The sequence below is a fragment of the Daktulosphaira vitifoliae genome, unplaced genomic scaffold (genome assembly GCF_025091365.1).
Source record: "Daktulosphaira vitifoliae isolate Bord-2020 unplaced genomic scaffold, ASM2509136v1 Scaffold_1, whole genome shotgun sequence".
Taxonomy (NCBI): domain Eukaryota; kingdom Metazoa; phylum Arthropoda; class Insecta; order Hemiptera; family Phylloxeridae; genus Daktulosphaira; species Daktulosphaira vitifoliae.
In genome coordinates this window covers 50,965,553-51,109,731 of record NW_026099572.1, presented here as the reverse complement: position 1 = coordinate 51,109,731, position 144,179 = coordinate 50,965,553, and the positions used below count along the sequence as shown (strand labels likewise).

The 144,179-nt window shown below is 26.1% G+C and overlaps 13 protein-coding genes across 33 annotated transcripts in view; 7 read left to right on the top strand and 6 right to left on the bottom strand.

Annotated features, from left to right (window-relative positions):
- LOC126897041 (FH1/FH2 domain-containing protein 3) overlaps positions 1 to 19,344 on the bottom strand; it is a 25,511-nt gene extending 6,167 nt beyond the window's left edge. For 3 of the 7 annotated variants that reach the window (XM_050670399.1, XM_050670400.1, XM_050670401.1), the window contains exons 1-7: positions 19,221 to 19,343; positions 19,093 to 19,155; positions 18,419 to 19,019; positions 16,292 to 18,121; positions 16,121 to 16,206; positions 1,761 to 1,870; positions 262 to 320 (exon numbers count right to left, since the gene is read on the bottom strand). In XM_050670399.1, coding sequence (XP_050526356.1) covers positions 262 to 320; positions 1,761 to 1,870; positions 16,121 to 16,206; positions 16,292 to 18,121; positions 18,419 to 19,019; positions 19,093 to 19,155; positions 19,221 to 19,247 — 2,776 coding nt within the window. In that variant the 5' untranslated portion in view covers positions 19,248 to 19,343. Of the gene's footprint in view, positions 1 to 261; positions 321 to 1,760; positions 1,871 to 13,780; positions 14,135 to 16,120; positions 16,207 to 16,291; positions 18,122 to 18,418; positions 19,020 to 19,092; positions 19,156 to 19,220 lie in introns of those variants that run through there. The other 4 variants (XM_050670406.1, XM_050670405.1, XM_050670403.1 and 1 more) reach the window with 3 other exon arrangements.
- Positions 19,345 to 30,901: 11,557 nt separating this feature from the next.
- On the top strand, positions 30,902 to 33,402 carry LOC126894083 (uncharacterized). Its single transcript, XM_050664762.1, has 4 exons — positions 30,902 to 30,922; positions 30,982 to 31,249; positions 33,043 to 33,256; positions 33,315 to 33,402. Exons 1-4 carry the CDS (start codon positions 30,902 to 30,904, stop codon positions 33,400 to 33,402), a joined length of 591 nt encoding a protein of 196 aa, XP_050520719.1.
- A 6,938-nt stretch (positions 33,403 to 40,340) lies between these two features.
- LOC126897044 (paramyosin, long form) lies at positions 40,341 to 51,019 on the top strand. Of its 3 annotated transcripts, none has more exons than XM_050670410.1 (18): positions 40,341 to 40,603; positions 41,028 to 41,084; positions 43,875 to 43,961; positions 44,015 to 44,181; positions 44,253 to 44,331; positions 44,391 to 44,510; positions 44,626 to 44,751; positions 45,082 to 45,278; positions 45,349 to 45,481; positions 45,586 to 45,802; positions 45,871 to 45,998; positions 46,412 to 46,524; positions 48,309 to 48,504; positions 48,996 to 49,124; positions 49,245 to 49,409; positions 49,813 to 50,019; positions 50,150 to 50,296; positions 50,439 to 51,019. In XM_050670410.1, the coding sequence occupies exons 1-18, from the start codon at positions 40,493 to 40,495 to the stop codon at positions 50,640 to 50,642; spliced, it is 2,583 nt and encodes an 860-aa protein (XP_050526367.1). In that variant the 5' UTR covers positions 40,341 to 40,492; the 3' UTR covers positions 50,643 to 51,019. The 3 variants fall into 3 exon arrangements, with proteins under 3 accessions (XP_050526367.1, XP_050526366.1, XP_050526368.1); XM_050670409.1 differs by having other exon boundaries at positions 50,150 to 50,350; XM_050670411.1 differs by lacking the exon at positions 41,028 to 41,084 and having other exon boundaries at positions 50,150 to 50,350.
- A 1,462-nt stretch (positions 51,020 to 52,481) lies between these two features.
- On the bottom strand, positions 52,482 to 55,926 carry LOC126897066 (triosephosphate isomerase). The gene is made up of 5 exons (XM_050670457.1): positions 55,780 to 55,926; positions 55,593 to 55,723; positions 55,323 to 55,531; positions 52,964 to 53,182; positions 52,482 to 52,909 (listed from the first exon to the last, which is right to left on the bottom strand). The coding sequence occupies exons 2-5, from the start codon at positions 55,699 to 55,701 to the stop codon at positions 52,703 to 52,705; spliced, it is 744 nt and encodes a 247-aa protein (XP_050526414.1). The 5' UTR covers positions 55,702 to 55,723; positions 55,780 to 55,926; the 3' UTR covers positions 52,482 to 52,702.
- Positions 55,927 to 56,079: 153 nt separating this feature from the next.
- On the top strand, positions 56,080 to 60,023 carry LOC126897068 (INO80 complex subunit C). 2 transcript variants are annotated; one of them, XM_050670461.1, is made up of 6 exons: positions 56,080 to 56,314; positions 58,697 to 58,729; positions 59,068 to 59,190; positions 59,499 to 59,598; positions 59,664 to 59,731; positions 59,796 to 60,023. In XM_050670461.1, the coding sequence occupies exons 3-6, from the start codon at positions 59,119 to 59,121 to the stop codon at positions 59,925 to 59,927; spliced, it is 372 nt and encodes a 123-aa protein (XP_050526418.1). In that variant the 5' UTR covers positions 56,080 to 56,314; positions 58,697 to 58,729; positions 59,068 to 59,118; the 3' UTR covers positions 59,928 to 60,023. The 2 variants fall into 2 exon arrangements, with proteins under 2 accessions (XP_050526418.1, XP_050526416.1); XM_050670459.1 differs by lacking the exon at positions 58,697 to 58,729.
- On the bottom strand, positions 60,006 to 60,641 carry LOC126897070 (ATP synthase-coupling factor 6, mitochondrial-like). The gene is made up of 2 exons (XM_050670467.1): positions 60,502 to 60,641; positions 60,006 to 60,442 (listed from the first exon to the last, which is right to left on the bottom strand). The coding sequence occupies exon 2, from the start codon at positions 60,433 to 60,435 to the stop codon at positions 60,127 to 60,129; it is 309 nt and encodes a 102-aa protein (XP_050526424.1). The 5' UTR covers positions 60,436 to 60,442; positions 60,502 to 60,641; the 3' UTR covers positions 60,006 to 60,126.
- A 120-nt stretch (positions 60,642 to 60,761) lies between these two features.
- Positions 60,762 to 63,575, top strand: LOC126897060 (protein DDI1 homolog 2). Its single transcript, XM_050670447.1, has 6 exons — positions 60,762 to 61,345; positions 61,635 to 61,826; positions 61,964 to 62,451; positions 62,509 to 62,698; positions 62,968 to 63,047; positions 63,106 to 63,575. The coding sequence occupies exons 1-6, from the start codon at positions 61,078 to 61,080 to the stop codon at positions 63,184 to 63,186; spliced, it is 1,299 nt and encodes a 432-aa protein (XP_050526404.1). The 5' UTR covers positions 60,762 to 61,077; the 3' UTR covers positions 63,187 to 63,575.
- A 1,648-nt stretch (positions 63,576 to 65,223) lies between these two features.
- LOC126897069 (uncharacterized protein C34C12.4) lies at positions 65,224 to 72,980 on the bottom strand. 5 transcript variants are annotated; one of them, XM_050670462.1, is made up of 5 exons: positions 72,820 to 72,980; positions 67,387 to 67,466; positions 66,765 to 66,813; positions 66,127 to 66,305; positions 65,224 to 66,067 (listed from the first exon to the last, which is right to left on the bottom strand). In XM_050670462.1, the coding sequence occupies exons 2-5, from the start codon at positions 67,453 to 67,455 to the stop codon at positions 66,029 to 66,031; spliced, it is 336 nt and encodes a 111-aa protein (XP_050526419.1). In that variant the 5' UTR covers positions 67,456 to 67,466; positions 72,820 to 72,980; the 3' UTR covers positions 65,224 to 66,028. The 5 variants fall into 5 exon arrangements, with proteins under 5 accessions (XP_050526419.1, XP_050526422.1, XP_050526423.1 ...); XM_050670465.1 differs by lacking the exon at positions 72,820 to 72,980 and adding an exon at positions 69,891 to 70,009; XM_050670466.1 differs by lacking the exon at positions 72,820 to 72,980 and adding an exon at positions 69,737 to 69,761.
- An 84-nt stretch (positions 72,981 to 73,064) lies between these two features.
- LOC126897048 (sodium-dependent dopamine transporter) lies at positions 73,065 to 88,785 on the top strand. Of its 7 annotated transcripts, none has more exons than XM_050670419.1 (13): positions 73,065 to 73,176; positions 75,100 to 75,362; positions 82,089 to 82,223; positions 82,284 to 82,438; positions 82,557 to 82,651; positions 82,725 to 82,863; positions 82,923 to 83,057; positions 84,034 to 84,137; positions 84,214 to 84,451; positions 84,576 to 84,804; positions 86,915 to 87,015; positions 87,784 to 87,951; positions 88,461 to 88,785. In XM_050670419.1, the coding sequence occupies exons 2-13, from the start codon at positions 75,155 to 75,157 to the stop codon at positions 88,590 to 88,592; spliced, it is 1,839 nt and encodes a 612-aa protein (XP_050526376.1). In that variant the 5' UTR covers positions 73,065 to 73,176; positions 75,100 to 75,154; the 3' UTR covers positions 88,593 to 88,785. The 7 variants fall into 7 exon arrangements, with proteins under 7 accessions (XP_050526376.1, XP_050526378.1, XP_050526379.1 ...); XM_050670421.1 differs by having other exon boundaries at positions 73,075 to 73,176; positions 75,105 to 75,362; XM_050670422.1 differs by lacking the exon at positions 73,065 to 73,176 and adding an exon at positions 73,741 to 73,907.
- A 9,349-nt stretch (positions 88,786 to 98,134) lies between these two features.
- On the bottom strand, positions 98,135 to 108,140 carry LOC126897046 (amyloid protein-binding protein 2). 2 transcript variants are annotated; one of them, XM_050670415.1, is made up of 13 exons: positions 107,860 to 108,140; positions 107,563 to 107,754; positions 107,048 to 107,155; positions 106,862 to 106,982; positions 106,665 to 106,800; positions 106,425 to 106,593; positions 106,111 to 106,365; positions 105,931 to 106,055; positions 105,739 to 105,869; positions 105,464 to 105,627; positions 105,230 to 105,395; positions 99,900 to 100,153; positions 98,135 to 99,789 (listed from the first exon to the last, which is right to left on the bottom strand). In XM_050670415.1, the coding sequence occupies exons 1-12, from the start codon at positions 107,995 to 107,997 to the stop codon at positions 99,900 to 99,902; spliced, it is 1,959 nt and encodes a 652-aa protein (XP_050526372.1). In that variant the 5' UTR covers positions 107,998 to 108,140; the 3' UTR covers positions 98,135 to 99,789. The 2 variants fall into 2 exon arrangements, with proteins under 2 accessions (XP_050526372.1, XP_050526374.1); XM_050670417.1 differs by having other exon boundaries at positions 98,135 to 100,153; positions 107,563 to 107,699; positions 107,860 to 107,994.
- A 481-nt stretch (positions 108,141 to 108,621) lies between these two features.
- On the top strand, positions 108,622 to 111,063 carry LOC126897065 (neuferricin). Its single transcript, XM_050670456.1, has 4 exons — positions 108,622 to 109,034; positions 109,513 to 109,653; positions 110,577 to 110,766; positions 110,851 to 111,063. Exons 1-4 carry the CDS (start codon positions 108,740 to 108,742, stop codon positions 111,035 to 111,037), a joined length of 813 nt encoding a protein of 270 aa, XP_050526413.1. The 5' UTR covers positions 108,622 to 108,739; the 3' UTR covers positions 111,038 to 111,063.
- Positions 111,064 to 111,986: 923 nt separating this feature from the next.
- Positions 111,987 to 115,166, top strand: LOC126897067 (mpv17-like protein). Its single transcript, XM_050670458.1, has 3 exons — positions 111,987 to 112,389; positions 113,595 to 113,726; positions 114,673 to 115,166. Exons 1-3 carry the CDS (start codon positions 112,138 to 112,140, stop codon positions 114,841 to 114,843), a joined length of 555 nt encoding a protein of 184 aa, XP_050526415.1. The 5' UTR covers positions 111,987 to 112,137; the 3' UTR covers positions 114,844 to 115,166.
- Positions 115,167 to 116,703: 1,537 nt separating this feature from the next.
- LOC126897043 (uncharacterized) lies at positions 116,704 to 142,787 on the bottom strand. The gene is made up of 12 exons (XM_050670408.1): positions 142,271 to 142,787; positions 134,848 to 134,984; positions 128,366 to 128,663; positions 127,033 to 127,310; positions 125,096 to 125,311; positions 122,360 to 122,664; positions 122,101 to 122,295; positions 121,839 to 122,021; positions 119,831 to 120,260; positions 119,172 to 119,387; positions 118,977 to 119,098; positions 116,704 to 118,597 (listed from the first exon to the last, which is right to left on the bottom strand). The coding sequence occupies exons 1-12, from the start codon at positions 142,485 to 142,487 to the stop codon at positions 118,270 to 118,272; spliced, it is 2,925 nt and encodes a 974-aa protein (XP_050526365.1). The 5' UTR covers positions 142,488 to 142,787; the 3' UTR covers positions 116,704 to 118,269.
- Between the last annotated feature and the right edge of the window lie 1,392 nt (positions 142,788 to 144,179).

Genomic DNA, 144,179 nt, shown 5'->3' with positions numbered 1-144,179 from the left:
TTCGTGGACGATTCCGCGCAAATGAGAGCAATTATTACTGTTCTCATCATTATTAGTTACAAATAATATTATCTCGAGAATTTTCTTTATTCAAACTTAAAGACGACTGAAAAATCGTGTGATACACAATCGAAACGACCGTCGGTCATAACGCTCTCCACGCACACAATACCGGCTCACTTAACTGTACCAAAATGTTGATTGTCGGTAATCCTGCCGTGTAAATGTGTTTTAGTCGTCTATGATTTATGAAATACTCACCAATTATTGTGTGTACTTTGACTGACAACTGCGTGCGTAGAACGATCGAGTTCCTTTTACTGAAATAAACATTAAAAATATACTTAACAACAAATAAAATATATAAATTCAATAACACCATAAACTACGACATGTCAATTATAAATTAATATTTTTATTTTTAATAATAATTAAATATTCGTGTCAATATTGAAAAAAGAACCGTATTTTGTTTTATGCATAAAATTTTTACTTAAATACATTAAATGATTTTATGCCTATTAAAGAAAATGAAAAATAAGTTTGGATAAATGTATGCACAGTAAATTTTGATGGCAAAAAATTACCGTGGGATACAAAATAACATTTTTAATAAACTAAAATCGTGACTAAAATTCAAATCCAATCCGTTTTTAAGATCTAAACGTTTTATGAGATCTCTCTGTTATATTTCAAAATAACCACAGCTCATGCAAAAACTATGAAATCACATCTTGTATTATTATTATTATTATTTTCTTTTTACTATCTAGATTAATAATTACTACTTCATATATACTCAAACTTCTAAACGTGTAATACTTAAAATGTATTTAATTCAAAATAATTGACCAACAAATTTATAATACATGAAAACATTTTATTTGGTTAAGTGAAGTTAATATAATAAAGATAAAGTCTTTAGTTTTGAGCATTTCAACATAACATTAAAATAAAGATACACTTTACAATAATTTAGTTAGTAGATGAGAATTACTGTGGTATGTTTTTTTATATGTTAATATATATATATATTATTAATTTTAAATATATTATTTTTCTAAAATTTTAAATAAATACATTTTTTTCTAACATGAAATTTAACATATCTAAAAAAATGTTATTATGTAGATTTATATGCCATTAAGAAATTATTAATAGTGATCATTTTATAGCTTTAAAAATGTTGTTTGGCCATTCAATATATGGTAAATAAAAATAAACAGAAAATAATTACTTTTTATCAATAACACATTATATTTATTAAAAATGTTAAGTAAAAGAAAATAAATAATTTTTGTATAATATACAATATTAACAACTTGTTTTGTAATTACTAATAATTAATTGATTGACAATAATATTAACTAGTATTATCTACTAAATTATATGGATTAAGTTTTAATCAATTTTGTTTTCAGAGTAGTGTCGGTGTTTTTGGGTTTGTCGTATAACGTAACAGATTTAAGGTTCACTCTTGAAAAAAAAAATTTTCACATAAACGTATAGGAAGTTTTTAATGCATATAATGTAAGGGGAATTTTTGCCAAAATTGTTATATTAGTGTACGTATATTCGATATTTTAAGTCAAAATTACGCTACTTGTGCGTAAAATGAACGTGTATATTGAAATAACATACTGACGTAAGGAGATTTTCGGGAATCATTTCTTATAGTGTTTCTTTGGAACGCATCACTTAACCTTAACGTTTCAAGCTACTAATTCAAGTGAATCGAAGTAACTCTAAGTATTACTCACTCGTTTTGGAATCCATCGAACTCCTCTTGTTGTTCCGATATGGACGCCTCCATATCCAAGTACGATCCGAAATCGCCGTCCTTGTAGAGTTGCAGGGCGGCGTCGTCCAACTGGAAAACAAAACACAGTCGTGAAGTAAAATCCTAAAATTAGACAAGTACGGAACCGCGAAGCACGTTCGTTAGGGGGTAAGAGGGGAGGCGTAGAAGTTAAAGATGCGGTTCTTCTCGACGCGGTACGTCGGTGACGGTGTTTAGTCTGCGAAGCAGAGGACGATAGTTACGGTCCATCAACGAGCGTGCGGGGTAGCAGAGGATTTTTCCCGTTGTGGCGGTTAATGAGGCCAGGAATCAACCACGATTCGAGTCGGTAATTATCAACGGGCCAAAGGTCCGTGAACTTACAAAAAAAAAATCAACAACGACATGCCTCTGACGACATGAATCTAGATCGCGCTAAGCAACGCATTTCGTCGCATACACCGGCGCCTTTTCCTCTTTGTTTTCCGTTCCGTGAGAACCGCCCGACCGTGAAACACCGCCGTTTTGCACCTCCTGCAGCTTCTCTGTATAATAACAATAATATTACAATATTTCTACGTGATAACACGTTCTAACCAGCACACGGAGCACGCAAACCGTTGACACGATGCGACCGAAACAAAAACTTCGCAGCATCCTTATAATTATTGTAATTGTCGTCCTAGTGGGTCCCGACTAGATGCAGATGTCGTGATTGGCGGTAGCTACCAGTGATTTAGCAATGAGCGGTGTCAGCAAAGAAAAGAACAAACAGAGAGGAAGAGTCGGCCTCGTTCGGCTCACTTATGTCGCATGGAAACCTATTGTGGCTTTGTTAGTTAAAACGAATTAAACACTCGCTTAGAAATGAAATGGTTAAATCGATTAAATGGAATCCGCAATACGCTGACAATTGACAGAATGTTAAGATTTTGATTTTTTAAGGATAAAACGTTCAATTGTTTTATTTTTTTATAGACGCCGTTTCTTTAATTTATAAGATCTACCGTAAAAAGTAACTTATGTTACAATTATAACGCGTTTGTCATAAATTCAATACTTGAAAATTTAGTTTTTTTACTACTAGTAAAAGTTATCGACTCTATGTATCCCAATGGCACTTAACAGTTTAGCTCGACCGAATACACGTGAAAAAATATGTTGAGCTTTATACTTCCTGTTCTTCTACCTAATAAACGAATATCATATTTTTTACAAGACTATCAGGTGACATGAAATAATAAATAGTCGTTAAGAACGATAGGCTTATGCGAAAATTAAAACATAATACATCTACATTGGCGTTCATATGTGTCTACTATACATCATGCTAAATATAATTATTGTTTAAAGAGTTGCTTAAGCTATAATCTTTGTTTGTTTATGCGCAAATAAAAATTGGGGTAACTTGAAAAAAGACTTTAACGAACTGCCATAAAATAATAACATGTGAAACTTTATTTCGCTGGTTATTGACTAGGTGCCATAAGAAAGTGTAACCAAAACTTCAATTATTTTGATTAGGTAGAATGTCAAGTTTGTCGATAATGTATTTAATTGTTGAAAATTATTAATAAATAAAAAAAACCGTTTTAAATTTCTATTTTTTTTTTTTATTTAAAACTCCAATTATTCTCATGTCAAAAAATCATAGCCGGAATATTTCTGATTTATCTTATGCTCGAATTATTAAACATTATACGTTTACAGGTGCAACAAATTTTATGGCTCATAAACTAGCTTGCTCTATCGTTTCTACCTAATATATATTGGATATAGTCAAAAGGACACGGTACGAGTATCATATTTAAGTTTTCATGTTTAATATTCAAATATTATAATAAAGATAGGTTTATATAGATTTAATATTGGAGTTGATATTTTTGAGAAAGCGCTGTTTAATTAGGTAAATGGTTTTGTGCAAATAGAAAGCCATTTCAGGCTATCAAAAGTTAATATGAACATGTATCGTTGAACATTATTCCAGAATTGTGACCATCTGTTGACATTTTAGTTAACATTGAAATAATCCTACTTACATCTACAACATAACACAGTATTTCAAAAAATAATCATAAACGATTTTACAATTCCAATTTATTGTTATTTGCCATTTATTATACTCTCTCAATCGACCATAGGCATCATGACTAAAATAAATAAGATTAGGATGATATCGTATAACTTTAAAATTACTTTTTGGATCTTAAGATTATTGTACCAAGTAAAATATAATATAATTTATTTATGAAAGTATTCATATAACTAAACCACAACGTTCATCACCACAACGAAATAATGGAAACGTACAATAATATACAATGAAAATCCATTTCATATAATAATTGTTTACAAGTGAATCGAAAATGAAAAATTAGTTTTGGAATAAAATTATAAAATCTTTCTTGAAAACTTAACATTATATTTTATACGTTTTTTCAGTTCATCTATGGCAATTTACCTCTATGTGATAACAGTACATTCTATAAAAAGTATCAAGTTCAACTTTTTTTTATAGAAATTAAAAAAACTGCAACAGAATTTTAATCAAATGTATACATAGGGACTTTATAGTATTCATCGGTAACTGTCTGTATAATAGTAAGTAATAATAGCCTTACAAGGTCATTTTATCGAGAAAGACCCAACATTAGGCCCATGTGACGGACAGCGACCGTGTTGGCAGCGCAAAGGGGCGTGATACTAATAATGTGTTCCGGTTACAGAGTCTGGCAGGTTCTCATCTGTTCGTATACTGGACATTATAAATCAAATCAGATGGGCTTAGCAGATAAGGTCAGCGCGGGTGAGTTAGACGAGATCGCACGGTGAAAAGGTGAAGGGACACTAAACTGACGGGTGTAGTGAAAGAGATGATTCTGTCTCATAAATGATGCATCATAAAACATGACCTCTGGAACGTTGGAAATAAAAGAATCAAAGATGCACGGCTCTTTTATTGTGATGACAACCACATAAGGTGGAATTATATGTTATGTAAAATAATTGAATCCTAATTTTCAAATGATAAAGGTCATTTTATAAATCAATATGCGATAATAAAAAAAATTATTTTTTATTTTAAGTGTACGTCAATATCAAATTGCACTTGATTAGATATACTTATTGTGTAATTGAATATCATTTATGGTGTTGGTATATTTAAATATAAAATACTATTCCACAGTAAAAACATACAAGGTGTTCAATAAGTAAAGAAACAGGTCAATTGTTATAAACAATGGGATAAATAGAAAACCGTTTCCTTGCTTACAGAACACCTATATAGATGAATCAAAATTGTGAATTATGGGGATCTTAACTTTTTAATCTCCTACAATTATTTTGTATTTTTAACAAAAATGCACCATTATGTTAATTAAATATTTTTTTACTTTAATGTTCGAATACACATTCTATATATTAAAAAAAAAATGATCAACTATGTATTTGAACACATGCAATATCTTTAAAAAATATGACTAGATAATTAATAGTTCATTAAAACTATACACTATTATTACTGTTTAAAATGAAGAAATAAAAATCAATAACAATACTTAGTATCGGAGTAAAAATATCAGAGTATATAATTTTTTTTTCGAGTAAAATAAAATAATACCAAAAATGTGCGATAAATATTTCAGCATTAATCCATTTACGCCGTAATAACTTCGACAGGTGTAAAAAAGTTATAAATAGATATTTAAATAAAATAGTGATTAAATAATTAGAAGTGAAATGCGATTCCTTTAAAAATTTTGATATGTTGTTATGAATAATAATAAATATTAAAATAAACGAGTAGAAATAACTGACATTCTATGAAATTTAAAATGTCTACTATATAAAAAATTTTAATTAATTAAATATTTTTTATTACTTGCGTATATATGAAATAAAGAATTTAAAAAAATCTTACGTATTTTCTTATATTAAATAGTGTCGAAAAAAAACTGTAATAAAAAATAAAACCTATCCAATTAATATGTTTTTTCAATGCACAATGGTTAATTCATTAAGGTGTACCTACAATTTTATTGATTTAATAATTATAAATCGTCACGTGTTGGAAATGTAAATAAAATTTTCACGTTCTTAAGCGATTATATAAAATTCTCTTTAAATTAAAATTCGCAATTTCAAAATATTAATGAGTTTAATAATGTCTTTAACAGAAAAAGATGTATATTCCAGACAAAGTGAAGGATAAATGATCTTTAAAAAACTTAAAAAGAATAAGAATAAAAGAAGACTAGTATATTTATACACGAGATATCATTCAAACCGGTTGTGCGTTACAATCACTAGGTTACACGACTTTTATCGCCGCGCTATTATATTATATACAAGTACATTATTTTTTATTTCTGTACTGTCTTCCATCATTTCTTCTTTCCCTTCGCCCATCTCGAAATTGTAATGACGATTTTCTGTCTCTCGAGAAAATATAATTACACTTGACCGCAAATAGCTGACAATCGTTCAATTATTTTCAGTTACCATTTATTTTTTCCTACTTCAACTTTTGCTCTGTGTTATGGTTCAAAAACGGCAATAACAACGCGTAATACGAGTAGGAGGTAATCTAACCTTGTACCCTTGTCTTCCACTACTTGTCCTTTTTTTAAGTGTGTACCCGCAGTATTGTTCAACGTTACCGAACTTGAACGTATGAGGCGATTTTGATACACATCGTGTCTAAGTATGTGCTATTAGACGGGGAAAGGGCACAAGGGGGCAGTAAAAACATTGCCCCATAGGAGACCAGTTTTAACATCGTGCAATACAATACGTGCATTAAAACAACGAGCTGTACATAAAATCTAAATATAATGAATCTGAAATGTGTTTTAAGTTCTTAGAAGAAAGAAATGAATATTTCTCTGTTACTCTTATAAAAGTAACAGACTAGACAATAAAAATATTTCCCAATGATTATAATGATATATAACTCTCATCAAAGGTCTAAATCGATATTACTACCAAGGATTACAGTTATTAATCTACTTAAAAGATATAACAAAAAGTATAAATAAATTTTAGTTTTGAAAACGTACGCAACTGCTTTTTAAAGGTTTCTCATTATAAGGATTCTCGATACTTCGAAAATTATAGGAAAATACATGCAAGTAATGACGAACATAACTTGATGCGATAACTTTATCATAACAGCATTACACATTCAATTTTTAAGCGTTTTGTATAAAAAAAATATTTATATTTTTTTCAGAAACTTTCATGTAAATTTTAAATTTCTATTGGTTTCACTGTTTATAACAATTGATATGTTTCCTTACTTATTCAACACTCTCTATAACAGAAATCATTTAAATAATATGCTTACTTATAAGATATTGCATTGTACTCCAAAACTCAAGATACTAAAATATTGGACAAGATTTTACACTTCATTTATAATTTAAATGAATGGGACGGAGCGAGCAATATTGAGTTTGTTTATTTTTTTTTTTCAGAAAAAGTAAAAGGATAAATTAATTTCAAGTGTTAATTATAGCTATACAGAGTAAAGTTGCCCAACTACCGGGAAATTCTATACCGGCATCGCATACGTTTTTTATTTGTGACAGCTTGAAAGTTTTATAGTTTTATTACTATTACTTAAGATTTAACTCGACATTATTCATTGTGTTAACAAAAAATAAAAAATCGCTTTATCACTTGGCGTACAAAAGTGGGTCAAATTCAATGCAAGCGGATGGGTAAAAGTAACCACCTACACACCGTATTACGGTGTATGCTTACGTCTCTAAAAATAATCACATAAGATACCTATAAGCAAAGAAAATACATCAAATTTTGTCATGTTCTTAAAGATTATTGCATCTACGTACCAAACTGGCTGGAAAATTCCGTTTGAAAAAAAAACTCAAAATAATTTACGCACCTTGATGTGCAAAGTAAAATTTTTTTTCAAAAAAAAACGATAAATACATTGTAAATGTCAATTCGAAACTAAAACAGCACTATGAGTATACGACTTATACCCGTTCGTGGAAAAAGCAATGAATTTTTCTAGAAAACCAGTTTTTCGTTCCTATTATGAGTGACCAAGTCCGGTCTCAGTGCGACATTCTTCTACATTTTAAAATGCAAATTCATGATTTCTACTCCCTGACTAAAGTACTTGAATAAACATTTGCTCAAAATACTAAGTATCGAAAAACCATTACCATAAATAAATATTTTAAATATAAATATATTGCCGGTGTATGCAATTGATTGTTGATGAGTGAAACGAAAAGTTAACTTAACTCCTATAATTACTCAGGAAACAAAATACTATTACAAAAATACTGTAAAATACCATTATAAAGTAATAAAATTCAAAATCAATGCAAAAGTGCAGACTTTCACTCTTATTTAATATATTCAAAAATGTATCACTAAACATAACTAATAGTGATATTTAAAAATATAACATCATATATACCAATGTTTTACTCTAATTTAAATGATTAAATAAAAAATAATGCTTATTTAAACAAATTATTAAAGCAATAAAAATTGATTTCAAGTAAAGGAAAACCTGTAAAACATATTCCTTGTATTATTTATTATTACTTAAAAAGTTTAATATTACATTTTTTAAGTAACAAATTTTGATATGTTCACAATGATTTATTGTATAGTTTTTTATTTTATCATTTTTTTGAATAGAAAATATTTTTATTGATATAATGATAACACTTAAAACACGTACTAAAAACAGAATTTAAATGATACATGTATCATTTATTAAATACATTTAAAATAACAAATGATAATATTTGAAGAAAAAGTACATTACTAGTGTAATAAAAGTGTTTTAAAATAAAATTGTGCTCCAAATTTGATAAACAAATATATATATATATAGATGTTCAGAAAGTGTAGAAGCAGTTCAACTGTTATAAACAATGAGAACAATAGAAACAAGTTTCCATACATATATACATAAAAACCTAATTATACAATTCTTATTTGTAAAATTTATTAAACTTTAATAATTAAATAAATTTAAAACATGGAAAATTTTTTTAGAAAATATTATCGAAACCATATAATAGTTTTATTATAAATCCCCTTGATATTGCATTTTATTTCTAGTTTTAAAGTTAGACAAGGATTAATTTTCAGTGAGTTTTATTAAGCTGAAAAAAAATTTTAATTTAAATTTATTAATTTTTACAGTATATGAAGTTTATGAATAATAAAATCATTGAATGGTAATTATTATTATTACAAATTCAAACTTTGTAAAAAAAATTTAGCGGAAGTGAAACGACAATGAAGAAATTATAGGATTGTTCTATTGTCCTAGTAATTACCTACAATAAATATTACTAGGTAAATAGAAATATAGTATTTAACGGAACAATAAAACTGTGTGACCTAAACAAACGCTGTTATTGTTATTTATAATGCAATAGCTATTCAATTATTGGACAATCTTCAGTTTTAGTAATACTGATTGCATCAATAAATTCGAAAATATTTTATAAATGATGGAATACATGAATATTGACATAATTTATGCACTCTTAATATGAATAGGTGTATTTTTAAGCAATTATCAAACAGAAATTACTATCAAAATAATAAATAGCTTACAAAACAATAACACTATCGATTGTAATTATAATAAACTGGAATTTTTGTTGTTGTTGTTGTATCATTTTCGTGAGTTATTTAATATGCACGAGATAAAAATTGTATACATATATTATAATGATAGTATTATCATTATTTATTTACAAACAACATTAATGATCTCGGTGTACAGATAAAATAATTTATATTTCATACACTAAGCAGAAATGCATACTGGTATTGCATTTTGATGTGAAAAAATAATTGAATCTTAAAAAGTCTATTTAGGTTTATGGTTAGGGTAAATGAACGAACTGAAATATTTATGGATATTAAAATATTTGCGATGGTAATTCGGTTTTTATTTTTCGTTCGGACATAATAACAGAAGGCACATGCCGCGACTTGTCATTTGCACGCATAAAAAATAGTACCTAATAAAATGGTTACGAGGTTGTCAGTGCACAATTACTTATTCTAAAGTCGTAATCATTTACATTTTACGTGCGAACGAATATGAACCCATACGATGGAAGAAAGGTAATTGGAGAATTTTAAGATCAGTTTGTTGCTCTAACCCTGTGTATTACTTTACATCGAGTAAGAGGCCAGAGAATATCGATAAAATTCATAACCACCTTGTCTATAGTAACCTAACAAAGGTCCCCATGTTTTTTTTTCTTTCATCGAGGTGTTCAAACTTCCTGTGTAAAAACATAATGCGTGAGCTTTATGTCCCAAGTGTGACACACTGTAATGTCACACGCTGTAAGAATGAAAGAGAAATGTTTTTTTCCTTTCATTATGTAAATTTGAATAGACAATAATAANTCTTTCATCGAGGTGTTCAAACTTCCTGCGTAAAAACATAATGCGTGAGCTTTATGTCCCAAGTGTGACACACTGTAATGTCACACTGTAATGTCACACGCTGTAAGAATGAAAGAGAAATGTTTTTTTCCTTTCATTATGTAAATTTGAATAGACAATAATAATTTACAAAAAAAAACCGGACCACTGCCCGACAAAACTGCTTCTATCATATAGTTCGTTAGTGCAACTATGTTAAGCCGTAGGTTGTGTTCTATTGTAATCAAGTTTTTATTTCATTATTTACCTTTTTCAGTTATCGCATCTATAGGAAGTCTCATTATAACGTTTGTGTCGAAAAATGTTAAGTACACACCTAACACACCCAATGTTTACACATTTAAAACGAAATTTTCTCATATGATAGTAACTATGATTAGAGTTTTCATTTTTAAAACACTTGTTCATATAATGGTATGGAATGAAAAGTACAACTAATATACATTATAAATAGTAATTATAATAAATGTCATGCATGACCTGTACAAACTCAATGAACCTAATACATAATTATAACTTTTTAAGATCAATTATAGTTACACTACAATAATTTAGACGAATTAGTTTTTCAACGGCGAATGTGATTAAATACGATTGAGATTAAAATTATACAATATTTAATTGCCCATTAATTGACTGCTCTAAATTGAGTATTACAATCGACATTTTTTCAGTATCGTGTTAAACAGTATTTTTAATTTACTTCAAATAATTTCATAAACTACTCAATAAGAAGTATTCACAACCGACGATAAATTAATACGACTGTATATTACAGTAATAAAATATATTATTATATAATTATCATCTTTAAAACGGTAGTTTCTAAACGTTAAAGAGTACTCTTAGTAATCTTATTTCAATTAATAAGGTATAAATAACAATCTGTTCACACATTGTTTACTAGTTTGATGTGATTTACGGAAATATTATTATAATTTTTTGATGTTGCCCAATTAATAATCCAGACAGTTTTCGCATAAACTGGTAAAACTAAAACGTAAATTGAAAATGTGCATAAATTATAATTCATCTGATTTTACTAAACATGTTATTTCAGAATAAAAATTCCACTCAATTTTATTAAATCTGGTGCTATACTGCCTTATTGACTACTTTCTAATATTTCTCTAAAAAATAGCCATACTAAGTTCTTTTTCATTCTTTTTCTTTTCTCTTGTATAATCACGCGATTTTTCTTTTGATGTTTGTTATCCCTCTCAGTGAATGTTGAGTGCTAATAAAATGTAAACCAAAGGAGAATATTTGCCAAAACTCAAGAAAGTCACAAGTTTTTAATACAAATCATTTCGTACAAAAAGGTTTGGTTTACCAAAGTAAACTAAAAGTTAACAATGATAAAAATAACTAAAGCCTGAAATTATGAACGTAAGATTATTGAAATTTGGCGTAAAACGTTTATTTATGATTTTAATTTTGGCAGTAGTTTAACCTAAACAATTAGCATGCAAAATTTTAGTTTTGAAAGTTGCGCAGACATTTTTTGGCCTCGGCTCACATGGAAACGATAATTTTAAATACGTTAACACAATTTATTATTATTTTTACTGTCAATTAAATTTGACTTGGAATTTAAAATTTTTAACAACCTGATTTCACGAGAACAGGTTCTGCTAAAAAATTATAACGCGGTGGTGTTTCAAAAAATTATTTTTTGCAGTGCAATAAAAGTTATGTTTCTACTCAAACAGCACTGCTACCAAAAAGTAAACTGTCGTAAAACTCTTACACGTTTAATTACTATGACGATAACTACCCGCGTCATATAAATACCATATGTTTATCATAGGGTCGTATTAATAACTCATTTTATGAGGAGGGACTTTTATTAATCTTATAATAAGCCAAAGTTAAAAGTTGCGTTAAAAAGAAATGTTAAAAGTATGTTTAAACGAGATTATATACAGAAAACGGCGTACTCTTTTCATGAAACTGTACCGGTTTGCCCACACGACCAGACATGCAAATTTTCTTATGAAAATCTAAGTTTGCTCTTTTTTCATGTAATCACCCGCACGTTTCATGTTGAATATTGGCCAACTGTCACATCACGTGAATTGGCGCAGAAAATTGCTAATCTACACAACTACAAGCGATCGGTGTAAGCTAAGAACTAAGACGAGATTCGATAAACGGCATTTAAAAATAGTTGATAATAGGAACTGTTAGTGAGGAGGCACGCAATTTTCTATCGTCAAGACTCGAGTCCAACGACTGACAACTTGTTGCCTCAGCGTATGCGATTAGCAATCACATTATCACGTGTTTGCCAAAGCCTCAATCCGTCTCGTTCAATCATTTGGTGTTTTTAAGCGTTTAATTCGATTCACGCTATCTTGTTTACTATAGATAATCGCTTTTTATTTTATTTTATTCCGAGAACGCTTGTCGCACATTACTAGAACAGTGTTTGTTTTACATGCGTGCACCGATTGTCTGGTCATAACGTCTCGAGTGACGACGGCGGTGGCCCTTAGAAAGCGAGTCCAAAGTATTTTAGCCGCACGATTTATCCGATTTGCGTGCAACAGAATTATGCGAAAAAACGACCGTGCCATGTAAAACGCTAAAAAGACATTAAATATTACGGTGAACTGTAAAACGTGGATAATATTATCAATAGTTGACGTATGCAATACTACAAAGAAAACCCAACGGATTCATAAAGTGCTTACTTCATAAATAGTCGGTTATCTAAGTTTTTTATCATAATCATATACGGTCACTCATAGCAAAAAAATATACAAATTTATGAAAAATAAATAAATCCATAGATAATATGTAATAAATGTTATCAAGTAATACCAGTGATAATAATACTTAACATGCGTCATGATTAGAAGCGTGAAAACGTAATAATAGTTTTTTGTCACAATTTGGATTTACTTGATATGTTATTATTTAGAAATGTAAATTTTTGGTACATCAATTGTTTTAATTCTATATTTTGAACAACCACTGGCCATTAAATTAAATCGCACACAGACGATGACAATTTGTTAAAAATCGGATGCCAGGTGTCCATCTGATTTTTATGCAAATAGTACTCAAGTGTATTATGAATTTTTTAGCCTTCGACCCCAATGCCGGTGTGCTGGAGATAAAGTGTATTCATATCGACTGTGTAGACGTGACTCGGAAAGATCCGATGAGAATTATATGGTCGTTGTACTCGCTATTATAAAAATTCACTCATCATTAACTAGTGTCCAAAAAAAATGTAAAGATGCCAAGACTATGATTTTTTGTTTTAAAATCTAGAATTATTATTATATTTTACTCATAAAGATGTCATTAAGTCAATTTTATTTGTTTACGTACTTTGTCTACAAAATCTCATCACAGTATTCATTAAAAGCAATATTTTGATCTCATTAGTATTTTTAATAACGAATTTTTCGTGGGACACGTAGTATGATGTAATATTTTTTAAATTACTCTCGCGTCGGTGGGTAGATTGCAATTTATGTTTCGTTGAATATTCTCGATTAAGGGATTGCTAAAAAGTACACTTACTCTCTGAGGTGCTTTCAAAACTCTGTACACTCCAGCAATCTGATTGATGAGCGGTAGCGTGAGACAGAACGAGTGCAACGGCGGTGCCCGTTGAGGTTCCGGTACATTTGCCGAATACTCAAACGGGTCCGTGTCGTCCACAAATTGTACGCGGCAAGTGAGCGACATGATTTATGGAATAGGAAAAACAGCACAAATTACTAAGACATATCAAACGCTATATAGCCAAATCCCGTCGAGTTTATTAGTTGTGACCGAAACAATAGTTTTATGTTAACACGTTTGTTGTTGGGCGAAACACGCTGCCGTACACGGACCGCAGATATCGGACGCGCGGATTTGACTGTTGTTTACCGGGACGCTGCCGTATGGTCAGCTGCACAGTGTCTGCCTGACAGCCGCAGTGTTCCCCTCCTACCAACCAGTGGTTCGCCATAGCGAGCAGCTGATTCGAACAGCAGTACACGCGACCCAAAGAACGATGCGGCTTCAGGGAATAGCTGTCTTTGTTACCTACCACCGGTGAAGCGTTTAGAGGATACGTTCGGATACTAACCGAACGGAGGTATCCGGATGCCTAATACCTTCCAAAGGCGTAATACATGACCGTACCAATGCCACGAAAACTATTATGTGAGATACCTAAAACACTGGTGCGCTATGAGATGTTCGATTGGAATGCATTCGAGTTGCATTTCAAAAAATACGTGCATTATTACACTGTAACAGTACAGCGTTTTGAATGTAGTTCTTGCAATCATTTTGTTGGATTGATCAAGTCAAGTAGTTGAAATAAAAAAAGCAGTAACATGAACCTGATTGATTATGTCGTATGCGAATACATTTTGAAATAAACAATGCCTAGAATTAATTTCATAGTTTTCAATCGTTGAAACACATTTTAAAATAAATTTAACATGGCCTATCTTCAGTGTATTAATTATATCATTCAGCGCGCTGTCAGACAATAGTTAACACTTTTTTTAAAAATCTACAAATGCAATTCTCATGATTTTTAATTTATTTTAATCGTATGTCATATTAAAAACGCACATTCAAAAGCCCAACAAGTAATATCATAACTGAACAAACAAAATATATCATTGATAAAATTACTTGTAAAAATATTTATGTTATTTAAGCGCTCAATAAGCAATTTTTTATTGAAACGAGCAGGACTGCCACAACTTTTATGTACCCTCAGCTGTTGGTCTCCCAGTCCACCCTTAATGTTTGTTTTACAATAAGAATTTTTTTTTAATTTATGATATTCTTAATAAAATATAATAATCTTAACAAAATTAATTATATTACAATGTGTATATTTTACTATTACAATAAAATTCGAGTAAATTCGTCAAACGTTAGGTAATTAAACAATCCAAACGAATACATAAATGCTCGGTCTATAAATTTCTCTCAATTATTAATATGGGTACTGTTAGATTGAATTCTTTTTTATAAATAATTTTAATTAATCTTTAGTTTTTTTTTGAGTATAAGTCGTACTTTGTTTACCTCTGTTCTCTCTTTTTAGACATTTTATTAATATTATAAGCATTTGTATTGAAAATTAAAAAATATACCTATTTATAAGTAATATTAATTATCATAAAATGAATATCTAAAGCATTATTACACTCAGAAAACTGAAGAACATATAAATGAAAGTTTCTATTACTCAGTGGCTCATAATATTAAATCATAGAAAATAACTTAATTTTTATAATAAATAGCCAATATAAATTTATAGAACCATATCTCGAAATTAAAAAAAAAACGACTTAAATTCGGATTCTTCTTATTTTCTTTATCTTTTTTCCTTGAAATTTTTAATTTTAATTAATACAGAAATTATTTTATTTTATTTATATCATTTTAAAACATTTAAATCAAAAGACCTGTGTAAATTTTGAAATTTTTGGTGTTTAAAACGTAACATCTCTAATAAAAGTTGTCTTAATATTGGTTATCAACGTTAACAAATATTAACTTTAATTTTAATTTTTTTTTCACTTTGATTTTTATCTTTATTTATGTTTGTAATCTATATTCATTTTTAATTAGAATATCTTATTTTGAAGTCTAATCAACTGATATTTACATAAGGATAAATATTATTATTTAGCTAAATTGGCTAGTTTAAATTTTTTAGTATATGACTTATTAAAATATTTCAATCTAACTTCCTAAATGTAAAATCATCTTCGTAATATATAAGCTAGTATGACATATTTGATTAGTAAACTCTATTAAAATATTCAATGTTAACAGTTAGCTATTAATATTTAGATTTTTAAATGCACAATTCAGAGTAATTTGTATGAAACATCAACTTACCGTATATAATTTATTTTGTATAGTTGATGTTTGTGCTCTGCTATCATGTATATGAACTTGATCTACTCCAATTTCAACACAATCGTCTATTTAATAAATTTAGCAGCTGTTTATATTTTATTTGAGCGTAATGAATAATATTTTATTATTAATGAAAATTAGAATAAATACCTGAATCGCTATCAGCAGGAGTTTTTGGTGCAGCCGGAGGGGGTGCTTCATTTCCCAATATTTCGTCAATATTTCTACAACCACCAATAAATAACATTAATTGATCTAATTCATCTTGCAAGTTAGGTTCTATTGGTTCTTTAATATGCGTTTCGTCAAATTTCTCTTTACTTTCGACTCTTTCAATTTTTTTTATCCGTAAAGATGTTCTTTTTACACGAATAAAATCGTCACTTTCATTTTTTTCTGCCCACCAATCAGGGCTACTATTGACAGTTTCTATTGGCTTTGAACTTGAACTTAAAATATCTTCTGTACTTGGGTGTTTAAGTTCATGACTTTGTGATTCAGATTCCTCACTAGCTAGCCATGATGGGCTATCATATGAGTCCATTTTTCTAACTTTTTTAATATTTGGTTGTTCGAGTCGATTAGGATCATCACGTGGTTTTTCAGTCGAAATACTTGTGCTTATAGTGTCTTCATTTTTATACTCTTCTGTCCACCAATGAGGCTCACTAAAATCTTCTATGTTATCTAATGTGTTTTCGTTATTCCAAGAATCAAAATTATTGTTATTTAAATAATAATTATCAGTTTCATCTAAATATATATTTCCAATGTGATTTAAATATTGTGTTTTATCATCATATCCATTATTTAAAGACCATTTACTTTCATGTACTCCGTTTGGTTTACTTAATGAGTTATCACTATTAGAAAGTATATGTTTATTTTCATCTTCAGAAAGCCACCAAGGACTATCAAATGAATCCATTTTTCTGACTATAGACGATTTAGTAAGATCAGGACTTTTTATCGACCGATCACTGTTACTTTTTGTGAATTTTGAACCATCACTGTTATCTTTTTCACCACTTAACCACCAAGGGGTATCGAATGAATCCATTTTTCTAAGATTATATGATGGAGCTTTAACTGAAGAATAATTACTGTTATTAAAATCAGAATTGATGATTTCATTCCTATTTAATAAAGAATTTTGTAAAATATCTTCTTGTCTTTCTACTTCGTCCATCCATTGTTTATTATGGAAATTGTTATTAAGCATAAGATCACACGTTGTACTTTTTATTGAATTTGAACTGCTATGACATGTATCCAGATTAGATGTACTACCATTACGTGATATTGATTTTTCTTTTTTTAATTCATGATGTACAGCATCAAGAAGCCATTGATTTCGATCAGACGAGTCTATTTTTTTTATACCATAAGGATGACTTCTATTTAAAATTGAATTATTGTTTAAAGCGTCTGAACATGACGTACTATCTGGATATGTGTATGAATCCTCTATATTTATGTCTTGTTCTGCTTCTTTTAACCATTGATTTCTGTCAGATGAGTCCATTTTTCGTAAATGATAAGTAGGAATTTTACTAGAAAAATAATTGTTCATACCATCATTTTTCATATTATTTTCTGTATTATTTGGTGAACGTTTTTCATTTTTATTTTCTTTATTTGTTGATTCTTGCAACCACTCGATATTATCTGACGAGGGTTCTAATTTTTTCAATGGATATTGGGGTTTTGGAATTTCTGTGATGATAGCTTTACTGAGAACTGGTGTTAAACTTTTAATCGTTACTAATTTAGGTTCGTCAGATTTTCGACCAGACGGAGGCTTTTCTTCTGCAGTGTTTGAAACAGACGTGGAGCGGCTAATAGACAATTCTTCTCGACTTTTTTCTGTAGAACTTTTTCTACTCCTATTAGGCTGAGGTTGTTTTGATGAATCTGATCCACTCGATTGAGATTTCCCAAAGTTTGACGAATCTGACAAATTTGAATCTTGATCAAGACCTTAAAAACAAAATATATATATTAAAATTGTATTTGAATATATAATGTGATTCGTTTATTATGAACCACTTAATTAAAAAAATAAAAATAATATTGAACAGTTTTTTTAATGAACAAATGTATTTAGTTGATCTAATTAAGAAAATGGCTGGTTGATAACTCTAAGAGTATTATTTCAAAAGTTGTTATAATTTTCTAGAAATCAAATAAATAATTCTTGATATTATTTTTCTTTTTTGATCAATTAAGTGGTTTATGAATAATGAATTATCCTATATGAAAAATTGTTCATAATACCTGAATTTTCACTTGTTGATCCGGTATCTTTTGATGTTGAATTATATCCAAGTCTATTAACTTTATATCTAGAAATAGGTATTGAAGATGCTTTTATGCTAGGCATACTACGCAGAAATTTTTCATCAGTCTGAACATTAATGTCGACGCCTCGATTATATGATCGTCGTTTTGTTGACATGGAAACTTCTTGTTGGCCGGCATGCTTACTTCGAAGAAAATTACTGTGCGCTGGTGGTGTGGGAGATGTTCCTCGGGTTACTATTGTCATCATAACATCTACTGGATGTTCAGTTCTGATTTCCGGAACATTACATACCCCAAATACTGTTATGGGTTGATCTTTTACTGGACTTTTAGGGGCAGGCGTTCCATAACGATTATTGCCACCAGGTTTTAACAAAGATTTATTACCAAAACCTGAAGAAGCTACTCTCATCCGTTTATCCGCTAAAACCGCTTTATCTCTTGCCATTGAGGAGAACTTATCTTTAAGAGCCGTAACAGAACCCGAATCATTGTAAGTACGCATTGGAAGAGCAGAATTTCCAGTTAAAGCTCTATATGAACTACCACTTAAAAACCTACTTGAATTTGTACCCTAAATCACAATATTTATTTTAATGATCAATTTTAAATACTAAACTGTAAAAATTAATTTTACTAGTACTTACCAACGTAGAAGGGCGTTCTGTAGAAGATGAAGAGTACTTCTGATTTGAAGATCTCCATGGTGGCTATTAATTATGAATATAAAATATAAAATTATATGAAAAAATAAAAAGTACATGAATTTACTTACAATTGAACTTCTATAAGACGAAGTCATGCTTAAAACTTCATATCATCTAGACGTAAAGTTACAGTTCGACTGCTCAATAAGAAATGTCAACAACGCAATGTGCACCGGAGTATTGAATGCCGGCCAACTCTACGTCCACTGATCCCTCAACGGTTATTTTTATATTCGACTCAAAGTGCTTAATGCGAACTTGAAGCCAAATGAGATTTAAATGCACGAAAATTGGGCGTATGCAAACTCGTGCGAATCATGTGGTCTGTTGAATTTAATTGTGTTATATAATGCTCATTAAATACAACAATAGGAATTATTCAATTTACTTTTATAATAATCACTTACGAGCATAATTAGTCAACAATTATTACAATCATAATAATAAAGAAAATTATCAAAAATTATTGTAAAAATACAATAAAATGTAAGAGAAACAATTAAAATTACATTATTACTTATTTTTGTCACCAAATATAAAAAAAGAAACAGACTAATCGACTATGCCTGTATATAAAAAAATTGAATTACGTTATGATATTATAATAGTTCATTAAGACTATTTTGAGGAAATTTGGCATACTAGCATTTCATCTATCAAAATCCCTCCTACAGTCCCGGAACCATAGACTATTCTCTCGTAATATAGTTTATTCAGTTCCGCGGTAAGAACTGCCAAAATTTTACTAATATCTATTCAGATGCATACATACAGTTTCCTTGCCAAAATACGTTTTGTACAAATTTATAGCTCATAATGTTTTTCCCATCTAAAAAAAAATATTATTTTTTTATCAAAATGATTTTAAAACGCATTTGGTTATTTTATCTGATATTTCTACTAATAATGACGTAAAAAATTTGTTTTTTTTATATTGAATATGTAGATAAATTAAAATTTTTACTTCATAAAATTGAAATTAGTGTTTAATGCATGAGGTGAGATATGACATACTCAGAATACGAATATTTAAAGACCATTCGTTACAATATCGTGTTTCATTTTACTTCAAAATTTACTTTAATAAAAGTACTTAAAATCTATTTAAAAGAACTATAACTTAATTAAAATTAAAATATAAATTAAATTCAATTATTAAATCAAAACTAAGTGAATTATTTAATTAATATATGAATAATTTTATAAAATTTTAATAAATCAATCTCTTATACCATAAAAAAAGCATGTCAACTGAATTTTTTATAAATACAATATATATTATATAACTAATTTCTTTAATTGATTATGATCTAATTAATAAAATGAATGGAAAATAATAATTTTTGAACTAATATTTCAAAAGTTATTAACTCTTTTTTACCTATGCTAAAGAAAAATTCAGACCTTGAAATGACTATTAAAAAAATAGCAACACTCGCATTTCATCTTCAGTCCTTACTTTAAAGTGTTAATAACTTCTAAAATATCGGTTCAAAAGAATTAACTATTAGTTTTTTTAATTAAATAATTATCCAATATATAAGTTAACTTAATTAATAACTAATTAACTAATTAGTTAATTATATATGTTGTTATTTAAAAAAAATAAAAATAACATCTTTATAAGATATAATAAATAAACATAAAAATAATTCATGATTAAAAATATAAAATATTATGTAATTAAAAAAAATAAATACTAATATTATATAAATATTTTTATTTTTTGATTAAATAAATGGTATATTAATTTTCCATGAACTTGTGTATATACAAATAACTGTGCTATTTTTCAATAAAAATATATCAAATTTACACATTTTTCAGGGTAACAAGAATGCATTTTAAATGGTGTGTTGTGTAAATTGACATTATTGATTTTGAAAAAACGAACCTTCTTAATAAATTTTGGTAGTAATATTTTAGTACATGGTAGTTAACTTCTTTCTCAAAAATTATGATAAAAAATCCCAAAAACTAATTTTTGTGACTTAAAGATACAAATATATAAGAGCTAATAAATGTTCAGTAAAAATTATTCCTACAAAATAAATATGTAGCTTATTTATAACCAATGGCGTATGTGTATTCATCTACTTAGACGCCGCAAATAGTTGGAAGTATATTATTTTGCAATAACTTGAGTTTGATCTATATAAAATATTTGATGGATCAATAAACTGTAAAATTAAAACAGTAGTAGTCAAATTGGAAGGAATTAGGGGTACAGATCCCTATTGACATACCTTTTTTGACATTTTTGTACAATTTTTGTTATACATATTTTATATTTAGGAAACTATAAGTAATAATTCAATTTCAAAATTATTGTGATTAATTAATATGGAAAAATTAATAATTCTAAAAAATAGGAAGATCTAAATATAAGTCTTAGTTATTATTTATATGTAGATAAATTCAACAGAGCACTATTTTAAAATGAAATGAATATTTGAAATAGGCTTAATAAGAATAAATCCATTTATAGCTAAATAGACCTAAATCCATAATTTTGTTTAGTAATACAAATAAAACAATTCGTGGATAAAGGAGTAATGTTTCCATGATGATTTTTTACATAAAGATTTTTATTCACCAACTATGGCAAAATTATTTGACGTTCACTATTATAAACATAAGTCAATTTTACATACCACAACATGGCTTTGCACAACAAAGAACATTTACTACATTTTTAGCTTGCAACATAAAATAGCAGTTTTTAATGATATGATTTACAGATTAATTAATATTCTGATGAATATAATACATTTTGATAAAAAAAATGTAGGTTTTAAGAAAAATAGCTAGATTTAATGGGTATGACGAAAATATAATTTCAAAATTATTCCGAACACAAAATTGGAATAAAGAAAGGAGAAAAACTAGTACACTCACTAGTGTGAGAAAAAAAAAAGTAATTAGGTTACATATTTTATATTATCCTGGCACTTTGAAGAGCTAGCTAGAAATCTTAAGAATTTTGGTATTACTTTAGTAACATCTAAGAGTTATAATTTGAGAAGTTTATTATAGGTAACCTTAAAAATTAAGTAGAAAAAGGAAAAAATCGGGCACTTATAAAATACAATATGAAAGTTGTAATAAAAGTTACGTAGGACAAACAAAAGTAAATATAGGGAACAGGTTTAAAGAACACTTATGATACAAATCAAGAAATTGATAAATCTCCTAAGGCTGAATATTTGTTTATACATAATCACTATCCATTAAAACTATAAGACTAATTAAAAACGTAAATAATTGTAAAGAAGGGAGGCAATAAAAGTATTAAAAAATAAGAATAATTTAATTAATTGTGATTTAGGCTTACTATAAAAGTCATTATCAAACTTGTGTTAACTAGAAAAATGTGGAAAATATCGCTAAATGATATAATTACTAGAAGCGTAAATAGGATTTTTTTCGGTCTGGCTGTGGAATATTTATAATATTATCTCGAAATACATATCCACGATTTTTTTTAATAATATTTGAGATTTGTGTTTATTTAATTTCAATGAAATATTTTTATTTTTTTTTGTTTTAAATTAATATTTTTAATGTAATTTTAATTTTAAATAACATTAGTCACAAGTGATCAATTTTTATTACAATAATATAAATTATCCTAAAAACAAAAAAATGCATGATAGTGTTGAAAAAAAAAAAGAATGTTCCATGATGCTGCTGACAGTCATGTAGTTAGAAGACATAGGATTGTACTTAATCGCTCTCAAAACATGAAAACTATTTCATTAAAAAGAGACTCTTAATTAAAAGTATATAATAAAACGATTATATTTAATTGATTACTTTGAGAAATAGAGGGACATAGAGACCAAAAATGCTAACTTAAAGTATAAGACATCAAAATACGCTATTGTCATTATCAGATTTATATAATTTATAATATTGTTTCACTAACTCTATATTTAGTTAAAATGGCGTTAACAAAACTATAAAAAGTAAGCATCAAACACTGAAAAAAAAGTTTTGTTCTGGTAACTGAATTATGGTAATCGTAATTATAAAAATAAGTTGGCTCAGGGATAGCAGTAATTTTTGTTAAGAATACCAATCAATTTTGGTATTTTGTATTTAGTTATTATCACAAGAGCAACTGTGCTTATAAGTATAGTTTTTACATACTCTAATTAATATAAATGTTAAAACTGGAAACTTAAACAAAATATAAAAATAACGTTTTTACAAAAATTGTAAACATATAATTCATTAAAAAAAAATCTTTATAATTGGAATGAAATTAACCACTTATTATATTAAATAATCAAAATTATTTTAGTTATAAAGATTTTGCTTATTAATTACAAAAAATCTCTCAAAATGACATACCTGGTACTATCTGGGATAATAGTCATATGATTAGGTATAGAAGATATTAACGAATTCTGAAAAATAAAATAACCACTATCTTTATTCTCAGTAAATCTGACATAATAGGCAAAAACATGTTCATTAAATCCTATAGTAAGTAAAGGTTTACACTCAAAAATGATTCTATCTGAACCGTATATATAAATATTTTTGACAAAAATAAATTTATAATTATTATCTTGTGTTAGAACGCTATTAGTTCTGTAACGTGTTTCTTTAATATTAGCCCAAGAAACAGAAAATATTGTTTTTGATGCTTCAATATTAAATTCTTATATACTTTGTTCATATTTAATTAAATTCACTGTTTTATGTTTTAAATTGGACCTCCAACAATATCTACACATAATCAACCCTTAAAAAACATGTCATTAAACTTTAAAGCCTGTAAAGTAAATAATTTAAGGTCCTTTACATAATAAGATATAATAAAACTCATAACATATTTTGCACTTTCTTTGAGAATATCATGCATTAAATCAACAACTACTAGGACAAACAAATTAAAATTTTTAACACCCAACCACACATACTTTTCTTTAATGCCAGTGGCACTTAGATTATTTAATACCAAGTGCTTGTAATACTGATCAATAGACCATAATTGACTTTCATTTTATGAACACCCGAATGACTCCCAAGAACATTACCACTTTCAAAATCATCAAAATACATAGTGGTAACAGTGGGGGTGGTTGTAATGGAGAGAAGCGTCTGGCGTCTTATACAATAAAAGGATTCTAATGAGGCTGAAAGGTAAATTCTACAAGATTGTAGTGAGGCCTCCTATGATGAATGGTTCAAAGTGTTGGGCGGTTGATAAAGTAGAGCAGAGAATGAGTGTAGTAGAGTTAAGAATACTTAGATGATAATAGTTATAGAAATGAATGTTGAAGGTAGAAGAGGATTTGGCTTTGAATAAGATGCATAAAATTGGTAATAGAATTATTCGAAATTTCAACAGCATCAATATATATGGTTTTCTTAGCAGAATCTATACTCTTTAAAGGAAAAGTATTAATGCAATTATCAATAGTAATAATATTATCTAAAGTAACATTGTTTAACTTAATATTAGAAGTTGAAGATGGTAGGTTTTGATTTAAAATATGAGTTTGTAAATGTTTACAAAAAGAGTTTTTTAAATTAAAAGATCTTGAACATCCCACTTCTGTACAATGAAACGTATTAAATATATTATTTAAATATAGAAAATTAAAATGAGTAAATAACGTTTTAATGCTATCAAATTGTAATTTACATAAAAAACAAGTGGGCATTTTAAAAAACAAAATGCTAAGCTGTAAATTATAATTTAATAAATTTATAATTAAAAAAATTAAATGAAAATACTTAAGTGAATATTAGATACTAAATAATATTAAAAACTCTAATGTATAATACCAACATTAGATAAAAATTCATTTACAATTATGTAATTTTTATCCCACTGTGTAGTTATGTTGTAACATCCCTTCTGAATAAAATACCAAATCAATATAGATTCTGAAGGATATTCAGCATTTAATGTTATAATTATTTTGAAACAACAGTCAACTGCTGCAATTATTGAATTAAGGCGATAGTAAGTTTTGTTAACAACTACCATGTAACTGGATATTGCGTTAATTTCAGAGACAGCAATTAAAATAAAAGGCTGTAATGTATGTCCAAATTCTGCCAACTTATCCTTTCTTCTAGTTGTTTCTTGTATCTCAGCATCAGTTTTGATATGTGTTATGAAACCATCTCTAGCTTCAAGCTTTGAAGGCCGCCACTGTGTTTTGGATTTTTTCACTCTTGTACTGTTGACACCAATAATGAATGGAAGGCTAAGCAGAGCTGCAATTTTGAAATTTCTTCTCTTTCTGCAATTACAAATTAAATTAATAGTGTTAATATTTAAGAAAAATTATCAATTATTATACAGGTACATCATTTTTTAGTAAAAAACTGTCATTAAATAACTAACCTACAACATCATACTGTACATAACTCTTCAATATTTCATTTACTGTAAGCTTTTTTGATTTATTGATTTTATAGACTGCCAATTCAAATATCCTCTTTTTATAGAGTGGAAAATTTTTATAGAGCTTATTTCATGAATTTGGAAATGCTACATTTAAGTCTGTTAAAATCAATAACATGATGAACATAAAATATAATAGAATTTGTTTAATTTTTAAATTATTATTAATTACATAATATTTAACACCATACTAACAACAAAATAACCAGTTGGTTTTTTCAAAGCTAGATATTCTGACATATACTTAGCAATAGACAAATCCATCTTTAAACAAAATTTTGTTCAGATGAGCATGAACAGTATTAATCCAATTTTCTTTGACAAGATTCAATAGATCACTAAAGTTCCTCAACCAATTTAAGTTTTCTTCGACATGAGTTTCAGTTGAAAATTGTTGAAAGCCATTAGTTGCGCCATGAGAAAACGGAGATGAACCAGAAGAAATGGTTAATGAACTACGACAAAACACGCTAATTATACCTGATTTTCTATAATCTCTTCTTTTATTGTTAAGACAATCTAATAATTTTCCTTTTTCTGCTCTTTTCAAACCCGGACCATATGATATAATATATATAATTATAGAGTATTAAGTATACTGCTATACTTTCTTTATAAAAAAATAGTTGTAATTTGATATACTAGTTCTTGTAGCCTAGATGATGGAACACGTTTATTGACATTATCTCCAAGTTCTTTATTAATGATCAAATTATACAAGCGTCTACGACTTATGCTATCCAATAACCCTATTTCTTAATATGCAGATAATAATGCACTTTCTTTATTAGCACTTAGAAGTAAATCTAAGAGATCTTATAAATAAGACAACATTTATTAGTAAGTTATTACTAAAATAAATAAAATTTATATTGTAAAATTTAACATCAAAGCAAAATTAACAATCACCTAGAGTATTACAAAATTTAAAGCAAATAAATTTAATAAAATATAAAATAAATAGATAAAAATAAACACAAAAATGCAAGATAAATAAGAATGAAAATATAGAAGATTCAAGGTATAAAAATAATGTCATTTGAAATTTGAAATTTTGTGATCACCTTTTATTTATTTGTTCTATGTTTTATTTGTTTCATTAAATTTAACTGTACTATTTATACTTAGGAATACATACATATATATATATATATATATATATATAAAGTATATATGTTATACCTATATTATGATACCATTTATGAATAGAATATACAGAATGTGAAAATTTTACATTAATTTATTTTGATCGACATTTAATACTTAAAAAGTAAATAATACTCAATTCTACTTGGAGATGGTCTTTGTGAACTACTTAGAATAGATGATTCACATTTTGGAAATTCATCAAGATCTAAACACACAACAAACGGATTAAGATTAAGATGATTGTTTTTAGAGGAATCACTAGTTAGGGATAATTCCATAAGGATACTTCCAATATATGATTGGGGTTTAGTATGTTCTGTATTAAATGAGTTATGCTTAAATATAAATTAAATTCATTTAACAAGATTCCAACCAGAACTTAAAAAAACCTAGTATTAAAAGTTATTATTACACATAATTAAATGGACTTTATGTAATTTAAAACTATATGTACATTTAAACAGTTCGCATTAATTGTGTTAAAAAATCATCCTCACTGAAACAACAGTCGTTCCCTGTAATATATTTCTCCATTCATCTGAGTTTGAACATAATCTTGCTCTGTGTCCAGTTATTGGGACTAACTCTTTTATCATGTCTTCTGATAAAATTTGCAATGTCTTCATATCAACTTCATTTTTTAATAAGTAAAAATGTTTTTGTTTTTTATTTATAATAAAGTTTTAAATGTAGTCATTATAAGAGCAAAAATTTAACTACTCATGCAGGGGATACTATCTATTAGTTGCAAAAAGTTATCTAGCCAACTTAGTCCATGAGTACAATACACCTACAAAGAATGTGTAAAAAGTTTTTTGTTTAATTAAAATATGTATACATTTTTCATTAGTTATATTGTATATACACTATTACATTCTAAAAGTACTAAAATCGAAACAACTTTAGATTTTTTATTTTTTTGATTACTTTTTCCATAAAATATTTGTACTAGGTATTATGTAAAAATTAAATGGATTGAATTTAGTGTTCACATATTAAATAACTGTAGTAAATAGCTGAATAACGTCGATTTTAGTATAATACGGGGTTTAAAACAATAGTAAGCAATTTTTTAATTCTCAAGCAATACAATAATGTCATATAGAAGGGAAATGCAGGGTAAGCAAATTAATAATGGGGGGAAAAAAAAATAAATGGGAAACATGAAAAGGATAGGGGACTGGACGTTTTGTTGAAGAAACGCCGAGTTACGTGGACGCGAGTGTCTTTGTACGATTTAATTTTGTTTTGTGTTACATTTTGATATTACCTTTTTGACTTTGTGTTTAATTCGTTTCTTAAATAAAATAACTATTTAAAAACTGGACTAAGCGTAAATAATTTATATTCACCGTGTTCTTAGAATTTGCGTGTGTGTGTGCAGCTAGAGTCAAGGTTGGACTGCTGGTCTTTTAGTCAATCTTAATAATTAGTGTACAAGCTGGCTAGTTTTTGGGCTTAACCGCCCTTTAGTGGGTATAGTAAAAAGGTAGTTGTGCTGGTGGCTGACAAGGAGCCACCCTTCAGTCTGCTACTTTTGAGCTAGACTGTGCTGACGGGTCTAAACTCTACCCCTTTAGTGGTTCACTAATTTGAGGGATTGGGGCTGATCAGTTTATCCAACGGGAGGACTCGAGAAGAGCTCGAACGACGAACTCGTCGTCAATATTTAAATATAAAAACATTAATTAATTTGTGTAAAACTTTTGTGTCTACGTTGGGGCACTACCGACGTACGACATAACATAATATAATACTAAGATACTATTATGAAGAAAAAATGTTCTGTATCTGCATTCAATATTATATCAATCAGTTTAAATTTTCTCCAAGATGATTAATTTTATAGTAGATACCTATATGAATTTAATTATACTTGTAATAACTATTATACTACATTACATTTTAATAATTAGAAATATAATTGCACCTAATTTATAATAAGTTGTTGATATTCATGATATTTAACCTATTAGTTTTTCTTCTTTTAAATTGTATACCCGCCACCTACATAAAATTTTAACTAATAATATTTAACACCTATTTTTTTAAACAAAATAGTGATTACGTATAATATATTTACATAGGAATTTAATATTAGAAAAATTGTAGTTGTGTACTTACCACGAAAAATGTCAATATATTGGGCAAGATCCCAAGTCTTCGAAAAATCAACGATATCGCTGTGGGCCATGACGTATTTGTAACGTAATGCTTAACGTTTATTAATTAATTTTCAGGAGTGCCGAATGGTCCAACGTCGTGATATTGAAAATAAACACATTACTCGACCACGGGTATAGATTACACACACACACACAATAACTGTATAGTGTCATCGCGCCCCACAGGGCCGGATTTAGGGGAGGGCTGAATGGGCTGCAGCTCAGGGGCCCCCACAAATTTAGTATACATTGGTATCACAAATATGATAGTAATTGTTATTTAATAAGTAAAAAAATATATCTCCTTGTTTATGTATAAGGGGCCCCCACAATGCATTCCGCCCAGGGGCCACCACATACCTAAGTCCGCCCCTGGCGCGCCCGTATTGCATATACTTTGGTTTCCCAATGGTTTTGTGGTTATTGGTATTCTATTTTTTTATAACGCATAATTTATCGCGCCTTTTCCCAGAAAACTGAAATTTCTAGAGATTACAGCAGTACTATCATTTCTATTTGTCCTAACTAGACATTTAGTAAATACTACAAAAATTCATTGTATCAATCAGTCCGGTTAGGAGTATAACATAATTATTGTATCAACAACTATCACTATTGAGTATCTAGTATACATTTACAACAGTTGCACTTCAACTTCTATGTTTGTCATAACAAGAAGTTTAGTTTAATTGCAGTAGATACAAGATATATACTTAGCAGTGCTCGAATTGGCCAAAAATAAGTAGGGGAGCTCAACTTAACAATTTGAAAACTGCGTCCCTAGCATTTTGAAGACCTTTTTTTTTTTTTTACTCATTACTTTATTTAGTATTTATTAATAAATCATATTTCATTATCATACTAATATTTAAAAAAAAAAAAAAAGGTGGTATTTTCCACCGTCCTCCCGTCCCAATAAAAAAAAGTAGTTGGGGTGCGCAAAAAAATTTTAAAAAAAGTAGAGGAGCTACGTCCCCCTGCGCACCCCCCCAATTCGAGCACTGATACTTAGTATAACATAAAAATTGATAAACACTACAAGAAACAGTTTAACTGAAATTAATCAATAATTTTAACAAATGATAATTTGAACGTACCAAATAATTTTGTTCGTATTACAATTTTATGGTAATATCAACTAATTAAGATTTAACAAAACTTTTCTGTAAAAGACCTACACGGATTTTTTTCAGTGAAATAGCTTTATTCATCTGCTCTGAGTATAGAACTAAAATAAAAAGACTATTATAATTAGGAAATTAAATTGTAATATTAAAATTATGTAAACTGGCAAAATGTGTCAATCGACTAGGTAATAAAATTAGTAACTAAAAACGTTAATAGGATTATATATGGAAGTATTTTTTAGATAGGATATCACTATGTATCGTTAATGTAGCGTTAATAATAATAGCATTTTTCTTGAAATAAGTATCCACAATTTTTTAGTAATTATTGTGGCTGTTTGTGTTCTCCAATATCAAAATTGTAAGTCAGGGAATTAATCTTCAATACGATTGATCTCATATTATTTCCCGGCTTATGTATTTTTGATAAAGTTACAGATTAAGTATTTAAAGGTTTGATATTATGATAAAAACTTCAAGTTTTCTACAATTATTAATTTTGTTCTATTTATAATGTTTGTAGCCTTCTTATTATTTTACTTAATGAAGTCTTTTTAATTTCTTTATAGAGGCTCTCTTCAATATTTAAGATACCATTACTATTTTTAATTAGCCCCTAATTTTTTAATACATATGTAACTTAATTAACTTGGCTGACCCCAAATGGTTGAAATAAAGGCGAGGAAAAAGAAGATATAACTTAATTAACTTTTTTATATTTATATCTTGGCTTAAATACAAATATTTGTTTAATATAAAAGTGAAATAAAATACAAATTTTGAATAAAACTATACATATTAAATAAAAAGATTTGAGTAATTAAAAAATATTATTATATAATATATTATCATAATCAGGTTTCACATATTAAATTTTAATGAATAACGCTATTGATACAGTAATGATTATATATTAGGAATAAACTTGCTTTCATATTATTAATCATTTTTTTTATAGTATGAAAGAAACAAAACGGAAGAACGAAAATTGTTAATGGGCATGCCGGAGCATCTTGGAGACTATTTATTTGGTGGATGTCAAAAAATAAATAAAGCCAATAGAGTATCAAAATTATCACCGGAAAATCGCCCGAGAGTTAAATTAGCTAGTGTCAAAACAGATTTATACAATCCTGTACAAAGCACTTTAAGGCGATATGATATAGATGATGTACAAGGAAAATTAAGTGATGAGCACTCAAGAAGCACAATACCACCAGAAATTAGTACGAATAACTAATTTATTATTATTTAACAATATAATTCAATAAAAGTTCACATCTTAGGAATTATACACATACGTTTTTGTGCGTATTTATAAATATTATACCCAAATTGACAATATATTAAACTAAAAAAATGTATAAATATAAACCATAATCGCTCTTATCTTAATTTCAAAAAACATATTTAATCTGAAATCATAAAGTAATTATGTGTGTATATGAGCACAGAGCCAAAAATGAGTTCATCAAGAAAACTATAACAAACATGCATAGTAAGCCTTAATTACACCTCTCGAAATATTTTTGAAAATATTAGAGCTAATCATTTTTTTTTTATTCTATATCCAGTGAGATGAGTCTTTTATGTTAAAAAGTGATTAACAATTAAGCATTTTTCTACAGGAGGTGCGAACACTATAAGTTGATAAGCGCTACTAGTTCTTATCAATGCAATGAGCAGTTATTAAGAGCATAAGTATGTTAGCGGTTTATAGTTTATTAAGACATATAATAAAGATTGTACATTTTGAAGCATTTACCCCATAGTTTTACTCTAAATTCAATTTTTCGGTATTTTTCATAGTAATGTGCATTTTACAAAAATATATTATTAGTTAGAACCAAATTTGAGGTCACCTACGCCTGCTGTGATGACCAACTTCGAGTCCCTTCGGATTTCTCAAAGATAGGGACTTACACCCTCAAACTCCCAAAGGAAAAGGAACTTTAACCAAATCTCAACCTATTTAAACCTATAATATTTAACATTTAATTTTTTTGTAAACTTAAAATATTATTATTAAATTTTCTCAGTTGTGTATTTAATAAAAAAAAATAATTCATCATTTATCTAGGAAATGAATTGCCCACAGTTTAATATATTGCAATTTTTTTAATATTTTAAATCACATAAAAATGTAATGTCATGGAAATAAATTTTTTATAATTAATATTTTATAGTTTTTTTTTAAAGTTTATGAAAAAATTTAGAACATTTGGGTTTTAGCATAGTAAACATCAATATATAGTAACAGTGGTTTTATTGTTATTATATTGTTTTAATAAACACATTTTTTATAAATTGTAGTAGTTTTAAGTCAATAAATAGTTTTGAAAAAAATCATTTTTGAGTAATTGGTATCCTAATCCTCCTCCTTCTTAATACGTCATTTACAGAAAATGAGAGGGATTTTTTTTTTGAGAGTAATATCTTTTATAACATACGATTTGTGATCTTTTGAGATATTTTCAAAAAATATCTGTCTAGTACACTCTTTGAAAAAATGTCCAAATTTTCACATACATTTTGTATATAAATAAAAATAAGATGTTGATAAATAGTGATAAAAATGTTATATTAGTGCCGATACTTTATATCAAAATTAGACTAATTGTGTATAAAATTAACGCGTAAATTAATAATATCATACTGACTTTTGGGAATTTTTGAATTGTTTCTTATGATGTAAGATATGAGAAAAAATGAAAGCAGACACAAAAAAATGACATCATAGTAAAATTAATAATCAGCTTAGCATAGAAGCTAAAAATGACAAAATGATCTATTCTAAATATTTTATAAAAGATAATAACTATGGGGAATATAAAATTTACACGATAACAGGTTTGGCAGTTAGCACTATAAAATATGTTATTGTTGAAATTACCATTTGGGCATTTGAATTTCATAAATTTTGGAGACATTAAAGTTGACCTTAACCTCCATCGTAAAAAATATCTTATATCTATCAGTATATTTACTTAATATTATTATACATCTGTATGGTTTATAGCTAGCTTACCAAAAAGTAAAAAATCAAAGTTTATGCCACCTCAAATCATTTATCCAGGTTTTGATCTTTTACCCTTACTACATTGTAAATGGTATCAAGAAAAATCTGTTGAAGAATTATCATTTCTTAGAAATAAAAACTTGTCAGATTCTTGGAATAATTTTATACATGATATTCCTTTGTCAGACACAAGAATAGTACTCCCTAAAAACAGGTAAAAATGAATAAAACTCTTATATCAAAAACAACAAACTTTTTTTTTATAATTTCAGAGATTTTCATTTTCACAATTATGTAGTCAAGTATATAAAAAATGATGACCTGGTATCAAAACCTACATATAAAGTGAAATTTGATTAGAGAAACATTTTAAATTGTAGAAAAATCACTAACAATATATATATATTAACAAACTCTACTGAACACGATATACGCTTTTTACTTGACCGTAATATTTTTTTTAGAACACTGATGTAGGTACCGTGAGGAAATAAAAAGATACAATCCTCCCTAAAACAAAAATAATACATGATAAATTACATTTTTTTTTCGTTTGAACAGGCTAGCAAAACAATTTCTCATATAAAACCCTAAAAAGGATTATGTATTTCGAAAAATAAAAAAAAGACTATAAATCATTTTTATCTATAATATTAAAATAAAATACAGATCAAAAGTTCAAGTATTAATTACTCTTTTATTATAATTAAAAAAATTGTAAAGGATATTTATGAATTATATTTAAAATTCATTTTATGGGAGAGTAGAATTGATTGTTACATAAAATAATTTGTTATAGTAAAGTAATGTGAACTTGAGGGTGGCAAAAATTATTAGTTGGGGTGATTCTAATTTATTTTAGTTGATATTTGTATTCATTGAGTTTGACGATTTTAATATTTCACTACGTGTATAACCATAAAATTTAAAAAAATTCTATTTTGAAAAATTAGTACTTGTGTTGTTTTTGAAATGACTGATTAAATTTTTATCAGTTATAATTTTTTTGATAGGAATATACTAGAACATAATTTAAATTTATAATAAGCAAAAAAACTTTTATGAGATGAGTCACAAAAATAAACACAATTTGTGGAATGCTTCCAATTTTATACAACTAAAAATTAAAAAATATAAAGTGACTAAATTATTATGTGCATTAAATACAAATACATACAAAAATTTCTATTAGAAAAATAATTAATTGTTATTTTTCAGAGCATTTGTACATTAAAAGCAACTTAAACATCTTAGTGAATTGAAATATCTATAAATTTATTTTTATTTTAATTAATCTCTAGTATAAGTATTCCCTATTTATGTATACTTACTAATAAATATATTTAAAAAAAAACCCAGCACAGGGGGGTCGCGGCACAGTGGTGACGTGGCATAGATGGATCAAGTATAATGATATCTGACAGTGATTAAAATCATTATAAAAAAAAAACGCTTCGATGCAAATCTTTAGATAGTGTTTAATTTTAAAAAATTGGTGGATTATTCCAAAAGCTTCATGATCTGATATTTCCTTATTAATATCCTAATTAAGATAAAGTATGTCGAATGAAAAAGAGATTATTAAAAAATATTATTTCACATAAAAAAATTGTTTTGATCCATACACTTTTCAAGTTATAGCATTATAAAGTTAAAAATGTAAAAAATAAAATCGAAAATTTTCACACAATAATAGCGTTTGGTAGCCATTTTCATCGTGAAGATAAAATAAAATCCGAATTTTTTTTTTTTGCATAATAAAGTAAATTACATTAGCTTTAATTTAAGATATATATAAAAGTGTCAGACTTTCCGGAACACTTTCAAAATTTAAGTTGAAAAAGTAAATTTTTTGTGAAAAAGTTGTCATTTTAAATCCCCTCTGTGGGCAGGTAAAAGGTTAGATATAAAAAAAAATACACCAAATAAAAGGTACTGATATCAAGCATCTATTAAAAAAAATTTATATTGATTCGGTTATTTTTAAAAAAGTTATAGCAATTTTAAGTAAAAAAAATTGAAAAAATTTCGAAAATTAGCGATTTTTAAATTTGTAATTTTTTTGGAGATTTCCCCCATTTACGGGGAACGAGGGAATATTTTTCAATTTTTGAGGGTAATGTCTTCGACTAGATACGATTTGTGATCTTTTGACGTATCATTGAAAGAAATCGGTTCGGTGAGAGCTGAGAAAAAGTGGTAACACACACAAAAAAAAAACACATCTTAGTAAAACCAATACCTTCTCAGCTTCGCATCGAAGCTAAAATTGATTATTAGTAATTATAAAAATACTCTGCTAGAAAATGCAAATTTTTGAAATATTAAATATATACATTAAATAAAAATAACAAGAAGTAATTTTATATCATTATAAATTATTGTTGTTATATTAATCGTAAAGTAAATTAATTGTTATTCAATTGTTCTTTTTTTTTTCTAAATAATTGCATGCTTTAGAAAATACATTATAAGTTGTACAAAATTATTACAAGTGTTCTATTGACAATTACGATACACTGGTTATATACTTGATTGTTAATTTAAAGCGATCGCAATTAGACCAAGATATCAATTGGGCAATTGGACAAATGAACTAAATATTATGAAAGCATGTATTATACATTGGAAAATCAATATGAAAAGGTTGGAGTTGAAAATAATAATAAATCAGGAATTGGTTATTTCTTTCTATCACTCAGATTACATATTTTTAGAGGGTTACAAATTTACAGTTGAAGTTTGAGCACTATAGTTGATTTTCATAATAGCATATTATGGTTTTTAAATAATGGAAAAGAATTCTAACAAAAAATATAACAGTACTAAAATTTTAAGTTTGGTAAAAGATCATTATTATACAATTTTTAAGTATAAATTACAGATTTAGTTAATCAAAATTTCAATGAACAGTTATCAAAGAAAAAGTAAAAAAAAAACCAATAAAAAGTTATAAACTGAAATACGAAATATGGCAACTGCAATACTTTAAAGTATTCCTTCTCGAAGTCTATTCATACATATAATTCTAAATGCCCCTAATTAATACTGAATAATAATAATAATTAAGTAATTTTTTTTACATTATTTTAGTATCAAATAATAAAAATTAATAAACCAATTGTAATTATTTATTATTTATATCACAAAAAAAAAATTTCAAATATTTGAAAAAAAAATTAAATTTAACTTTTTATGGTCAATTTTTTTTTAAATTAAAAATTTTAAAAATCATATTTATACGTGATAATATGCGACACGTTAGTGAGTTTAACACGTATTAACAGGTTAACAGCTTTTGACACGTTGACGATTTTATAATTTAATCTTGCTCCACATCCTAATTTCGTAAGCGCCTCTGAATATGAGCCACCTGAAATCTTATTCTATGAACACAGTACTAGTAATAAAAATAAAACATTTTTAACTTCATAATTCAATATTCATACATAAATATTTATAAAAACTAGTCATGTCATTGAGAATTAATTTTACTTGTATTATATTAATATAATAGTGAACAATATTACTGAGAATTGAGTCAAAACGTGTCGTTAATTTTTCCTATAGTATTTAGTAGCTTTTACCTAAATTAACATGTATTATAAGCTTATGTCTTAGATAAATTAATTATAATTATCTTAGAGTAAAAACACAATATACGGAATATGTATATTGAAATAAATAAATCAACTGAAAAATAGACCAAATATTATGTCTATCGTTCCCATTGAATTTATTTATAAATTTTTGATTTATTATTTGAAACTAATGTACAACTTTTGTACTAAAAGTCGGCCAGGTAGAATATTATAGAGCTGCGGCTATTTCTAAAAATATATTTCTTGTGTTCACAAGAAAAATTAAGAGAGTTTGTAGTAAATCTTTTTCTTTCTTAATAAAAAGTTAATTTATAATATGTCTATTTTATCATAGTGATTGTAACCACAATTACAAAAATTATTCTTACATTATCTATCTAAACCATAATAGATGGAAAATGTTTAAATATTCATTATAACTTATATTATTAATATTTTGTTTGAGAATAATTTTTGTAAGCCATAAAATTTTGTCAATTTTTTATTTTTTAGAATTTAAACATATTTATAAAATGTGTTGTTATGACCACTTACATTGTTATGTATTAACTATATAATATATAGTGTACATACAATATATATTCAAAAAAATATTAACAATTCTACTTGTATATTATAGTGTTGTTATAATTTTTAATGATGTACGTTATGTATAACCTATATATTAATAAAAAATAAATTCCAATAAATAATGTTTTAAATTTACTTAATAAAAAATTATTGATTAATTTTTATTTAATATTTATCAAAAGCTCCTGATTTTGTGTTCTATTCCTTATTCATTTTTAATTCAAAAAAGAAAACTATGTATTTATTAAAGAGCAATATTAGTTAAATAGCACCTACTTAAAAAAAATTCTAGAACTGTCACTGTCCAAGACATATTCCTAAACACACGTATGTATTTAAGGGCAGTTTTTGAAAAAACTTTTGACTTGACAATACCTCATATTTTACAGTAACTTTTCATTTATGAGAGATATTTTTTTAAATAAATAAACCTAGTGTGAACGTAGCATAATTGAGACAAGTGTAGATGATATCTGACAGAAATAAGAGTTGAAAAACAATTTTTAAAGGCGTTTGTGTTCTCTTTTAAGTTCTTCGTGTACTTATGTTATTCATTGTATTTTCATGAATAGCATATCAAAATAAATATTGTTGTTACAAGTGTACTATTAAAATTTCATTAAGATCAATGTTATTAAAAATGTTTGAAATGCAGAAAAAAATTACAAATTAAATTTTATGGTAGTATATTTTGAAAAAATTTTTTTAATACTAAAATTGAGTTACTAAAAAACCTTAAATATATGAGTGATATTTGTTATCGTGGTACATTAATCAGCTACGTGGTTAAAAGATTTTGACAGTTAGAGACGTGAAATTAAAATGCACGAGCAATATTACAATACGATCGAGCAAAAGTTTATCAATCTGATGTTTTAACAAAAAAAATACAATTTTACAGATTTGCCAAATGGGCGTGTTCGCTTTCCAGACCAAATGGGTGGGATAGATGGCAAGCCAAGTCGAGTCGTAGACGTTCAGAGAGAGATCCCGAAATAATCCAAGCGGCTGACTCCTCGGTTGGGTTCGTGTTACCTCGAACCTTTTATAGACACCACCCAATTGGCTGTGCATGTTCACTACCCCACTTCTTTATTCCTAGTCTCGCCATACCTATGCTGGCGTTACTCCAGAGGGAACGGTGCAACTTTAATAAATAACCCTACAGCTCATAGATTATGGCGTGCCTACGTAAACATTGTTTTATGACTTAAAAATAATACATCAGACGATGCAATGCCCATACAATTGTTTCTTATATTTTATCTCCACTTTTTAGGAATTATGAAATATGAGCTCAACTGTATGCATTATTTGATTGCTTATAAGTTAATTTTATTGACAAAAAAATATATTTTTTGGTAATTTTTAAATTGAAAATAAGCAAGTATAATGATATATCGGTAGCCATACAGTCGTCGACAATGGCTCTTCTGAGAGTGTCTCAACGCCTACGAATCTATGTGGCCAGATTAGGCCCTTTGCGCCCCACTTCAATGATCTATTTCTAGAAATGACAAGGCGATGATCTGTTTGCATGTGAAATCATAGAATATTTCAGGAATTTGTTATGATTGTAACGTTTATTTATAACGGTCAATGTTGTTTAAATGACATATTCGGTATTTTGTCAATTTCTCAATTTATTAATACATTTTTTCTTTTGATTTCAGTTCTTCCCATTGCGCTTTAAGTTATTTACAAATAACCAATCAATTATTCAACTTTTTTTTTATTTTATAAAATATCCCGACGATGTTGGCAGTCACAGTATATAACTTATATATAAGATCAAATTACCCTCAGGTTTCATCTAATGCTGAAAAGCGTAACGATTTCAAGTATAACTATATTAATAGGTGAATGATACGTCTAAAAATATAGGTCATAAAACGCTCAAAAATTATTTAAAAAAGTATATAGAAATCACATTTAATATGAAAATTTTCTTTTTTTAATTTAAGTGAGTATATATTGAAATTTCTTTAAACTTAATTAATTTTTGGTTTAAATTAAATATCTACCAAAAATATCGGTTGTAATGATCAACAATTTATAGGGCTCTAGCAAAGTGGGCTAGTCCGTTCCTGCATAAGTATAGTTTATGAATCATATGAGAATTGATAAAATATGTTCATGAGAATCATGCATGTTATAAACTTATTTTTCTAATTTTTTACTAACAATTGTAAGATAACTTTTTCCGAGAACCAAGGAAATTATAGAACATCACCTATACATAGGCCAACTTATGAGAAACTAAGGGTCCTAGAGAATATTTTAATTAAGTCGGCGTTATAAATGCTGCCTAGTACTTTATATTATAAACTGATTTTTGGGGTAACAATCTTTGAGACATTTTTTATTTCTGGTCATTAATTAATTTTTAAGTACCAATTTCTAAATAAGCAAAAAAAAATGTTATCCAGGCAAAATTTCTTAAAATATTTCCTTAAAAGTATACTCTCTCTAAAATGTATTGAATATTTAAGTTATTCAAATTATGATTCTTCTCCTTCTTCCTTGTCTTAATCCCAACTACTTGGGGTCGGCCATTGAAGTTATAACCACTAACTACTTAAGTAAACCTGTATGATATATAAAAACATAAGAGTAAAGTATCTACAAAAATTCAATTGTAATTCCGCATAAGGCTCTTAATAATTCAGAACACAAGTATACATAAGCTTTTAATATGCAATAACAAACACTTTAAAAAAGTGTTTAAATATAAATGAAAAATATTAATAAAATCTTATCTCGTTTTCTCTTGCAGTGTTTACTATTTAAAATTGCATTACTCACGTACAGCTTTTTTAAATCTGACGTCATAGTATATTTTTAACTACCAATTGCAATTAAGAAAAAAATCCGTTATTGTCAAAAATAAAAGTAAATATTATATTTAATTATAATTTGATAAAATTTTCAAAATTATTTTCGACAATTTTAATGATCCATTACTAATGGATCTTTAAAAATGCAAGTACTCCTTTCAAGGACACTAAGAGCCGACCTCAAATGTTCAAGTTCGTTACTCTCCAGCCCTCAAAGTAAACAAAATTTATTTATGTGGTGGGGGCGTGAGTGAGTGGGCGTGAAAACGGGGGCTAGCATTAACCGGGCACAAATCCTTCAGTTAAGTACGGCAGTTCAACTCGGTCCGATCAAAGCGCTTGGGTGTACTAAAAATAGATTTTATTCCGGAGTGCGAATTAAAGTTCTAGTGGTTCTGAAATAAAATAGTCGTTTAGTAGTCCGTTTCTACTTAGTGCAAAATGTCTTTATCCAAGACGACAAAATCTTACAGTTATCGATCGAGCGGAGGTGGAAACGCTGATATAAACGTTGACTTCAGCCATGACCTAAGCGCTTTAACTCGACTTGAAGTAAGTCAAATAATCTAAAATCCCTATACTGTAAAACCCTACCTTATACTATCATTATACAATCACAGTCATTTTCTACACACACATAACCATTGAGCATTACTGGTAAATACCTATAAAAATAGAACTCGTCACCTTTTACAGGTAGTAACTATATTCAGTTGCCAGTAGAAGAAGGAATGTTTTAGACGTTGAATAAATAGACTTGAAATGCCTTGTTGTAAAAACTGTTCTATTACAATTTACTATGATTAAAAAAGGTATTCTTGACAATTCTTCTTCTTCTTGACAAACTGAAGAAAGCACGGTGTGAAGCCGCATAAATAAACGTTCCTCTTGATCCATTTTTTTTTTACAAAATTATTTAATAATTTTAATAGTTTTTGACTTGATTAACCAAACCCTACATTATTTTCCTATTTAGGATAAGATCAGACTTCTCCAAGAAGATTTGGAATCAGAACGTGAACTCCGACAACGTGTAAGTACACAATTATAATAATAATTATTTGAAACATTAAAAATAACCAAGTACACAATTAAAACTAATCCCTTTTCACGGAAAAAAAATAAAAATTAAAGATAGACACAATTAAATCATTAAAAACTAAATACAACTCACGTTGTTTGTTCTTAAAACCTTATTTTCAAAGTTAATTTTGATTATAGCAAATATGAGAGATTTTGCTTTTAACAATATTACATACGACATTTTCCCCCAAATATATAAGAATAGAAGAATTATTTGATATTTTATTGTGATGTATTCTTTAAATAAATTTTACAGTTGAAATTGAAATATCAATTACTAATTTTGAAAAATATGAAACAATAATGTTTAATCAAATGAAAATATTTAGTCTACGAAATCTCAATGAAGTTGGGTCATTAATGAAAAATGCTAAACAATATCTATACATATATTATTTTTGATAAAATAGATGAACGATTAACGCATACAGTAGAATTTTATTTTAAAAATATTATGAAAATCTACTAAAAACGAATACATTTTTATGATAATAATTATTAAATGATATAGACCCCCATCATTTGACAAATGGATAATAAGGATTTTATGTTTAGGAGTAAAATATTTGTCATATAATTTGATAAGTAATACACTATTGTTTTTGCTGATTTCCAGTAGTAATCGGATACCAAAAATATGCGCGGTGCGAAGTGAAAAATACATACGTTCCTTTAAATAAGTCAACATAGTGTTATAAATAACTACACGACAGCTTAATTACTATAGTCAATGGGGAAAGGGTGAGGAAGTTTTTTCTTTACAGTTGCCAGAATTATGAGACAGTTCGAATCTATTTTCCCGCTGTTTGGCATGGCAAATGATCAAAATATAAAAATGCAAAGAAATATTAACAGATTGTTGAATTCTGGCAATAGCGATTTTATTACAAACTTTAAATGGATATGTCTATAAAATATTACTCTATACACTTATTTGGACTTAGTTTTCATGTTTAGTCACATGCTCCGCTGTACTAGTTTTAGCTTAACAATAATTGTTATGCTGAAATTTTAAGAATTATTCTTATAATCCTATTTTTGATTTTTAATCAAATAGCTTTTTTAAAGTAATATAAGAGAGATAGATTAAATATCACGGTGAATAAATAAGCTATCAAAAATAAGTAAAATAATTTTTTTGAAGTTTCATTTTTTATAAAAAAACATAGAAAAATAAATAAAATTTCTGGTTTGAAGTAAACATAGGTGCAATCTGAAAGGTTTAGGGGCAAAACCTCCTTCAATTCTGCCCTATAAAAATTATAATACTTACATGTATATTTATGTAGATATATTGAGGGGGAAAATTATGTTAGACCTTCCAAACATTTTCTTCAAATTGTGCCTCCTGTTTTAAATATTCATAAGATTATGGAATAACAAAAAACTATAAAAGAAATTTTGAAGAATAAAAAACTTTCTAGGAACGTATCAATTTAAGATACCAATTACCAGGCACTTACTGAGAGACCAAAGGCCTAAAAGGTGCAAAAATTGCTTTTTGCTTCAAAACATTAAAAAAAGTATTTAAAAAATATTTTTCGCTCTTAACAGCAGCCTTGGTAGCATTGTCTTTTGATCTACCTATCAACTGCGATTTAAAAAAAATTATATGAAATTTCAATTAAAAGCTAAGAACTTTTATTGTTCATTCAGAAAGAATCAAATAAATTATTATTTTAAAACAATAATAACTAACTAATAGAATAAAAATTAATGTTTAATAATTCACATTTTTAATTTACTGAGGAGCTCTTATATTTCTAAAATAAATTGCAAAAAAATTAAACGTAAATCAATTTTTGATTGTACTTAATTTGATTTGTTAATATGATAATGGAGATAATGATTAATAGTCAATTAATGTAGCGTATTACGTTTATGTAATATTTTTTATTGATATTCTAGTAAAATTAAATCTCCAGTTCATTTTTTTCTCATTATCATAAGAAATAGGTCATCTCTATAAATAATGCCCTATAAACTGGAAACTAGCAAACAAATGCAACCATTTAGAAACGCTCTATGAAACGTCAACATTGAACTTCTGATTTCATTTTATTTATGTTTACGTTTATGTATCAATGAATGAAATACAAATTACCTAATCATTTCATTTAGCTAATAATAATAAAGTACTTAAAAATACATATATTTTTATAACCTTAACATTATTCAATTATTTTTTGATTTAATGATTTTAAATAAAAGTATGATTTTATGAATTTATGAATTTAACTATTTAATCAATAAAATTGTATAGCTCACAATAATCTATAAATTTTCTTTTAATTATAGCATTTTCAATCCCATCATTTTCGTTAAAACAATAAATTTTCTTTTATTTTGGGTGAATATTGAAATTTATTTGGCACTAAGCTTTGTGAGAGATACTCTAAAAATAGTATGAAAAGTGATGCTATTGCGGACGAATGAAGTGTGAACGGCCATTAAGCGGACGAACTAGTTATATTTTTACGAATGGAATTTAGCCTGATTTCAACGACACGTGTCAATCGACACTTTTAACTCACCTAACCTAACACAAACGTTTATTTTTGAGCGTTAGCGAGTACCTGATAGAGAATTAATTTTTCTTATAATACTTTTTGGTCTTCTAAACAAATCAATGTAGTTACATAACATAAAATTACATATCCTAATTAAATCTCCATATATTTTTCTACAAATTAATGTTTTATTAGAACAATTATTAATATATATATATACTTGTCTATAGATTGAAAGAGAAAAATCTGATCTCAGTGTGCAATTAATTTCACTCTCAGAACGTTTGGAAGAAGCCGAGGGTGGAGCTGAAAGTCAAGTAAATAATCATAAATATTTCTCTTTTTGAAAATTTACACTTATTTTATCTAGTTTGAAATTAACAAAAAACGCGATACCGAGTTGCACAAACTTCGTAAATTATTGGAAGATGTTAACATTGAATCTGAGGAAACTGCACATCTTTTACGTAAGAAGCACCAAGAAGTTGTTGCCGATTTCCAAGAACAACTTGATCAACTGGCCAAATCAAAAGCTAGGTATAATACCTTTTTTATTTATAATATTAAATAGTTTAAAGATCAGAAAATTTTATTTTTGTTATTTTCAGAGTTGAAAAGGAAAAAGCCAAATTCCAACAAGAAGTTTATGAACTGCTGTCTCAAATTGAAAATGCCAACAAAGACAAAGTATAGATTTATATACAATGATTAAAAATAAATTTTTAAATATACATTCTCAATTTTAGTTAATACACGTCAAAACTATCGAAAAATTAGAAGTTACTATTCACGAGCTTAATATTCGTATTGAAGAAATTACAAGAACTGTCACTGATATTACATCAATTAAGACTCGTTTATCACAGGTTAATATAATGAATTTTTATTATGATTGGATTATAATGAATTACTTAATTATATTCAAACAGTTATTATATTTATGATAATTTTTAATTACATTATATCTATGAAATTTCATAGGAAAACATTGAATTGGTCAAAGAAGTTCAAGATTTAAAAGTTTCAATTGAAAATACAACCTACCTGAAGTCTCAGATTGCTGGTCAATTGGAAGATGCTCGCAGGAGATTAGAAGACGATGAAAGAGTAAGTAGGCATAAATTATATATTATCTACATTTATTCAGTTTAAAAAATTGTAATTTAACATATATTATAATAAAATATTATATTTTTTCTACGATCCAATAAAGACTATTGTAGCCTCCTCCAAAGGAGAGGAGAGGTTTAAGAACTGCTGTTATTCTGGGACATAGCATGAGTAGTTTATGGGAACTACCTATAATCGAATCTTGTACCCCAGATAGTATGCATCAGACATTGCCGCGTTACCGACTTGATCACATCATTCCCGTTACTTTAATTTAATTTTATACTTTACTATAAGATTATATTAAAAAACTAAATTAATTTACAGAGACGTTCACTTTTGGAAGCTAACTTACACTCAGTAGAAGTCGAACTAGAATCAACTAGAGTTCAATTAGAGGAAGAATCTGAGGCTCGCTTAGATCTTGAAAGACAATTGATTAAAGCCAATGGTGATGCTCAAGCCTGGAAATCAAAATACGACTCCGAATCTGCTGCTAGAGCAGAAGAAGTAGAAGAACTTAGGTAATTTTTAAATACCTAAGTACAATAAAAACTTATTATACTTAAATTAAAATTATGAAAATGTAAACAGGCGTAAATACTCTGCTCGTATTCAAGAACAGGAAGAACATATCGAAACCTTATTAGTTAAGGTCAACAACTTGGAAAAACAAAAATCTAGACTGCAAAGTGAAGTTGAAGTCTTAATTATTGATTTAGAAAAGGTATCCACGAATAGAACTGAAATATATATATATATATATATATATATATAAACAAAAATATTTTTAATAATTAAAATTGTTATTATTGTTTTAAACTTTATTAGGCCAATAATACAGCTCGAGATCTACAAAAACGTGTTGAGCACTTAGAAAAAGTGAATATTGACTTGAAGAGCCGACTTGATGAGGTTTCAGCTCTATTCGAACAAGCACAACGAGATCTAAGAAATAAACAAAATGAAATCCAAAGATTGACTCATGAATTAGACAAAACTAGAGAACAAAAAGATCAGTTAACTCGTGAAAACAAGAAATTGGCTGGTAAATTTATATGTAATAAATATTAGTTTTCTAGATAAAATGACATAGCTTTTTTTTTTTTAATAAAGATGACTTACATGATGCAAAGAATACAATTGCTGAGTACAACAGAAGATTGCATGAATTGGAATTGGAACTCAGAAGATTGGAGAACGAGCGTGATGAACTTAGCGCTGCATACAAAGAAGCTGAAGCTGTATGTTAATAACTTAAATACTTTAATATTAAAACTAATATAACTAAAATTAATACTAATTAAAACTAATATAGAGCAAAAAAACATTACAATAGATAATAGTAACACTTAAACTCTAAAATGATAATTTATAGGTTATTAAAATGATTTATCGCATCACATAGTGACATCTAATTAAATTTCAAACTTGAATTGAAACATTTTTGAACTGAACTATGTAATTTTTATAATTAAATTTATATTAGATTGATTTGAATTTAAAATAGTTGAGTTTAGCATATCACTTACGTAACTGTTAACCAATTATTATTTAAACAACGAAATATGTTTGATGCAAAAAAAATATATCAACAATTTAATGAAAAAATTTTTTAATAGTTATCAATATATTTCTATTTTGTTCAAATATTTAGGGAAGAAAAGCTGAAGAAGCAAGAGCTTTCCGTTTGTCAGCTGAACTTACTCAATTTAGACATGAAGCTGAAAAACGTTTGGCAGAAAAAGATGAAGAAATTGAGGCCATACGGTAAATAGTTTATCGTGTTTACTAAAATTAAGTTGGATAAATAATTATTTATTTTTCAAATATTTCTAAGTAGACAATATTCATTCCCAATTATTCGATATTTAAAAAAATAATATAAGAGAATTATAGTTATATCTTAACTGTTAATCTCAAAGTAAGTCATTGAAGAGTTGCTAAAGAAAATAAATAAACAAAAATCAAGAATAAATAAAAACTTTTTTATTCGAAGATATTATTAGTTATAACTATCTCATAAAAAGTTTTTCGTCTCAATTCCAAAAGTGATGAGATATCAAAATTTTATTGGCTTTATTATACTTATTAAATTTTCATATAAAACAATTTCTGTTTAATATTCTTTTAAATCTTATTATCTAAAACAATTAATTTAAAAAAATTCCAAAATTTTTATTGTTTAAAAAATTGTACAAATATTCAATGTCTTTTAAACTAAGAAACTAAATACTAAAGATAGCTTTATGAAGTGTAACTATGCATTCCCTAATGAAATATGAAGCTTTTCTATGTTAGTCATTAAAATATATTTACAATTTTTTTTGTTAAATTGTTAATATTTCTCATACAATATGGCACTTAATAATTAAAGTTGCCTTCCTTTGACATTGGCCTAGAAATTAACTGCCAAACAATAAAATAAAGTGAACGGATGTTAATATACAATTAATGCTTAACTATTGATAAAAAATCTTACATTAATTTTACTATTTGGGTAATTAAAAATTAAATTTGACATTAAAAAACATGCCAACAAAGAAAAATATGCATATTTTTAAAAAAATTGAAAACGTTTTAAGTATATATATTGCGTCTAATTCTATTAAAATTATCATAATTTTAAAAATTAATTTATTCAAAGTAAAACAATAATGATAGTAATATAAATTTTTCAAATGAAAATCATAGCTTTAATACACGTATTAAATGTTTGAATTTAATTAAAATTTCTTATTATAACATGAGTTCTATTTAAATAATAGATTTATTTTAGTTTTTTCATTCGCATATATAAAATTCTTAAAATAATTTTCCTATTCATGATTTTTGACATAAATTACTCTTCAACGTATTTCTCTTATGATATTTTTTTAAAGCTAATCATTTAAATAAAAAATTTACAACAGAGTAATTCTTAATTATATTACACAATTAAATATAAATTTAATTATTTTCAAAACATTTCTGTATAGATATAAAATATATTATCAAAATATTAAGATAAATTGACATTGGTTCAAATTAAAAACCTTCGATTTGTTTTATAAATATACTACTCGTTCAATACCGTTCACCATTTATAAAAATAAATCAATTTTAATCTGTCAGTCATAAGTGAATGTAATATATTGTATGATCGTTAGTTCTGTATTCTGCTCAAACTGAACAATGGCCACAAACTTTCGGGGTAGATCCGCAAAAAGCATTGAAGCTAATTTGTTGAAATCAGCTTATAAACATATTGCTGAAGGTAAAACAATTACTACCCAATTATCAACACAAGAAAATCGTAAAATAAAATTGAAGAAGAAAACAGTATTTGATTTAACTCACACGTATAATGAACTAGACGAAAAAAATATTCTTAAACCTTTAAACGAGATATCTAGTGAGCTCCGAAAGTTTGAAGCCAAAAGTTCTAATTATTTTCATGATAGAAGGTATCACAAGACTTATTATTTTTTTTTGTTAATTTACCACAAAAAATATTTGGTTATCATTCATATTGATTAGTTATAAATAAATAAATATAATAAAAATTATTTTAGCAAGCAAACCAGCATTGAAATTGAACAGCTAAATGCACGCGTAGTGGAAGCAGAAACTAAGTTGAAAACAGAGGTAACCAGAATCAAAAAGAAGATGCAAATCCAGATTACCGAATTGGAAATGTCTTTGGATGTTGCTAACAAGAATAATATTGAATTACAAAAAACAATTAAAAAGCAATCCTTACACTTAACGGTAATATAATCTCATATTTAAGAAAATTATTTAATTTTATTATTTTCAGACTAATAGTAAAATTAGTACGAAATTTATGTTTGTTTCTTAAAATATTTTTCCATAGAATCAAAAATTGTGTTATATTAAATCATAATACATTATATTATATTTTTGCTTTGCTTTCCATAAAAACATTATGTTATAACTGGAATTATTTGTTTATACATTTTGTTTAAAATACTGGAAGCTTCCTAAGTTTGTGCAACTTTATCATAGACTTATACAGTAGTGTAGAAATACTATCGTTATAGGAAGGTTTAACCACCTAACCCTTCTCGAAATTATAATATCGGTCAAATAAATTACTAAGTTTTCAAGTTATCTAATAAAGATTTGTACTAGCTGATAGTGTGTTCGGAAAAACTTTACAAAATGTATAAATGTATTTAATTCCGCTTTCTACAACATCAATAATTAACACATTGTATTATTTATTTAAATATTAACAGGAATTGCAAGCTCATTACGATGAAGGTCAAAGACAATTAGCTGTCACCTTAGATCAGTTAGCTATTGCTCAGCGTAAATTACAATCTATGACAGGAGAATTGGAAGAACTTCGTGGAAACTATGACGCTGTAAGTATTTTTTATCATCGTAATTCAAATAATAGTTTTTCGAAAGCTTAATAAAAATTAGGAATATTTTAGTGATAAGATAAAAAAAAAAAAGGATTATGTGTATTATTATTTTTAAAGGCATTGCGTAACAAACGCGCTGTTGAACAAATGTTTGAAGAATCACAGAGCCGCGTAAATGAATTGACCACTATCAATGTTAACTTGTCAGCATCCAGAGCAAAGATTGAACAAGAATTGCACCAATTGGCCAACGACTTTGAAGAAGCTTCCAAAGAACTTAGAGTAATTATACCTAATACATAATATACTTATTATTGAAAATTCATAAATAAGATATGTATTATCTTAATCAATGCTTTAAGAGAAAAAATTACTGTTACATATTATCGTAACTTAATAATTTAAATGTATTACTTTTATTGATTTGAGATAAACGTTATCCATTTTTACAGAGATGTAAAAAATTTAATTTTAAATTGGGCGTATTTAGGGGAAGCGAGAATACCAAACTCTAAGTACGTCTCTGTTAATTTGACGATTTTATACAATTTTTACAATTCACTTTTTCTTTTTAATTTGGTTTTTTTAAATACATTTTGCTTATAATAATAATTTTATATACTAATGATTTTCGTAATAACTTGATACTAAAAAAACACTTAATAAATGTAAAATCTTTATTTAGATTGCCGATGAACGTTACCAACGTGTACAAATCGAATTGAAACACACCGTTGAAGTTTTGCATGAAGAACAAGAAAGAGTTATCAAGATCGAAACAATTAAGAAATCACTTGAGATCGAAGTTAAAAATCTTTCTGTTCGTCTAGAAGAAGTAGAAGCCAACGCTATCGTTGGTGGAAAACGCATTATCAGCAAGCTAGAAGCTAGGGTAAGTGAATATGTAATGCTGAAATCTAACATTGAATATTAAATTTTATTATTTTTATTTAGTAACAATTATCATTTTGAATCATAATATTTATATCATGAAAAACGATTTTTTTACAAATGTATTATAGATCCGCGATTTGGAATTGGAAGTTGACGAAGAAAAACGTCGTCACGCAGAAAGCGTTAAAATCTTACGCAAAAAGGAACGCTCATTGAAAGAACTCGTCATCCAAAGCGAAGAAGACCATAAGAACGTACAATTATTACAAGAACAAGTAGATAAACTTAACCAAAAAGTGAATATTTATAAGAGACAATTACAAGAACAAGTTAGTTGATATTTATGATGTTTATATAAGTGTTGAAATTAAAAAAAAGTAATTGTCTAATACGAAAATTGCTTATGGTGTTTAATAGGAAGGTATGAGTACCCAGAGTGTAACAAGAGTAAGGAGATTCCAAAGAGAATTGGAAGCAGCAGAAGATAGAGCTGACACAGCTGAAAGTAATTTGTCTTTGATTAGAGCCAAACACAGGAGCTTTGTGACCACTACCTCCCACCCAGGTTCACAAGTTTACGTCGTTCAAGAATCTAGATCTACGACTTCAGAAAATTATTAATTCTTTGAATAACAAAATTTACTGTTTTTATTAATGTAACCGTTTTTTTAATAATTTACAGAAATAGGCTCTATTTATTCCACATTGAAAATTTTAATAGCTTTTGCTACCCCTTAAAAAATGTATACATATTACTAAAAATATGACAAGTTGACAATAATAATTTTGTACTTCATTTAAATATAAAACAAAACCTTAAACTGAATTGATGATTTGTTAAATTAAAATATTACTTTTGATTATTCGAAATCAAATTGGAGAGATTAAATCATTATGGCCTACTTCTGGTTATACATAAAACTAAAGTTATAGAATGTAATTATATGTAATGTTTATTTCTGATGCCTATATTATCAATAAAATAATTTTGAAAATCATGCTAGTTATTTTTCTTTAGTAAAAAAAAGTTAGATCTTATAGTAACTGCTAATTATAATCCATATTATTATAATTAGAAAAATAGAATAAAAAAGTTTTTTGCTTTTTTAAAGTCCAAAAAATAACTTTAAAATTTAATTAGTTTAAATTCCTAATTTTATTAATTTTAAAATTTTGCATTTTTTTTAAGTTAAAAAAATTTTTAAATCACTTAATTTTTATCTCATTTAGATTTATTAACTTCAATAAATATCAAGGATCCTATCACTGTATGCTCCCCTCATAAGAAAAAATTTCTTATTCATGTTAATATTATTTTACTATGTGTTTCTTTTTGTGGCTGCGATTTATTTTTCCAACCCTAAATTAACCTAATTTTTTCAACGATATGTCAAATGATTACAATTCGTATTTAGTTGAAGATATTACCCTCAAAAATTAAAAAAAAATTCCTTAATTAAATAAAAAATTTACCTTAAATAGCTTTATCCATACAAACAATTAAAATGATTCATTTCTAGTATTTTTAATGTATTTATTGTTGAATTAGATCTGATAACGGTTCGATGGAGCTGAGAAAAAGTGGTAAGAGACAAAAAAAAAATTACATCGTAGTAAAAAAAACCTTCTCAGCTTCGCATCGAAGTTAAAACATTTAAATATCTTAAACTTAGAAAAACTAACATTCATATACTAACCATAAAAACTAGAAAAATTTAATCAGCATATTGACTTAAGCACTCTTTTTTAGATTATTTTAAACTTCTATTTTCCAATATTACTTTAATCTTAACTTTACAAAAGTAAAAATAAATTAGCCAATATTTCTTTCACCATTTATATGAAAAAGGTAAAAATAATATGTACTTTGATAATTTTTAACTTTTACTCATCTTATTAGTATTAATAAATTTTAAACTGTAATTTTACGGTTACATATGGTTACTAATATTTTATAACCAATAACCTAATATTTAAATTCGACTCGTGTAATGAAGGCGCAAATGCAGAATACATTTTATTTTACCTCTCAAAAAAATTTTTACTCAACAATTAAAATAAAATACAAAACATCATTTTCTATATTATATTTATATTTTTTTTATTATATTATATCATTTTATTTAAACATCAAATATTTGTTCATAAAACTAAAGTGATGAAGTCTGTAAAAAATTTAGCTGAGCCAAGTTTGCTCATTTGACACATTGAAATTTATGAACCAACTTGCACGAATGTAATTATACAAATATAATGCCACTTAATACTTTTTTATTATTACAATATTAAAATAATAATAAATTTTTCATAAAATTCTATACCGATTTTAAGAGTTTTAAATTAAGCATTTAATACTTAAGAATTAAAAATGTTTCAAATTTTAAACCAAATAATTGTGTTAAAACTTATACACGTTTATGGATAGAGGTGGAACTGGATCAAGTGTTCTAAAATCATTACTAAATTAATATATGCATATATTTTTTGAAATAAATTATTGAACTCTACAAAATACAAATAATTTAATAACAAACTAGGTAAACGTAGTTAACAAAACATAGTTTACAGTTTTTGTTGAAACTTATTTCTCAAAAAATAAAACAAGAAAAAAAAAATACAGCAAATTATTTAACATGCAATATAAATGTATGGATAAATTATCTTATTATTGACTAAATAAGTTATTGCTTAGCATTAATTATATCAACAAATTCAGGTTTTAGAGATGCACCTCCAACTAAAAATCCATCAATATCACATTCCTTAGCTAAATCTTTACAATTAGCTGCTGTAACTGATCCTCCATAAATAATACGAGTTTTTTGAGATACTGCTTCACTTACTTCATCAGCTAACCATTTGCGTAAGATTTTGTGTACTTCTTGAGCCTAGCAAAAAAATTATATTTTTCTTTAATTATATAATTATATTAAATGATATACCTGTTGAGGACTAGCCGTTTTTCCAGTTCCTATTGCCCAAACTGGTTCATAAGCTATTACAACATTATCCCAATTACAAATTTTTTCATGAATAGCTTTAATTTGCTTAGCTACTACACTCTCAGTTTGACCTGCTTCTCTTTCATCTAAAGTTTCTCCAATACATGCAACAACAGATAATCCAGATTGAAGAGCATGATTAACTTTTTCAGCAATCAGCTGAAAATGATTAATTAATAAAAATAATAATAATAATAATACTGATAGTTTTTTTTTATTTTAATTATACACTTTCAATTTATTAATTATAAAATATTTTCAAATTCATCTCTTATATCTTATAAAGATATATACTGTATTTTTTTAATATAATAGTGATAATATATTTAACTAGCTTAAGTAATAGAAAATTATAAAATTAAGAAATGACAAGTTAATCAAAATTTTTAAATCAGTATTTTAAAAATTATATATCCAGTATTCACATCTTACTTCTAGCCATTACTTTAAATTGTTAATAACTTCTGAAAATTAGGTCTAAAAGTTAATATCATTTTCTTAATTAGACAATTTACCTATAAAACGAGCTAGTTAAATATGTATGTTCTCATTTGAAAAAATAAAGTTGACATTCATATAAGGTATAAAGGATTAACTAAAAAAATATTATATGATTATTAAATTGAAAAAAGTATATAATTATAAGAAAAAATGCTATCAGTATTATTATTATATTTTTACTAAATAAGTTATTTACAAAATATGATTACAAAATAGAATACAAATTATAAAAAAAAAAAAAACCCAGCACAGGGGGGTCACGGCACAGTGGTGACGTGGCATAAATCGATCAAGTATAATGATATCTGACAGTGATTAAAATCACTATAAAAAAAAAAACGCTTCAATGCAAATCTTTAGATAGTGTTAAATTTTAAAAAATTGGTGGATTATTCCAAAAGCTACATGATCTGCTAGTTCATTATTAATATCCTAATTAAGATAAAGTATATCGAATGAAAAAGGGATTATTAAAAAATATTATTTCTCATAAAAAAATAATGTTGATCCATACACTTTTCAATATGTCATAGCATTATAAAGTTAAAAATGTAAAAAATAAAATCGAGAATTTTCACACAATAATAGCATTTGGTAGCCATTTTCACCGTGAAGATAAAATAAAGTCCGAAATTTTTTTTTACCATTATAAAGTATATTACATTAGCTTTAATTTAAGATATATATAAAAGTGTCAGACCTTCCGGAACACTTTCAAAAGTTACGTTGAAAAAGTTCTACTTTCTATATGCATTTTTATGTTTTGAATCCCCCCTGTATTTAGGGAAATGGTCCGATTTAAAAAAACAGTATGTCGAATGAAAGATCTATATAAATACTACTTCTCATAAAAAAATTGTAATGATTCATACATTTTTCAAAAAGTTATAGCATAATAAAGTTAAAAATGGAAAATACAAAATCGAAAATTTTCACACAAAAATAGCATTCGGTAGCCATTTTCACCATGAAGATAAGATAAAGTCCGAAATTTTTTTTTTTCATGATAAAGCATATTACATTAGCTTTAATTTAAGATATATATAAAAGTGTCAGACCTTCCGGAACATTTTCAAAATTTAAGTTAAAAAAATTAATTTTTTGTGAAAAAGTTGTCATTTTAAATCCCCCCTTGTGGGCAGGTTAAGGGTTAAATTTATGAAAAAAATATACCAAATGAAAGGTAATGATATTATGCATCTATATAAAAAAGAATTATATTGATATGTTTATTTTTGAAAAAGTTATGGCACTTTTAAGTAAAAAAATTTCGAAAATTAGCGATTTTTAAATTTGTAATTTTTTTGGAGATTTCCCCCATTTACGGGGAACGAGGGAATATTTTTCAATTTTTGAGGGTAATGTCTTCGACTAGATACGATTTGTGATCTTTTGACGTATCATTGAAAGAAATCGGTTCGGTGAGAGCTGAGAAAAAGTGGTAACAGACACAAAAAAAAAACACATCTTAGTAAAACCAATACCTTCTTAGCTTCACATCGAAGCTAAAAAAAGACTAAAAAGAAAATTTTATGTTGACATACTATCAAATATAGTAAATGTAATACATTTTTTCATTCAAAATATTAATTTAAGAAAATATTTAATCAGAACATATTTTAATAGCAAAAAAAAAAAATTGCAACAATTTCTAAAAGTAGAATATTAAGGGTTAGGGACAATAACCAACATCATAGCTAATAATTATTTAAATAATAAGTTCTAATTATACAATAGATTAAAAGAGAAGATGCTAAAAATAAATCTTAATAATAATACTAAATCAATTAAATTTTACCAAGTCTGTTTCTTGAAAAATTTGACGACGTTCCGAGTGGCCCAAGATAACCCAGTCAACACCTATGTCTTTAAGCATAGCAGGACTGATTTCACCAGTAAATGCACCCTTTTCTACTTTGTAACAATTTTGAGCCGCAACTTTAATGCAGCAAGAGGATTTTTCTTTAACATAATCTAAATATAAGGCTGGAACACCTATTAACACATCTAAAAACAAAGAATACCGTTATCTAAAATAATTAAATTAAGTTAAACATAGATGACTTACCAACGTTAGGATCTAGTGATCCTTTCATCAAATTTCCTAGTAGATCATCAGCTACTTTTTTTGTTCCATTCATTTTCCAGTTACCACCAACAAAAAATTTGCGTGACATATTTGTTACACTGCAAAACGCTCTAAAAAAATTGTAATGATATACAATAAACCAAAATATTTAACTAATAAACCATACAGTAGTTGCTAAAATAAACGAGTTTTCAAACAATCTCACAACGTATTTTAAGTTAAATTAGCTCTTTCAAAAAATATTAACAATTAAGAAAAACGGTTGCGTAAAACAGAAAAAGAGTGCACAATATTCAGCTGCTAGTTGGTTTTCAATATTCTATACACTCGAGTTACAATTTGACCTTTGATAGCATTTAGAGGTTATGGGTACAATCAAGATTTTGTGAAACTGTAGGTTCAAACCTAAAACTTGGCTTAGACCGATTGATAAGAATGAATGTTGAGTAATTGTTTTAAATATTTTATTAAACTTTAAACATTAAATCCAACTAGTAAAGCAATATTATTCTATCAAGTTACAATATTATTATCATTACTTACAATATTTATGACTAATCAAAACATTAAAAATACACAATCTACAAGTATTAAATAAAGCAAATACTTTTTCAAAAAATTAACTATTCAAAGCAAGAATATTGAAATAAAATTTTGAATAATATAGGAAATAAAATTAAATAGCCAAGTCTTATTAAGAGGTAAGAATGTATGAATAGATAAAAATTAATTAAGTTTGTTCTAAGTTGATGTATTGGATCCTTTTTAAAATATTAACAGAGAAATAAAAATGCATGACTAAAATAATATTTTTGTTTGGGTATTAGATGTCATATGTAATTATACTAATTTTATTTTCATGTCTAACAATTTAATGCTATTTTCTTAAAAATCTTCATAAAATATTAAAGATATAATTGTAGAATTAACACTTTTTACTATAAAATTTTAATTATTAATTATTTTGAGATGCATATTATACTACTATGATAATAAAAAATATATATTTTACCTCCAATAATAAAGATTTAAAATAAAATAGTATTGTATGTAAGATCATTAGGTTTTTTTTCAAAGATATGAAATTGTAAAAGTATTATTTTAAATAATTTGCATGTGTAGACTGGGCTTCTAGGTCCAATAAATACCTGAGGTGCTAAAATTTCTATACCATATTAAGCATTTACATATCCATTTAAGTATGAAATATTTGTATACAATTTTATGAGACACCTACTAAGTGCAGTTAGAGATAAGGAACTGAATCCCTGACATTCCCTTTTCTTTAATCTTTGCTGTAATCAATAAAACTATTAGTTTTATTTACTACTAATACTATTTAACAAAGTTAATTTTTAAGTTATTTCTGTTATGTTATTTTTCGAGATCGTTATAACAATTAAATTCAAATTCGGCTTGAAGTATATTAAGTTGGAGATATTTATGTTCTAAATTTTAAAGGTTTCAGTTTTACTTACTCAAATAGCTTGGATAGCTTAAGATAATATAAAGGATAACTTGTACTGTATCAATAAACTGTTTGTTTAAGTTAATTTTTGTTATAAATGAGACTGTAAAAATTGTTCAGTTATAAATAACTTGTTTTGTTTGTTGAATTATTCTGATTCTCTAAATTATGATTTAATTATTTTTAGAATTAGTACTATTAAATAATAATAAGATAACTAATAGTGAGAAAAACTTATCATCATTGATTGTTCCAAAATGGTTCCATTTATTTAATGTTAAAAAATAACATTGTTTTCATAGAAGTGAGTATACTTTTACTACACCTAACAAGTCAAAATTTATAATTGTGGGTTGGATTGTTGTAAGACAAAAGATGTAATGTTGGTAATCATAAACGTTCTGCTGATATGCTAATTTTATTGAGGATGAGGGAGAACCATTGTTTTAGGAAATTTTGGAGAGTAACGCTAAGGTATAAGGTGTAGATTAAGTGTAAAATACATATACAAAGTGTACCAGGAAAAGATACAAGTTAGTATTAAGTGCAGACAAGGAGCGAGACACAAATTCTATACATACTAAGAAGAAGGATATAACTAAGTACAAGTTGAGGACTAGTATTTAAGTCAGATAAAGAAATTAAAAAAGGTAGGTAAAGACGTCAAAAATAAAAAAACCAACTCTTGACTTAAGGTTGAAAGTCAGGTAGTGACAATCGAGTAATGAAACTGATATTTTGACAATAAATTTTGATGTGTGTTCTGGAGTCAACTGACCACAATGGTCAGGTTTAATTGGTTTAACAGTGCTTAAATGATTGTGTAGTTGTATATATTTTTTAATTATCAAGTCATTAGTCACCAGCGGCAGAAGTGTTGTCTAAATTTATTGTTATATATACTATAGTTATTAAAAAAATATTGATGATGTGACTCCATGATAGACTACTGTTGATAATGTTTAAAAAAAGTTAATACAGGATATTCTTTAAACTCAATTGCTTTAAAAATAATAGTTTTTTTGCGAACTTTTTTTAGAATTGGTTACATATATATTTTTATTTATCTGTTATAAAATATTTTTTATGTTTTTTTAATATATCGTGGAGACGTCGACTTTATTTTTTTTAATGGCAACAAACATATTTAACTAGCTTATAGAAAATGGCTGGTTTACAATAACTTTTAAACTAGTCTTCAAAATGTATTATAATTATGTTGTTATTTGAAAAAATAAATTAGACACCCCTATAAAATATTAAAGATGAACATATAAAATATTTTACAATAGATAAATAGAAGTATGTAACAAAAGCCAAAAAAAAATAATAAGAAAAAATGATCATTTTTAAAGAAATTGAATGTCAAATGTTAGAAGAATCACTATGTATAAGAATATTTATGATCCAAGGAAAAAGTATCATATTTTATTATACAAAATTTTCAATTGTACTTAATGATTTTTTAAGAATATGTACTTTTTTAATCCCTTAATCTACCTGAAATATAGCTTTTTAATTGAGAAATATTAATTATTATAAGTCATTATTATTAAATATTTTTTTTGGTTTTATGCGTAAAATATTTGAATTTAAATTATTATTTCATATTCAGGTAGAGAAATATCTTAAATTTAAAATAATTGTGGTAAGTTTTTCACATTATATATATATCATGTAATGTATTTTTAATTTATTTTAAACTAACTTATGCAATATGAAAAACAATACATTAAAATATTGAAGTAACATCTTAAAATACTGTTATAAATTAAAATTAAAACTACATACTTTACCTTTTAGCAAGACTTATACTTGAAATAGACATATTTTTCTATAAAAAAATGTGATTTATATAGCTAAAAAAGCACTTAAATTTTATACTTTGATTATAAAAATAAAGTACAACTCCTAGCTTAAGGATACTAAAAATTGTTAATGTGTTAATATTTTTTACTTAAAATTTTGTATTTTATACTGTTTTAGTTTCTTATAAAATACATGGATTAAATTGTTTAAAAAATTATTTTATGCTCTATGGCTAATCCATCAGAGGATGTTTACCAAAAAGAAGAAAGAAAATATGTTTTTAAAAATCCAGACTTTGATGTAAGTTTGATAAAATATTATTAGATTTTTTTTCTATTTATTAAATTTAAATTGATAAATTTGTAATGATTAATATTAATTATTTAAAAAATGTTGATAATTTACAAAACTTTCCAATACACATTTAAATTGTATATTAAATTACATGAAAATAGTAAAATAATTTTGTTTTAAGTTTACATTTTAGTTAAGTAATATTATTAGGACCCATTTTTTAATGAGTAATATGTTCATGATAATAGCTTAACAAGTATTAACTAGTTTCCTCTGTACTTTTATGAATCTTATTGAAAAAGTAATTTTTTTAGAGCAACAAGACAGTGAATGGTAAAAAAAAAATGTGGCGATCTTTGAAACAAATCATAGCACAAGAGAGAAATTTACCATGGCCTGATGATACAATTAATTGTAGCTATACATAAAAACTGGATTAAAATTTTATCATTATAAATAATAACATTGTATGTTTCCAGATAGCTGTATATCAGCTCCACCATCTTTTAAACCTGCTAAAAAATATTCTGATATTAGCGGGTTGATTGTATGTAATTTTACCATAAATATTGTTTATATTAAAATAGTCATATAAAATATATTTTATTTAGGCAAAGTATAAAGATCCACAAACATCATTGTATTATGCTGGTCACGAGGAATTTAGTACAGTGAGAAATTTACCAAGTGATATAATTACAGGATACCTAACACTACGCGGTGCTTACAATCCAATTGGATAAAATAAAATTTGTTAACATCTATAAATCCAAAATATTAAAAAAATAATTTATATTATGATATATTAAACAGCAAATAAATATACTTTTTATAATAAATCAGTTTTTATTTAATTTTTCAATAGAATGTGTTCTTGTTCCTACATTCATTAATAACATCTCTACATTGACTTAAAAATATTTTTTTAAAACTTAAATTATCTTAAATTTGAGGATCTATTTTAGCTTCATCAAACTTAACCGAGGGAAATTTTGTTGGATCTTCTCCTGATCCAATGTCGAATTGCTTACTAATTTTTTCCAAGTCGGCATTGTAACCTTTGTCAACACTTGGGTCAAAAGACTTGGAATCAAATTTGGATTTATACTCTCGAATTTTGTCCAAAAAAAGTTGTTGGATAGGATCAGACACATTAGCCATCAAAACAGATGATGAAGATACATTTCGCTGCATAAATCGAGATGCTTTTTTAGCTAAATTTAAGCTTTGCATCAAGTTAAATGACAACATTGTTTATCTGTAATAAATACAGTTTTAGAATTAAAATAATTTTTATAATTTTGAAATTTTACTTACAGATTTTTTTTAACTACACCAGTTATGAAAATGTAAAAATAATGTGTATTTAGTTTTGACTATAAGAAACCAATTTTATAATATAAATCATATGACCTAATAATCACCTTACATATAATTCCTGAGTTTTTACAAATTTAAGTGATAAATTGACAGTGTGACCACCTCTAAATAATTGGACTTATTCAGGTTGAACTTATTTAAATTATAATTTTATCGATATAAGAATCTTTTAATATTGATGAAATAGGGAATTTAAAAGGAAATTTTTTTTTAATTTTGGTAAAAACTTATCAAAATATATAATTGAATTATTTGAAGAATTTAGTGTTTTCTTGTTTTATTCAATTGTCCACGGTTATGATATCAAACCATAACTGAGCAATTTGGAAATTTTCTAACGTATGAACATGATAGCTACAGTAGTGGCCATGACAACAAAAACAGAGAATGACTGGGTAGTTTTTTTTTTTTAAATCCTTCAAAATATGTTTTAATACGTCCTTAAATATATAAATTCATATTTATAAATAGATTTAAATAGTATTTCATTTTAAAAATCCTCAATTTATCAAAATGAAAATTACAGTAACAACTCACGACGACAACTTATTTGTATTAGACGTGAACGATGATTTAGAACTTAATAATTTTAAAGCTCTCTGCGCAATGGAAACTGGAATCCAATCTGATCAGATTGGCTTAACTCATAATGGACAGCTCTTAGTTGATGATTTCAAAGCAATGAAAACACTTGGAGTTCATGATGGAGATGTCATCATAATTCAAAGGCTTACAAACAGTTCAACTAGTTCAAACAGTGGTTTTGTAAACCCCAGTACTAGTAAGTTTTTAAAAATGAAAATCTGTTTAAAATTTTCATAAAAATTGTTTTAAATAATTTTTATAACTTTCAATTTAATTTTATCACCTATATACTTCTAAAGATAGAATTAATAATTATATTGAATTTACTCACAATAGAATGGTTACAACTTTTTAAATAAAGTATGATTCTTTTATATTTTATATTATATTTATTGTTATATAAAACAAAATAATTAGTATAATTATAACTAATATATACTTATAACGTAGTTGTTTGATTCCTTATTGAATTTGTTTTTTATTAGATATTATGCCGCAATTCGACTTTAGCCGTATTGAAGTTCCTGGAACATCTGGTGGAAATCAACCTGCCAGGCAAAATCAAATGGAAGATGCTGAGTATGTTAGAAAATTGTTCCTTTCTAGTCCAGATCAACTGGCCCTTTTAAAACAAAACAATCCAAGATTAGCCGATGCTCTCTCTTCAAATAATTTAGGTATATAATAAAAATAATTCATTACAGATTATTAATTTCTTGTTTAAATAACAATATACAATCATTTTTAAAAAAAAATTTTTTACTTAGTAAAAGTAGTTTTTGAAATAATTGTTATTATTATTATTATTTTGTAGAAGAATTTGCTAAGGTCATGGCAGAACAAATGGAAGAACGTAATAGACGAGAAGATCAAAGAATTAGAATGCTTAAAGCACACCCCTTTGATTCTGAAGCTCAAAAATTGATTGCTGAAGAAATAAGGCAGAAAAATATTGAAGCTAACATGGAAGCAGCAATGGAATATAATCCAGAAATGTTTGGAACTGTTGTGATGTTATATATCAATTGTAAAGTTGATGGACATCCAGTTAAAGCTTTTATTGATTCTGGTGCTCAAACTACTATTATGTCATCTGCCTGTGCTGAAAGGTGTAATATTATGAGATTGGTAGATAATAGATGGGCTGGTATTGCAAAAGGTGTTGGTGTACAGAAAATAATTGGTAGAATACATATGGTTCAAGTAGCAATTGAAAATGATTTTTTGACTACTAGTTTTTCTGTCTTAGAAGAGCAACCTATGGATATGCTTCTTGGATTAGATATGTTAAAAAGACATCAAGTAATACTTATATATTCTAGAAAATTAAAATTTAACTTATTCACTTTTACTGTTTAGTGTTGTATTGACTTGAAAAATAATGTGTTGAGAATTGGAACTACAGGAACTGAAACGCCATTCTTAGCTGAAAATGAATTACCAGACTGTGCTAGGTTAACTACATCTAGTGATTATGATGGATCAAAGAAAGAGGATAAAGAATTAAAGAAAGCCTTAGAGGAAAGTAAAAAATTATATCAAAGTGGAGGTAATTTTTGCACACTTTAAACTTCTACTTTTGTTTCTTATCAAATTTTAAAAATTTCAACATTTGATTTATTATTTACTAGGGAAACGAAGAAGAGATGCTTACTTTTTTGAAATAGAACATTTCCCATTATTTCCAGGTACCTCTTTTTCCTAATGACATCCTTCACCATGAACATTGAATATACTTATACTTCCTTGATTAAATATTAATTATTTTTGCTACAAATTAATAAAAAAATTAAATTTTTTCTTATTGTAACTTTTTAGAAAGTAGCAACAGTTCTAGTCAGTCCTTCAAAGAATCTGATATAAATGAACTAGTCAATTTAGGTTTCTCTAGAGAACAGGTAAATTATTTGAAAATAAAACTAAAAAAATAGTTTGTTAACTTTTAATGTATTCTAGGTTATACAAGAATTGAATAGATTTAATGGTAATAAAAATCAAGCAATGGCATCTTTATTTGCAAAAATCTTGAAATTTTGACATTATTATACTGAAACACTAATTAAAAAAAATTTAACCATTAAATGTGTTCCCTCTTTTTATTTTAATATTAGTTGATTCCAGATTTGTTTAATCTTTAATAACATTATTGTTCTATAAAACTAAATAATTTCATTGTATCAGGGAAAAAGATATACATACATATAATTAAAATCTTAATTGTAAATTATTATTTGATATGGTTTATTTAGTTATTGTACAAATTTGGTATAGGTCGTTCATACTAAATTCATTTCTATAATTGATTATTATAATTCATTTTTTTTTATTATGAGAATATTTATACTCTTTCTTCCTCAGTGTATAAAATATCTAATAGTAAGTAAGCTATTTGGCACAATAATAATATATCATGACTGTTAAAATTAATAAAATTCAGTATAAAATACCAATTGTATTGGATTGTAAATAATTATCTATACTTGGAATATTGTATATTTAATAAATATTTAATATTATAAAATTATTTGTGTGATTTTTGTTAAATACTTTTAAGTATTTCTTTTCTAATATTGTCTGAGTAAGTTAAATTTTTTTTGAATGTGATGTAAAACTAGAGTTCTCTTGATAAGATTTTCTAAACAATTTTTATTTATGTATTCTAAAATAACAAACATTAATTTATTTGAAATAGAAATTTGATTACCAGATTCAGATAAGTATTCTATATATATATATATAATCTTGTGAGATTATGGTGACTGATGGGTTTATCTCAGATACCATCACAAATATAGCCCCAAATTGTCGCAGAGGACACAAAATGGAAAACCTTTTTTTTTTTTTTAAGTAATCAAATTATTATATAAATAGTAAGAGTGTTTTCTTGTATAAAGTGAATTAATATTTATTACCAAAAATTACTCTTACACCTCTGATATTAGCTATTAGTATTACAATCATTAATTTCAAGGTTCTAAGAAGAGTGAACAGTTAAGAGTTTTTTTATTTATTTATATTCTGATGTCAATCACAAAACTAATATTTATGATATATTTATTAACTTTATTTTCTTTAGAGAATATATTATGTTCTCTAGGAAATTCTCTACAAGAGTAAAGAAAAAATATAATGAACACAAAACTATAAGTTATAATTTTATACTGAAAAACAGAATCATCCATTGAATGAACAGTTAATAATGTTCAACAATTGTAATATTGTTGTAGGACTTAATTTAGATATTTTCATTGTTATAATAACTACTAACATTAACTTATTACAAAATAATTATTTGGTTAATAACGCAACGATGTTCATTTACTGTTGTTATTACAATACATACTGTAAAACTTAAAGCAGAAAATATATTTAGTACCTTCCTTTTTTTGTAATAAACTGTTTTTATTTTTTTATTTAAATGGTAAGTTATAAGAAATTCATTAATTATAACTAAAAATCAAGATGTTTAGTAAAAACTTCTTATGTTTTACCCCTTATAAAATTATATTATATAAAATTGATTAATTTAAAAATTTCTCATTAAAATTCATTGGCATCCATGAATTCTAATTGTCAAGTTATAATTGATTCAAAAGTCAGTTTTTAATTTAACTCAGAATAGACCAATTAATATAACTTTTTGTTATTTATTTTCCGTAATAGAAAGAAATTAATTCAAACTATTAGACTTCATCACTCCATTAGTGCAATGATCTATTATGAAATTTGTAGTGTCTCAGTCTGCTCGTCCTGCCTTGATTAAAATAGTGATGTAACATTAGTGAAAAGATTACTGTGAAACATAATAAGCTTGCCTACATAAATGACTTTTTCTTATTATATATCATCTTTAATCATATATTAAATGTGGACTTGTCATTTAACAATTATCGAAATATAGAACTTTTTCAAAAAGTATAAAATGTAATTAATCCAAATTATAAAATTTAAATCGAACTAAGTTTTAATAACTACATTTTTTTAATTTCATGGGTAAAAATTAAAAAATGTTATCAAGTAAATAATAAATAAAGAAAATAGTTATGTTTTAAATTTCAAATAACAACAGTAAAATAAAAGTATATAAATTAATTTTATTATGCAAATATATAATAATAAAACTAAAAATTTAGACAAAATAAATCACTACAAGTATTACATGGTAAATCATACTAAAATAGTTTAACAACAATATTATATCAACAAACTATTATAAAGTTTGGAATGAAAGGAAGAATGTAAAATAACATAAATATTGCATTAAAAATACTTTAAATTATATTAAACTAAAAAATTAAGTGATCAAACATTAATAATTAGTCAAATCATTATCAATTTAATATACCCTCTTCCATTTTAAATGTTAAATAATAATGTAGTTACATTTAAGACTGGAACTTTTGAATTATAATGCATAATTATTACAATTATATTATATTCTAGGAAAGTAATTAAAATAATGATTTTTATTTCAAAATATAACAAATATTACTCCATTATGATTTATCTAAAAAAGTATAATAATAATAAAACAAACAAAAACATAATATTATACAATTTGGTTAAAAATCAAATTTTATACACGTCAATATATCATGAAGTCGAAAACTCATTTATTGGAAATGTTGATAAAAAATGTAATTTAAATTTTTTACTTAAATGATATTTATTAATGTCATTATGTACCTTAAAAAATTATATTGGAGTTAAAATATTTATATTGAATTTCACTGATACAGAATGATAAATCGTACATAATGTATATGTTTTACTCTGAATTTAAGAGAATAATTATCTATAAAATATTTAAAAATAAATTTAACATAATATAAGGTGAGTATACACAATTTCTAAAGAAATTGAGATACTTTATTGTTTATCACTGAGTTCCCATCGATGGAGGTGGAGGAGGTGGATCCTTAAAAGCAAAGAATCGTTATAATTAACTTTAATAATTTAAATTTATAGAATGCCTACTTTTGATCCACTGTCATCAGATCCTCCAAATGGCAATTTTTTTATTTCTTCTTCATGAGTACGAGCTCGATTGGGACGCAAAAAGTATAATGCCAGAGCAACAATAACCCAAATTCCAGTCATCAAAATAAAATTAGTATCCTCTCCACTTGATGCATTAGGGGAATCTAATCTTTGCACTGATAAATTTTTAATTTGTTAATTTATAAAATAAAAAGATAAGCTTTTTAAACAGAGTGTACAAAAGTAAGGAAATAGATCATTGTTAAAAACAAGAGCAATAGAAACTTTTTTCCTTACTTACTGAACATCCTATATAATTATAATTGTATAAGACTTATTCAATTATTTTCTTTTTGATTTTTACAATGGTTTTATACCATAATTTAAAGGTTATAATTCTATACTTTATAATCTGACTTAAAAACTAAAGCTACAAGATCTTATTAAATATTGCAGAATCTTTAGATTACTAAAAAAAATAATTTAATACAAATTAATTAAGAAATATTTTATCTTGCATCATTAAAATTCTAATTTATTTTAATAAATTTTTAAGAGTATATAAATTAACAGTTACAGTTGTTACACCTATATCAGTAACATAAAATTTATTGATCTATTAAAAATTAATTTACCTGGTTCTAAACAGTTTATATCTGTACAAGCTGTCTGGGATTGACGAAGCTAAAAAAAAATAAGAATAAAGTTAATAAATGTTTAACTTATCTGATAATTTTTTTGATCAATAAAATTTATCTTTTCATAAAACATCATTAAATAAATTTTATTTGATGTACTAAAGTAAAAATATATATTTTTAATAAAATAGTTTTTGGTATAAAAAAAAAGATTAATTTAACATGTAATTAATTATGGAAGCCAAATAAATTATGCTTAGAGCATTTTTTTAAGAGATGTGCTAAAAACACAATTTTATTTGATTTTCTAGTAAAATAACTGAATAAAAGAAATTTTAAAAAAGCTCATTGGATGTAAACTTTTAGTCCAGCATGTCCAAAGAATAAATATTATTCATACAAAGCTGCAATTTAATTTATTTATTTAATTATAAGGTCATTTTTTTTTCAAATTAATGTCCTATTAATAAACAACAATAGTAAAGAAGAATTTGGAATGATATTACTAATAATATATTGATAATATCATAAGTACATTGACTTTTCACAATCAAAACAAACATATTTTACCATAATATAAACTAATAATAACTGTCATAAATATTAATTCATATTTTACCAAAGATATCAATCTCTGCATAGACAGTTCATGGTTCCAATAGCATTCACATGGATCGTTATCACTCATGTTCAATTAATCTGAAAAGATAATGCAAAACTACTGAATACATTAAAAAATAGTTACATAATTAATAGTTAGGAAGTTGAGTAAAAATGGACATACCACGTAAATAAATTTAATTCACTAATTTAAGTAATTAAGTATACGTAGGATACAAAATTTAAAACGCAAACGTTGTAAGTTTAACAACAATAAAAAGATAAAAACACAAATTTCTAAAACTAAAAATGACTAGTTTCAATAATAGTTAAAAATATAAGATTTGTTTGCTTAGATAATAAATATTTATAAAATATCTAGCGAAAATAGTTTTTTAGTAAAAACAATGATAACGAAGTATGATAGTGATACTTCCTGTGTCTGACAGTAGTAAATAAAAAAATTTACTCCAAACAGCTGATAAAACAATATCCTAATATCAGTATATAGCAGATTAAATACGTGTCCACTTTCCTCTATTCCAGTATGCGAGGGCATTACTGAACTGTTACTGTCGACAATGATCAACCTAATTAATATTTACTTCTACTTATAGCATGATCTCTATAAAATTTACATGACATTTATTTTAATTTCTTCTTTAAATATTTCAAACACGGTTTATAAATTTAAATCACTTCAGCTAGATACCTATTTTGTAGTTTAGAGTCTAAAACATAAGTTCACTTTCAAAACTTATATATTTTTACTTTATTTGAATTTAAAATTATGAACAACTATGTAGTAAAGATAATTACATTTTAAAGAAACATTGCTATTTTTCATTAAACAACGTAAATAAGAACTCCAAATTTATAATGTTCATATACGTTTTAGAATTTTTGATTTTAGTTAAATTTCGCACCAAGAAACAACTGTAGGCGATTCCTACTTTTGAACACAACATAACGAGATGCCAAGTTTATTCTCTTTTAGTTATGTCTTTGTTTAAATGAATAAAGACACAAATAAGGAGAACAATAATAACCAGCTGGGTTTAATTACAAGGACACCCATATAATTGTAAAAGCTTTTTCTATTCGGCAAAATTGAGTATTGGCTATAATTTGATTAATTCTGTTGTTCTTTAATTTTATTTTTGAGACAGATTTATTGTAATTTTCTGATAAAAGGTCAGCTGTATCACAACAACCGATATTTGTTTCCGATAAAAAACTGATAACCAAATTAATATTACAGTTATACTTAATTAATACAATTTTTACTAGATTAAAAATAAAAATTTTTATTTTAAAATTAAAAAAAAAAATGATAAAAATGTTTCATATTTTTTTTCTTGTTAGTTGCAGTTGTTGTTGTTAGTTAGTAATAAAAAATTAGCTTTTAACGTAGACCAAATCTATAAAAATTAATTTAAAAAAAAGTTAATTAACACAAAATATTTAAGATTTAAAAACCTAATGGGAGACTTTGTAATAATATAACATTTTGATTAATTTTTTGTAACTCTTTATAATATTTAATAGTATAATTTTAGTTGGACCCCATATTTGAAGAGCGATGTAAATCAAATAATTTTTAAAAACAAATTTTCAAGTGAATAGACTCTTTTTATGGATAGACATAATTTTTTAAAATAATACTTCATGACAACTTGTACATATGAATAAACATATTCAGTATCTAATGAAGATGCTTGATGTCAATTCACTAAAGTTAGTCTTGTAAATTGCAAGAAATCGAGTATTATAAAAATTGAAACGAATTTCATGAGTTTTTAAACGTTTCTTCTGAAGTCAAATTAATTTAATTTAATATTTTATTGCTTTAACTCGGCGTATCTCATCAAATATTTTTCTTTGGCTATACAGTTTTAACGCAGTACACCATCAATGATAGCTTAAAACAGTTTTTGTTACCATTTTCTACTAGTTTTTAGTACTTTGAACATATGTAGTTTCTCAAATAAATAATTCAGTTAACAGATGCCAATTTAAATAAAAAATGAAACTTAATTAAACTAATAAGTAATTATGTATGGTTGAAGATTTTTTTTTTAAAATCGATTCACTAGTATAAATTTGGTAGTTTGTTTATTGAAGTCTGAAAAAGTAGACCATCTGGGGACAGATTCTTATAATAATGATAGATTATGTCGCATTTTTTTTTCTTGCGGAGAGGGGAATATCGGTTTAAAAAAATTCAATTTTCTAATATAGTCAATATTGACCAATATTCGATATTGGTTATTACTAATGCTCACCCTTAGTTATAGTTTTAAATCTATTTACCTATAACTGTATGTTTATGTACACTATATTAATATTTACTAAATATACATACATACCTAAGAGTATATTTTCAATTAAAAATGTACAGTGGCATATTTTAAGGAAGGGATACAAGAACACATACAGGGGGTATGTGTTCTCGTATCTCTACAAAAATAGACAGCAAACATTTTTACAATCATTTGTCTATTGAGAAATTTTTATGCTCACCTTGATATTTTTCAAAATTTATTTCTTTATTTGTATTTATCTTAGCACATAATAGGGTGATCTTGCAGAGAAGTGGTATGAGAATATAACCCATCACGATGAAAATACATAATATATTGAAGATATATTTTAATGTGAAAAAATGTTCATATGCATATTAACCTGATCTTTATAAAATTCTAAGAACGTCCATGATACATATTTTAATTTCAATTTTTAACTCAAATTAAGATATATTATAATTACATTAAAAATAAACTAAATGTAACAAATTGTAGGTTTAATTTTTTACGTTTAAAAACTCAATTTTTCAGTTTATTAGTTCATTAAAAAGATATAATAATAATTCATCACTTGTAAATAAAATGTATTTAACTCAAAAATCCTAAAAAATTATAAAATTTATAAATTATCTTTTATTAAAAATATTTAAATAATTACTGACACACTTGCATAAATAATACTAAATAATGTAAAGAGGATTTTGTTTTTTTTTTAGAATATGCTATAGTTGGATCGATGTAGTGGTTTTAACTATTCGATATATATCGATATATATATATTTTTTTATGTACAATAAAAAGTATAATATACAATTATCAAAACATTTTACTCTCCGTTAAAAATTCAACAACTACCACGTATTTTATGTCATTTATAAGCTAATAACAGTCCTGTATGTATTGATATAATTAAAATGTAACATCATTAAATTATGATGAATAAATTACATAATTGTATTTTAAGATACGTAGAAAGATACAGAAAACTTTCAAGCATCAATTTTAATTGAAAATAAAAACAATCCATTCAGCTACCTCAAATGAACAAGTTAGTTAGACCCATTTTTTTATTAACTGTTATATTATTTATCTTACAACTTATCAAAAATGAATATAAAAAAATATATCAATATTTCATTCGATGTTAACTTAAGAAAACAAAATAAGACGAAGGAATTCATCAAAATCCAAAATAGTTTATAATGTTTAAACATGTGTAGTTGAAAAACAACTTAACTGAGTCATATACACTGGTTGATCAAACAAAATATTTCAATGCATATGATTATGGATCATAAAAAACACAAAAACATATTCAAGACATGAGTGTATGAGCTAACAATAAACCAGACACAAATAAAAACAAATTTTATTGTATACAGAGTGGAACTGATTGACATTTTTTACTTATTCTTTTAATAATTTTTAACAGACTTAGAAAACATTTTAAATTATTATAATAATTATACTAATGAAAAATTTTTCTATTTTATAAAAAAATAATATTTCTATTTAAAATATTTTTTAATATTTTAAGATATTCATTTTATAGATTAATTTTAAAGAAAAATGTTCATACCAAAAACTCTTGTTTTATTTCAGCCGTTATATTACCATAGTTTGTTAAAATTAAATTTTTTTTTTAAGCTTTCTATAGTATTAAACAGTGATCTACATTATATAAAAAAAGAAAAACTATCACAGAGACGCAATCTAGGGGTTCTAGAAAGAGCTTAACCCTCTTGCTATTCTGTCTCAGTATCACCAAAAATTATGTAAATTTATATAGAAATATTTTTAAGGAGTGGAAAAATTAAGTTGGATACTTTAAACATTTTGTTAAAATTGCGCCTATGCACTATCTTTATGTTTAATATCGGTAATATTTTTTGTGGATTTTTCCATGAAAATTATAAATGATGAATATGAATCTGTTGGAGTAAAATTTTAATTGTAACATTTTCAAATGTCAATAAATTTTTGCCGATTATAAATTGATAATATTCAATTTGTTCACAATATTTACATTAATCATTATTAGTTATTAATTATAAATTATAAAATTCGAACGGCTTTTTTAATTAAATGTAAGATATAAATTTACAAACATTTATTTAAATTCAATTAACGATAAATATTGAGGTATTTTTTCCGTTAATATAAGAAAACATTTTTAAAATTTTATTTTATGAGATAGTCATTTGATCATTTATAATTTTCATGGGAAAATGCAATACTATAGTAAATAGGCATAAAAAAATTGTTTTATTTGTTACGTTATAGACAAAGTATAATAATAAGTAGTATAAATAATAAGTTTCGAATGTATTCCAAATTTATAAAAATTGGTTAAAAAAAAAGAAAAAGTGAAAAATTTTAGTAATTCATAAGTTATGAAAGTTGTTACCTATATGTCCCACCCGTATGGTAGATTAAGGATCTTAAAAAGGTAAAAATTAATTAACATTTTAAATGACACTAAATTATACGATAGATTATTGTACTAAAAATTCATAGTGGGCTTAAAAACAATTAAGAATGTAAATCTACTATAAATATTTTGAATATCAATCGTTTACCAATCTAATTAAGCCTTGGTACACAGTTGATAATAAAAATATCTTTTGTATTAATTCTTAATCAAATTTAGCCCTTCCCATTTTTTCTCATACTATATTTGTAATTATTCAATCAAGGGTTTATCTGTATTTTGTGTTTAAGAGTTATATATATTATAATTTGGTTATTATTCACTAGACAGTTGGTATTTTGACTTTTTTTCATATTGAAAAGAAAAGAATATTTTACGTAAGATTTCAAATGTTTGTTGTATTCCTTAAACATTAAATAAATGGTATTAACTTAAAAACTAATAATGTTAAAATGTTATTTATATTTAAAGATATATTATTTATATATTTATTTATGATATGATTTTTTATAATTGTTTTTTAATGATATTAATTAAGAATTTGATTACATTATTTAATAGTAACAAATTGTGTAAATTACATAATAATGAGAACATTAGAATATTTGCCCCTCATTTATGGACCTTATGGCTTAAAATATGTTGAATTAAATTTAGAAACTATTAACATATAATTTTTTTTTACTTATATTTAATTAATGATTAATTAAATTACCTCGAACTTGTACTTCTAATGTGTAAATATAAGTATGCTTTAGTTCAATAACAACGATGATTCCAAATGTTATGTATAATACGACAATAAAATATTGTACTTGTATTTTTGATTACGTGTAATTTATAAAAATATATTACAGCTGGATTTCTGAAAAAATGTTTAACTGTATCACGCAAGCGTCGTTGACAGTTTACACGATTTTGATTGGCTAATTCAACGCGAAAATTTACAAAGCTCTCCGTTAGATAACATTTTACAACATTCCGCGCCTTATTTGATCTTCATACGACCACCAATCTACGCGGGTGTGCTAATGCTCCGGAGGCGAGTATCCAGCAAGCCGAAAGGCGTAAGGTAGTATTTATAAATTTATTTTTTAATATTTTATATTCGTAAAAAATCAATGTTACGTAGTAATTAAATTTAATAAGAAAAAAAATATGTTTAAGTTTTTAATATTTCAATGAGTAAGTAATTTAACATTAAGTTTTCAAGTTTATTTGCACATTAACAATTTTAGAATATTATGAAAACTTTAATGATATATATTACTCTTTTAGATATATTTATTAAATATTAATGATTGTTAGAGTTATAATTATTAAATATTAACAGTTATTAGTTCTAGCTGTTAATTTTTTAACATAGATTAAAAATCCTAAAATTGATTAATATCATCAACTAACACATTTCAATTTAAATCGTATTTTCACCATTTATAAGAAAAAAGATTATTTTTCTTGGTATTTTAAAATAAACTTATTTTAAAGTGGAAATAACTAAAAGTAAATAAAACCACATTCTGTAGCATATAACTAAAATTTATATTGATATTTTAAGAGTAATGAACAGTTATTTTTATATTTATAATGAACCTACTTACAATTTTTTTTATTATAGAATACAATTTCTATGAGAAATTAAAAAAATTTTTGATCGTTTTACCACTTTGTAATAAAAATAATGGTTTCTACAACAATAATTTCAACTACAGCTGTAGTAATTAATATCCAGAAAAATATTTTTTTCTTTCCAAATCGATATCTCTTTGAGAAGATGTGAGATTGAACATTGGCGTTAAAATTGTATGATATCATAATTTTATTTTTTATTTTACATAATTAAAAAATATAGTAATCTATTTAATTATGAAATAATTGGTTATTGAAAAAAAAAACTAGAATAAAAAAGAATCATCTAGATATTTTAAAATATCTGCTAGTGATATATGAAAGCTGTTTCAATATATTTTTTCAAATACATTATTTATAAATATTCGATATTTTGAATTCCAATATATTTTTTTAATTCTAGAAAATTATTTGTAAGATAAAATAAATGAAATTTAGTATTTTTTTTTAATTTTAACCTTCAATAAAATCGCAATAAAGAAAATAATATTGTAACTCAGAATATTACAACTTTGTTAGAGAATATTAAATGAAATTTAATTAAATTAATGTTACACTAATTCTTTAAAGTAATGAGTAAAAAAATAAACTCAAATAAATCTGGATTATACAAAAATAACTTGTAATGTTATATCATGATAATAAAGAAGTCTTTCCATTAAAATCTTTGAATACTGATAAACAAAGAAAATTTTTAGTTTTTGAGTGGCTTAGTAAAATATATAATATAATATGAAAGTTTCATTTAATGAAATAGAATATTTTTTAATCGTGTAGAAGTTTTAATGATTATGTAAAATTTATTTATCTAGAAATTATTTTATTTTACTGTTTTGTTTATTATAATTGATAATATAAAAGAGTTAAAATATAACTAACACATTTTATTATAATTATACTCTATACTATACATTATAAATTATATTTTTCTCGTTAATATTATCTTAGTAATACTATTTAATTTGACTCTGACAAACGCGATAAATTTATCAAATATAAGTATTTTAAACAGACTTTTAGATATATTTTCTCAATTAAAAATACTCAGATTTTGTTGTTTAATAATAGATAAAAGATTAATTTACTAACTAATAGGTAAATATACGCATCCCAGTACTACTGATTATTAGAACCATAATTTTATTGTGTAGAATAATATGGTTTAATTAAGAGTAGTTTTTTTTTTTATTTCATAATATTTTTAAATAAAAGAAATTAATAACATTAATTTTACTAAATAGTGAATACATATGAATAATCTATATTACAAGTTTTAATTCTCTCTCAAATTTACCATAAGTATTTAATTAGTGAATTTTTTATCACCTAGTTATGCAAAAATTTGTATTAAAATTGTACTTATTAGAAAAGCAGGTGGATAGATCTGTACTTCAGTTGCCACTGTTGCTTCCGAAGGGCTGATGACTGCAGAGGTGGCCATGGAAGATGAAGAAAGTGGTGGAGAAGGGAGTGGCGAGGGACCTGCGGCTAAAATAATAGAACGACGAAGAAGACCTGGCCGGGAACAATGGTCAAACAAAACGGATTTCCTCATGTCGGTAATTGGGTTTGCTGTAGATTTAGCCAACGTTTGGAGATTCCCATACTTATGTTACAAAAATGGAGGAGGTTAGTCAATACATCAAATAAGGTATAACGAATTAACATAATTTTTAAAATGGTCAACATATGTTTAAAATATATTAAAAATTGAAATATTAACTTATATAAATTTTTAGATATTTAAACATTTTTAATATTGGAGATGTACATTAAAAAAAATTATTTACCTCAAAATGATTTTGTACTGTTGAATTCATTTATTTAATAGTTTTTATGTTTCAATGGAAAATGTCTCCTTATTTTTTAAATTTTGAAATTATATTTGAACAACATTGAATAGCTAATTATTTTTATTAGTGATTTATGAAAATCTTTAATTCTTTATAAAATCATTAAAACTATAGTAATAATTAAGTTACCAATATGTCTGAACTTGATGTGTGTCTTAAAAACATGTAAGAAAAATAAATAAAAAAAATACAAATTTTTTTAATGCATTATTTTTAGTTCAATCGTTATAATGTGAATAACTAGTAAAAATTAATTCTTATACTTTGTAAAGAAGATTTGATAATCGGATGGAATTGTCTTTTTTATATATATTCGGTCTAAATAGCATCTATTGTAAGCGTCTTTGCAGATTTTTTACTATACTTAAGTATACAATAAACGAACAAGTAAAAAAAAGTTAAGCCGTTTAAACTGTAGAAATAAAATGTCGGAGAATAAAATAGGGATGATGAGTGCACCGGAACTGATGTCAATTTTCATACTCAATCTTCAACAAAATAACCGTTCTAGAAAAAGGTTGTTAAATGTTCAATAATATAAATACATTTTAAATTCTTCTAAAATAAAAATAATGGGCATTCATAAAGTTTTGATATTTTAAAGTCAAATATTTTCCTTATTTATTTATAAAAGTAAAATAGGTATATGTATTTTTATTTATTATGTAATTTAGTCTCATTATCATATTTAAAATTTAAATCTGATATCATTATTTATCAATTTTTTTATTATTTTTTCTTAAAATTGTAATTTCTTTTATAAGGTTTTAATATTATAAAGAAATAACAATTAATACGAGCGTAGTTTTAAAATTTGAATTAAAGGTTTTAAATTGTTATAAATATAATTTTACTTAAGCCAACCTCTTATAAAATTTTACATTTATAATAAGAAGAATATAAACACCTTGGGTAACATGTATTTTTTAATAAAAAAACGGTTACTCTGTGTACTATATTCTCTTACTTTATAATGAAAGTAACTCATACAAAAATGAACTAATTAATTAAAATATTTCAGAGGTACGTAAAAATTAAAAATATTTTTATCCAAATACCTAAAATTCTGTCTACACAATAGTGTTAATTACTATTAAAACTTGATACTTTTTTAAGTTTAATTGATTGCTCTGAAGTGCAATTTTTTAACACAACTTTCAATATATATTAAATAAACGATGCATAGTCGTATTATTATACTCACCCTTGTAAAAATATAGTAAACCATATAGAGTTGTACATGTTACATTTTAAAACAATAGGTACTCAGAAAGCCATACAAGTGACACACAAGTGATTTATGATCATTGTAACATGACATGTCCATAAAGTGGTTGACGGACCATAACTATGTATGATTCACCTTACGAGATTGTTTATTTGCTGATTTTCGTAGTTTACAATCATAATTATAAACTCAGTGTAAACATCTAATAGCTAGTAGTATTATAATATTAAATATAAATTTTTAATAAAATAAATCTTGAAGTAACTTAAAAAAAATTATATTATGTGATAAAAATGTGGAATAACAAATTAACAATGAATGTTCATTAAATTATAGATAATATAAACATATTATATAGAACACACATTTATTAATTATTCAAAATAATTCAATACATTTTACGAACAATAAATAATTATTTTATACTACACTAATAATTATTAGCTTAGTATAGTATACATTTTAGTGCCAGCAATATTTTACCTGATTATGAATGCAATGTTAACACTAATGCTGAATCTGGCCTCACATTTTTACAATCAGTTCTGGTTTTTGAGATAATTACTAATTTCTAAAAACACAGAAATAGGTAACACGAATATATTAAAAAAAGAAAATTACATTTTTTTCAATCGCTGAAATAATTGATTTTCAAAATATTTGTACAAAAAATTAAACAGTTTCGTCAAGTTCAATCTATTCAATCTATCCCGCATGAAAACTTGAAATTATTTTAAAAAGTTTAATTTGTACTATTATATATGATTTTTCAATAATATATACATATTATTGTTACTGAAAGTGAAATAATCGTTTTTATTAGTTAAAAGTACAAAAAACTCAAAATTCGAAAATAAAGGTTATTTTTTATATAAATTTTACAAAATAGATTTTTTTTCATTCTACCAAATAAATTAATTTTTTTTTTATATTTATTAATATCTATGCAAAAGAATGAAACAATTTCGTCATGTTTAACCTGTTCTAACAGTCATTTAAAGTTAACATTTGAGATTATTTTCAAAAAATGTTCTATTTTATGTACAATTTTTTTGGTTCACCTTACAATCACAAATTTATTATATACATATAGAAATTATTATGAGCATTTCATATATACTATTTTTGCGTTTGTTTTCATTAAAAAAGAAGAAATATTTATTTTAAAAAATATACAAATATATTATAAAAATATCAAAATTATATTGTTTTGTACGAATACAATATTATGTACAAAGTTAATTAAAGTACTAAAATTACATAAACTAGTTGACTAAGTTAAACAATTTAAAGGAAAAAAAATTATGATACACATATGACTATTGCTGGAATATTCAAAGATAATGCGTTAGCAATAGTTATTCTAGAGTTTCAAACAAAAGAAGTTCATGAGTTGAATTTTGTATTTTTATTTAGTTTATTTAAATAATTTTAAATTTCAACTTTAACTGCTGGTTAAAACAGATTGAACTTGACGAAATCGTTTCATTTTTTCTACAATTTTTTATAAATATATTGATAATTACAATTATTCAGCGAATGAAAACAAAAAAAATTCTTTTACTTCTTGTTATTATAATTTTATCATCTATTTTCTCTGTTTTTAAAAATCAGAAATTATTTAAAAAACTAGAGCTGATAGAGAAAATCTGATGCCAAATTCAGAATCAGAGTAAAGATTTCATTCGTAATTAGTTAAAAAATTGGCGGAATCAAAAAATTATTTATTTATAAAAAGTTAGCTGGTATTTTTTTTTGATGATGTTAGTTTTACAATATAAAGGGGAGATCAGATTATAGAATTGAACAAGTGCTGTTTCTGTTATACACGTATTCGATTTAAGTAAATCAGTAGTTCGCCAATGATCAAAGAAACTTCTCACAGGAAATGAGAAAATTTAGTTAACGGCCGGATATAATAGACTAACATAAGGAAATAGCTTATTACAGACAAAGAATTCAATGCCAACAATCTACAGGGTGGTCGGTTTATTATAAACCTTTCGATTACTCGCAAAATAAATACAATAATGAAAAAATAATTTTTGATTTCTTTTAGTTAAATATATTTCTTGGTAATAATGACTTTTTAGAATCATCCCTTATAAATTAAAGGGTTGTCAACTTTAATTTTTTTTAATGACAACATACATATTTAATTAGCTTATAAACTAGAAAACAATATAATTAAGTAAATGACTGGTTGATAATAATTTTTGGACCAGCACTTTAGAAGTTATTCTCATTTTTATACCTTGGTGGGAGGAGGAAAACGACCGTGAAATGGTCAATAATAAAAATAACCATGTTTAATCATCACCACCCGTCATTACTTTAAATTTATAAGAACTTCTGAGATACTAGTCTAAAAAATGTTATCAACCAGTCATTTTCTTAATTAGATAATTTTCTATTTTATAAATTAATTAGATATGTATGTTACCATTTAAATATATTTAACACTCTTATTTATTATAAGGGATGACCCTAAAAAGTAATTGGTAGCTGATAAATCAAGATTTATATGTAACTAAAAGAAATCAAAAATTATTTTTCCAATGTTGTATTTATTTTGAGTATAATTAAGTGGTTTATGTTAAAACGATCATTTTGTGTACTTGTTTATATTATCTCCATTATCATTAGATTTATTATGTAATTTATAAACTTTTTGTCTAATGTAATACAAACAATTTTTTTAAACTAACGTGATGATGTATAATTAATACTAATACATTTGAGTAATAACGAGATACATAAAACTATTAATTGTTTAATGATAAAAAATTTTTAATGTTAATTATTTTGCAGAATGCTGCTAAAGTAACTATCTTTATGAAAATAGAATAACTCAGTGGAAAACAAACCAAATTAAAATTTTTTTCTTGTATGCTTTCACAAAGATCTCCGCTTTAATGGTGGAAAATTATATCTAGTATATTACTACGTTCAGAGTTTTGGCAGACAATTATCCGCTTGTTGAATTTGACGATCACTAAGCCACAGACGTCTCCGTTAATTTTACTGATTATTTGTGATCAAATGACAGAAATTAAACTTGCACGTTTAATTTCCGTCTTAAGTTTGACAATAGATCGTGGTTTGTTCATTTTTGCTTGGGGAGTTAAGGGCCTTTTTTTTTAGCTTATCACATAGTGAACAAACCACGAATTATTGTCAAACTTAAGACGGAAATTAAACGTCCATGTTTAATGTATGTCACTTGTTCACATGTGATCGGTGAAATTAACGAAACGTCAACGAAAAGTGATCATCAACTTCAACGAGATAACTGTCTGCAGAAATTTCGTAGATGGTCATATGACATATGTAATTTTCTACCATAAAATTAGAGGTCATTGTGAATATAAATAAAAAATTTTTTAATGTGGTTGATTTTTTATTGAGTTATTATATTTTTAAAAATATAGTTATGCCACACTTTTTATTAATAAAAAGCAATAAGTATTTTTTTTCTAATTAATTGTTTTAAAATAATTTTTTTTTATTTGTACATTTTCACGAACACTAAAAATATTAAAAATTGGAATAGTACAAGTTAATTTATACTTTTTAGGTTAAACTTTCTTTTTAATTCCTAATAGTGATAAACGTATTTAATACATAATTATATACTTAGCTATGATTAAGAATACAAATCTAATGGCTGATAATTAAATCGTTTTTTTGTACCATATTATATAGGGTGTTCAGTAAGTAAGGTAACGGGTTTCTATTGTTTTCATTGTTTGTAACAATTGACCTGTTTCCTTACTTACTCAACACTCTGTAGAATAATCTACGAGGAAATAATTGTTAAATTACTTTTTTTTTGGAATTTAATAGTCTTTTATATTTCTCACCTTTTGAGACAATAAACCTCGACAATTGCATACTCTGCCAGCGCTGCATATTCATTTTATATACTAAAATACTTATGCTAAAGTTGTTATCGATTCAATAAAATGGCTATTTTTAAAGTTTAAATAAATTTCATATTTATTTTTTTTCTTATTAGATTAAAGTAATAAATAAATGTTTTTAACGTAGTTAAAATCTGTGGAAATCATTTTTTAAAAAATATGCAAAATATTTGTTGGATCAAAAGTTATTAAAGATATCAAATCTGGTGAAACACCGTATACTCGATTTTTTTTTTATAAAACACTTTTCAATATTGTATGGTTGCAACACATAATTGAGTAACTCTATCAAAGGGTTGATATTAAAGTCATGTGCTTAAAAGTAAAAGATGTAATTTAAACTAGCAATTGGCTAGCATTGTTTCTAAAATTGTGTTAAATTATAATAGGTAATCCTTTATCGCCATTTTATATCAATTTACCTTTAATTATAGAATAGTTTTCGCTTTATAATACTGCACAGACTAAAATATCTTAAACAGTACATGTAGTCATTTTAATGTCATATACGACGCTAATTCAATTAAAATCACTTTGTGACACATACAAGACACAAGCACGTGCTGAGTTACTTTTTAAATGTTAATAATATCTAAAAATTCTGTTTATTGAATAAAATTGTCTAGCTTATATTATTTTGATAAAAATTTAAAGCTTTTTTTTCGAAGAATGTTAATGATTTAAAAATTTATATCAACAACCTACCTCTCAATTTTCGTTAATACATGCACAAACTTTAAACTCCACTGATAGTTCTGAAGTACATTGTTTTAGAAAATTTTATTCCTGGACTTAAACTTTTTGATCCAATAATAATAATAAATAACCAATGTTAAAAAATTCAATACAGTGGGAATCAGCATAGTGAGGATTCGGCAAAGTGGACTTTTGATAGTGATTAATATCAATTTGATAAAATGCTTTAATGCGATTGCGTTCACAGAAAAACAGACATAGAACATTTTTTTTAAATTTTAGACTTTAGCAGCCGAATATTATAAGAAGACAAACTGTTGTCACATTTTAATTTTTTTTTTTTTGTAAAGAATTTATAAAAATATTTAAGTCAGTATAGGTTTTAATATTTCAAAAATTACGTCCCAAAATTTTTTTAAGATTAAAGCTGAGTATTTTTATAGACAGTTACTAAAAGAAAAACATTATAATAAAATAAATTCGCTACTCAGCTAATAACCTATTCAGCTTCGCATCGAAGCTACAAGAAATCTGCTATCTGTTAATAATTCTATAAAATTGTGTTATAGTTTTGCCTATTTAAAACGCCGTTTAACAATGAAAATTCTAAAAAACCTTTTCAATTTCTCGGAATAAATATTTTATATATTAATAGGTGCCTTTTTAATACCATATTGTACAATGTTACTGGTCGGAGGAATACCTTTATTCTACATGGAGTTAGCTTTAGGACAGTTTTATCAAACAGGAGCTATAACTTGTTGGGGTAGGCTAGTGCCTTTATTTAAAGGTAAGGGTAAATATTTTTATAGTTATTAATTTTATTTTAATATACTTATTTATAATTTAGGCATTGGTTACTCGGTTGTTTTGATAGCATTTTATGTTGATTTTTATTATAACGTAATTATAGCATGGGCATTAAGATTTTTTTTGGCATCATTTACTGATACTTTACCATGGACAACCTGCGATAATTATTGGAATACAGTATTTTGTCAACCAGTAAATATATTTATCTGTACAAATTAAAAATTTGAATTGAAAATTTAAATTTATTGTTCTTAAATAAATATAATAAGAAAATAAAATTTTAACTTAATTTGTTCGTGTTATATTTTAGCTGACAGTATGGTCAAATGAGACTAACTCTATAAATAACGTTACGTTGCTAGCAAACGACTCACGTTTAGCATCTGCATCTTCGGAATACTGGTTGTAAGAGACTTGAGATGATATATGATTAAAAAGTAATAACTAAGTTTGTAAAAGACATGAAATATTTTTTTAGACGCAAAGTGTTAGAATTAAATCATAGTGAAGGTATTCACGATTTAGGGTATATCAAATGGGATATGGCAGGTTGCCTATTTCTTGTATATTTGATTTGTTACTTTAGCTTATGGAAAGGCATCTCAACATCTGGAAAAGTAAGAAAATTTAAATTAAAAATGAAAACATTTTTTTTACAAACAATTATTATTTGTAGGTAGTTTGGTTCACAGCACTGTTTCCTTATGTAGTGTTAATATTTTTACTTATACGAGGAGTTACACTACCTGGATCCGCTCAAGGAGTTCGATACTATCTTTACCCAAACTTTTCGATGATTGCCAAACCTGAGGTAATTAGTATAATTTAGTTTTGAATGTTTGAACAAGATGTTACATTAATCTAAACTATTTCAAATTTTTTAGAGTATTTAATAATAATGAATTATTATTTTTAATTTAATTATTGTTGACTCGTGTCTCACAATAAGTTTTAAAACTTAATATATTTTGTACTTTCGTCATGTTTATCTTGTAAACAGATCATAATACCCAAAATTATATGTAAATTCTTAATTAAATATGTTTTCATCGAACAATTGTTTTATTATTTTTACTTTTTCATAATAATTTCTTAACTCAAACAATAAGTTCAATGAACTCCAATTTCAATGATTTAAGATTTATCAAAAAAAATTATTATTTGTTATTTAAAAATAATATAACAATTTGTTAATGTTTACAAAGACAAACATAAGTATTAAAAATCGTATTAATAAAAGTATCATAACCCTATTTATAATATATTTCTATTACTTTATTTGATGTATATAATTTTTGAGGCTGTTTTTGTATTCCTATAGCATTTTGGCGAATAAAGCCATGTCCATTACGAGTACCCATTGAAGAAATGGAATTGTCGTGTCCAAATAAGATTATCACATTTTTGAAATTCATATTTACCATTTATTCGCCTCAGCACATGTACGTGTGTATATATCTCAGACAATCTAAGAAAAAAAAAATATGTACTTCCAAGCGCATTTTAAAATACATCATGACAATTGCATTTCAACATATAAACCAATATATAATTTTATAATTTTTACTCTAATATTTAATATTAGAGTAAAAATTATATATTTTGTCTGATATAAATTGATTACCGACAAAGTAAAATACACTACATATTTTTATCATATTTAATAAACTTTTAAATACTTAAAAATTATTAATCTTAAAATACAATTTTATGAAATACGTCCTTATCGAAATGAACGATGTAATATAATCATGTAACATTTTTTTTTATCAAAGCAATTTTTTCAGGTATGGGTTGATGCGGCAACCCAAGTATTTTTTTCACTTGGTCCAGGTTTTGGTGTACTACTAGCTTACGCATCATATAATAAATACCATAACAATGTATTGAGGTACATTCTAAAACTTTTCATTCGTCTATATGAAAATTAATTTTATATTGTTAAAATGCTTATAATTATTTTACAGAGATGCCTACTTGGCGATTATGTGTAACTCTGTAACCAGTTTCTTGTCAGGATTTGTAATTTTCACCGTTTTGGGCTATATGTCACATGTATCTGGCCGACAAATTCAACACGTGGCCACAGAAGGACCCGGTCTAGTATTCATAGTATATCCTGCAGCCATTGCCGCTATGCCTGGGTCGGTTTTTTGGGCTTTAATATTTTTTATGATGTTACTTAACCTAGGACTGGACAGCTCTGTTAGTATAAATAACTATTATTATTATTGAATTTTAAGTGATAATTGTGCTCCTTCATATAAACTTAGTACAATAATATCAAACATGTAAAATTACATCGATGTTAATATCTGATTACTTTTAGTTTGGCGGATCTGAAGCAATTATAACTGCCTTAAGCGACGAGTTTCCATTAATTAGACGTAATAGGGAACAGTTTGTCGCCTGGCTATTTCTTCTGTATTTCGTAGTCGGCTTGGCTTCGTGTGCTCAAGGAGGTTTTTACTTTTTCAACCTGCTCGATCGTTATGCTGCTGGTTACTCAATGCTGGTAGCTGTACTATTTGAAACCATCGCCGTTTCTTGGATTTACGGTTGGTGTTTGTTTTTTTTTGTAGCGTAGTTCTTAATCTCCTCCTAATAACAAATATGTGCTCTTAGAAGACTTCAAACAAAAATAAGAATAAAACGATTATCCAAAAGAATTTTCACACATACACAACGAATCTGTCAGTATGTCACACTTCACGCGTAACATCAATAAATCTACCCTTTATTTGTTCTAAGGGCATAAGCAAAGGCCGTTTCGGGAACAATTTGCTCTCATAAGAGATAAAGAAATACGGTTGAATAGTTTTCCAATTGGATTTCATCTTATTGAGATATGAATTCCATTTATTCTGAATTTTCAATTCCTATTATTCAGATTCTTAACTACTTTGAAACTAAGTATATAAATTTGAATATTGTCTAGAAATTATACCTTATTCCAATATTCCATCATCAAAGATTAAATGTTTGTATTTCTGGATGTAATTTTAAAGTACAAACAATCATTAAATGACGAAAGTAGAAATAAAATTATTTTATTGATATAAATACGTCAAACATTTAAACTTAGATCGACTATACCACGTCCTCAACACAGTGAGGACTTGGCATAGTTATAAGTATAGATAATACCTGTAAATAAGTATAGATGATACCTGACAGTGATAAACTATCACAAAAAATGCTTTGGTGCAACTCTATAAAATTTTATGATCATATGTAATTCTAAAATTTCAATGTTTAAAAATTTCACTAAAACATTAATTGCTTGTTAAATTATTTGCTAATTGAAAAATTAATTAATTTTTGATTACTTGGACTACCGCTTTTTTACGGAACAATTATGAAGAGGATTTTGAATAAGATATAGTAATATTATAAAAAGGTGACAAATTTTTACACAAATTTTGCGGTTTTTACCTTCAAAATAAAAGACTTAAAAAAAAAGTATGGTTAAAACGTTTAACTCATTTCATCATATAAAACTCTTAAAAAGCTTGAGTTGAAAATATTTTTTTTATGCATGGGTGGTCTTATTCTAACCATTTTAGTGCTTTAATTATTCATTGGATTTTCATAAAAATAATTAACCAAAAAGAAGCTTACTATCTTTTAATATATTTCACTAAAATTTTATTAGGATTAGTTTCTAAAAAATCAGCAGTATCAAAATACAGAAAAAAAATTTTTTAAGGTAGCGTAATTTTGAGATATTTCTTTTAATTTATAAAATTGAGAGGTTATTTTTTTAAATTTTCGGTACTATTAGATGTAACTAGATTAAAATCTGGTTCTTTGAACACATAAACTAACAAACTCGGTTCAGTGAGAATTGAGATTTTTCATAGACAGATATAAAAAAGAAACACATCTACATAAAACCAATACGTTTTCAGCTTTGTAAGGAAGTTAATAAGATTATAATTGCATTTAAATATCATTTTATCTTTAAAATAAATAAAATATTTAAATGTAATTAAATGTGGGGTAACACAGCTTATAAACTGCAACTTTTACCCTACATCAGGGATAAATATAGTAATAATAAAACATTCCATCATACTTTTTACAAGAATTTAGCTAAACACCACTTGTGTCTATACATGAAACCTTCGTAATATAAATGTATACACTTTTTGTACGTGTTTAAATTTAACATTAAATTATAGATCGCATACGCTTTGCATTACGTACAAATTTTTATTCACTTTACTCATGTGACATTAAAAGGAAATATGAGTTATGTATTTAAGATTTCTTTTCAATTTGATTATGTTATTATTTCATTTTAAAACGATTGAATTATCAAAATAAAATAAACCAATTTAAGCACTATAAATATATGCAAATGAAAAGAAAAAACTAAAGTAAAAATAATTTTGAATTAAATTGGTATACCTTTATTTTAAATTTACCTTCCTTTGTGTAAAGGAATTTATAGAGGAAAATTATTATTATTACCTTGCTGCCAAATAATTATAAAATTCGGAAAAGTTATTGAAGTTTATTGATCTAGCAAAGAGTATAAACTTAGTTTAGAGTTTACTTTAATTTAGATTTTACTTTAACAGCACTTCTAAATATTAAGTACATATAAATTTATTTATAAATATATAAAGTGTAAAAATAAATTTTTAACTTGATTGCCTACAGGAGTTGATAGATTTTGCGATGATATTAAGGATATGATGGGCCACAGTCCAGGAGTTTATTGGAGATTTTGTTGGCGTTTTGCAGCGCCTTTATTTCTTGTGGTGAGATTCAGCCAATAGTGTCAGTCTATAATATTTGATATAAGACAAAAAATTGTTACCCAGCATCCCATTTAACAATGGCGTATTTACAAGGAGAAAAAGAGTGCGAGTTTCCCCTCCAAAGTTCATACTAAGAACAGTTTTTACTGAAAATAATACATTTAAAAGAAGTTTGTTAAAAAAAAAGTCATTAAAAAATTCAATATATTACTATTTATAAAACAATAAAATAATTTTGTTCTGCCCTTCCCCCACAAAAATTTTAAATACTATTTCTTTAAAAGAAAACTTAATGAATTCAATTGAATTTATAGTTTGATTTTTAGTTTCAGTTCTCCTTGATGATTATAATTAAACTTGATAAGTGGGCAGAGACATATTTATAACTTATTTTAGGAAACTTATTCATATTTTCTTCTCGGAAGTTATTCTGATGACCAGTTTCGTACTTAAAGATTTTCAACAGAGAAAACTAATAGCTAACTAGAATTTAAACGGTCATTTATTAAGTAATTTTTTATCTAAAATATTAGTTCACCAAGTCATATGAGAGTGCTTAAAACTTACTTAAAATTGTGGGCTTTAAGAACATATTATATAAAAGTTAACTCCTTAAAGTATGGATAAAACTAGTCCAGAGAAAGCGTCGCCTCTTTTCCCTTCCTTAAATACGCTCTTGGAGGGGGGCTCGGTGCCATAATATTCATTAATTAAATCAATATACTCAAACTTGATTCTATTAACTATTTAATTTTGTAATTTATACAGTTTATTATTGTATACGGACTTCTGGGGTACGAACCACTTACTTATGAAGGTTATGTTTATCCAGCTTGGGCTAATATTTTAGGGTGGCTCATAGCAGGCAGTAGTATTGCAATGATTCCAACAGTAGCTCTTTGTCAATTTTGGAATACACCTGGAACAATATTACAAGTAATAATAATATCATTGAATAATAATAATAATAACCTTGTGATAACCAAAGGTGCATACTTCAACATAACATTTATATGATAGCTTATTTTACATTTTTTAAGACGGCTTTCCCAAGACATGTAGATCGTCTCAAATTACCCACATTTAATGAACATGCTGAGATAATATTGGGAACACTAGCTATAGATATGAACTTTGCTGTTCTTCGTGTGGCTCAGTTCATCTCAAAACTCATCGAACTACATGTCGAAGAAAGCCCCTTTAAAACTTTAATGAGCATTTATACACTTTCAATCTGCAACAATAAACTATAATTCAACGTTAGTAATTTAAAAATAAATGTTATAAAAACATTTTTATAACATTAAAAAAAAATTTTATTAGGATAATGAATAAAATAAAAAAAATTCGACGTATTTACTCATTATACTGCTATAAGATAAACTGAATGTATTGTTATATCCGATGTATTGACATAGTTTATTATAATTATTTATAAATTGTAGAGATTGAATATTTTAACAACACCTTGGCTTGATGAACACGAAGACGACCCTATCCCAATTAATGGTTTACATATACAAACAGATGCAGCACAAATCAGGCTTACCAGTTCCATGGCATCCGTAGATGTATAAATGAGAAAGCATTTTTTAATTATTTTTAGGGTTTCACATGGTGGCCAAAATATGGTTACAACAGCAGACTCGAGTCCTTCATTAATATGATCAAGTTAATTTAACGTTTTTAATTTTTTTTTTAACTAGGTTAGTTTTATAGATGATCATAATAATACATGAAATTATAGATAGTCTAAACTTAATAATAGAATTTATTAGAAATGATAAAGCTCTCTAAACCCGTTCCCTTTTTTTTTTACTTAAAAAATAAAAATATCACATCTTATAAACTAATAATGGCTTTTAATATTATTTAGACAGTTTTTATGTTGTTTCACGGTTAATCATTGAATATTTATCCCTATTAAATATATATTTGAACTAGTGTAAACAGCATTAGTATTAAAATATAATTTAAGGATGAATGGATAATTTTTGGATGAAATTTCAAGAAAAGTTAGGTGAACAATAATTAAAAATTTAATTTCATTTACAAGAAGAAATGTTAAAATCATCTCACATATGAGATGATTAGAATAATTTATGAAATATTCTAATATTATTGGTAATAATGAAATAAAACAAAATTTTCAGATAAAATCACATTGAACCTTTATCCACTAAGATTTTAAGGTACTTCAATTTGATCAAACTTATGCACAAATGTTTTTATTGATATATTTTCAATGAATGTAACCTACATAGTTTTAACATATTTTTTATAAACATTGCTAGTTAATAAGTACCTTAATTGTTTAAGATTAATTCAAACCACGTTTAAATAAATTACTCATAACGGTACGATAAGAAAATGTTAAACAAATTTGTTCGAAATGGTCACTAATTAAAATGGCCTATCAACATAATAAAATATTTCGTCGTACAATTAATTAATTATCTAGTTAATATTTAGAAATTAGAAATAGCGTATTAAAATGTTTAATTAAAATAATTAGATAATCTCTTTTTAATAACCGTATGTAAATTCTTAGTTTAAAACAAGAGTAGCGTCTAATGATTATTCAATAGATTTAAAAAATTATTTGTATTTTAACTAGGTGAATCTCAGTTTCCATATCTTTCGTTAAACAACAAAGTTTAATGTTTAACTATAATCGATTATGCATAAAAATTTAATAAAGAGAAAAATAGTTTAGATATTATAACCACTAAAATCATAAAAATGTTTGTGATGACTACTCCTAGTAAAATATTACATTAACCATTGAACATATAGATACTCTGTGTCATTTTATCAATTAATATAAAATATATAAGAACATATATTAATTTAAAAGTATAATTATATTACTAAATTAATACTTTAATTAAATTAACAAAATTAAAACATAAACTCAATATCGTTAATTCATTAATAAGTATGTAATATATACTTAAAATATACATATATGATATTTATATTATTATAATGTAAGTGTATATTTTATATATATGTATTATGTACATTATTATATAAATTTAATGTCGGTAAAATATTTATTATTTTTGTGATTTTTATTATAAAAAATTTACGTTAAATTTATTTATTTTAATTATCGAACTCTCAGGAGACTATTATTGTATTAAAATGCTTAGAATTCAAGTAATTTTTATATAGTAGATTCAAAGACATAATTTAAAAAAAACATCTAATTATATTTCTTCTCCTCTAAACAATATATTTGTATAAAATACGTTTCATTCATTTTTTTTTAATGGATTATGATAAAATGAAGAATTAGTTAACACCAAGATCGTGCCTAAATGTAGGTATATAATATATTAATTGATACGTTTAAATAATTAATATATCAGTTACATTCCATAGTCTTTTTTAAAATATACAGGGTGTTCAGTAAGTCAGGAAACGGGTTTCTATTGTTCTCATTGTTTGTAACAATGAGAACAATAGAAACCCGTTTCCTGACTTACTGAACACCCTGTATAATATAAAAATTATGAAAAAAAAATAAAATATGCTAAAATACATAATTCTTATGAATTAACCAAATGTTCATACATATATTTGCAAGTATTATATGATACTCATTGATTAAATAAATTATTTTAGTAACATTAATCATAAATTAACATATTGATGAAATGTCTAATTGTTACTTTTTGGAAAGTTAGAACTACACACAGTTTAAAAATCTTTTAAAGAGTGTTAGAAAAACATTCCTAAGTGTTTAAATTTTTATACCCTCATTTTTTCAAGGCGAGATATTTTAAAGACCTCATAAGTTGATAAATTTGTGTAAGACCCTCAAGAAATAAAGTTACGCCCCTAGTTAATATTCTTTAATTTCGTTTAAATAAAAATTGAAATTTAATATGAATGCTTTATTTTTATTAATCTCGATTTCCTGTATTTTAATCAAATTACGTAACTAATAGTGTTATGCATTCATTAACTTATTAATATAATTAAAATTTCTATGAAATACGGTTTGAATACATAATATTTACATGTATAATTAGTATTAATCTAAAACTAAGCAACTCATGAGTAAAAATCATATTTAATAAAATAATTTTGGTATATTTATTATTAATGAATATTTTTGTTTATTTAAATGTTAGTTGTAAAAATATACATTTTTTTAAAACTATATTAATAAATGTATATTTTGTGTAGTTATTGTGCTGATTTCAAGTAAATTATAATAGGTAATATTAATTTAGAGGTAAGTTTTATTATTATGAATATTATAAATTGTAGATATTTTTAATATTTTATAAAACAGTCCAAATATCAACAAAATGTCATTGATGATAGCATATAATAACTGTGTACATATTACAATTACATAAAGATAAAACTGTATTGCTTAATAATAAGTAAACTTATCCTAAAGTGTTTTATTAAATTAGATTTAAATTATAAGTAATTAACAGTGTGTTAAAAAAGAAAAAAATATTTTGTGTCTACACTAAAATAATGATTTTTCATTTTTGATTCTAAAATATTTACTATAATCGTTGTACTTTCACTACATTTATAAATGGTTTTATAGAATATTAGTCATACTAGTGTGTTTTAAAAATAAATATATGCATTTCATTGTAAATGTTATTTAAGTTAAATTTATTTATTTTATAACGAGATTTGTAAAATCTATGGAATTAGTAGATTTAAGCTCCCCAGTTTTATTTTAATCGTGTACCTTTTAATTAGAATTATTTTTTTCAGAGAGAAAATTAAATTCATTTAAACTTTAGTACCCCAAAAATATTTTTTTAGTTTACCTGAGTAGTGACAGTAGTTAAATTACTTAACATTAATAGTACACATAGGCGTAACTTGGTATCTTTATTAGACTTTATATACCATTTAGTTTTTGTAAGATTTTTTCATGAGTGGAATACATGAGCAAAGTGAGGAAGGTAAGAAGCAGGTAGAGGATCATATGAACTTAGAGAGATAGCTTCTCCAAGAATATAATCAGACTCTTCAAAAATTTAAAAAATTATATATAATATTACATAAAAATATTTTTCAGGGGAAGGAAATTATCATTAGTCTCCAATTATTTTTCCAATTACTATGGTATGGTGTATGGGAGGAAAAAATGAAATAGAAAATTATACTTCCCCTAACTAATTGAAGTATTACTATACATTTAAAAAGAAACAGAAAAACAGTCTGTTTTATTTCATTTGTTTTCATGTTTAACGAATATCTATGTTGATAACTAAAAAAGACGTATAACGATTACTTTTAGATATTTTGATGTCAGCATATTATGTAGTAAGTTATTGGTATAATACATCATCAGGAGTGGAGTAGAGAGCTAGGGTGTCTTAGCTCCCAGTAAACAATTAAGTTCCCAGAAATTTAACAAAATTATATGCCATTATACATAGAAATTATTTTTTTGAGAAGGTAATTAAATTTGCCCCCTACCCAAAAAAATATTGACCACCCTACACTTATGCTTACAGCTATTCAAAAATAGTAAAAGTTTGTATTGTTAATTTAATATTGTTTAAAATAACTTGAATCACTATTTCCCGAAAATAGGTAAGTAGTTTATGTATAACTTGTTAATTTGTTTATATTTTAGTTTTCATTTTTAGAAAAATCTTTTGTAAGTGATAAATTCAAATGTTTTATGATTATTTTGCAAATATATTAAAAACTAAAAAAGTATATAGTAAAATAATAATTAGAGTATCTGGACTCAGTTTGAGTCCGGATGAACTCACTTATAAATCAAAGAAAAGTTAGGAGCAAACTTCGACCCAAAACCACATTTCATATCTGAAAGAATCAAATTTAATAACAGGACTCAACAAAAATGAGAAAGCATCCAGCAATATGTTAGAGAGCTAAAAAACTATCCAATCACTGCAGTTTTGGAAGTACACTTGTTGAACACTAAAAGACCGATTAGTAAGCGGTGTAAAAAGTGAAAAACGTCGTTTTAGATTATTAAAAGAGGAAGGCCTAACTTTTGATAATGCGTTAAAAGAGGCATTACAAGAGGAGTTAGCATATAAAGATACAGAGGGACGAAGCGAAATAGAAGAACTTAACTATATAAAAATGAAAGATAAAAGCCACAAAGTAATTCAAACAATGCAAATCAGTAGAATACCAGAAAACAGTTTTATACCAGGAAAAATGAAAATAATGTGAACAATATGAAAAAAGGACATTACTAGTGCTGTGGAGGAAACAATCACACGTTCTCACAATGCAGGTACAAGAAGTATTCGTGCAACAAATGTAAAAAGGTTGATCATTTATTTTATGTTTGTAGAAATAAGAAACCAAGAAAATTAATTATGTGTCTGAGGTAAGGGTAAACAATAGCAAAGAAAGTGATGATAGTATGGATGAGTTAGCTGAAAGTTTTAATAAACAATATCATATTAAAAATATTGACAAGGCAGATAAGGCAACGGGTCCCATTAAGTTGAGAGTCTTGGTGGAAAATAAATTGGTGGAGATGGAACTGGATACGGGTGCTTCAGTTTTCATCATAACTGAAAAAGACTATAATGAAAAATTAAAAAAAATTAAGGTTGAAATCTATGGGTTAAAACTTCAATATTATACAAAAAAAACAGTCGAAACATTAGGATATATTAATGTTGAGGTGAAGTATAATAATAGAAATTTCAAAGGTAACTGGTATATTATAAACTGGTCTAATGCTAATAAGAATGGATACAGAAAATGGGTATTTTACCAGAAAGTCAATCGAATGTCACTAAATTACAAAATATATTTTTTGTATTAGATATTAAATATGGAACAACAATTATTTAATAAATACTCAGAGGTATTTACAGACAAATTGGGACTGTACAACGGGGAAAAAATAGAGATTTTATTACGAAAAAATGTGACACCTAAATTTTTACAACATAGAACTATACCATTAGCATTAAAGAACAAAATTGAACTTGAATTAGACAGATAGGAAAAAGAAGGTATAATCAATAAAGTTATATATAGTGATTGGGGAACACCAATAATACCAATAATTAAACCATCGGTTGATATAAGAATATGTGGAGATTATAAAGCAACTGTAAATTCATATATAAAAGTAGAAAGAGTTCCTGTTCCAATTATAGAGGAGTTAATGGTTGGAATTAAAACAGCAGGGAAGTTTTCGATCATAAATCTAAGCCAAGAATACTTACAATTTACTTTAGAATAAAAATTAAGGGAGCTAACGGTGTTTATGTGTACGACAGAGCTCAATTTGGTATAAATGCTTCAGTAGGAATATTTTTAAACGGATTTAGTAAAAAGTTTAAACACATTAATAACATCAAAATATATTTTGATGAATTATTAATATTTGGTGATAATGAGCAAGAACTATTAAAAGTTTTTGAGGAAGTACTAACTTTATTAAAGAAGATGAATTTGACAGTACGGTAGGGACAGAGGTAGGGAAAATGTAACAAGACCTAGCAAAGATCAAAGCTATTACTCAAATTACAAATCAAAAAAACAAAAAATATTTACAAGCTTTTTTTGGATTGATTAACTATTATAGAAAGTTTATACCTAACATATCAACCATTCAAGCACCACTAACCAAATTATTGAAAAAAAAATACCAAATTTAATTTTAATAATTGTGTGAAGGCGTTTAATCAAATCAAAGAAGAAATAACATCAGACAGAGTCCTAAAGTATTTTGATCCAAAACTACCAATTATATTAAAGTGTGACGCATCAACTTATGGTTTTGGCGCTATATTATCACAAGTGAATGAAAAACTATATGAGCATCTATAGCATTTGCTTCAAGAACTCTTAACAGTACCGAGAAAAATTATAGCCAAATAGATAAAGAAGCGTAATAATTATATTTGGTGTTCACAAATTTAACAATTTTGTGTATGGAAATAAATTCACAATAAGATGTGATTGTAAACCGCTAATCAGCATTTTTGAATCTAAAAAAAGAATCCCAACAATGACAGCATCGAGATTAAAAAGGTACGCTTTATTCTTAAGAAATTATAATTTTAATATACGGTTCATCAAATCTGCAAACAATGTCTTATGCTGATGTCTTATCCAGATTGCCATTTAAAGTAGAAAAGCAAATACACCAGAAATAACATACTTACACCATATAGTTGAAATGAGAATCATGGATGCTATTTTAGTGAAGACAGAAACAAATAAAGACCTGATATTAATTAAGGTAAATACTACGTACAATATGGTTGGCCCGAACAAGTGCAAAAAGAATTAGAACCAGTGCTCGAATTGGTGGGGTGCGCAGGGGGACGTAGCTCCTCTACTTTTTTTTATTGGGACAGGAGGACGGTGGAAAATACCACCTCTTTTTATTTTTAAAAAATAATGAGTAAAAAAAAAAAAAAAAGGTCTTCAAAATACTAGGGACGCAGTTTTCAAATTGTTAAGTTGAGCTCCCCTACTTATTTTTGGCCAATTCGAGCACTGATTAGAACCATTTAAACTAAGAAAAGAACTATTGAACTTAGAGCAAGAAATCATTATATGGGGTCACAAAGTAGTAATACCAAAGACACTTAGAGATAAAATGCTAAAAGAACTCCATCAAAATCAATTAGGCATAGTTAAAATGAAGTCTATTTCAAGAATGTACATATGGTGGCCTTGCATCGATAAAGACATTGAGAGCACAGGAGGAAAATGTGGAAAATGCATGAATGTGAGATCAATGCCTAAAAAAACATCTCTACATACATGGGAATGGCCAGAAAGACTTTGGCAGTGGTTACATGCTGATTTCTTAGCACCATTTAAGGCTAGTTTATTTCTAGTTATTGAAGTTGAATACTCAAAATGGATTGAAGTATTTCAAATACCAGTTTAATATACTATCAACAATTAAAGAGAGCTATTCGCCAGATTTGGTATAGCAGAATACTTAGTTACAGACAATGGACCACTATTTGTATCTTTAGAGTTTAAAAAATGTTTAGGTAAAAATGGAATTAAATAAAGAACATCATCACCATACCATTCACAAAGCAACGGCCAAGTAGAAAGCGTAATCGAAATTGTTGAATCATTTCTTAAAAAATTTCTTTTAAAAATATTAATCTACAATTAAATCATTTTTCATTTGACTATAGAATTGCAATGCATATGTCGTAATATGCTCAATGCTTTGCATTACGCATCTTACGATTATCAATGAAAAATGTATAATTTGTATTTTAAATAACTTGTAAACAAACAAATAATTTATCTGTCATAACAAATACGATGTTCATCACAATTTCTTATTATTTATATATATGTCAATTTATCAATTGTTAAATATGTTATCTCAACATAATAATCATGTAATGTATAATTAAATACAATAAACTAAAAAGATCACTAAAAGCGCTGACAACAATATCCGTGGATAGGGGTACTATCATTTTACTATAAAAAGCACTGAAANCCGTGGATGGGGGTACTATCATTTTACTATAAAAAGCACTGAAATCCTTTCAGACTCCGGAGAGACTCCAAGGAGTGACAGCGAGCGAGAGAGTTCGTTTTCTCCGAATTGAAATAAGAATAAAAAGAAACAATCATCAGTCACAGCACTGTGTTGTTATCAGCTGACTTTTACGCGTTTTATTTATATATGAAAAGAACTTGTTTTAATTATTTATCTTTTGAAGAAGTGCGAATTAAATACTTTTAAACATATCGGGATATTTATCAAATCATTTTACAGCAATTTGCAAGAATAAAAGAAGTAAGTAATTTTATGTTATCCCAATTATTTGGAGTTAATAAATTTGAGTAAAGGATGACAAAGCAATAGATCATTTATTAAATTAATATCTTAAAGAGTCAATTTTGACTGGTTGGTTAAAGAAATTATACATAATCACGTTATATGGTATTCGTGAACTGGCTTCGCCGTTTCGTTGCTTTAAAGATGTTTTAAAAAACCTAGCGTGATTTCTACTGTATAAATTAGGCTCTGGTATTCGTGGACTGGCTCTGCCGTCTCGTTGCCGAGGTATTCGTGAACTGGCTTTGCCGTTTCGTTGCCTCTTAGTTAGGACATTAGAAACTAACCAGACAAAACTTTATTACACCTCGAATAGAGGTACTACGTCTATTATTTTTATATCTACTTGTCTTTGTCGTTCTGAACCCTCGAACCATACGAGCCCGATAGAACCACAACATCAGGTTCTCACTAAGCCCATCACCCATCGCTCATTTTCATCATTTTTATTTTAACAACTATATTGCTTTTTATTTTTGAATTATAACACATACTACAACAACAAAAAAGTCCTGCTACATTATTATTTGGAAAGAACCTTTGTAACAGATTTGATTTAATTAAACCTAATATTCCAAGTACAGTATGGGAATATCAAGAAAAACAAAAAACCAATAAAACAATTAGACATTTTGATATTAATGAAAAAGTTCTAGTAAGGAAATTTACAGGAGAGAAATTGACAAAAGGAAAAATTATAAAAATATTAGGAAATGTCATGTATCTTGTGGAACTACCAAGTGGTGTTACTTGGAAGAGACATGCTAACTAAATACAGAAGATTAAATATGAGATTGAAGAGGAAGAAGCGGAAGAAGTAAAAGAAAGAAAAATAGCAGAAGTAGTAAAAGAAGAAAAAATAATAGACGAGGAAACGGTTGAAACTACAAAAGAGCAGAGTATAAGAGAAAACAATTCAACAGAAATTATACAAAATCATAGAAGTTCAAGTAGACCAAAGAAACTTGTTATAAAGATGAATTTATAATAATATAATTTAAATTACAATTTATATGTTTATGTGTTAATTAGTATTTTTTATATATAGTTTTAAGAGAGGAAGTGTTATGTTGTGTTTGTTATCAGTAGTTGATATTGTTGTATTATGTATCAACACTATTATTCATTTGTAGCATAATCTAACATTATATATACACATTAGGTTTTATTATTATTAATCATGTTAAGTTTATTGTAAATTAAAGTTCCTCATGTTAAATAAAGAGATACATAACGCTCTACATTCTTCGAAAATAGTGCACATAACTTCTTTAAATAATTTTATGTTTAAAATAAAAAAATAACTAGTATAACTTAAAAATTCTACAATACATTATTTAATAAACAATTTCACAATGTTAATACAATCTTGTAGAATATTCTAAATTAATATATTTTGTAATGAAAGAATTGAAATCTTTAATTTGCGTTTTTCTAAAAAGCAACATTTTGTATATAGAAACTTTGTCCGGAGTACACTTCATTGGCATTTGATATTGCTATCAATGTACATTTTACTTTGAGTAGAATAACAAACTTAGAAGTACTTGAAATAAATATTAATTAAAAAATAGACAGAGCGTACAATATTCAATAACACATTTCTTTTAAGCAACATTACATTTATTAATGATTTATTTAAACTAATAATTAACAATATAATAAAGTAAATCATCACAGTAAAGAAATCACCTATTAAAATAACTAATTAACAATTATTATTAAGGACATAGAAATACAAAATAGGAATAAAGTATACATTAATACTATAAATTTAATTTGGTTTGGTACTAACAAGAGCCAGATGGTCAAAACAAAAATGAATTTAAAGATTTCAACAGGAGTTATAAATTTTGATATAAAAATAAATTAGTTATAAGATAGAAACAAATAATAAGAAACTCTAAAATTAAAATCATTTAGATTAATTTTAAATTATACAAAATTATTGGCGATTTTAATACTTTTATTACAGTTTATTTTAAGTTTAACTTACAAAGAACCTTATTGTTTTTCAAAAAAAAATTATTAAATGTTATAATCAGTAATTAAAAACATTTTTTAAAAAATTATATATTATTTGATAAGTCCAATAAGTTTGATTATTAAATATTTATTTTAATAAAAAAAAATCATAAGGGGTTTGTATTATTCTTGTAAAAAAATAATAATAATAATAAATTAAATTATTTTCTATTTAAATTATTTTTATTAAACAATATTTTTGTTTTGATACAGACTAATAATAATATACTATTTCAAAATCCACAACTCAATTAAACATGAATTATATATTTTTTTTTATTTGCTTAAAAAAGCCTAATCAATAACAAAATATATAAAAATATTTAGCATCGCTAAAATATACTATTACACCTATGGTTTTAAGCATTTAAAAGTTTTTATGATGTTTAATGTAAGTTTTATATATTAAAATTATTTATAAACCACTTTTATTTCATAAATCCAGAAATTAAAAATTATACATATATTCTCTTTTCATAAACCATTTAAAAATAAATATAATATTTAAATATTTGTTTTTATTTAGTTATATATATCTCTCCTCGGTCATATTTTAAAATCGTAGTTCCTGAACTACAGGTTCAAAAGTTATCAACCTATCATTTTCTTAATAAGGTCATTTTGAATAAGATATACAATGATAAAAAGTAACAGTTGATAAATTGAAATATATATATATATATATATAAATAAATAAAATCAACATATTTTTCATTGTTGTATTTATTTTGTGAGTAATGGAATGGTTTATGATAAGCCGAACATTCTGCATATTATATATGCAAGTAAATAGATTATAAAAATAAAAGGGAATATCAATAATATAAAAATGAATGTACAACTGATTTTTAGTAGCACAAATTAAACTTTTTTCTTTTTATGATAAAACTTCAAAACATTGTATTTGTAACTGTCATTTAGTGTTTCTACAATTATATTCATTTAAATTCATGTATAAAAAAATGATGAAAGGTAAATAAAGATTAATAAAATTATCAAGTAAAATACTTTTTGTTAAATAATTGTATAAATTTACCTAATGTTTTTCACAAATATTACTGCTTAATATATTTTTAATTATTTCAATGTTAAAACTACTTTTTGCAAATTTATCATTTATTGATGATGAATGTAATTTTTCTAACCAGGCTCCTCGAGTAACATGAAATTGTTCAATTGATCGAGTACATTGATCATAAAGATCAAAATTTCCTAATTCCCGATATACATGAGCTAATCCTTGAAGATCATACAATAATCCTGTGTACTGGTTACCAAAACTTTTTTCATCTGAATAAACAGTAAAAATATCAACATTAAATTAAATTAATTATTACTCATTAACAGGGCTCGTAAGTTGGCCCAGTGGGCCTAGAAAGTCATGAATAGCCTGGCGGGACTTATGCCCAATCTAGGAGGGCCGAGGAAAATGCGGTGCAGACTTTTAGTCAGCGTCGTACATTCGGTCCTCCTGTACCGGTCCCCAATTTGGGCCGATCTCTTGAGTATTCGTCCAAAAACCGTGAAGCCCTGCTTAGGGTGCAAAGGTAGGCGGGGATCTGGATAGTTTCGGCGTACTGAACGGTATCCGGAATGGCGACTGGTATCCTGTCATCATTGCCGCCGAAAACACTCGAACCCGATGACTGACTGGCGCTCAGGCGGATGACCATGCTCCAGAGGCGGACTCGCCTCTCGGAGGAAACGACGACAGGCGAGTGGACCAGGTCCCTCATAGGACCCGATCAGCTGGGTGGACCGGACTCACAGTGAGATGACTTATTGTCTCACCCAAATGATATCCGCCCACGGCTGCTTTAATAAGTACCTGCGCCGTATTCGTGAAACAGCCTCGCTGACGTGCGACCACTGTTCGTATCGCCCGGAAAAGGAAGACAGAGCTCTGCACACCCTCTTCTGGTGTGGGACATGGGCCCAGGAGCGAAACTATTTGGAGTCCAAGTGTTCATCGAATCCGTCTTGATAAAGAAGGAGGAAGCGGAACGCCTGAGACAGAGGCAGCCGCGCCGCACGGTACAGGAGGACTTGAGTCGCTGGTTTAGGTCGGCACCTTAGGTGGTCGTGTTTTATGTTTTCTTTTATGTGTCGTGAGTTATTTGCCCCAACTCCACGCCGTGCAATCCGGGCAACAGATCCCACTTTGGGATCCGGCTAACGGAGGAGGTCACACCACGTTGTGAAACAGCTATTGATTAATTTCGGGCTGATTCACAACGTGGTGATGTGAGTTTTAGAAACGGCGTGGGCCGCACATGAAGTAATGCCTCACTGCAGTTCCAGGGCGGTCCGCATTAATGCCGATGGTGAGAAAAAAAGGGCTCGTAAGTTCATGCATTTAAATGTTTTTTTTTTGCTATTTAAGAAAACATGTTAAGTGAGCTACAAATCCATTTCATAACAATATTAATAAGAGTATGAAGTTTGTTAGTGCATATTTTGGATGTTAGGGCATATTTTGCATATAATTGATTTTTTTGACAATTTGGTAGCTAATGTAAAAAAAATATTTCGTAAATGCCCATATCGAGTAAACATTTTTAAAACTGAAGCCTTTAATATACTATTAGTTCTAGCACTTATGATTATGCGGTGGGGAACTTGATTAACAGCTACGTCGTACTACTGTACAAATTTTGAAATTTTAAAACGCATAGTTGAATCATTTTATGGAAATTATTCTGTAGCTATAAAAAAATCCAAACATATATTTAAACTCCAATCATTAGAGGCCAATCTAATTTCCATTAAATTAAACTTTGATTGCCACCGAGAGCGATCACACGATCTCAAGACAAAGTATTTCATTGATTGAATAAAATCGATTTTACTGCTCACAAATGAAAATGAGTTTTGAATCCTTAAAATAGTGTTGAGTGGATCAAAATGCGAGGCATTCAGAGGCGTATTCATATATTTTCCGCTTTTAGGCATTTAAAAATATGCCGCCCTTCATTACGTTATGACGGAGGAGTTTCATTTTTATATATTTTTCCATAACACTACTAATTCTTCCTCAAAAAAAAAAAAAAAAAAGATCTAAAAATGTTTTTCAAGCAAATCTATGTTTATTAATAAATCATAAAATAAATTGTAGCTATTCATATAAATATCATAAATACACAATAAATGAAAACGATTATGATAATTATTAGGAAGTCAATATGTCATAACAACAATAAAAAATAACTCGCTTTTAGCTTCGATGCGAAGCTGAGAAGGTATTAATTTTACTATGATATGTTTTTATAAATATGTTGGCCTTCAATATTTGCTGCCCCATAAAATATGCTGCTGTAGACAGTTGCCTATATTGCCTACATATACAAGTGTATTACATCTGAGGGGGATTACTTTGAAGGGGACAACATAAACATTGATGAATAAATAAATAGTTTTTCATAAAAATATCAAGTCACCTTACTTTTTGAACACACCTCGTATAAATACGCCGGGAGCATTTGTTTTGCACTTGCGTCGAACGCGAATTTCAAAATTTGTTAGTTTGAACTCAAATAGAAGGCAATGGATTAAATGCAAATTTTTCAAAATTGCGTTCTTATGTTTTAAACACTTCTATGGCTTCTCATACTTTTGGCATTGCTATGACTTCTTATATTTTATACACTTTTAAGGCTTCTTATATTTTAATTATTTCTATGGTTTCTTATATTTTAAACACTTCTATGGTTTTATATCACTTGGTGTAGTAATTAGTTTTTTTTGCGGATAGAAACTGAGTATAAATATAAAGAAACTGGGAATCAAAGATTCTGGAATATTCGTGCGCGGTATATGTATATATAAAGTGGAGCTGTGGTGCGTCGGTCAGTTCAGTTCCAAAGATCGAGCGAGAAACATCATCTTCATGATTGGGAATTCCTAGTACAGTTTAGTAAACGAAAAATGTTTTTAATAAGGTATTTATTCTTGAAAGGTACATAAAGCATGTATTCATTCTCGACCATCTGTAAAGAACTTGTTTTATTGTATGGTTAATAGAAAAAAACCCAGCACAGGGGGGTCGCGGCACAGTGGTGACGTGACATAGTTGGTTCAAGTATAATGATATCTGACAGTGATTAAAATCACTATAAAAAAAAAACCGCTTCAATGCAAATCTTTAGATAGTGTTTAATTTTAAAAAATTGGTGGATTATTCCAAAAGCTACATGATCTGATATTTCCTTATTAATATCCTAATAAAAATAAAGTATGTCGAATGAAAAAGAGATTATTAAAAAATATTATTTCACATAAAAAAATTGTTTTGATCAATACACTTTTCAATAAGTTATAGCATTATAAAGTTAAAAATGTAAAAAATAAAATTGAGAATTTTAACACAATAATAGCATTTGGTAGCCATTTTCACAAGAAAAAATGAAGTCCGAAATTTATTTTTTCCATAATAAAGTATATTACATTAGCTTTAATTTAAGATAAATTTTAAATCCCCTCCTGTAAAGGGTTAGATTTATAAAAAAAAATATACCAAATGATAGGTAATGACATCAAGCATCTATAAAAAAAAATTATATTGATTTGTTTATTTTTGAAAAAGTTACGACAGTTTAAGTGAAAAAAATTTTGAAAATTAGCGATTTTTAAATTTGTAATTTTTTTGGAGTTTACCCATTTACGGGGAACGAGGGAAATTTTTTCAATATGAGGGTAATGTCTTCAACTAGATATGATTTGTGATCTTTTGACGCATCGTTGAAAGAAATCATTTCGGTAAGAGCTGAGAAAAAGTGGTAACAGACAAAAAAAACCCCTTTATAGTAAAACCAATACCTTCTCAGCTTCGCATCGAAGCTAAAACATAAAAGATTGTTTTATTCCAAATGTTTTTCTTTAATTTCGAGCAAAAGCACATCTTTCTTGCCTCTTTTTAGTGTATTTAATTTAGAATATTGTCTGGCGAATATTTTTATGGCTATATTTTATTTGTTTATTACATGTATATTTGAGATAAGCTGGAAGCTTGTTTACATACCCGACTAGCTGCTGCGATTGTAGAAGCTTATGATACAGATTCATGTAACTCTGAAACCGATTGTTTTAGTAGTGACGAAGGAAACGCTAAGGAGGAACCGGAAGAACAGGTGATAGAAACTCGAAAGAAGAAATCAAATCTGATAACGTCGCCAGTGCGTCAGAAAATGAAGACAAGTCAGATGCAGACAGTGGAGGAACTGATCTCATGTCTGAAGCAACAGAACCACGCACAAAAAATAAGAGGGTCTTGCGGGCAGCCCGAAAGTCTTTCTATTTACAGACTAAGTCCAACTTTTGTTGGTTCAAAAATATTCCCGAACGCAGAAGCCGTCGTTCTTAAATTGATTACTGTGCACGTGGGAAAGGTGTAGCTCTCGAGGTATCGTCTCCAATAGAAGCATGGTCGCTGTTATTTAGTTTTGATATATTGAACATTATAGTCAAGCATAATAGTGAAGAAATTGAGCAGCATATTGCCAAAATGCTTGAAAATCATACACATTTGCAAAATTATCACAAAGAAATTTATTTAATTGGATTAAAGGCTCTAATCGGTTTATTATATTTTGCCGGTTTATATAAAATCAATATGACTAACATGATATAAATATTTAAAATGTCAAAAACCTATGTGCCAAGATCATGCAGCGAAAAACTGCGTTGATTGTAATAATTAAATTACGAGACTTTTGTACTTTTTAATTCGTAATACTGTTTGATCAGTGAATACGTATATTGTAATACTGTAAATTTGACAATAATAAATCCTGTTACTGTATATATTTGTTTTACTTATCCCGTCTTCATCTATTGTAATAATTTTTTTTCAATTTGCTTTAAAATTCATAATATATATTGATGGCTATTAATTATTTTCAGATGGTATTTACACATGCAAAAAGAATAGAAAAAATACTTAAAAAAAAAAAAATTAATTAAAAAAAACTAATCCTTACAAAAGTTTAAGGCATTGAAATACGCTGGAGTCATGTAGACCCCAGTCGGTAGACAACTGGTGGCAAATATGTCGGTAGACTGAGGGTTAATAATCTTATTATTATGATTGAAAATCAGAAAAAGAATATATTTTTGAAGATAATAAAATATTTCAACTTATGTTAATTTATACTTTTGATTTTTACTTGTTAATAACTTTTTACTAAAAAGTTATAGTTTATAATAAAAAATTATACATTTTAAATATTTCTTGGTCTTTCAAAGTATGCTTATTTTAGATTTTTAGCCCCGCTACCCAAAATTTGATCACTTTGCGCCCATGTTTTTTGTACATAATTTTAGTGCATGAACTTACGAGCTTTGCTCATTAATATATCAAAAATTACTTACAAATAGCTTTTGATCTTAAGTAAAGCTGCTCAGCTACTTCATACTTTTCCATTTGATAGGTATATAAACTAGCAAGATGACCTAAAGATAAAGCAACTTCTGGGTTATCTTCACCTAAAATGGCTTCTTTTATTTTAATCGCTTTTAAATGCATTTCTTCAGATAGCTAAATAAAAAATCATTATAGCAAAAGCAAAAATGATTTAAGTAAAAATATATGCTTTGTAAACATACTTGATAATTTATTTTACTCTGATAAAGTCGTCCTAAATTACAATAATGTTTAGCTGTTAAAAGGTTATTTTCTCCAACAGTTTTTAAAGACGCTTGTAAAGCCATTTTGTGAAGTTCTTCAGCTTCATCAAGCATACTTTTCTTCCATTGTTCACTGTCAATGCCTTGACATAACAAATATACTCTTAAAATGTTAAATTATTTGCGATTGTGAAAATAATTTATCCTTTTATTGTAATATTCTTATTAATTAAAAAAATAAATAAATCATTTACCCCAATGAATTATATCTAAAGCTTTTTCTTCTAAAATTAAAGCTTTTATACGTCCAGCATTTACTAATAACATGTGATTATTAGGTAAACCAATACACTCCATAATATAAATCCCTTGTAAAACACTAGACCTATTAAAAAATATTTTTCTTATAAACACTATATATATATAAATGAAATATGAAATATTACATAGCTTCATCAAAATCACTAGTTTCATAATCACAAACATATCGAGCATATGCATAATCAACAAATACATTAGCGGTATGTAAATTAAAGTATCCAAATAAATTTCTTCTTGAATCAAGAGCCACCTATAATTAAATTGATTAATATTATTACTTCAGTAAATATTTATTATGATCATACATAATAACTGTAGATACTGTTTTCGGCTAAATCAGCCCTTAAAGAATAACAAGCTTCATTTAATAACATATCTACACAAATATGTTGTTCAATTTCATTGTCATACATATGAACTTGTTCGATCAATTTTTTAGCACTATTCAATTTGTTTGTAGCTGAACAAACTCGTATAACATGTCCAATAACCAGTAATTGTAATACATCACTACTTTTATTACTAAGTTCATTTACTGCTTTAAGTGCCCAAAACCAAGCCTAAAAGTAATTTAAATTGAAAATAATACGAGAATAGTAAAAAAATTTAAAGGACTAACCTCTTTAAACTCCATTAATTGATAATAATACTGAGAGACAGCAACATAAGAATAAGCAATACAAATTTTTTTTTTCTGTAGTTCTAAGGTTTTAAGTGTTTCTAAAATATACTGTAAAACCAATTTAGCTTCATCAAAATTATAAAAGTTTGATAAAACTAACAACCATCTATAAAAAATTCATTATACTGATATTTACACCAAATGGATTTATATAAGTATTATTCAAAACTCTTTAACTTGGTAAGGCATTGTAAAGTCTTCATCAACACCAATGTTTCATCAGAGCACACCCATTTTTTAGATATCAACTCGTATGTGAATGATAAAACAAGTGCACTTTCATCAAACCACCCAGAATCGCCAAGAAATATACCTAATGTAAAATATTGTTATTCAATTTTATATCTAATATGAAAAAAATCTTTAAGACCAACCAAGTTTTAACCCTTGTTCAATGAAATGGTAACACTTATTATCTTTTTGTTCATTTCCATTTTTTATCCATTCTAAAGCAAATTGCTTAGGAAATTTAAAACCTTTAATTTGTATACAAATCTATGAAAAAAAAAATTGCATAAAAATTTTAAATATATTTTAAAATGTCATAATATTAATAATACCTGAAATATGGTAAATAACTGGCTTCTACATTCTGTTACTTCAATTAATTTGAAAAATAATTCTAAGTCAAAATGATCATAGAAGTTATATTGATCTTGAAATTTGGTCTATAATATTTAAAAAAAATATTTGATAAATATATTGGTTTTTCTAATAATATATTGTTATTATTAAAACATCAATATTAGAGTTTTCTAAGATATTTTATCAAGACATTAAAAAAATTAACAACATAATACATAGTATTGTGTTAAGTATCTAGCATATTATATAAGTATAGGTACCAAAATGAATTTTTATTATATAAAATTGTGATAATTATATAAACATCAATGTTAGTGATAATATTTTTTTAAATATATTATCTAAGTATTAATATCATTTTTAATCCTAATAAATATATGAAAATACAATACTATGTATATGTATATTATTATCAATTAAAAATTATTATTTATTATAAAATTGATAACTGTAATTAATTTAAAAGTTAATTTTGATTTAATTTGAATACTTGTTGAACTTTTGCAAAAATAGAATGGCTCTCAATAGACAAATGTGTATGATAAGTAGGTAACAAATTTCTTGAACCAAATAAAGATGACATTTGAGCAAGATCACGACCTCGATTTACTGAAGACAATTCACAATCTGGAAATCTGAAGTTAAGTAAAAACTCAGGATCATGATTGTTAATTCTCAATACCTTAAAAATGATACATAAAAGATAAATTATGGTAAAGTGATAATAAAAAAACAATCATAATTTATATGAAAAATAGCATATAATTAAAAAAAAAACTAGTTTTACCTTCCAAATTATTTGAAGAGTTATACATGCAGGACACCACTTTAAAATATATTGTAAGGTATCTTCATTTATTGACACACATAATTTATGCAAAGATAAGTTGAACAATGAATCAGTGTGATACTGAATATTATTCATAATTATTTTATATGAAAGTTTCTCAACAAAAACAAATAAAAATTATTTCGTGTTTAATTAATAAAAAATAAAATGACTTTCTAATTGAATAAAAAAACGTTTTAATTATTCATTATACTACTAATACAGTTAAAATTCAAAAATAAAAAAAAAATTTTTTATTTTTATATTTAAAATTTATATTAACTAAAACAATTATGATTCATTTTAATATTATTTAACAATACTACGATTCAGTCATAATTGAAAATCATAGGATTTTAGTAAATGTCTGTTATCATTAAGTGAAGTGTTATTAACAGCTGATCAGTACAGTTCAATTTATTCACCTGACATACTGTGAATTTATTTTTGAAAAATTGTGAGACCGGTTAAATGAATATTTTATTTCAAAATTTTTTAAATCTGATTAGATGGCGTAATGCCATAATTATATTAATTTTATGAATATATATAATAATTTGTATAATTTTATACAAATATAAGAAAAATAATAGAAGCTTTCTCTATTTTATACCATAATTATTACAGGTATCTGAACTTAGTCCAGTGCTGATAGTATTTTACTCTACAGGTTGATCAGTTGTACCACACATTATTCAAAAATTTATTTATTCCAATATTTGCTAGCTTTTATTTAGTTATTGATATAACATGATAAAAAGATCATCACAAAATAATTATTTTAAATGTAACCGTTTTAAATTTCCATAGTGATTATTATCTAATTATTATTATTATTATGGAGACGTTAAACGCTAAAAATATTGTATTTACTCTAATAACAATTTTTGTTTTAATTTTATCAATTCTCTTTGTATATGAACCATCTCAAAATTTTTTATGTAGTTTTGCTATTTTTGAAAGATTTTTAACCAACACTCCTTGGGTATGCTCTCTTTTTGACTCCAAAAGATTGAGCAGATATAGTGGCGATGGTGGAGGAAAAATTTACTTGTCAATCTTAGGTAACATATTTGATGTTACTGTAGGTAGAAAATTTTATGGACCTGGTGGATCCTATGAAAAATTTTCAGGTAGTAAAAATGATAATAAACAAATTTTTATCTCTTACAACCGTCTTTCATTTTTAAAAGACATTTACTACTTTTTTTTATAATATATATTAATAATTTACTAGTCAATATTGAATATCAAAACTAGACTTCTTTTTAGTATTTTCTTTTGTCAAAAATTATGATTCTATGATTTGTTAAAAATATGTATTATTTATTTTAATCCATTATAAAAAGTTTAAATTTCCAAAAATGGCACTTATTAATTAATCTTTGCATTGTGTTGTTGATAACTGAAATTTTGATTAAATAAAGCCTCAAATAAAATGTTTTCATCTATTTTGTTTAGACTAAAGAAATTTTTCACATTCATCCTAATTGTTAATATTAAAGTATTAATATTAATTAAGTTTTATATTTTATTAAAACTAAGTTTAATTGGTACTAATTTGTTTGTATAATGAAAATTTATTTAAACGTTTAATTATTATTTGAAAAGGTCGTGATGCTAGCCGTTCATTTATAACTGGATTGTTTAATGAAGAAGATTTGACTGATGATGTTCTTGACATGAAACCTGATGATCTTATTGGATTAGAAACCTGGTTAAATACTTATAAAAAAAAATATAAAGAGATTGGTAAGTGATTTATTAAATTTGCATGTAAAAATATACCAAGACTTTTCTTTTAAACATTTACTATTTACCTTTATTTTTCTTATTTATACCAAGTATAATAAATTTAAATTAATAATTTGTTGTTTCATTTAAAAAAATATTACATAGCTTACATTAATTTAAACTTCATTAATTTTCATTAATTGTGTTAAAGAATAGTGACTATATACAAAATTTGCTATTTTTCTGTATTTGTATCAACATAATAAAATTAAAATAAATTAAATTTCATGTAAGGAAATTTATTAGTCCAGCACATACAATCCGTCACATTTTTGATCTTAAGAATTAGTGTGCATGCTGGCTAGTTTTTGGGCTTAACTGTCCTTTAGTAGGTATAGTGAAAAGGTAGTTATGCTGGTGGCTAACGAGAAGCCACCCTTTAGTCTGCTACTTTTGATATAGACCATGCTGACGGGTCTAAACTTTACCCCTTTAGTAATTCAATAATTGAAAGGATTAGGGCTGACCAGTGTATCCAATGAGAAGACTTGAAAAGAGCTATAAACGACAAACTCATTGTCAAAAATATTAGTTAATTTGTGTCCTACTTTTGTGTCTACGTCGATGTACAACATTACTTGTGCCATATTAACTTTTTAAAATATATTGTTAATTTTAGAAAAGCACAAAATATGTTTAATTAATTTTTTTATAATGATACAACTTTTTAAATCATTGTACAACCTAGTATACCTAACTAATTCAAATTCTTATTATACCTAAAAAAATAGTTTAAAACTTTCTAATTAAAAATATATCTTTATTTAATTTACTAGAAAACTGTTTTTTATATAACGCTTGTTTATATATTATTCATGTGGTAATCAAAACAAATAATGGCTAAAAAAGTACATTTTATTATTTCCATTCTAAATTCCTAGGTAAACTTATTGGACGCTACTATGATTCAGCTGGCAAAGAAACTGAATACAATAAATTAGTTCAAGAAAAAATTAAATTAATTAAAAATAAAAATCATCAAAAGAAACACGAAATGAGTCTTTATCCTAACTGTAACATAGAATTCAATAATGAAAAACAAATGAGTAAAGTGTGGTGTACAACAATGAGGTATAGTATAAAGACATAATCAATCCTATGTATATCATGTTTTTATGTACTTTTTAATTTCTTAATTTAAAACTTTATTTTTAGTGGTGGAATTAAAAGAGAATGGACCGGAGTACCTCGTAAACTACAAACTATTGATGAAAACGGCAAACTAACAGTACGCTGTGCTTGTATTCAATTAGAAAATTTAAGTAATAATGAGTTAGCTCGAATTGTTCAGTATGATAACTGTGATAATGATTTGACTACATGCTATGTAAAAATAAATTAAAATACAATAAATAATTTAATTAAGTACTTAAGTCTATTAATTATTGATTCACTTTATACACGGTGCTAAGGATTTTGAATTGTAATTAATTGTTAAATATTAATACTAAAAAAAATTATTATTAAAATTTTTGTTTATATAGATTTTGCATATTTTATTGCAATAAATTTGTCTGTTATATTTCTATCATACATTTTTGTTTTAATAATATACAATGAAGAGATAAAAATATTAAGATTTTTTTAATCTGTACATAAAACCTATTCATAATTTCTAATATTTTATATTTTTGAAGAATGATTAGAAATATTTTATTATTTATTGAGGATAAAAATTATTCAGTTATTATAATATGTATTCATTTGTTATTACAAATTGTTATTATTTGTATGCAATATTATTTTTAAAGTTTCATAAATACTTAATAATAATTTATTACGTGATATGTTTAATTTTTTCTATAATATAAATTAACCTACAAATTAAAATCAAGTTTAACGACTTATGTATTATATTTTATTAATAAATGAGATAACTAAAAAAATCATTAAAAAAAAAAAACAAATTAAATTGAGTATAATGAGAGATAGCTTGTTAATGTATATTTTTAAATTGCATCTGGATATTAAAGAAATGGTAAAATAAATATCACTTACGCTATAAACAATATAAGTGTCAATAATAATTTTTGTTGACTTATAATAATAAGGTTCTAATTCAATAGGTATAAATTACATTGATTTTATACCGTGTCAAGGCATACTTAATATTAGGTCATATTGATTAAAATTAAAAGGAAACATTATCATATAATAGTTATTATCACTTATCAGACTATATGCCACACAAATAATAATCTTTGGTTAGTGTAGTATTTTTAATTACTAGTAAGTACTATGTACTAAGTTATGTTAGTATTTTTAAAGGTAATGTAAAGCTTATTTATTATTTAATTTAGGTACTATATTAATATCTATTATTTATAAGTAATTTATTTATACATTCAATTTTACAAAGTCTATAACCATACTTGTTAATCAAAATATCTTCTATAATTTACATCTAAATTCTCAATCAACAAAAAGTATAGCTCATTAGAAATGTGGTCAAAAATTTACCGTGCAACTAATCACGGTCTTGTTCGAGGATTGGCCATATATTCAATAACATGGCCAGCCAGCAGTGTAATTCAGCAAGCATTGGATCCTACATGGAATAAAGAAATTGATATCAAACGTGCAATCAAATTTAGCTTATATGGTGCATTGTATGTGGCACCAACATTGTATGCTTGGATGAGATTTGCAAGTTTTATTTGGCCAACACATACAGTTGTTAGCCACGTTACAAAGGTAATATTTATTTTTAATTCTGGCATTTTTAATCAATCAACATAATTAATATAAATATTTTTTAGTTAAATTAATCTTGTTTATTTTTAAATAAAATTAAATTAAATTAAAAAATAAATTATTAAATTATTGTATATAAGTGAATTTTTTTATAATTTTTACTGAGCCTCATTATTTTAGTTTTTATAATTTTTTATAAAATGTATGAATCTATTAAATTATTATAATAAAAAATTAAAGATAAAGATTATAAATAGTTTAATTATTCAGTAGTGTTTAAAAATATGTTGTATCATAATTTTTATTATGCAACTGTTTTTTGTAGGTTTTTTCATGATTATATAATCCTAGTATTAACGCTAACAGAAGAATCATTTACAATAAAAAAGAAGCCTTAATAACTACTTTGAAATGACTATAATTTTATGAAAATATAACCAATAAATTTATGTAAATTAAAAAATAGTTTTCATTCGATGAAAATAGTTAGAAAAATATATAAAAATTTAACCCATTACTACTTATAGCACTAAAACAAGTTATTTTATATACTACAATAAGCACTTGAAAAATTGATTTTTAGAGTTTTAATATGCATTAAAAAAGAAAAAAATGTCAACTTTTATTTCATGAAGATTTTTGAAATTTTAGTTTAATACTTAATAAATAATTACACTTTAATCATTAAGATTTAATATATGATTTTTTAAATAACATAAAAAAAGATCTATTAAGTATTGGGGGTTACACATGAAAAAAAAAATTGTATGTAATACTGAAAAATATTTTTATTTAAAACTATAATTACTATTTAGTTGAATAATTGTTGAACATTGTATATAATATCCTACTATTTGTAAAATTATCTACATGACACAAAAAACTTGATCATTATATACATAGAACAGAATTATGAACAAAGTGCTTTTTTTTAATTTGAGCATTTCTTAGACCTTTTTAAAATTTTGTACATTTTTTGGCTTCTTAAGTATCCAATACAATCAAAGTATCAAAAATTATCACTAGCTGATCACGAAAATAATTCTTTTAACTAACAGACATATTCCAGAAATTTATAAAACTGAAATAATGCCAAAAATAAAAAATAATACTTCAGCATGAAAATATGCAAAAATATGATGTATAAATTGTTGTATTTAATATATTGGTTTTCTTAACAAATAAATAACATTTTTTTTTAATAGGCAGTTATTGAACAATTTTCCTATGGACCATTTGCAACTGCAAGCTTTTTTTTTTTTATGACATTACTTGATGGTGGGTCTATTGAAGATGCAAAACAAGAGGTCCAAAAGAAATTCTTTCCCACATGGAAAGTGAGTTTTATTGAAAATTTTTGAATTTTATTCTTTAAGAAATTACTTTTTTTATAATAAAATTGATGTAAGCAAACAAAAATTAAAAATACATAATTTCAAATGAATAATTATTTTATATTAATTTTTACACTGTTAAAATTTACATGCAGTTATTTTTCTGGTTCATTTTTTTTGATGATCTTTTTCTTACAACTTTAATTTATTAATACGATTTGAATTAAATAACAAAGAGTTATTAACCCTTTCTCTATTAGAACTCAAACTATAATACATTTAATTTGAATTTCATTTGATTTACTAGTAATTTAAGACATTTTTAAAAGCTATGTAAACATTTATACTATTCTAAGTACATAGAGTCAACGTTTAACTATGACTCATGCAATATTTTTAAAAGTTAAAAAATATAATAATTTTTTTTTAAGTTAATTATGTCCTATTTTTTATGATTTTTTTAAAAAAATTGGTTCTTACCATTTAAAATTGTATCAACTTTTGTTTTTTAAATAGAAATATACATATATAACCTGCTTACAAATAAGAAAATAATTAATATTAAAAATCATTTACAACTTTTGAACCAATATTTTGGAATTTATTAATACTTTAATACAAAAACTTAAGTTGAAACATGCTAGTGTCATTATTTATATCTCTAAATATTTATAAACCGCCCTACTCCCCCTCCCTGTTAAAAAAATGTTAATATTATTTTAAAAACTGATTCAAAGTTGTTATAAACAAGTCATTTTCTTAGTTAGGCCATTTATTATTTTAATTTATAATTAGTAAATTTTATTTTATTTTTTTTTGAGTAAATTAATATTTTACTAATATTAAAAAATTTGTTTAGCCAAAATTGGTGTATAAATGCTTTTATAAAATTCTTTATTTTAGTTTCCAATTATAGTGCTTTAATTATTATTATTATGATCCCCTACAGGTTGCTGTCACTGTGTGGCCGGTATTGCAAACTATTAATTACTGTGTTGTTCCTCCCAATAATCGTTTAATTTTTGTCAGTTTTGCTGGTTTAGCATGGACTGTATTTTTAGCTTATATTAAGTATGAAAAGTCAAAAAAAGTAATTGTAAATAACAAAAGTGATTTATAAATATTCTTTAAAATGATGATTAATGTAGATATCTTAACTCATAATTCTAACATGTGAAATATTTTTAAAGTATATAACATGTTTTTGTTGTTAATAATTGTTTAAATATTATTGTTGACTATTATTAGTGAAACTAGTTGTTATAGTATTGTATATGTTAAAATACTTTGCTGTTTAATTATTAATGTATGTACAAGGAAAAATTCCTTTGAACAAAAATGATTTCTATATTTGATGACATTCCACTAGTCGTTACAAACTTTTAATTATTTTAACAAATTGTTATGTAAATTATAAATTAGTTACCCATTTATAATGTAAATTATTGTAACATTATTATTAATTTATTCAAAACTTAAATGTTAATATATTGTATTGCATTACCTTGCTAAGTAAATTATTTAATTTATTATGTTAAATAAAATAATAAAATATTCATAGTTAAATAATTAGCCGTAAAGTTTACATGTGAAAAATACATTGATATTTACCTTTATGTACCAAATTAATCTTCGTACATGTTCTTAAATAAGAAACCTTGGTATTTTTATTTAATTACCATACTACTAATGATAAAAAAAATTTTTTTTTAATAAATATATCACATTAAATTATAAAGAGTATCAACTTCAAACATTGCAAATACTACATCCCCTATTTCAAAAGGCATATAAGAAACAATTATAAATATTAATTCTTCAGATTACACTAGCCCTATCTTCAAAATTGGCTGATGTGAAATAACCAACCTGGTTGATAAAAAATTTTTTATAAATGCACATTCGAAATTTATTAAACATTTTAAGAAATAATATAAACACATATAGAAACAGCAGGTTGATTTTTGCTACAAATTGACATTATTGTGGTAACCAAACTGAGTACTTCATTTATGTTAGACTGTCAATATTTTATCAGTCACAGGTTCATATGGAAAAATAAAACCCAGTATAATATGGACATGACATAGTTGGGACAACTATAAATGATATCTGTCAGAGATTCACTATCATAAAAAATGATTCAATGCAAATCTGTATATAGTGTTTAATTTTAAAAAGAAACTGTTGGATATTTCTAAAAGTGTTTTAGTCAAAGTAGATTAGATATCATTTGTGATCTTTTCATGTACATTTGGGAAAAATTGATCCAGTAAGACCTGAAAAAAATAGTGACTAACAAATTAAATAAATAAATATAAACATATCATGGTAATATTAATATCTTTTGGCTTCATATTGAAGCTAAAAAGAAACTATATATGATTAAAGATTAAATATATTACACATGAACTCTAACAAAATAAATAACATTGTAGGTGTTAAGCTATAATTATGACAAAAGTATAAACTCTTACAACAATACAATAAATGTTTTACTATATAGGATAACAATAATAACTTTAGCTTTTAATTTAACATTCATGTAAAAATTCAATCAGGTAACTAATATTAATTAAATACAATTTAATAATTTTTAAATGTTACTGGCGGTATTTTTTAGAACACAATCGTTGATATAATTTAAATAATTATATTGTAATTACAGTGTACTTGGAAGCACTCTGGATTAAAAATTAAAATAATCAATAAAAAATAATTAGTTTAATAACATTAACTAATTCATAAGACTTCATGTTTAATTGTTAACAAAAGCAACTATAAAAATTTAATTTTAAAAAACATATTTTTGTATATTATTGTATGATTTATTTAGGATGATTAGAGAATTGTTTAAAAAGTTTAACATTCTGTTTCCAATTAATAAATTAATTTTGTTTTCTATTGAAAATAGTAAATTATTAACCTTAAATTGCCCTATTCATTTATGGATATTGGGATATTTATTTAAAGTTTCTACAAGTATAAAATTTTCATGTAATTTTTTTTTTTTTTTGCATTTTTTTACATTTTACCCTGATCAAAAATTAACAGATCTTAAGATAGTCAAGATCTGAAAATTACCTAAAACTATTGTAACATACACTATTTAGTAGTTATTGCTAATTAATCTTATTAATCATAAAAAAAGTAACTGAACACAAATTAAACGTCAGGAAAAGTTAAATATTCTATAATATTTACCTAAAATATGTAGTTTATAAAATAAAATTTGTTGAAATAAATAAATCGAATTCAGCGTGATGCTAATAAAACTGTTGATACTTCATTTATATAATCTTTAAACAAATTTCATCACCCATTTATTAGATGATTATAATTGCTAATTATTCAGACCATTGTTATAACAATTCACTATAAGTCATGTTTATAACTGAAATTTAATTAAATACTCTTTGTAACTACTTAATATTAATACATATTAAAATGAAAATCAATTCTTATGACTTTATTTTAATAAACAATTTTTTCTGAGTTAATTTTAAAACGGAAAATATATACAGTTACATTAAAAGTATTAAATGTTCATTATTTTTTTTTGAATCTGCAAATTTTGTTAATAAAATTCTGAAACTAATAAAATTGATAACTAAATTTCTTCTTCTCTAAGGTCTATTATCAATAATTTTAAGTTATTGGTATTTTAATAAATTAATAAAGTCCATTAATTATTTCCAGTCTCCTTCAGAACTTACATATTTTATTTTAGAGTTATATAACTCTAATATGTATAATTATATTTATAATATATTGTTTATTATAAATATGCATATTCCAAATATATGTGTTAAATAAGTAAAAACTTTTAATAAAAAGGGTAATCATTCGACAAAACCAAATACATTCTTTTTGTTTTGCTACACGATTGATAAAAAAAGCATAGATACAAGCATTAATAAATGAATAGTCGTTTGTTGAAAGGGACATATGTCCACTTTTGCTAATTTTCCTGGAAAGACAAAACTATTTTAAATTTATGCATATCATATGTATAAAATAACTATTATTCCATACACATAAACACAATTAAAAAAAAATACATTTTTTCAAAAAAACTGACGTAAAATAATTAATATAACTTAAAACATGATAGTTAAAAAATGTGCTATCGGTCCTTTTTAACTATTCAAATATAATTTAATTTTTAGGGTGCTATTGACAAATAGATTAACTTTTTTGTATCACCAAAAAAATACTAGTATAATTTTAAGAAATACTTTTTTAAGCCAAAATAAATATACTTTTAACCAACTGCCGTTATATTTCGATAAATTTCTCTTATCTTCCTTGGTGCAATGTTTTTACTTTATCGACTATATGCTATGCTGCAAACAATAAACTACATCAAAGTTTATCACAACCATGATCGTTTTGTTTCGCAACACGTAAAGTTTTTTCTTCGATTGTTAACAATACATATGTTTGTACAGTTAAGTTGTACTTTTGTTGTTTCGTTATTCAATTCACATCAGACGGTGGTTACTCGATCATACTCGACGTAGTGGACTACGTCGTTGACCTTATGTCAGTAGATTACATCGCATGCTGAAACCATATCTTCGTTGTCGATATTCTTACATGAGGTCAAGCGAGACGATCCGGTCTTGTCGTCGTTGCCCCGACATCGCCGAAACCACAACACGGTCAGTCCTGCCGATATGGCCACAATCACTATTGCTACAGTAACACCTATACTGTACACTAGATGGGTGTACAGTAAATGCATACAGTAGCTGAACGACTCGTCATAGCCGGATGGACAGTGTTCGACGCCATCACACCACAGCGATTCGTTGATACAAGCGTTGAGTTCTGGACATTGGCTTTGACAGTACGGGCCATCGCTTCTTATTCTAAAGTTTAATGTCAATATTGAAATACGATTATACGATAGTTCATGGAGTTTAAATTAGTCCAAAGAAAAATAAATAACTACCAGCTGATATTTAAGTAAAAACTAATTTTACGAAAGCTTCATACTCAATTTTCGATTGATATTTAAAAAAAAACTTGACTGAATTATATAGAGAACTAAGATTAAGACGCTTAGAAACGTTTACGTTAGTCGTTGACAAATGTTTGCCACCTTGTACAAGATATATTTAATTAATAGACAAAAACCAAATATGTTTGAAATATATTTATTGTTTTGTTAATCGATTATTTTTTTAAGAGATATCCAAACTCTTAAAATATCCTCTAGATTTGATAGCAAAATTTAGGTATGTTTACCTGGATGAAAGCTGAATCCATGAAACGGTGTACGAACCTGGATCAATCGGTATAAATTCAATAATAATATCACGGGAAGCGTTCGTCAAAATATTTTGAGAGTGCCATCCATCTGAAAACACCTATGAAAATAGTCAATACAAAAATTACTGTACTTCACTCTTAGTCATAAAAAGTTAATATAGTTATCTTTACCTCTACTGTATAGTATGGGTCCGGACAAACGACAGTGTGCATTTTATTGCCGGCATGAACTATAAACCTATTCTTTGTGGGGCAATAGATGTGTTCTGAATTTTTAGACACTGAATGAGAAGAATCCGGCATTACTAAACCCGGTAATTTTGCATACAGGTAACTATTAGTATATTTTTGTAAGGTGAGAATGACGAAATGAGATTCACATGTTGTCTGTTAAAAATATTTATTACCGTTAGTGTTACAAAATAATTTTATGGTGTTAACGTTCATAGGCGAATGTCTAATACAAATTAAACAGGACTTATTGTTTTACATCCTCAAACATTTATTATATAAGATATTTTATACTACACAGAAACGAATTTTCTTATACAATTACCATTACATATTTTAATTATTATAGAAATATTTGTTAAAGTTATATTCAGGGTATTATTTCGAGCATTATTTAGAATCAGTACACCGACGAGTAAAAGCGAAAAACTAATTAATATTGTAATTAATAATATTAAAGTGAAGTTTTTCGGTCAACAATTAAAAATATGCTATGCCTATAATTTAAACGTGTAAGATAATGTTATTTTCGATAAAGCGGAAATATCCGGAAACATGTTAGTATTTATTAAAATATCTGTATTAGAAAGTCCACTTACATTGTGATGAGAATGAAATGTAAAATGACCTCCAGGACCGGATAAAAGATTGCTCTTAACTTCACATCGTTTGGACACCACTTCTTTTCGAATAAATTGCACCGTTGCTTCGAAATAATGGAGTCGGAAGTCTTCGGTGGCGTTCATGTTAAGTACATCCCAATTGATGGATGCTTTAGAACCCGACGTCACAAATGTGTAAGGCAACAAGGACGCGTTAGTTGAACACAAACAATGTCGAGGTACTAACATAATTTTAGGACCATTGACTTCATCTAAAAGACTCAACGACGAACTTGTGTCACCTACACACTGAAAAGTGCCTCTATCACTATTTATTCGGCTATAACATTCACGGTCACCTGAACTCATTTTCAGAATAGTTACTTGAGCCACATCTCCAGGTTGCCCTTCTAACCTGAATATACAGCTACAAAAAAAAATCATTATTAAAGCTGATGTTTAAAATTATTCTGCTTTTAGATGGCCTATATAACTTATATTTGCGCAGGAATTGGCGTTCTATTGCGTTACACTGAGCTAAATAGATTTTTCTGTCCCCTTTATTACAAACCATAACATTACTGTAAAGAACGTAAAATACAATCCTTAAATTGATATAAGTTAATAATTAAAAGTTAGATTGACAGATCGTTAAACTATACGGTCAGTCGTTTGGATTAGCATAGTTCAATTTAAACTTAACATTAGTAATTACATAAAGTAATTAAAGCCACGTAAGCTACATTTAATTTTATACCTTGCAAATGTTTGTAGTGTTTAAATAAATAGATTTATTTAACTCCGGGATATAAGAATCGTTTTCTTCATACTAATCTATTTACTTTGCTGATAAATTTCTATTTAAAATATTGATTTAAATAAATTAAAAGAAAATCCAAAAATAATACTCTATAAATCACTTGAGTTTATTACTCACGAGAATCATCAAAACTGCAACTTATATCATATTTCGTCTTTTTACAATTTTATCATATTTCAATTATGTTTACTTTTTTATACCTGAATGAATTTCTTATTTACAGGTTTGCATGGTTAGATAACTATAATCCAAGCATATTAACCTATATTAATGATTTCCATAACAAAAACTTTAATCCTCTTTTCTGTAGTAAACGTTGAACGATTCCAAATTAATACTACTTAAAATAAAGAAACTCTACAAATAGTGATTAGCTCAAATAATCGAAATTTTTGTTCGTGTAATTATTGGCATAAATTATTCATAACGCAGTGCTTTTAAATGAGATTTAAATCTGACTTAAAAACACTAATCTAATTTAAGATTCGAAACTGTAGGTTTAAAGCTTCCAAATATAAACGAGTTTTTTCTTAAAACTAACGCCTAAAATATTAAAAAGAAATTTTCAACATTTTTATTATTCATATTGATAAAAAAATTCTATTTTATGATTTCATTTTATTTACTTATGACATACTAATATTGTACTCGTTTACTTATTTTTCATAGTTGGATAAACACGTTATATTATATTTTTCTACTCACCCACCTTCTCCAAAAAAAGGTCATATTTTTAGCCAAACAAAAATTTTAATTATTAACAAAATACTTTGGTGTGCTTAAAAGTGCTAAATATGTTTTTTTATTCATAAAAGCCTTTTTTAATACATTTATTATTGTCAAGAATTTCATATTCTAAAGATGGATATAAAAAAATAGACTAAGATACTATCAAAAAAGTTTAGAAAAAAAATTTAATTTATATAATATTTTATTGTTAAAAAACTAATAATAAACAAATACTCTTAATTAGTTTTTATTCGTGTATTTTAAGTTTTTACTAATAAAAATGACCCTAAATTATTTTTTAGGAGAGATTTTCAATTATTTTATATATATGTCGATACCATAAAACTCATTTATTATTTTTTAGACACTGCACGATGATCAAAAATAGCATTTATAAGATAATTTGAAGTCTCTTACTGATAATTATTTTTTTAAAGTTTAATAAGTTGATTGTACCTCAAATTTTTATTTCCACCTCTTCCGTAGAAAAACACATTTTTTGGTGATCTAATGGCTATAGCACTAGATGGAGAGTGTTTTAGTCGGCGAAAAATTCTTGAACACATACTTCCCTCTGGCCATGCACTTCCATCTTGATGCAAATCGACGAATTCGTATAATGCTTTGAACGAAACTGGCCTAAAATAAAAATAATAAACTTGAATAGAAACATTTATTTGTAAAAGAAAATTGTAATAATTATAGTTTTGTATATTACTTAAGTGCTGTTGCATGTTGGATGTTTAGTTGTATAGTGAGAGATTTTGAGGTGGACAAAAAACTCTCAGATAGTGTACAAGGCCTTTGTTGGTTTGTTAGTAAAAAATGATCACAAGACTTGGGTGTTTGACCCGGACAATAGTTGGCTAACAGAGTATTATTACTATGTCCAAACGATGTATTTCTGGAATCGCTAAAGATATAAAAAATCAATTATTTTTTGTTTGACCTGTGTACGGTGAGTATAAAACATTTACCAAAATGGATGACAAAACAAACTTCCGTCCCATATCAGTAAATTAGTGGAACAATCCGCGGTTTGTGTCCCAGAAACATGAAACTTGAGCACAGATACCCAAATTTTGTACCTAGGATGAGTAACTACCAATTCATTATTATCTGTTACTCCAGGCGATGTGGCTTGCAAATGGTACCAGCAAGTGGTGTTTTCTGGTAAAGAATGGTACGGTGGATGCAGCCATCCACGTCCAGTCTCTCGGATCCAGAACTCACAACGTTTATTTTTTGTATACTTGATAGATTCCGTTTCTACGAAGTGAACCTACATTAAATGTTAGATTAATTTATACTAATAACATACTACAACAACAGGCAAAATCACTGTATATTATTTTACTCGATATCAAATTGTAAATTACGTCATAGTGTTCAGTTTTATTAACGAAGCCTTATATAAAGTAACAAAGTCAATGAAATTATACATGTTTTTATATAAATGTACCACCTATACACTTATAAGTGTACACTTCAGAAATACAATTCATAAAATAAATACCAATTCTGTATAGAACTTTGTCAGAAATATTGAATAAATATTACAACGTTGTAAAATTCATACATCATTCAAGAGAATTATTCTTACATCTGAATTAATTTTATTTCAGTATACTCAATATTATGAAATAGGGACGATTTATGGCTAAGTATGCTTATAAGCTAACGTCACCTACTTCATTATTATACGGCCTATTGTTTATGCCAAATCCCTATGATATAAATTGCAATTTAATCTAGCAAAGAATAATGAAGATTCAGTTGAAATTAATTTCAGTTTTCATTTAGATTCAATTTCAATTACTTTTCTGAGAATATGTATGTATTATAATATCTTTTGAAATTTATGTCTAAATCTATTATAAATGAACATCAATCCAAGGTAGAAATTAAACTGCTTAAACATCTCTGTTAATGATTTTATTCGTTATTAAAAGGCGTTAAAGATATTAAAAGTATAGCCATATTTCAATTATTTAAATTCATTATCCTAAACTAATTTGTTATTAATATTTATTCCATTATAACTGACAATTTCCTTACTTCTATTATTATTTCAGATTCTTAGTATATTAGTGAGCTGAGATGGTATTGGTTTTACCACGATGTGCGTTTTTTATAACTTTCCATGAAAACCATTAGCACTTACTGGATGGTTTATGCGTCAAATAACCCGATTTTAATTTAATTAAATCTGAAAGCATCAACATTTCAAAAAAACCCCTCAATTTTAGAAATTTAAAAAGATATCTCAAAATTATGCTTCCATAAAAATGAAATTTTCAAAGTACTTTTTTTTCATTTTAAAACTCTTATAAATTTTTTAAAAACGCTATCCTATGAAAATTTGAACAGAGTATACTGGATAAAATAAGCATTTTTATGGTATGTTATTCATGAACATTGAAAACCTAAGCACAGGAAGACAACCTGTGAATGATAAATTTTTTTTTCAACTTTTGAACATGTTGCAGAACATCTAAAGTGGTGACGAAACTGTAGGGGACAGGAGGAAAAAAGTATCAATTCGCTCCCGATTGATTGCAAATTTTATTAACTAAAGTAAAATTGCAATTAATTTTTTGATAATGATTACATTTATTTTTTATTCAGATAATTTTTTAAATTTTAGTTTTTAATTTTATAAAAGTAATTCTACTTAAAAATCTGAAATGTTCTACAATGAGAAATCGACTGCCTAATAAGTAATTTTTACAATTTAGTAATTGTAGCATTTAAAATATATAAAAATTATAGTGAAATTAAACAAATTCGCGACGGAGCTTAAACAGTGACGTACACTTTGCCTCCTTACTGACTCTCTCATAATGAGGTTGCGTCAGCCAATATAAAGACCCTGTTAAAATGTATGTAGAACACGAAACATATGCAGATAATAAAAATTACTCTTTAATTACTAATTTTTAGAATTTAACGAAGTGTTAGTAATATTGGCAAATAAAAAAATGTTCTAATAGTCCAACAAAATACATATCGTATATAAAATTATTATTATAATAAACGATATAGTATGCGTATTTCAATAATATGTTTTTATTCATAAATACATTTTTATGAATGCGCTTATACTTCACTACTTTACTAAAAAAACATTTCAAAAATATTTTTTTCCTCATGAGTAAGTTTAGGAAAATCAGTGAAATCTGAAAGCACTCATGCATTAACTTGCTCATCTTTAAATATTTGATTTTTTTTGCTTTAAAAATGTTCTTATGGTTATGTAAAAGTTGTTTTTATGGATTTTCAACGGTATATAATGTTATCTAAGTGAGTTTATAGAACTCATTATTTATGATAATATTGCCGTAGAAATTGTAAATGAAATATGATTTTTTTTAAATATTAATATTATGTATAATATTTCTTATTAGTTAATGCGCTATACCATTTAACCTTGATGTATTAAATGTCAAGATCTTTTGTCATTTAACAACATATTATTTGATTTTTATTAAAACTCAAAAAATATATATAAAATCTCAATCAAGAAAAAATATATTTCTTTCAAAAAAATCCATGAAATTATTATTTTTATTTATTTAAAAGGTAATTTATAATATATAGTCCCTTAATTCTTACAACTATATTTTCACGATGATATACATTTTTTTAATGTAAATTTAATTATCAGAGTATATTCCTTAAGTATTAAAATTATATTGACAATATTGACTTACTTGAACTTGTAATTGAAATCCATGCAACGGCCCGAATGGATACATCAAAGTGCCATAAGGAGATGTAGTAAACTGTACCAAAAGTTCAGGACCACTAGACGTAGTTAACGGTACAGTCTCACCGGATCCACAAAACCTTAATAGAATTGGATCTCTTGTTGTATACCCATCATATACTGTTACAAAGTCTGGAACATTATCGCATTTGCTCCAATCCTACAACATAAATATAAAGTAATGTGTGCAGATGAATTATCAAGGCTAAGTACTATTATTAGGCTTAGAAAAAAACAATAAATTAACTTGAGATTTATCAAATTTTGAAAAATAAACAACTCACAATTCTCGTTTATTTTGTGTCATAAATAACTATTTTGCTATCATCGTAATGTAAAAAGTGGTATATTTTGTTTGTATAAAAAGTCTATTTATACTAACTCTATGTACGATACAACAGCAGATAGTGTCGAATTCATTCATAATATACTAAAATGTTAAACACATAAATCATAATTTTCATAAGTCAAATAAAAAACGTTCTTATTTTTGTACCAAACAAAAATACACATAAAAATATTTCTCTTAGACTACATTAGGTAACATTGAAAGAGAAAACGATTGCATAAAGTTTTTTTTTGTACTATGCTAAGGAACTTTTTGTTGAGACGATAATAAATCTTAATGAATACAATTAAATTTTCTTTATAAATGTATAAGGTATACTAATTAATAGAATTCATTTAAAATACTATCCTTCATTTTTTCGTTAAAAAATAATTTTTTCATAAAAATGTATAGATTAAAATTTTATTTATTTTTGTGTATCATAGTAAATATTAAGTCATTTGCAAGAAAAAATTATTTCTAAGGGTAAATTTTAGAGGTAACTCTTATAAGATGTATGGGAACCTTTTTTAATTTTAAGTGGAGAATGGTCGAAAACCAATCATATAACATTATTTTTAAAGATATTAACATTTAATGATTTAGACGTTTTGAAGAGTGGAATAGTGTTAAACGTTGCTCTATTTACTATAACGCATTTATAAGAGTTCTTCCACGTTGAGCATCCCACTAATTTATAGCGAAATATTATATTTACTCAAAAAATATTAATACAAAACTGGTTATCAACGAGTCACAATTTTTTTTTAAATCATTATCCATTTAATAGTTAAATAAGATAACCTCATAAAACTTTTAAAAGTTAATACTAAAATTTACTGTTACAAGTTGCACTCTCATATTCAACACAAGATGATGATTATCGTTCATTATTGGTCACAGGTGTAGACAATTTTTTCTTTATTTTATTTGTATTCTTTTCTGACGTGTGTGTTGTTTTCAGTTAAGACCGGCAGTCAAGGTGTTTATTGATCCAGTAATATTGAAATGTGAAAATTAACTTATAAGATATTCTTTTAAATGGATAAGAACTTGATTTTTAAATTCATTTAAATATTAAATTATGTTAAAACTAATAAATAAATAAAGACCCATCATAATAATTACAGTTTGTTTTTTTAGTTATTAGTTAAACGGCACACTAGTTATGCAATATTAATACAACTGTGAATTTTTTCATATAAAACAACACGTCGGATTGAGATCAGTAAAATGTATTAACCAAATAAAAAAAAAAATCTTTTTTTTAACTACATTTTCTAGTTTTTTGTAAAATTGACTATTTCAACATAAATTCCTCACAGTTAGATGTTATGACTTTAATTAAAGTACTTTTAAAGTTACATTGTGCAAAAACTCAATTTTCTTGAGTAAATTTTAAATCTATTTGTTTCATTTATCACCAATAAAAATGAAGATCTATATAATACAAAAATTAAAATTCAATTCTTCCGTAAAAAACCGTTCCATTAATAAATAAAGCAACTTTATTCTCTAAAACTAACATTTTAAATTGATTTTAAAATGCTTACCTTGCGTTCACCTTGCTTTGTATCTGTAACTTCTGGAGTTTTTTTATCTGATTTAATTGACACCAGTCGGCTATACGGTTGGGTAATAGAAACTAATGCGTGGTGACCGTGAGGTATGTGGTGTTGACGAATAGCATAATAGCATGTCAGATTACGGGGATATAATCCAGGGTAGTTTGGCGACTGCAGCACACATAGTTTTTTATCACAATTGCTGAATATTCGAGAACAATAAGTTCCTTCCATCAGCTCTCCCATGTCAAACGTAGCGTTGTCTTCTATTGTTCAATAAAAAATTATTGTTACATAACATTGAATTAAATCATTCGTAATTACACGTAAGTAGCGCTGAAATTTAATTGAAAAATGTGTTTTGTTATTTTTATACAAATACGTGGTAGAATTTTCGTAATCGAATAAAAATATTTATCGCCAAAACCGTCCGCAGAATCGTAAATAATTAATTAAGCTTAAAATGAGCAATTAAATTACACCTCTACTTCATTAAAGTAGTGGAAATAATTAATGCGATTTCATTCAAATTTAATTGTTATTGTTCATGTAAAATATTTCTCTTCATTTATAGTTTTTAATTCATTTTAATATGGTTTTGTTTTAAAAGGGAATAAGAATATTTTTATAGTATTCTTAATTTTTATCACCACAAAAAATAATTTTACATTATAAAACTTATAGTAAGGGAAGAAAATATTTACCAAGTTATAAATTGAAATTCTCTAAACTTAAAGTTTTTATAGTTGAAAAAAAAGGAAAATATAATTCTAAATAGGTTTTAAGGTAATATAATTATGGAAATGTACAGTACATAAAATTTATTTCAATAAAATTTCAAAAATGATGAGTTTTGAAAATGTCTTTTCAAGATTTACCTTCTATTAAAAATGAATTTATCCTATTATTGTATGAATTTGATCAGCTAAAATATTTCTTAGTATTATTATGTAAATTAAACCATTAGTCTGGTTAAGATGAATTCTTTGTTAAGTCACGTAATAAGAGAGTTATAGTCTTCTAATTTAGTTTTGACAAATCGTATATTTTTAAAAATAAATTGGTTAAGATACTATTTTGTAATTTCCAGTTAAGTTAAATTAAAAGTACAGTACGTGATAGAAATAAATTTAAAATAAACAGTAAAGACCAATTAATGTATGAACATTTGTTGTCATTTGAGTGACATGTATGAAATATAACATCTTCAAGTTTTAAAATAAAATAAAGGAACTTTTTTTTATCTATTCAGTACAATTCCTATGCATGAATAAATGTTATGATTATTTTGAAATTTCCATAAGTATCTAATAATTTTTACTTGTGTATAATTGATGGTCCCCATAACGGACAACTGCACGGTTTCGGTTGAGCATTTTGTATCCAAGGCGAAAGTCAAAATTGTATCCAGTATTGTCCAAACTAGACAATGTGTACAACCGTACTAATAGTGTGATTGAGTTCGTTTCACTATAATAATGAGCAGGAGCCCATGATGTTCCACACCAACCACCGGACACTGCGGGTCTATCAGATTCAGTTATGTGGAGATCGCCATCAGGACAACCGAAATTTGTATATGAAGCAAATCGGCCTATAGTGAAACTATCTAATGTTACCTATAATTAAAAAAAAATTTAACTTGATATTTTTTTTAACAAGCTTAAATAGTTAGATTAATACAAATTATAACTTTATACTTATACCATTAACAAATTATTATAGTACATAACACAACATTTTCACTTTACATGGTAAGCCCTGTTTTGTATCATTATATTATTTTTATCAGTGACGTATTGACGAGAGGTTCATGAGATTTGGACCCCTCCAATAGACATATAATCATGAGAGCAGAGGGTAGTGAAGAAATGAAGCTCCACACTTCTCTACGTCTTAAGCTGTATGGAACCCCGTTCAAAGTTTCTAATACTCCACTAGCTTTTATTTGGTAAAATTATGGTATTATAAATTGTTTTTCAAGAATATCTATAAACAATTTATTTTTAATTAGTTAGGATATTATTTTTTACAATACGGAAGGACATTGAACACTCACATCCCTATCAATAAATCCTTAAGATGTAGAATTAATCATACTGTAATAATAAATATTAAAAATGAATTAAAAAGTTTCAGGAGTACGCTACGGTAAATTATGCCAGGCAAGTAACGTCCCAGCAGAAGATTTGTATGAAAATAAAAATAAGAAGAGGCTGTTTTTTACTGCTTAACAAAGACAATTATTTTAATATACAACATTTTGTAACCAATCTACTCCTGAATTTAATATAAATTTATATTCATTTTTTAACATTTCAAAATTGTTTTACTCAAAAATTTAATTCAAAAAAATTTATTACTTGTTATAACTTCAAAATGTAAGAATAATTTCGTTCGACCATTTTTTGTAATTAAATAAGGTATTCTTATGATTACTGTTTTCCAATTCAAAAACAAAATGAAAATACACCACAACAAATGTATAGTAAATTCAAATGCGGATTTCAATAGGAGCGAACAGTCTTATAAAATAAATATAAGCGTGTTAATATAATTTGTACCATATAAAATATCAATTAATTTACTTTACTTTATATTATTAACTCCTTTCTTCATAAATGCAAACTGAATCTTCGTCAGATTCGATTTTTAATTTTAACACAATATTAATTGACACCATTTTAAAAATTAAAGTTAACAGATCGATTACTATTTAGTATTGTAGAATGATGAAAAGTTATTCAAAAACGTAACGTTGTAATATCATACTTGCAAAGAAACTCAATTCTAAGTAAAATTAAGTTTATTAGTATACATTAGTAATGTCATAAAAAGAGCATGTAAAAAAAATTGCCAAAAATTAACATAAAACGTAATATCAATTCTGTTAAAAACAACTTAAATGTGTATAATCTCATCATATATACCTATTATAATATGTAAATTGGTTTTATAGCAGCCGTGTGTAGGGTAATTAAGTATATAGTTTGTTAGCAGTTTAATTTATACATTCATTTTTAATTCATAAGATTATATTACGCTTATGAAAATAGTATCGGACGCATAATTTATTGACGTTTAATTAACTCTATTAAATTACGTTGACACTTAAAAATATCAAATAAACTTCATGTAAATTTTGATCATCAAATATTTAAACATTCTAAATAAATCATTCAAAAAGGTACAACATATTATTTATCAAAACTGATTTTAAAAAAGGTAGCTATGTACTTAAACGCAGAACCCATTGATTTTATAAAGTACAGTTTTCTGTGTCTAATTTACTACAAAACGCTGAAAAATATGGTATTTTTTCCTCCAGTGAGTATTAAACAGTTTAAAACACTATTTTGATCTCGAGAAAAAAGTTTTTATTCTACTGAGTTCTTAATATTTTCTAGTAAAATGGTTGTATACAAAAAGTATATGTTTTTTTGCAAGTTATAAATACATTGTATTTATAAAAATAAATCAGAAGATCATCCCTAGGAATAGTTAAATTATAAAAATGCTTTATGATTTACTACGTTATTTCAGATAATTTAATTTAAATGGCTAAATATATAGAAGCTGCATTAAAAAACATTTCATTATTATAAAAAATACGAGAAAATAAAAATCAATTTCAATCTCTGCTGTTGATTCCATTTTCAAAGTAACACCCATAAAGAATAAACAGCAAAGTTTAACAAAATAATAATAATTTATATTCTGCTTCATTAAAGTATAATACAGGTTATAAATTCTATCAAAAAACAATACATTAAAATAAATTAAAATTAATTGTTATACCATTTTATAAAACTCAATGACAGATAAATAAGTTTATTTTGTGCGTAATTTTGATTGGAAATTATTTGTTGAATCTAAAATTAAAGTATACGAGTATCATTTATTTTTACTACACCTCTTGCTTTAAATGCTACCCAAGGGTTATAAAGAAATAGTTAAGGGTCTTGCTTTTGTATTAAATCGACCGCAATAATCTACACAGTCGTAGTACTATACGATTTAAAAATCAGATGGTGAGCAAAACGTTTGCTTTTACCACCAAACCAAACCCTAATAATGGATTTCTAACAAAGACATTGTTAAATAATATGTGCTTTTCAGTTTTTAAGGGTTGAAATTTTCATAAATAAAAATCGGCTATAGAGTATTTTTTTTAAATTATGTTTTAATTTATCGTTTCATTTCGAAGCATTCATATAAACATTTTTGACCTATGTAGGAACGGGAATAAAATTCATAACAAGATTTAGCTATGCAAGTTAAATTTTAAAAAGACAAGTTTAAAGAAAATTATAGAAAAATGAGGCAAGATGACACCCTTACATATTAATTAAATCTCTTAATATAATTAAATAAGTTTATCGAGTAAATAAAATTATCTTTCTCGCTATAAAGTTTTTAATAATTTGAGAGCAAAAAAAATGTTTATTATTAAACAAACAATTAATGGTTCAAATATTAAGTCCAATTATTTTTTTAAATAGAACTAATGTAAACAAACTTGATAGACATACTACCTAATATATTTGTAAAAATCTGATTAATTAATATTTATTATTTTAAGAATTAATAATTAATTATGAAAATTCAAAATCGTCATCTTGTCTCACGCTAGGGCAAGTTGTTTTTTTTAATGAAGCAAGTTGACATACGTTGATTTAATTTAGGTAATGCTTAAAGAAATAATTATACAATATCAATTTTTTATAATGGTTATCGACTAGTCAAAATTTTATTTAAGACAATCTTCATTTAATAACAAAAAAATAAAAGGTTCCCATTTAACTTTCGAAAGCTACCCCTAAAATCTACCCTTAGAAATTATTTTTTCTTACAAGTAACTTGATATTTACAGTGGCTTACAAAAATAAATCAAATTTTAATTTGTAAATATTTGTGGCGGTCGAAAATAAGCCGACACGTCTCAGCCCCACTGGGAAACTTTGAAACACCTTCACGCCGATTCAAACATGTTCATGTCGATATCATCGGTCCATTGCCGCCATCACAGTCCTTCAGGTACTGTCTGACGGTAATCGATCGTTTCACCCGTTGGCCGGAGGTGTATCCACTCGAACGTATAACAGCAGATGATGTCACTAAGGGTTTCCTCAATTGCTGGATTTCACGCTTCGGAGTACCTCAATACGTTACGACTGACCGTGGTACTCAGTTTGTTTCAGCTACTTTAAAAACTTTAGCAAAACGTTTTGGTTTTACGCTTCGCCCCACTACCAGTTGGCATCCTGCTGCAAACGGATTCGTCGAACGAATGCACCGACAACTAAAGGCAGCCATCATGGCCCACGCAAAAGACTCGTGGACTGAGTCACTGCCTATCGTGCTTCTCGGAATACGTTCTGCGTTTAAGGAAGACTTAAAAGCCACGTCTGCGGAACTTGTTTATGGGGAGCCTCTTAATCTTCCTGGTGATTTCTTCACAGACAATCAAGATAATAGCAGTACGAACGACCCTACTAGCTTACTAGATCGTCTTCGCAGTGTTATGAATAAAATCCGTCCAGTACCTGCATCTCGCCACTCAAATCCACGATCATTTGTTTTTGCGGACCTTAAGGACTGTTCACACGTATTTCTCAGGGAGGGAGGTGTCCGAGCAGCACTTCAACCGCCATATCAAGGTCCCTACGAAGTAATTGCCCGAAATGACAAAACGTTCACAATAAAAGTTCGAAATCAACCAGTTACGGTGACGATTGATAGAGTAAAACCTGCCTACCTCATGGTGAACGAAAGCACAACCGATAGCCAGGCACATGCTCCACCAGCGACTGCCCCGAATACGCCCAAACAAAAACAACCGCCTAATACCGATCCATCAACACAGCCAGTACGAACAACTCGCTCAGGCCGCCGAGTCAGATTCCCGGACATTTTTGACCCTAGCTAACTTCACTCCGTAGGGGGGTGATGTGGCGGTCGAATGTTCTAGAGAGTTCCGCCGCCGCCTCTAGAAGATTCCTCTGACTATTTAAGGGCAAGATCGTCGCTCCAGTCAATCAATCGATCAGTCAATCACTTACGCACTCTGTCTTAAACGCGCTTCGTCTTTCTTTGTTATTTGTTAGTTCGTTGTAATATAGTATAGTTGTTATTAAATCATAAAAGTGTTTATTACTTCTATATATTACACCNGAATCATAAAAGTGTTTATTACTTCTATATATTACACCTCGCTACATATTTATGAAAAAATCATTACTTAACAAAATAATCGGGGTATCATTTTTAAACATCAAATTTTAAATGTATTATACAATGTTTATTTGATTTATCAAATAATTAAAAATAGAAAAAGTGAAGGGTTAAAAATATTTAAAAGGGGAAATCGGACTGATTATCCCCTAAAGTATGCTCCTAAATAATTATTCGGTTTATTTTTTTCAGTAACTGAACTTATTAAACTAATTATATGCAAATTATTTTATATATAAAAAGAATAAAACCAAAAACATTCCCCACTTTATTTTTATTACAAAACTCGGCAAACACTACCCTTAATTAAATACGACTTAAAATTTCAAAAAAATTTTATCCGTGATTTCTTTCCTAAGCTATTGTATTAAAAAAATATTTGTTTATTTATTCACGCTCAAATTAAAACAATATGTCGTAAAACAACAATGTTATATCGTTTTTATATAAAAGGCGTAAGAAACATTTAAATTATTTTCGAAGAGTTTGTCATTGTATGGTTAATATANGTGTGCATTTAAATTATTTTCGAAGAGTTTGTCATTGTATGGTTAATATATTTAAAAAAATATCCATGGAAAGTTCGCAAACATTATTTTTATTACATTATTTTATATATATAATATAAATATTTTTATTCAGTTACAGAAACTAAAACTGAACATAATATGTCATAAAATATTACATCCGAATATTGTCTAATATGTTCAAAATCTAAACCTAAAGTTTATGATATGGATAAGTTTCAGTTATAAGTTACTTTGGATCAAAATAATTTTCAAGTGTGAGTGTTGTAATATTACACACTACAGTTTCTAAACAATTCTTGATTTAATGTGTTTACTTAACCTATCATAAATTTGATAGCAGAGAACGATTGTAATATTTTCATTTCATCTCTTTATAATAAAAATGTGCGTTTACAAAATTTATCAGTTCTCAGTTTATAAAAAATCGTAAACTCAAAAAACAATGTCTAACAGTCACTTAGTTTTTTCTTTATACAGTTAAGTTTATAAAAAAAAAATCAAAATTCAAAAAACATTCATATTAAATTTTCAAGGTAGAACTATTCATAAATTATTATAAATTTTAAATCTCTTAGTTTATACATTAGATTACTTAGAGTCTAAGTTTTTTCAATTAAATCTTTTTAATGATTTTTACTCTATTAATACCAGTTAAAAACTATCATATAATGAGTTTTCTCTAAATTACATTGTTTAGAAGTAAAAATTATTTTGTTTTTGAAATTAACAATTGATAACTTAAATACATTTCTTCGCTATTACACTGTATTGTCATAATAATTAAATTATACTGTTGGCATTGAATAATTCAATTTTAATATACTGAAATTATATTTGTAATCGTAATATAATTATATTATGATTGCATACATTTATTCGTCATTTACTAATTTATACTGCCCATTAATTTTTAAAATAAAAATAATACAAGTTATTTTTTAACACAAATTTATTCGAATCTTATACGAATCAGTTTCAATTACCATGAAAACACCGATATAGTATTCGATTTTTTTTTAAATTCTTCTAATTAACTCACTTGTATAAGGTCTCCTAAATGATGACCTGGAGCGACTAACTTGATGAAACATATGAATGGTAACTTGTCTGGTTTTGGTCGATGTAATTCAAATTCGTACGTTTTACCGACGTCTCCATAATAAGTCCTATTGCACGCTAAAAATATTTATGTCATTAATGGTTTTATTCAATACTCAGTAAAATCCAAATACCATATTTAAATGGTTACATTTACATGATTTTTAAATTCCATGAAAACGCTTTAAGCATATAAAACTATTCGCACAAAGTCTAAAAATTTATTCTACATTTTACTTATAGACACCTTAGATCAAATAGTTATTTGATATATTGAACTAATGGTTTATTAAATAGTTATATAAAACTGTATATACTTTTTATTTTATATACTTTTTATTTTATATACTTTGTAAAAAAAAATTAACTACATTATTTTATTGATTTAAATGTATCTGTACCACTGTAATAAGTAACTGACCCTGAAATGTAATTAATAAATTATGTGTTTCAGAACAAATGTAACTGTGATTTATTTTTTTTTAATTAAAAAAAATCATGTAACTCTTGTTTAATTATTTGCATACAATTTTTCTACCTAACACGTCCGAGAGATTGAAACCATTTGTTTTCAGAATAATTTATTCATCAATTACGAGAGCAACTTCAATTAATTATAAATTCCGCTGACCACATAATATCAGCTTATAGAAAATTTATAAAACGTATAAAAGTAATCACGATGTGTAAGATTAACAATGTGTTACACATTTAGAAATAATTTCCTTAATAGTCCCTAAATAATTACCCAACTTCTCGTAAACATGCAACACGGTTCGCGTTAAACGTTACCGACAATGATTTCAGGTGATAACATCAATTTTACGCCATTTTTTACTTATTACGTGCTACCTGTTGTTCTTACAGTATATTTTATTGTATTTAACACGCAAACAAACTATGAAATATGAAAATATGAAATATTGATATCATGCTTGTAAGGAATTCCCAAATAAAAATATTTGGAACTTTTGACAACACAAGTATCCAGAAAATGGCATACTATCATAAACGAATCAAGACACTTTAGTATCTTTCAAATGTGTAATGTAACTTAAATGAAATAAATATCAAAAAGTAGATATGATGTCTGTATATACAGGGTGTTCAGTAAGTCAGAAAACGGGTTTCTATTGTTCTCATTGTTACAAACAATGAGAACAATAGAAACCCGTTTCCTGACTTACTGAACACTCTGTATAATATAACATCATCATCTTAAAAAATGCTTTGCTGCGACTTAATTTTTTTTTTTTTGGAAAAATCATTCAAAGTTATTTAAATTTCATTTATTATAAAGTACTTACTACTAATAAATTTTAATTCGATATAAATTTCGTTTTTTCAGATGTACCAAAACATTTAAAAATGAAAATAAAAAAAAATTTAAGAAGTTTTTTGTAAAAATTGTTAATTTTTTTACTTTGACGACCGATTTTACGTAGTTGAATAATTGTCGTTTTTTTAAAATATTATTGTATTAATCAAAAGCTTTAATATGATATAGATTAAAAATTGTCAGACGTTCCGGAACAATTTCAAAAAATGAGATGAAAAAAGAAAAAATTTTTGCATAAATAATCTCCTAAATAACCCTCCTGTACATAGATTTTTTATTGAGTTTTTATAAAAAGTATACACCAGGAAAGCTTATTGTCTCTTATAAAGTTCATTGAAATTTTATTAGGACCAATTAAAAACAACAGTTATAGTAATATTAAAATGCAGAAATATATTTCGAAAATGCCATTTTTCATAGTAAGGTAATTTTGAAATATTTTTTTAATTTCTAAAATCAAATTTTTGTGGCTATTAAGTTCTTCTAAATTAAAATCGAATTCTTTTGGTGCTTGTTTCAACAAAATCGGACCAATGAGAACTGAAAATTTTCACGGATAAACATAAAAAAACACATTATAGTAAAACTAATACCTTCATAGATTGTCATCAAAGCTAATACAAGATTTTCATTATTTTTGTAAACAAAAACCTGAATTTAATGGAGTTTGAACACGTTATTCACAATGTATTGATTTATAAATAAAGTTTCAATCAAATAATTAACAATTTACAACTTTAATTGTAGTATTTCCAAAGTATTCATACGTTGTTCATATGAGAAAAAAGTTTATCATGATCATATAAACGTTGATTAGACACATAGACCACAAAATTCAGGAGCCCGTGTATTTAATAAATGACAAAACTAATTAACAATAATGATATACATTTAATGGTAGAACTATACTTTTTATAAAAGTGTTAATAACAGCTTCTATTTGTTAACATACAAGGAGAATTTTTAATACTACTTTTAAAATAATCATATTTTTGTGAATAAATATATATTTTTGGCTTTTGTTAGTTACATATGTATTTCCATCTATTTGTTATAAAATAAATTTTTATGTTCAAACCTCATACCATGTAAAGGTGTATATATACCTTATAAGGGTGTCAACTTTACTTTTTTAAATGACGATGTATACATATAACAAGCTTATATAATGTAAAATTATGTAATTAAGAAAATAACTGGTCAATAATAACTTTTGAACCAGTATTTCAGAAGTTATTAATAATTAAAAGTAATGACTGGGTACTGCTTAGGTTTAAAAAGATTAGTAACTTATGAAATACTTGTCCAAAAGAAGGTATAAATAAAAAATATTTTATAACAAATAATTGGAAATACATATGTAACTAACAAAAGTAAAAATAAAATTATTTTTTTTTAGTAAAATTGAGTGGCTTGTGTTAAAAGAATTACTTCGTTCAGCATAATTACAGAATAGTTTTTAAATTTACCTACAGACTCATTCCGAAGTATTCTGTGGATATCCTAAGTGCTCATTAAATCAGTGGCGTATCTACATAATTGGGCCCTGATCAATATCAGACCAATACCGACTTAAACTATTGAGTTAAAGTCGGTTATGAGAGATTCATGTCCAACGAAACCTATAAAACTCCAGTAAAAATATGTGAAATGTAATTTATAATTCATGTTATTGCAATTATGCATGTTCTAAGTATTTTAAGCAAGACATTTTTTTTGAGTAACCTGGAAAAAATTATTTTTATTTTGCTTAGTAAAAATTTTTAGGAAGGTATTAAATACAAACTGCCCCGGGATGTTAAATCCTTAATACGCTCTATAGTAACCACTTTTTAATATCTAAAGTTTCTAAAAAGAAATATTTCTAAAAAATAGAATATACTATGTATAAAAAAAATGAAACTGGAAGTATTACATTTTCCAGTGACTCCACTTGGAATTTTTCTTCAGATAGATTCTAATTCTATGTATAGAGTAAAAAAAAAATAGCTGATTAAGTATTAGCTAATCATATAAACCTAATATATAATGCTTTTCAAAGTACTTCAGTAATACAAAAAAAGATTAAACCTAGTAAACATCAGTTATAAATATCACGTACATGAAAACAAAGATAATTCGATTTTGTATACATGTAAAAAATATTGGATATTAGCCAATTTTTCTTGGATAAGTGACTGCAAAGAAACTACATTCAACAGGGCTTTCTATCAAAAGTTATAGACCGGCCTTTTTTCATATAAGGAAAAGAGCAAATATTGAATAGAATTAATGAATATTATCATCAAAAATAGCTGCAAACTAGTTTTATAACTAAAATAATGGTGCTATAGAATGGATAAGATAAAACATTTTTTACGCTTGACTATAGGAAAAATAAAATTAATCAAAGTCAACAAATATTACAATCTGTTCCAATAATTCATTATTATATAAATGATGATGATAAATCATAGGACTATAATTTGAAACTACTGTCTACGCTAGTGTTTGTGAAAAGGTGGTAATCTTGTTGACTATGTTTTAGAAGTAACGTCTAGGACAATCACTATTTATTAAAACATTACAGAGAAAATGCATTACCTTTATACCAAATAAACTTAGGAGATCACTCACTGATAAGCTATAAATAAAATATTCTACATATAAAATATTTTTTATAATTTTTAAATCGAATAAAAAATTTTTTCTTTTTTTAGTTGCAGTATATTTTTATCGGAAAAACACGAGGAATTGTCATTGAATATATATTAAATAAAAATTGTTTTTTTTTTAAATTACTAAAACATAGAAACATTTTAAAAACAATTACTCAAGACGTTTGGACTACGCAGCTTTTATAGAATAACAAATTGTCACTCTCGATTAATTTCAATCCACATAACCGTCTTAACGACCAGTAGAATTCTAGTATATTTGAGAAAGGAAAAAATCGTATTTATTTAAGAAAAAGATAAGTTCAACCCTTTAGTAATTATAGGCAAATAAAATTTAGTTAATTTGTAAATGAAAAATAATTATTAATGAAAATTTTCTGAATGTCCATAATAATTCGAAATAAACAAAACTCATATAAAGAAATATGTTAAATAATCTAAACCAGAAAATGTACTTTCTGCTAAAGAATATTTAATATATAATGGACGGTGCTCGATGAACACATTCAGAATAGGTAAAAACTGAAGTTTAAAATTAAACATAACTCTAATCAATCGGCCGACTTTACTATCGAAATCAATTAAACAAAAATAATTACCTACGGGTTATACGTACATTTTTAGTTAAAGGAGATACTAGAAAATTTTTTTATTTACAACCCTCCTCTATAAAAAAGATTTAGCCCATCTTCATAGCGTAAATTACAAAAAAAAGAAAACGATTACCTTTTCATACTGTCTATCTGTGGGAATATTTCCACTCTAAAGAAGACAAGTAGGATAGTAATAATACTGTAACAATTCTCTTTATTTGCGCAACTAGTTGATAAATCGCAGTTGCATTGTTGCAGCTACAATGATTGATTCCAAGATTTAGTAATAGATCATGACAAAGCGAACGAAAATTGTCTAATGAAAATCAAAGCACACAGTGTGTCACGAGATACTATAACTAAATTCAATAATGAAAACACACAAACAATAGTACAACTACAAAGCTATTGCCGATAAGCGAAAACACGGAGTGATTTGAAATGACATGAATATTTGTTTTCAAGTTGTATTTTAAAACATAAACGACTTCAACAAAACTCGGAGAGTATTTTTATGCAATACATTGTAAATAAATGTCCATGGAATAAGCTTTATTTATTTTTATTTTTTTGACTCACACTCAATGCTTAATATAATGAGAATTGAAAAAACAATAGTCCCTCTTTTATAGTATGCAAATCACACTTGATTTATACGTGTTCTAACCGCAGCGGTCACTGACAATAATGTAATGTCATGTATGTTCACACCGTTTGCTGCCAAGATCTTTCATGTAGTACAACCACAATAAATGTATTTCACAGTTCTGTACTGTGTCGAAGTAAACCTATTTATTATTACATTGTTGTTCGTGAATCTTTATATATAAAATATACTTGTACACTAAAATATTTAATTTATAGCAATTGACACAACTAAAAGATACACAAGTAAAAATTATATGCATTTATAAATTTTGTTTGAACCACTTTGTATGGTCCCAAGTTTGTGCAACTTGGTCGTAAGATTATATAGTAGAAATAATTTTCGTTTTAGGTTGATTTTAGGAATTTCCCTAATCCCCAAACTATAATCTCTATATAACACATTACTAAGTTTTCAAATTAGCTAATAAAAATGTTTACTGGTTGATGGTGTGTTCGCGATAACTTGACACAATTTATAAATACGTGTAATTCCGGGCCCTATTCATGAGTACTACAGCTAAAAAATTTCACTATAATTTTTGAAGAAAAATAAATAAACAGCAAAATGTCATTAATTGAAATTACATAGACAGTACATTATTAAAATCAGTACAATAGCCAGAACTTCATATCGGCAGAAAGGGCGAAATAGAAATAATCATCAACAAACTCATGTTATGGACTTGTTTTTGCTAATTACTTCATCATTTTGGAAATATTGCGGTCAATGGGAAAGTCATAACCCCTGCGACCTACTGGCCACGCTACTGTTTCAAACTATCATTCTTATAACTTAAAAGTTACACATTTATGGTCACGTCATAACACTTATTATTTCCTAATTAACACTTTTCATCAAAAAATACTTTTCGAAAAATGATTTTTTCATCTGCAGTAAATTACCCACTTCAAAGACCTTATACTACAATTAATGTGTCAGTGAATACAAATAATAGAAAATTAAAAATGTCATGACGCTACTTTAGATCCCTTCTAGGAATTGGTTGAGGCGCTACGCGAGAATAAAATATCCTTAATGAATAAACGTGGACGAAGAGTAGTAACAATTTACACGAAAAATAAATTAAATGTCGCGTTGTTGAATTATATTTGCACCGTAGATCGTCTTTATAAAATTACCTTGTCTTTAATTCTGTAGTAAGTAGTGCATATTTTACGAATAACTTTAATTAATTATTATTAGCAAGCGTTATAAAATTAGCTGAATAATTACAATTAATAATCGAAAAGCAACGGAAAGTGCATAATTATAGTCATAATTAATTCGACTAGGCGTGCCATCCGAGTTGAAAAACAAAAATAATGATTTTATGGACATTAAGAAGTTCCTTTTTGTACGATTTGCCACTTTTGTATAATTTAGACGTCGTATAACTATTTATTAAAAAGTTTAAGGAACTGCCGTTTAAGGGTAATAACTCTGGTTGTTCAGTAGTGTTCGGTACAGAAAAATTAGTACATACCAATGGAAAAGAAACGTTTTGTAAACGCACAAGGTTTATGTAATTAACGATCCTAATATTTATTTAGTTTTTCTTGAGATTTGAACGATGTCGTAGAATGTGTTTAATTGGGTAAACAAATGGTACAAAAACGACAATGGCCTGTCGGGGACGAAGAACAAACGGAACAAAAACGTTCAAGATAATACAAAAAAAAAACAAATAGTATTTACACCCACAAAATTACAGTTTTTTCCTCGCTTTTCCTGTGGGAGTTACACTTGGATTTTTGACCCATTCCGTCGTGACCTGCTCGAATACCTTTTACACAATACTGTTCGCACTAGTTCACTCCCCCCCACCCTATGTATGTATAACAAAACAAACATAAATAACTCGTTTAAACAAAAACAATAACCGTCATTACATGTATGCATAAGCTAACACATACAGACATTATCTGCATAATTGAAATAATATTTCAATACTCTATTGTATAATTCTCATTATTAAAAGGAAATGTAAGCCATATGGAATTTATAACGTATAAAAGTTAAACACCATAAACGATCGAAATAAGTAGAATGTTAAAACATTGTAAATTATTAAAACAATATTGTAATTTAAGAATTATTTTCATGTTTTAATTTTAGACCATACTCACGTGTACACGAAGGTGGTTCGTCTGATCCGTCCGGACAATCCCGATGGTTGTCACAATATCTGATTATCGGCACACACGTAGGCCTGTGGTCGCCGCTGCCACATGCGAATTCTGATAAAGAACAGGACGACTGTCGCTGTTGTGCAGGCTGCACTAAGGTATCAGTGGCTGTGGAGAACGCAATAGAAACCAGAATTATCAAAACGATAGGTTTCATGGTAGTATTATTGTCGTTCGATCAAATGCGTTCTTGCGTTAATTAAGTTAACCAAATAAATGATAAAAATTCACCGATTTTTTTCTCAATAGCCTTAGGTCTGTTGAAGTGGACCGATTTCAATTAACGCACGTGCGTTAGGCATGACGACGGCAACCGCAGAGCTAGGACGTCATTTTATCACGCCGTGCGGCAGCAGGGTGGCCGTGGTACAAGCAATCGCCGTGGGATCCCGCGCGACATTGGCGGCAGAGCGAGCGCTTCACCGACAAACTCGCTGACCCGCTTAGTCACAATGCGTGGTACAATCAATACTACCTAAAGTGAAACGCCTATACGCCCGCCGTTCCATTCAACGTGTTCTATAAGGAGGGTATGTGTGAGACGTCGCCGAGGCATCTGTCGCACGTTCGTGAAACGCGTGCGACGAGCATCTCACTCATTAAACCTAACGTTTAGTTATGCCATAATTTAAATATTTTATTGGTTTATACTAAACACCGTAACGATGTCATGAATGAACATCTCTGAGGTATCATTTGATTGTTTAAGAGACGCAAAGGTAACGGTACCAGCCATTAGCACACTAATCAGTTTTTAATAACTGATAAATCATCTATTAATTAATAGTTGATTAAATAATTGAATAATATTTTGATTTTTAAATCTATGAGACTTTGAAAAAAAAAAAACAAAAGCCTACTTTTAAGAACCTAAACAATATTACACGACATATTAAATATAAAAATTATCAATCGCTGATGCTGTTACCCTACCTACATATTGCAACTATTTATTCAATTTAAGTTACTTTTATTTTGTCAAAAATTAGTCTGTAATATTTTCTTCGCACAAAAAATTATTGTGTAGATACCCACTTACAATTTTTTTAACACTAGCCAATCATTTTGAGAAATTCAACATTTATTTATTTACTCTAATGGAACCAGCATGAACACGAAGGGATAAGAAGATGGCTCATAACACTACGGTTTACAATAAAGTATCTGATAAATGAATTTAAATAAAAAGTCATTTGATTGACAAATTCCAAAGAAATCCCTCCAATGATAAAAAACGAATTTTAATAACTTTTGCCACTAAATAGTAATGGATTTACATTTAAAGTAGTAATACTTTTACTTGTATCATAAATATTACATTATGTTTTCATCAGTTTAATCTTCATAAACAATTTCTACTACAATTTTTTAAAGATCGTATTAATTCTAATCGAAAATCATCATGAAATACTTACAAAAAATAAATATTTACACGAAAATGTTCAAATATACCCCAACTCGTTTATACGTCACTAATGCTCAATATTATGTATTATGAAGTCTATGATCATCTGTTTCAGTTTTTAGCTTATTAATTTAACTATATGTTTTTTTTATTTCTATCGCCCCTTTTTCTCAGCTCTCATAGAACCAAGATCTCTCTACAGTACGTCAAAAGATCACAAATAGTATCTAGTTCAAAACATTGAAAATTGAAAATTTTCATTCGTTCCCTGACAAATGGGAAAAAACCTCCAAATTTTTTTTTATTTTAAAAATCGATAAATTTCAACTTTTTTTTTTTAAACTGCCATAACTTTTTGAAAAATGAACGAAATTAATTTTTTAATATTATTACCTTATGTTTTTCGTTTTCATTTGGTATATATTTTTCAAAAAATTATCCTTA

Bases quoted from the DNA above. Each gene is read 5' to 3' on its own strand.
- LOC126897043 (XM_050670408.1), bottom strand. From the start codon at position 142,487: ATGAAACCTATCGTTTTGATAATTCTGGTTTCTATTGCGTTCTCCACA. The intron at 122,022-122,100 runs GTAATATACAAA...TTTTTATTTTAG, and splicing joins CAACATGCAACAGCACTTAA to GCCAGTTTCGTTCAAAGCAT. The intron at 119,388-119,830 runs GTAAGTGGACTT...TATTTTTAACAG, and splicing joins CATTTCATTCTCATCACAAT to ACAACATGTGAATCTCATTT.
- LOC126897068 (XM_050670459.1), top strand. From the start codon at position 59,119: ATGGCTAATCCATCAGAGGATGTTTACCAAAAAGAAGAAAGAAAATAT. The intron at 59,191-59,498 runs GTAAGTTTGATA...TAATTTTTTTAG, and splicing joins TTAAAAATCCAGACTTTGAT to AGCAACAAGACAGTGAATGG. The intron at 59,599-59,663 runs GTAGCTATACAT...GTATGTTTCCAG, and splicing joins GCCTGATGATACAATTAATT to ATAGCTGTATATCAGCTCCA.
- LOC126897046 (XM_050670415.1), bottom strand. From the start codon at position 107,997: ATGAATAATATTCAGTATCACACTGATTCATTGTTCAACTTATCTTTG. The intron at 106,983-107,047 runs GTATTATTAATA...TTTTTTTCATAG, and splicing joins AGTTATTTACCATATTTCAG to ATTTGTATACAAATTAAAGG. The intron at 105,870-105,930 runs GTAATATTTCAT...ATTTTTTAATAG, and splicing joins AGTGATTTTGATGAAGCTAT to GTCTAGTGTTTTACAAGGGA.
- LOC126897065 (XM_050670456.1), top strand. From the start codon at position 108,740: ATGGAGACGTTAAACGCTAAAAATATTGTATTTACTCTAATAACAATT. The intron at 109,035-109,512 runs GTAGTAAAAATG...TTATTTGAAAAG, and splicing joins ATCCTATGAAAAATTTTCAG to GTCGTGATGCTAGCCGTTCA. The intron at 109,654-110,576 runs GTAAGTGATTTA...CTAAATTCCTAG, and splicing joins AAAAAAATATAAAGAGATTG to GTAAACTTATTGGACGCTAC.
- LOC126897070 (XM_050670467.1), bottom strand. From the start codon at position 60,435: ATGTTGTCATTTAACTTGATGCAAAGCTTAAATTTAGCTAAAAAAGCA.
- LOC126897069 (XM_050670462.1), bottom strand. From the start codon at position 67,455: ATGAGTGATAACGATCCATGTGAATGCTATTGGAACCATGAACTGTCT. The intron at 66,306-66,764 runs GTAAATTAATTT...AAAATTTATCAG, and splicing joins TATAAACTGTTTAGAACCAG to TGCAAAGATTAGATTCCCCT. The intron at 66,068-66,126 runs GTAGGCATTCTA...TTTGCTTTTAAG, and splicing joins CTGATGACAGTGGATCAAAA to GATCCACCTCCTCCACCTCC.
- LOC126897048 (XM_050670419.1), top strand. From the start codon at position 75,155: ATGACTGCAGAGGTGGCCATGGAAGATGAAGAAAGTGGTGGAGAAGGG. The intron at 82,224-82,283 runs GTAAGGGTAAAT...TTTATAATTTAG, and splicing joins GCTAGTGCCTTTATTTAAAG to GCATTGGTTACTCGGTTGTT. The intron at 82,439-82,556 runs GTAAATATATTT...GTTATATTTTAG, and splicing joins ATACAGTATTTTGTCAACCA to CTGACAGTATGGTCAAATGA.
- LOC126897066 (XM_050670457.1), bottom strand. From the start codon at position 55,701: ATGTCACGCAAATTTTTTGTTGGTGGTAACTGGAAAATGAATGGAACA. The intron at 55,532-55,592 runs GTAAGTCATCTA...CTTTGTTTTTAG, and splicing joins ATCACTAGATCCTAACGTTG to ATGTGTTAATAGGTGTTCCA. The intron at 52,910-52,963 runs GTATATCATTTA...TTTTTTTGCTAG, and splicing joins AAACGGCTAGTCCTCAACAG to GCTCAAGAAGTACACAAAAT.
- LOC126897044 (XM_050670409.1), top strand. From the start codon at position 40,493: ATGTCTTTATCCAAGACGACAAAATCTTACAGTTATCGATCGAGCGGA. The intron at 45,482-45,585 runs GTATCCACGAAT...AAACTTTATTAG, and splicing joins TAATTATTGATTTAGAAAAG to GCCAATAATACAGCTCGAGA. The intron at 45,803-45,870 runs GTAAATTTATAT...TTTTTAATAAAG, and splicing joins TGAAAACAAGAAATTGGCTG to ATGACTTACATGATGCAAAG.
- LOC126897067 (XM_050670458.1), top strand. From the start codon at position 112,138: ATGTGGTCAAAAATTTACCGTGCAACTAATCACGGTCTTGTTCGAGGA. The intron at 112,390-113,594 runs GTAATATTTATT...TTTTTTTAATAG, and splicing joins TTGTTAGCCACGTTACAAAG to GCAGTTATTGAACAATTTTC. The intron at 113,727-114,672 runs GTGAGTTTTATT...GATCCCCTACAG, and splicing joins AATTCTTTCCCACATGGAAA to GTTGCTGTCACTGTGTGGCC.
- LOC126894083 (XM_050664762.1), top strand. From the start codon at position 30,902: ATGAATAACGCTATTGATACA. The intron at 31,250-33,042 runs GTACGAATAACT...TATGGTTTATAG, and splicing joins CACAATACCACCAGAAATTA to CTAGCTTACCAAAAAGTAAA. The intron at 33,257-33,314 runs GTAAAAATGAAT...TTATAATTTCAG, and splicing joins ATAGTACTCCCTAAAAACAG to AGATTTTCATTTTCACAATT.
- LOC126897060 (XM_050670447.1), top strand. From the start codon at position 61,078: ATGAAAATTACAGTAACAACTCACGACGACAACTTATTTGTATTAGAC. The intron at 61,827-61,963 runs GTATATAATAAA...ATTATTTTGTAG, and splicing joins TCTCTCTTCAAATAATTTAG to AAGAATTTGCTAAGGTCATG. The intron at 62,452-62,508 runs GTAATACTTATA...TTTACTGTTTAG, and splicing joins ATATGTTAAAAAGACATCAA to TGTTGTATTGACTTGAAAAA.